This window comes from Chiloscyllium plagiosum, unplaced genomic scaffold (genome assembly GCF_037043375.1).
Source record: "Chiloscyllium plagiosum isolate Xiang-an unplaced genomic scaffold, Cpla_swu_hap1 HiC_scaffold_10, whole genome shotgun sequence".
In the NCBI taxonomy this organism is placed as follows: domain Eukaryota; kingdom Metazoa; phylum Chordata; class Chondrichthyes; order Orectolobiformes; family Hemiscylliidae; genus Chiloscyllium; species Chiloscyllium plagiosum.
Window position 1 is genome coordinate 59,765,386 of NW_028270148.1, and position 144,179 is coordinate 59,909,564.

Here is a 144,179-nt window from a genome sequence, read left to right on the forward strand (position 1 = left end):
TCTGCATTTTTTTGATGGAGCTAGAACAAGAATTACTAGCAAAAATGTGAAACGACTCCTAAGAGATAAAAAGAAGGAGCAGAGTGGCAATCTGACCATGACAGCCAAAGACAGCAAATATTCAGCCCAATAATGCAGAATTAACATAGAATTCAAAAGAACAAGTCTTGCATGACCAACTGGACTGAATTATTTGAAAATGTGACCAAGAGTGTAAAAAGCATAACACAATGAATGTCTTTTATCTAGAGCTCCATAAGGCCTCTGATAATGGACAATGTAATATTCTAAATCAGGTCAGATTATGTTGATTCAGAAGATAATTAGCAGAATGGATAGTTAGCTGGCTTCAAGACAGAAAAACAGAGCTGGGATAAAATCCAACTATCAATATGACAGAAGGCAAAAGATTAATATCTATCGTGTAAAGGGAATAGATTCTTCACTCTGACTATGCTGCTGAATATGTGTGGAGGGAGCCATGTCATTGTGATGTTAGACCACATATAACTGGAGCTTGGGTCTGTAAAACTCCAAGAAGAAAGTGAGGACTGCAGATTCTGGAGATTAGAGTCAAAAAGTGGTGCTGGAAAAGTACAGCAGGTCAGGCAACATCCAAGGAGCAGGAGAGTCCACAGTTCGTATATAAGGTCTTCATCAGAAAAGTGAGGGGGCGGTGGTAAGAGGGCTGAGATATAAATGTGAGTGGGTGGGGCTGGGGCAAGGTAGCTAGGAATGCAATTGGTGGATGAAGGTGGGGAGGGTGATGGTGACAGGTCAGAGTAGAGAGTGGAGTGGATAGGTGGGAAGGAAGATGGGCAGGTAGGACAGTTCAAGAGGGCATGCCAAGTTGGATTATGATATCCTCTCTTACCATGCTTTTTATCCAATTATGTTCAATAAAGTCTGTTGTTGTTCCCTTGCAAAAGTGTAAATCTCATTTTACAAAAGGGTAGCAACATCCACCAGACCCACAGAACTTAACCCAAGGGGGGGAAGAGAAGAGCAGTTACAGTAAACCACATGGCTTGCTGAGTGATCCAAACCCAAGCTGGGAAAATTGCTCTAATAATCCTCAAAACCACTCTCCTGCCTTTTCCCCATAAACATTGATTCTGTAACTGTTTAAAAATCTCAACCTCGAATATGCTTAATGACCCAGACATATTCTGAGATGATGCCCTCTTGTCTTAGGGTGTCCCATATGAGGAAACAACCTTTTCACATCTACACTGTCCAGTCATAGAGTCATAGAGATGTACAGCATGGAAACAGACCCTTCGGTCCAACCTGTCCATGCTGAACAGGTATCCCAACCCAAGCTAGTCCCACCTGCCAGCACCTGGTCCATATCTCTCCAAACCCTTCCTATTCATATACCCATCCAAATGCCTCTTAAATGTTGCAATTGTACCAGCCTCCACCACATCCTCTGGCAGCTCATTCCATATACGTTCCACCCTCTGTGTGAAAAAGTTGCCCCTTAAGTCTCTTTTATATCTTTCCGCACTCATCCTAAACCTATGCCCTCTAGTTCTAGATTCCCCAACCACAGGGAAAAAACTTTGCCTATTTACCCTATCCATGACCCTCATAATTTTGTAAACCTCTATAAGGTCACCCCTCAGCCTCCGACGCTCCAGAGAAAACAGTCCCAGAGGTAAAAACAATGACTGCAGATGCTGGAAACCAGATTCTGGATTAGTGGTGCTGGAAGAGCACAGCAGTTCAGGCAGCATCCAAGGAGCTTCGAAATCGACATTTCGGGCAAAAGCCCTTCATCAGGAATAAAGGCAGAGAGAAGAAAATAGAAAAACGCATGCACCTTTCACAATACACAGACTCCCACAAGTGTTGGTCACAGATTCTGGATCGGTGGTGCTGGAAGAGCACAGCAATTCAGGCAGCATCCGACAAGCAGCAAAATCGACGTTTCGGGCAAAAGCCCTTCATCAGAAATAAAGGCAGAGAACCTGAAGCGTGGAAAGATAAGCTAGAGGAGGGTGGGGGTGGGGAGAAAGTAGCATAGAGTACAATAGGTGAGTGTGGGAGGAGATGAAGGTGATAGGTCAGGGAGGAGAGGGTGGAGTGGATAGGTGAAAAAGGAGCTAGGCAGGTTGGACAAGTCCGGACAGGTCAAGGGGACAGTGCGGGCTGGAAGTTTGAAACTAGGATGAGGTGGGGGAAGGGGAAATGAGGAAGCTGTTGAAGTCCACATTGATGCCCTGGAGTTGAAGTGTTCCGAGGCGGAAGATGAGGCGTTCTTCCTCCAGGTGTCTGGTGGTGAGGGAGCGGCGGTGAAGGAGGCCCAGGACCTCCATGTCCTAGGCAGAGTGGGAGGGGGAGTTGAAATGTTGGGCCACGGGGCGGTGTGGTTGATTGGTGCGGGTGTCTCGGAGATGTTCCCTAAAGCGCTCTGCTAGGAGGCGTCCAGTCTCCCCAATGTAGAGGAGACATCATCGGGAGCAACGGATAAAATAAATGATATTAGTGGATGTGCAAGTAAAACTTTGATGGATGTGGAAGGCTCCTTTAGGGCCTTGGATAGAGGTGAGGGAGGAGGTATAGGTGCAGGTTTTACAGTTCCTGCGGTGGCAGGGGAAAGTGCCAGGATGGAGGGTGGGTTGTAGTGGGGCGTGGACCTGACCAAGTAGTCACGAAGGGAATGGTCTTTGCAGGAGGTGGAAAGGGGTGGGGAGGGAAATATATTCCTGGTGGTGGGGTCTGTTTGGAGGTGGTGGAAATGTCGGCGGATGATTTGGTTTATGCGAAGGTTGGTAGGGTGGAAGGTGAGCACCAGGGGCGTTCTGTCCTTGTTACGGTTGGAGGGATGGGGTCTGAGGGCGGAGGTGCGGGATGTGGACGAGATGCGTTGGAGGGCATCTTTAACCACGTGGGAAGGGAAATTGCGGTCTCTAGAGAAGGAGGCCATCTGGTGTGTTCTGTAGTGGAACTGGTCCTCCTGGGAGCAGATACGACGGAGGCAGAGGAATTGGGAATATGGGATGGCATTTTTGCAAGAGGTAGGGTGGGAAGAGGTGTAATCCAGGTAGCTGTGGGAGTCGGTGGGTTTGTAAAAATGTCAGTGTCAAGTCGGTCGTCATTAATGGAGATGGAGAGGTCCAGGAAGGGGAGGGAGGTGTCAGAGATGGTCCAGGTAAATTTAAGGTCAGGGTGGAATGTGTTGGTGAAGTTGATGAATTGCTCAACCTCCTCGCGGGAGCACGAGGTGGCGTCAATATAGTCATCAATGTAGCGGAGGAAGGGGTGGGGAGTGGTGCTGGTTTAATTGCGGAAGATCAACTGCTCTACGTAGCCAACAAAGAGACTGCAAAACAGTCCCAGCCTGTTCAGCCTCTCCCTGTAGCTCAGATCCTCCAACCCTGGCAACATCCTTGTAAATCTTTTCTGAACCCTTTCAAGATTCACAACATCTTTCCAATAGGAAGGAGACCAGAATTGCACGCAATATTCCAACAGTGGCTGAACCAATGTCCTGTTCTGCCGCAACATGACTGCCCAACTCCTGTACTCAATACTCTGACCAATAAAGGAAAGCATACCAAACACCTTCTTCATTATCTTATCTACCTGCGACTCCACTTTCAAGGAGTTGTGAACCTGCACTCCAAGGTCTCTTTGTTCGGCAACACTCCCTAGGATCTTACCATTAAGTGTATAAGTCCTGCTAAGATTTGCTTTCCCAAAATGCAGCACCTCGCATTTATCTGAATTAAACTCCATCTACCACTTCTCAGCCCATTGACCCATCTGATCAAGATCCTGTTGTAATCGGAGGTAACCCTCTTCGCTGTCCACTAAACCTCCAATTTTGGTGTCATCTGTAAACTTACTAACTGTATCTCTTATGCTCGCATCCAAATCATTTATATAAATGACAAAAAGTAGAGGACCAAGCACCAATCCTTGTGGCACTCCACTGGTCACAGACCTCCAGTCTGAAAAATAACCCTCCACCACCATCCTCTGTCTTCTACCTTTGAGCCTGTTCTGTATCCAAATGGCTAGCTCGCCCTGTATTCCGTGAGATCTAACCTTGCTAATCAGTCTCCCATGCGGAACCTTGTGGAACGCCTTACTGAAGTCCATATAGATCACATCTACCATTCTGTCCTCATCAATCCTCTTTGTTACTCCCTCAAAAAACTCTATCAAGTTTGTGAGACGTGATCTTCCACACACAAAGCCATGTTGACTATCCCTAATCAGTCCTTGCCTTTCCAAATACATGTACATCCTGTCCCTCAGGAATCTCTCCAACAACTTGTCCACCACTGACGTCAGGCTCACTGGTCTATAGTTCCCTGGCTTGTCCTTACCACCCTTCTTAAACAGTGGCACCACGTTTGCCAACCTCCAGTCTTCCGGCACCTCACCTGTGACTATTGATGATACAAATATCTCAGCAATCACTTCTCTAGCTTCCCACAGAGTTATAGGGTACTCCTAGATTTATCCACCTTTACCCATTTCAAGACATCCAGCACTTCCTCCTCTGTAACATGATCATTCTGCAAGATGTCACCATTGATTTCCCTACAGTCTACATCTTCCATATCCTTTTCCACAGTAAATACTGATGCAAAATACTCATTTTGTATCTCCCCCATTTTCTGCCTTCAAAGAATGTTTAATGTTTCAATAATATCATCTTATATTCTTCCATATTCTAATGAGTACTTGCCCAAATTACTCAATCTCTCCACACAAGTTAGTTCCTCTGAGAATGTGTGCAGGGTATAAGCAGGCAGGGAAAGAGTTAAGTTCTGAGTTTTGAGAAACAAGAGGTTCAGCTGAGCATGACTCAGATCAGATAAGAACTTACAGTTAAAAATGGGGAAAGAGAGTGGCTTGGACTGCTGCAGGGGCTTTCACTTATTATAAGCATAATTTCAGTGAGAGGATACACAAAAAATGAGAAATGCTAAAATTAAGGTTGTACTAATACTTGGGTTGAAAAAGGAAAGTTTCGGTGTAGATTGTGCCATGCTGAGAGGGTTTGATGTTTAAAAATTTTGATTTATTCAAATACTAGTTTGGAAAATTCTTTTAAGTAACTGTTTTGCCTTGTTTGAATCAGGATCTCAATTCTATGTGTTTTGTGGGCTATGTAATGGGGCAGATTTTGTTTTTGCTTTAAAATTGTACAGCATTATGTCCTTTTTAAAATTATCAAACTTGTAACCTTAAAACAAATTGAGTCCGTTGAGCCCCTGATTCGTTTGAAATTCTACAATGCCTGCTTAAAAAACACAGTTGGGTCAGTGGTCATGTTTTAGTCAAATGAGAGCATTGTATTATAATATCTTTGCCGCTGCTGTGTTTTTCGTGCAGAGCGTTCATAAAAAGAAGAGTACATTTGGAGTTTGATTTTTTATTAAGATTTCAGAGAATATTAGAACTTAAGTTTGAACTTTTTAAATTCTGTTAATTAACATTAAGACTTCATTGGTGCCCTTCATATTGCAAATTCAAATCTCTACCAAAGTTGCCACAGTAACTTTCACTGTTTTATTTGGGAAGTTTCATTTGGAGAACATATTTTAAAATATACAGCATTTGTTTCGCATGAATATTTGAGATTTAAATCTGAACTGAAACTGCCTCTTCAATTGCTAAAGCACAGGAAACATTTTGTTGTTTTCTTGCTGTTCCAGATTTTTGAAATACTTTTCCTGACAGCTTTCACATTAACCAAGTATCAATTTGTTAAATTTTTGAATAACCTGAATGGAGGCACCCAAGGGTTTGATTTTAGGACTATTGATTGTTGTTTATACTTGACTGAAATGTTTCGGCAGTATAATCTAGATGTTTGTGGATTGTATAAAACTTGATAATGTCATAAATAGTAAACAAAGTAATAGACTTCAAGAATTCAAAGAATGTTGAAATAGGCAGACACAATTTAGTTTAGTTAAATGTGAACTGTTTTCCAACTGATAACCAACTTAGCAAGGAGGGAATGAGAGAGGAAATGCAGAGATACTTTCAGCAGCTAACATCTTCTCTAGAGTTTCTCAATTCACAGGTAAAGCCTGCCTTTGGACCACCGCCCACCCCTCCACAACCTGTTCAATCAGCTCCCCAGTCATGAGCACGAAAAATGAAGAAACTAACAGTGAAGAGGAGATTGGTACGCTTTTAGTCAGTAGCCTTTCTATGGATATTAAACCACATGAGCTTTCCTTGTCTTTCAATCATTTAAGGGATATGAAGGTACACTGATCAAGCTAACATCACGACAGCCAGTTGGCTTTGTTACATTTAACAGCAGAGCAGGAGCAGAAGCAGCAAAGAATACTGCATCCACCTAGCCTGCTGCTGCAGCTGCTGCACTGCACACTCAGATGCACTGGTATCTTCCACCTGAAGCATCTCCAGAAGGAAGGAAGTCTTATCGGTTTTGCTAACTATTTAAATGCCCCTATCCAAGAAATCAGATTTCTCTGAGGAGTGATGCAAGGATAGACTGATTTTTCTTTTCAAGTTGAACTTTACTGAAGGAGATTTTGGATAGCTGGTTTGATTCCATTCGACTTAGAGGGGATGGAGTCACTAAGGCCTGTGGATTTAAGAACTTTACTGGCCATTTTCTTTCCACATGGGAGGATTCTTCAAATTCTAATTACTGTAACGGGCTAGTAATTTTTGTTGTTATAATCATTGTATGCTGTGTGTCAATAACTTACTTAAATACTAGCTGGCAGAGTCTCATGAAAGCTGGTAGTGCCATCTCGGTGATTATCATGAAATGATAAAAGGAAGGAATGAGAACATGTATAGGGTATAAGCAGGCAGGGAAAGAGTTAAGTTCTAAGTTTTGTGAAACAAGAGGTTCAGCTGAGCATGACTCAGATCAGATAAGAACTTACAGTTAACAATGGAGTGCTGGAGGCAAGGGTAATGGGTTAACAAGATGGAAAAGCATTCATTATGTAGAGCCATTTAACACGATGATGTAGCATTCAGTATATAAAGTCAGTTAACAAGGTGAAAAGTAATCATTATGTGAAGTTCGTTATTCATTGCATAATAGCAGATGGCTTAATCTTTACTATTGACACTCACTGGTTATAATGGTCACACCATCAATATGTATTTTGCCTTATCTGGATGCTCCTCCCTGTAAAATGACTATAAAGTTCATTGAGAAACTGCTGTTCCAGAGAAGACCGTGAACTCATGCCCCTGTGCACATGGACGATCATTCTCTCTTCCATCCAGGGCCCGGAATAAAGACGAAGAGAGTAAAATTATACTGTGTCTCTGAGCATTTTGCTTCATCTGACAGGGGCGGGTTGGGGGAGAAACGGGACGACAATGCCTCCATACGTGGCATTAATGTCATGAACCTCCTCTGGACTGCCCCCAATGCCAATATATGTTTCCTTAGATAACAAGACTAAAATTGTTCACAATATTCTAGTTATTGTCTAAATAATACCTTGTATAGTTTCAGGAAAACCTCTTTACTTTTATATTCCGATCCCTTTGAAATAAAAAACAATATTCCAGTTTCCTTCCCCATTTCATGTTGAGCTTGGGTGCTAGCCTTTTGTGATTAATGGACAAGAACTCCCAAATCCCCCTGTTCCACCATTCTTCCTGCCAAACTGCAAAACCTAACATTTTCTCACATTATATTCCATCTGACAATTTTTTAAACATTCACTTAACCTATCTATATCTGTCAACAAAGTCTTTGTGTCATTCTTAACACCTGTCTTCTGCTCACAGCTCCAGGGACCCAGGTTTGATTCTAGCCTCAGGCGACAGTCTGTGTGGAGTTTGGACATTCTCCCTATGTCTGCGTGGGTTTCCTCCAGTTGCTCCAGCTTCCTCCCGCTATCCAAAGATGTGCAGCTTCGGTGAATTGGCCATGCTAAATTGCCCATAGTGTTCAGGAGTAAATGTAGAGTAATAGGATAGGGGAATGGGTCTGGATGGGTTACACTTTGGAGGATCGGTTGTGGACTTGTTGGGTCGAAGGGCCTGTTTCCACACTATTGTCATTCTATGATTCTATGATCTACTTTTGTGTCATCCACAAACCTGGCTATAGTATATTCGCTTTAGTCACCCAGGTCATTGAAAATAATTGTGGCCACAGCACTGTTCCCAGAGGCTCATCACTAGTAACAGGTTGTCAGTCTGAAAATGCCTCCCACCCAACCTGACTCTGTGTCTTCTGTTAGTTAGCCAATCTTCTCCCTATGCTAAAATACTGCCCAAAACACCATGAGCTCTTACTACGTAACATAATGTGTGGCACCTTAACAGATGCCTTCTGAAAATTGAAATATATTATAGAGTCATACAGCGCAGAAACAGACCCTTCAGTCCAACTCAGCCATGCCAACCAGGCATCCCAATCTCACCTAGTCCCATTTGCCAGCATTTGGCCCATATCCCTCTGGATTCTTCCTATTCACGTGAAAAAGTGTTGCACTGGAAAAGCACAGCAGGTCAGGCAGCATCCAAGGCGCAGGAGAATCGATGTTTTGGGCATAAGGAATGAAGGGCTTATGCCCGAAACATCGATTCTCCTGCTACTCAGATGCTACCTGACCTACTGTGCTTTTCCAGCGCAACACTTTTTGACTCTAATCCTTAGCGTCTGCAGTCCTCACTTTCTCCTTCCTATTCATGTCCCCACCCAAATGTTTTTAAAATTTTAAAACTGTATCCACCTCCACCATTTGTTTCGGCAGCTCATTCCACGCACACACCACCATCTTCATGAAAAATTACCCCTCGGGTCCTTTTAAAATCTTTCCCCTTTCACCTTAAATCTATGTCCTCTAGTTTTGGAGTCCCTCACCTAAGAAAAAGAACTGGCTACTCACCCTATCTGTGATTCATGATTTTATAAACCTCGATAATGTCACCCTTCAGCCTCAGTCGCTCTAGGGAAAAGAGCCCCAGCCTATTCAGCCTCTCCCTGTAACTCAAACCCTCCAGTCCCAGCAACATCCTTGTAAATTTGTCTGCACCCTCTCAAGTTTAACAGTATCCTTCTTAAGAAAAGAACAACTGGAATTGAATGCAATATTCCAAAAGTGACCTCACCAATATCTTATATAGCCATAACATGGCATCACAACCGCTATGCTCAGTGTTATGATCAACGAAGGCAAGCTTGTCAAATGCCTTCTTCATCACCTGCGACTCCTCTTTCAAGCAACTATGTACCTAAACCCTAGATCTCTTTGTTCAGCAATATTCCCCAGGGTCGTAACATTAACTGTATAAGTCCTGCCCCGGTATGCCTTACCAAAATGGAACACCTCATATTTATTGAAATTAAACTTCATCTGTCACTCCTCGGCTCATCAGCCCATCTAATCAAGGTCCCATCATACTCTGAAATAATCTTCTTCACTGTCCACTACACCACTATTTTGAGTCACCTACAAACTCACTAACCATACCTCATACATTCACATTCAAGACATCTATGCAAATGAGAAAAAAACAGCTCTGATCGTTGAGGCACACCATCAGTCACAGATCTCCAGTCCAAAAAACAACCCTACACCACCACCCTGTGTCTCCTGCCTTCAAGCCAATTTTGTATCCAGTTGGCTAGCTCCCCCAGATCCCATGTGATCTAACTTATCAACCAGTCTACTATGTGGAATCTTATCAAATGTTTTCATAAGTAAACATACACAAAGTCTACCACTCTGCCTTATTCAATCTTTTTGTTACCTCTTCAAAAAATACAATCAAGTTAGTGAGACATGATTTATCTAACCTGATTTATTGCATCTGTTATCCCCGATGTGGTCTCCTCTGCATCTGAAAGACCAAGTGCAAACCCGGCAGCCAGTTCAGGGAATATTTATGGTCCGTACACTCCAATCAACCCCACCTTCCAGCTGCCAACTATTTCAACTCTCCCTCCCACACCCCTGACGACATGTCCATGCTGGGTCTCCTCCACTGTCAACACATGGCCACATGTAAACTGGAAGAAGAAACCTCACCTTCCACCTTGGGAGCATGCAACCATATGGTCTCAACATAGAATTCACCAGCTTCCAAATCTCCCCAACCCCCACCTCATCACATGCCTGGCCCTCTCTCTCCACCACCTCCTTAACCTGACCCTACCTGTCCATCTTCCTTCCAACCGATCCACATCACCCTTCCCACTGACCAGTTACAGCCATGTCCTACTTGCATCCACCTGTCACCATCCAAACCCACCTTTCCTCCAGCCTCAACCCTCTTCCCATCCCCCAGTCCTGATGAAAGGTTCCAACCTGACATATCGACTCCCCTTCTCCTCTGACGCTGCTTGACCTGCTGTGCTTTTTCCAGCTCCACTCTTTATCCACACTTCACACACAGAAAGCTATGTTGACTATCCCTAATCAGTCCTAGCCTTTAAAAATACGTGTAAATCCTGTCCCTCAGAACTCCATTCGACAACTTACCCACCACTGATGTAAAGCTCAACAGCCTATAGTTCCCTGGATTTTCTTTACAGCCTTTCTTAACTAATGGCACCACATTCGCCAACTTCCAGTCTTCCGGCACCACACCCATGGCTATCAATAATATAAATATCTCAGGTTTAATTAGAAGTACACAAGCTTTCGGAGCGACGCTCCTTCATCAGGTGATTGTCACTCCAAAAGCTAGTGTGCTTCCAATTAAACCTGTTGGACTATAACCTGGTGTTGTGTGATTTTTAACTTTGTAACCCCAGTCCAACACCAGCATCTCCGAATCATGACAAATATCTCAGGAAGTGGCCCAGCAATCTCTCCCCTAGTTTCCCACAAAGTGTTAGGAAACACCTGATCAGGTCAGGGGAACTTATCTACCTTTATGCATTTTAAGATCTTCAGTACCTCCTCTGTAATATGGACACTTTTCAAGACATTACTCTCTATTTCCCTAAGTTCCTTAGCTTCCATGTTCTTCTCCACAGTAAAAACTGGTGCAAACTATTAATTTAGTATCAGACCTATCTCCTGTGGTACCACACATAGACGGCCACATTGTTTCTTAAAGGGCCTTATTCTACCCTGCTGTTTTACTCTTTCATTGTTTTCATTTTATCTATCTGCTTGCTATCTCCTCAAAGAATTCTGGAAATCTGCCAGGCATAGTTTCCCTTTCATGAAGCCATGCTAACTCTGCTTCATCATATTATGAATTTCTAATTGCTCTGCTATTATATCCCTTTTAATAGACTTTAACATTTTCCCAATAATAGATGTTAAGCTAACTGTTTAAGTTACTTTTTTAGTCACCATCTCTTTTTAAATAAAAGTGGTATAGTGACAGTTTTCCAATCCTCTGGAAATTTCCAAACTCTGAGACTGCCTGAAAGATTATGACCTTTATCTCTGTAGCTACTTCTTTTAATATCCTAGGATGCATCCCATCAAGACCAGGGAACTTATCAATTGTGAGCCGCATTAATTTTCCTAGTAACTTTTTCTCTATTAATAATTACTGCATTTATTTCCTGTCCTTTCTCCCTCTGATTATTTAGTTATTTTGGATAGCTATTAGTGAAAATTGATTCAAAGTATTTGTTCAGCTCTTCTGACATTTTTTGATTCCTCATTTTTTATTTCCCCACCTTATTCTCTAAAGAATCTATATTCAATTTGGCTTCTCTCTTCCTTGTCATATATTTTTTTAAATGCTGCTGTCTTTCTTGATATTACTTGCAAGTTTATCCTCCAAGTTTATTTTCTCCCTTTTTATTCTTTTTTGGTCACTTTCATCAGTTTTAAAAATGTTCCCAATCTTCCAGCTTACCCCTAAACTTTTTCTTTTAATCTGATGCTACCTTTAATTTCCCTGGTTAAAAATGGCTGTCTTATCCCCTTTCTAGAATTCTTCTCTCTCACTGGCATATATCTTTGCTGTGAGCCATGAACTATTTTCTTAAACATCTGCCATTCATACTGAAATGTTTTTGCTGCTAAACTTCTTCCCAGTCCACTCCAGCCAGCTCTGCCCTTGTTCCCTCCTACTTCGCCTTGTTTAGCTTTACTTGCAACTTGCAGCGCCCACTCAAACTGAATGTTAAATTCTACAATGTAGTGAGCACTATTTCCTCCGGAATCTTTAAGCTTGACAGCATTTACTAAAATCTGCCTCATTACACATCGCTAAATCCAAAACAGCATAACACTTGGCTGGATCCATAACATATTGTTCTTAGAAACTGTTGTGAATACACTCTATGCATTCTTCTTCATGGCTTCCTCTGCCAATCTGACTATCCTAATCTACATTAAAAATAAAATCACCCATGATTAATGTACTGCCTTTGTTACATGCCCTCATTATCTCTGATTTTTTTCTCTGTCCAACCAGTAGCTAATTTTAGGCACCCTATTCAAAACTTCTAGTAGTGCTTCCTTTCCCCTTTCATTTCTTTTCTCCACCCATATCGATTCTACATCTTCTGATTCAAAATCACTTGTACGTATTCCATCTACTACCACCAATTCTGTCTCACCACACTTCTGCCTGTCCTTTCAGAAATTCAAGTATGGGAGAAGGCCCAAAGTACACTGTGGAGTAACAGGAAACAAATCAATTGCCCATAATAGGTAAAATATTACAGAAAGAATAGTACTTACAATGCTGAGGAAAAAATGATCATTCAGCAGATACACAATGGCAAACACATGAAGTAACAGAATGTTTTTCAAGTCATGAATGAACTCACAGCCAGGAACTCAACTCAGCCAGTTTTATTGAGAGCCAGCTGTCCAAAACAGAGACTAGAGTAAGGTTACAGTAGTAGCTGCACTTAAAATCAAACACAGATAACTGCAATCTGCATGAGTACCAGCAATAAGATTGACAGGATAAACTCTTCATAGTGTATATGATGGGCCCACAGAAGGAATTTGACTGATGCAGACTCACATGATGGTTTTTTGGAATGCAAAGTTCAAGTTAAATGACAGAGAGACGAGCTTGAATTAGATACCGTAAGAAATGTATTGATCCTTTCAGATGCTGGGTCATGGTTGAGACCAAGTACTCTCTTTTAAACTTTGAGGCTTGGAAAGAAAAATACAATTAGAGTAAGATGGTAGGTGCACACTACACTTCACTACAACATATAAAAAAAGACTGAAGAGACCTTCTATGTAATTTCTGACCATTATGATTATTTATTAGGCAGGGCTACATAGCTAGCTTTATACATCCTACAGATAGCAGACACCAAAGACAATTAATCCTAGAATTGCAAGAGGATAGCAAAAACCCTCACTCCTCCCTATCTCTATAATTCTTTCCAGCTCTAAAACTGTTTGAGATGTCTGCACTAAACCATGCTTCTTGTGCATGCCCAGTTTCAATTGCTCTAGTTTTCATTCAGACAAGGTTAATATGCAAGGTAAGGGTGAGGCCATGGAAACAATTGTAAGTAGCCTGAGGAACAAATGACCATTAGACTCATTATCTACAGGAAAAACTGGTGGAAATTTTGATCATGTAATGAAATTACAATGGCTCTATTTTTATAAAGGGAGTAAGTTCATTAAAAAGCCACAAAAAATTCAGAATAGCTGATGATATAGGATTTTAGATGAATTGTTTTAATCAAATTATCACTCAGAAAAAGCTAGATGATGGGGTGGCACAATGGCTCAGTGGTTAGCACTGCTGTCTCACAGTGGCAGGGACCTAGGTTCAATTCTAGCCTCAGGCAATTGTCTATGTGGAGTTTGCACATTCTCTCTGTGTTTGCATGGGTCCCCTCTGGGTGCTCTAGTTTCCTCACACAGACCAAAGGTGTGCAGATTAGGTGAATTGGCCATGCTAAATTCCCATAGTGTTCAGGGATGTGTCGATTAGGTGCATTAGTCAGGGGAAATGTAGAGTAGTAGGGTAATGGATCTGGGTGGGATACTCTTGAGAGGGTTGGTGTTGACTTGTTGAGCCTAATAGCCTCTTTCCACTTTGTAGATATTCTATGATTTAGGCTAAAATTAACACTACCTTTTGTCTTCTTATTCATATTTAAAGGCTGATGAAACCTATGCTATGACGTGGAATTTTCACTTGTTACGAATTAAAAGTAAAATATTTTGACAATCTCTAGGATAGGCCTCTCCAAATTGCAGAACATTGATGATTTAGATAAGCTTCTGGGAAATACTGTCATCAAAGCAGTTTACAAATCAAGACTGCTGTTTATTTGCTTACTCTAGCATTAATCATAAAATACTCATCTAGATTAGTCACTTTCAGCACTGGAAGTGAAAATGATCTCTACAGGAAGGAATTTAATCAAGCCTTCTACATAATGGTGTATAAAAGAGATGTGAATTCTGCCCAGAAAGGAAAGGCCACTTGTTTCAATATTCATTCAATTGCCCAGAACTCTGATGAAGTACTGCATCATCAGCCCAGCAAATATAGCTCTCTCAATTTTCTCAAATTAAAAAAGGTTGAAAGACACAAAGTGGATTGAAATGAAACAGATTGAAATTTGTTACACTGATACTATGTGACAATCATTTGTTGCCATGGCGATCATTTTCTTCCGTAAAATCATTTGATAAATCTGGGAAGATGAGAAGCACCAGATTATCTCCAGTCTGACTCAACTGAAGATGTTTGGTAAACTGTAAGAATGTGGAATTAGATTATAAATGTCTTTCCACTCTTAATCTTGAACACGCCACATAGTCAAGAGTGCTATTTCCATACAATTAAATTGATTCCTTTCACCAGTGTGTAAAACCCTTAATTGTATATTTCATCATGTGTGAATTGACTTATATTTACATAAAAGCTGAGTTTTGAATCAAGACTGTAATCTATCCAGTTAAGCAGAGAGGCGATTCAAATAGACTAGAATTAAATAGAGAAATTAACCATGAATTAGGCTGGTGGAAACTCAAGTGGTGGCTGACTGGAAAATGCGGTTAAGTCATAGGAATATATCTGTTGCTTGGCTCTCATACCAAGGTTACTTTAACACTGCTGTATCTTTGGATAATTTAAGTGTCTAAATAATGCATGTAGGAGTTTCATCAACACATAAAAAGTCAGTATCCAATCATTTATATCTACAGAGTTGATAACTTGTATTTATTTGGTACTTTTTATTAGTAAACGTTCCACTCATTAAAACCCAGTTCATGCGCTGTAAGTCAAGGATCACAGAATGGACGTGGTACATTCCAAATCAAATGGTAATTCCCATTCTATTCGGAAAAGCTTCCCCAGACTCCACTAACGTAATTGATCTGACAGCCAGAGATTTGACTTCTCTGTTGCATGATCATAGTAACCCCTCAGCTAGCAAGCTGCCTCGGGTTGCCCACTTCAAGCAGCCAGTTTGTCTGTGGAATGGCTGTGAAGCCTTCTGTTAAAATAAGTTGGGTTTGCAAGGCCACAGTGAAAACTCCCCAGAAACGTTCACCAATATTGACAACAGGGAAGCTGCAAGGTTCACCGGGGACCAAGAGAGATCAACACCATTAGAATTAAATAGTTCAGAAATAGGAGGAATTAGACAGGGCAAAAAGACAAGGCAGATTATGGAGGATTTAAGGTGCATTGTATCACATCCGGGAAGAAATGTTATTGACCTTCAGGCACAAGAAGCCCATCTGGTCATGACTTTAGGGAAATAATGGAGACCTGATATTTAATTTTTCTGGCTACAATGTATTCACCATCTGGGGCCAGAAGATAAAAGGGTAATTGCATTTTCTTCCAAGATACTCATCTCTAAATATGTGTTTATGTACTTAAGGGTTCAAAGATAGAGGTTATAAATCAAGAAAGAGTAGAAGAGCTATTCTGCTGCTGGGTGCACAATAGAGATCATCAAATAGTGGAAAGGTGACAGAGCAGCAAACTTACAGGCTAGTTGCAAAACGATACATATATGTGTATATATATCCAGGCAACAAGAAACAGTGCTGGGTCTGGGTCTGGGAAATGACATAGAGCAAAGGGAGCATATTGTGTGGAAAATATTCAAGAAGCAATCATCACAATCATCACAAACTAGTCCTTTTGACTAGTCATGGAAAGGAATGAGAAATAAAATCAAACTTTGAAATATTTAACTAAAGGAGCTGTAATTTCAGTGAGTTGAAATGGGATGTGGCCCAAATGGATTGATATCAAAGGTTGGCAGATAATTAACAGTAAATGAATAATGGGATTCCTTCAAAAGAGAAGGTAGCCAAGGCACAGACTAGACACAACTCCATGAGGGATAGGGAAGAATATGCAATGGTAGAGCTCTGTGGATAGTTGAACATATTGGGAAATACTGGATTGAGCCCATTATCAGATATGTGTCAAGTAATCACAGCTACACTCCTCATGGCTTTCTTGTCATTAACTTTAACTATCGGCTGGGAAATCAAGGTGGTCATGCCTACAACTTTCCAACATGCAGCGAACCTGACCAAGGCCCTGATGAAAGGTTCCAATCTGAAACGTTGACTCACTTGCTCGTCTTGACCTGCTGTGCTCTTTCTAGCTCCACACTTTGTTCACTCTGACTTTCCAGCATCTATAGTGCTCACTATCTCCTAGGGCCTACACTGGCAGCATTGACTCCAAGCAAAGCCCCAGCTTGACAGCAACCACTCAGCAGAATTAATGCAAATAGCATAAATCAAGCCAAAGATAGCACAAAAAGGGAAAATTTCCGAAACCTAATGCTCTCCCAATCAGATAAAAAAGAAGCTCACAGATCATCGAAATATAGTCTTCCATTGACACGATGGCTCAGTGGTTAGCACTACTACCTCTCAATGCCAGGGACTCTGAACAAAGAGACCTTGGAGTGCAGGTTCATAGCTCCTTGAAATTGGAGTTGCAGGTAGACAGGATAGTGAAAAAGTCATTTGGCATGCTTTTCTTTATTGGTCAGTGTATTGAATACAGGAGTTGGGAGGTCATGTTGTGGCTGTACAGGACATTGGTTAGGCCACTGTTGGAATATTACATGCACTTCTGGTCTCCTTCCTATCAGAAAGATGTTGTGAAACTTGAAAGGGTTCAGAAAAGATTTATAAGCATGTTGGAGGATTTGAGCTATAAGGAGAGGTTGAATAGGCTAGGGCTGTTTTCTTTGGAGTACAGAGGCTGAGGGGTGACCTTTTAGAGGTTTATAAAATCATGAGGGTCATGGATAGGATAAATAAACAAAGTCTTTTCCCTGAGGCGGGGGAGTCCAGAACTAGAGGGCATAGGGTGAGAGGGGAAAGATATAAAAAAGACCTAAGGGGCAACTTTTCACTCAGAGGATGGTGCATGTATGAAATGAGCTGCCAGAGGAAGTGGTGGAGGCTAGTACAATTGCAACATTTAAAAGACATCTGGATGGATATATGAATAGGAAGGGTTTGGAAGGATATGGGCCATGTGCAGGCAGGTGGGACTAGATTGGGTTGGGATATCTGATCATCATGGACAAGTTGGACCGAAGGGTCTGTTTCTGTGCTGTACTTCTTTATGACTCTATGACTCAAGTTCAATTCCATCCTCGGGCGACTGTGTGGAGCTTGCACATTCTCCCCATGCCTGCATGGGTTTCATTCAGGTACTCTGGTTTCCTCACAAAGTCCAAAGATGTGCATGTTAGGTGGATTAGTCATGCTTAATTGTCCATAGTATCCAGGTATGTGTGGGCTAGATGGATTAGCCATGGTAAATGCAGTATTATAGAGTAGTGGTGTGGGTATGGGTGGGATGCTGTTTGGAAAATCAGTGTGTACTTGATGGGCCAAATGGCCTGTTTCCATACTACAGGGATTCTATGATTCTCTTGCATTCAAATGACATTCATTTAGATTAGAAATTTTGACAAGTCACTCACTACTCAAGGTCATTCTGCGTTATCTTGTGTTGGAATGGACAGTTTAAAATATTAGCTTTCTTTAAAGCCTTACATTTGTAACGAAGTAGGTAATGTGACATTATCTGCTTTACACCTCAAAAGGATGGAATAAGATATCTTCTGCGGTGAAAATTAGATTAGATTAGATTACTTACAGTGTGGAAACAGGCCCTTCGGCCCAACAAGTCCACACCGACCCGCCGAAGCGCAACCCACCCATACCCGTACATGTACCCCTTTTTACCTAGCACTACGGGCAATTTAACACAGCCAATTCACCTGATCTGCACATCTTTGGACTGTGGGAGGAAACCGGAGCACCCGGAGGAAACCCACGCAGACACGGGGAGAATGTGCAAACTCCACACAGTCAGTCGCCTGAGTCGGGAATTGAACCCGGGTCTCTGGCGCTGTGAGGCAGCAGTGCTAACCACTGTGCCACCGTGCCGCCTAGAAAGAGAAGTCCAAACAGCCTTGGAGGACAGCCAGGAATATAGATCATTGACATGTCGGGAACAGGTACAGAAAATAATCAAAAAGGTTAAAAGAATGTTGGTCTTTATATCTATAAGAAAACTGCAGCTACATAGAGCCATGGTTGGAGCACTTTTGGATTACTGTGTGCACTCTAAGCATCAAATCTCAGGGAAGATGTGTTGGTCTTGGAGGTACTGCTGTGCAGATTAACCTGAATGGACCCTGGATTCCAAAGTATGAAAATAGATTATGCAAATTAGTGTTGTAATCTCTTGAGATTAAAATGTTCAGGAGTTATTCGCTCACAACTTATGACATTAAGAGAACAAGATTGGGCGTATATGGAGAAACCAATTCCATTACTTTTGAACTCAAAGACTTAAAAAACATGGTTGAAAAACAAGAGACAGGCTGTTCATAATGCAATTAGGAAGTATATCTGCACAGGAATGCATTTTGGAAGTCTCTTCATCAAACAGTAATTGATGCGAGATGAGATTGATAGTGTTTTGTTCATCAAAACTGTTATGAGACATGGCGCAAAGGGATGAAGTTGGGTCACAGATCAGCCACTATCTTATTGAATAGTGGAACAGATTAGCATGGCTAAATAATCTCCTCCTGTTGCTACATTCCTTACAGGTGAAACCATGAGCTGGCAACATGTTAATAACTAGATTCTGCGTGGCAGGAGCACTCTCCTGTACACTCTGCATTGACAAAAATTTTATCTTTCAGATAAGATGCTGAACTGAGACCTCATCTGCCCTCTTAAGGTGGATCCCATGAAACTATTCCATTTTAAGTTAGATATTCTTTCAAGGCTCCTCACCAACATACATGCCAACCAACATCATCAAAAAGAATCTCAATGGCAGGATGTTATATGCCCCTCCTGGGTGTGTTTTCAAGAGAGGGGTGCACATGAAATAGAAAATGTGCCCAGCCCATCATGTTCCAACATAGCTAGCTCTAAGCTCACTACTACAATGAAGGTAGTGGGAGGATCCCAAAGACAGCAGCCCACCGACCATGTCAAAACGCATAGTGAAGAGTGAACTGAGAGCTGAAAGCTCAATTCACCCCTATGGGAATCTGCCCATACCAATACTCTAACTCTGTCTATCTTTATTAGAAATGCAAACAGGCTCTAGTTGATGCAACTTCATTTTTAAATCTGGCAGTTTGGAAGAAGGATAACTGATTAGAAAATAAGCTTTTAAAATGTGCTCAAACAGCATCTCCAATCTATTAAGCTAATTTCAGAGAAACAAAAACAGAGAAAAAACACCAGGAAAATGCCATTTATATAAGTAAAATGCTTATCTGTTTACAGTGATTGCTTAGTTCTGCCACGTTTTCCCATCTCTCCCCAGAAAAGACACAAAGACAAAGAGAAACGTTGAGTCTGGCATTGCAACTCACTCATTTTGGGCACAAGTGCTACACATAGCACTAGCATGTAACTATTAAAGACCTAGTAAATCTTGAAGTTGGAATGACAAAAAAGAAGAGAAAAGCATAAAAAAAAAGGAAAAGTGCCATACTATTTTTCAGATACTTATTCCTGTTTTAGACAGCATACAGCCACAAAAAACAAAAATGGAATTCAAACATCTCACCATGAACTTGCAATCCATTGACATTCTGTCAGAGCTTCAGTTCTTCAAAGAAAGAATCAATCTTTACCATATATATATATTCAGTTATTGGGATATATATATATATATATATATATATATATATATCCCAATAACTGAATCTACGTTCCTAGCCAAGCTCTTCCAGTATAGCTCCAACACTGACATCTATCCAATGATGTAAAGAATTTCCCAGGTATGACCTTTCACAAAAAACATGGTAAATCCAACCAAAGACATTACTACCCATGAGTCTACTGTTAATCATCAGTAGACCGATGAAGTGGTCATCAATAGTGCTATCAAGTGCAATGACGCTCACTTTTGGTTCTGTCAGGGCCACACAACTAGCGACGTTGTTCTAGCTCTGATTCAAACATGGACAAAAGGAATTAATTCAAGAGTTGAAATGAGAGTAATTGTCCTTGACATAAAGCATTTGACTGAGTGTGGCATCAGGGAGACCTTGGCAAAACTGGAGTCAATGGACATTGGGGAAAACTCTCCATTGATTGGAGAAATATATATGGGAAAAGGGAAGATGGTAATAGTGTTTGCAGGTCAGTCAACTCATTTCTTGGACATTTTAGTTGCCCAGGCCCAAACTCTTCATCAATGACATTTGTCGCATCATAAGGTTAGAAATGGGGAAATTCATTGATGATTGTACAATGTTCAGAACCATTTGCAAATCCTCAGGTACTAAAGCAATCCATGTTCAAAAGCAGCAAGACCTGGAAAATATCCAGCTGTGGGGTTACAAGTGGTAAGTAATACAAACACAAGACAAAGACCATCTCTAATGAGAGAATATAACCATTGGCCCTTGTCATTCAATGGTATTGCCACTACTGCATTCCCCACTATCAATCACATGGAAGTTACATTGATTAGCCATATAAATGCAATGGTTACAAGAGCAGGTGAGAGGATAGAAATATAGCAGTGAGCAATTCTTCCAGGCTTCCTAAAGCCTGCCCCTATTTATAAGGCATGAATCAGAAATATGATGGGATTCTTACCACTTTCCTGGATGAGTAAAGCTCCAACAACACTCAAGAAGCTTGACACCATACAGGATAAAGCAATGTATTTGATTGGTGCCACATCCACAAGTGTCTATTCCCTCCACCATCAATGTTTTGGAGCAGCAATGTGTGCCACCTACAAGATACGTTGCAGAAATTCACCAAGATTCCTTAGTGAGTACCTTCCAAATCCCCAACAACTTCCTTACAGAAGGACAAGAAAAGCAGATACACAGGATCACCACCATCTTCAAGTTCCCCTCCAAGCCACTTATCCTCTTGCTGCCAGCATGTGCTCACAGCTGTTTTAAATGCCAGGCCTCACTTTTATACCATATAGGACAGTGATGGGCAGAGAATGACTACTTCCATGTGGTTGATAGTGGGGGATTCATTAGTGGCAATACCATTGAATGACAAGGGCCAATGGTTATATTCTCTCATGTTAGAAATGGTCTTTGTCTTGTGTTTGTATTACTTACCACTTGTAAACCCACAGCTGGATATTTTCCCAGGTCTTGCTGCTTTTGAACATGGATTACTTTAGTACCTGAGGATTTGCAAATGGTGCTGAACATTGTACACAAACTCTGATAGCCCTTATTCACCCAGCAACACCCAGATAAGTAAGAACTTGGGTTTCCATTGGTCTCACAGTAGGATCAATAAGTATCTGGGGCAGAGGAGACATGATGTTCATAAAGGCCGTAACGCTCTTCGGTTCCCCCCATCCTTCAATTAGGGCCCTATCAACTTTGACTGAGTAGCTTAGCTGCCTGTCTAGAAATTTGGAGAAAAGCCAGGTTAAAAATCCTCCCAAAGGCTTTGATTCAGGTATACGTTTAGTTGAGATTTATGTTGAATGCCCACCCCTGAATTTGAGTTTGCCATTAAGCTTACAGACATCAAACTTTCCAAAAAAGATCAGCATTGTTTTATCTTAATTTGGCACAAGTTTGAAAGGTCTGCCTACAGCTGAGAATAAAATGTGCAAAGTCTGGTGGTTTTTCAGCTTTGAGAATGTCACTGTATGAAATAATCATTTCAGCTTCCTGATTGTCAGGACTAAAGTTGCCACATTCATGGTGAGCAAGGGAACAAAAGAGACCACTGATAATTAATGTGTTGTTCAGCAGAAGACTATACATGCGAGAGCTTTCACTTTGAAATATTTGATTTAGACGTGTTAAGGTGCTGAAAATGAAGACAGATTATATCTTCTCCAAGCTCCTCTTCACTGCAGAGATGATTGTATCTTAATGACTCTTGATAGCTCCATCTGAAAGAGCTTTTTGATCACTAGGTCATTTTACCTGGGAATGTCATAGCATACCAAAGCTGATAATGTTTGTCTTGGACACCTGTCATCAAGTAACTATAAGATGGTTATTTAAAGCTAGAGGATGCATTGAGACAAGTGGGATATTTCGCAAATTTACATTTTGTACCTTCAATATTTTTTGCTTCAAAAATTAAAATAACAATTTAGCAAAGTGCCACTTCATTAAAGATGATGGGATGAATCTTAACCTGCATGAGCAGGTGTGTATGGGAGCAGGTTGGGGTTAAAAGCACATGGTTTTGCATTGAAATTAGAAACCAGTTCCACTGAATTCTGCTTTTAAATGCAACAGGATAATTTGTATACAAGCAGCTGGAAGCTGACACATTTCCTGGAAGCTGACAGTCAAAGTGAATCAGGAACACAGCATCAATTAATGAGAGACAGGAGGAAAGAGGGAGATTGAAAATGTTACAAGAGATCATGCCAACAGTACTCACCTGACAGATGCTTGTTTGTGTGTGAAATCTTTTGTTTGCTTGGGTTGAGACGCTATGTTTCACAATTTTAGAGGTCCATATGTCTCATTTCCACTCTGAGCTTCTGATTTACCAGATCAGCATGAATAATGCTTATGCTGCTTCACTTTGGACCTTAGATGATACCATGATGACCAGCAGATTCGACAAGAGCAGAAGGAAAAATGCCTATGATGCACCATCAAAAAAAGCAGCAAAAATGGTGTAACTGGCTTTACAAATAATATTTTTTATTTTGACAATTTGGTTACTGTGGTGGTCAGTCACTGAAGATATTCACAAGAGGCTGCCAATATGCTTAGAATCATAGAATCCCTACAGTATGAAAGCAGGCTATTCAACCCTTTGAGTCCACACTGACCCTCCAAAGAGCATTCCACCCAGACCCACACTTCTACCCTATCCCTGTAATGCTGCATTTCCCCACCTATACACATTGGGCAAATTAGCATGGCAATTTACCTAACCTGCACATGTTTGGACTATGGGAGGAAACTGAAGCACGTAGAGGGAGACGCAGGGCGAAGGTGCAAACTCCACACAGACAGTCGCCCAAGGGTGAAATCGAACCCCTGTTCCCAGTGCTCTGAGGCATCAGTGCTAACCACTGAGCCACCGTGCCAGCTCTTCTAATAAAACAATATGAAGGTTTATTGTACATAACTGTGGAAAATGAACTATTTTATAGTAAAGAAGAACTAAGTGAAACAATCTTATTCCAAATATCACAAATAGAGATTCAACCATTTTACCCCAACAAGAACCCTCAGAGGTACTCAAACCTCAGTGAATGCTCATCCTACATCCACTTTAAATTACTTTGTTCAGTTGCCAGGGCTATAATTGGTTTCTTTCCAGCAAAGGTCTGCATTCACTCGATGATGTCTACATTGGTTAATGTCTCTTCATGACAGCCTTAAACAAACTGTTAACACAGCACAGTTATTCCTTAGCATGGGCTCCTTTAAACTCATTTATTCAACAGCCTTGTGGAATGCCTTCCTCACTAATACCTTCATGCCTTCGGATTCTGAAATGTTTCTCTCACTAACTTCTAAATGAATCAGGACATCTCTTTCTGCCTGCATATTTTCGAGACTCCTAAAATGTACTGTTGATGTTACAGGATGTTTCTCTCTGAATGAGCTGCTTTTCTCTTAAAGAAGCTTACTAACCTTCTGGATGATTCTCTCTTTTTGTAAAAGAAGCTCATTTCTGTCCCTGTATCCTTGTTCAGTAGGATACCTTGTTGGCAGGCAATAGCACATTATTTTTGTTATCTTAAAACTTTATTTTCTAAACTCAAAAATTATTCAATTTTTTTTAAAAGGCTCATTTATTTGCATTGAAACAACTTTACAAACACCAGTTACCACTCAGAACTCAAAATGAAATTAAAACAATAACTTATCCTTCTTAACCCATACAGCATAGTAATACAAATGAAACTTACATAGTTCTGTCCATTCTAGAACCCAATTTGCCAAATAATCATCATCACAATAGGAACAGCAAGCACAATAAATCCCACTTCTCAGATTGTAGCTTTATCGAAGAAAGGGAATGGCCAGATAGAAGTACTGCTCACATGACACCATATCAAGATACATTGCATCATCTCTGAAAACTAGTGTTTCAGACGATTCAGCATCTCCTATTGGTTAGTGGTAAAAATTTGCCACCTGCTGGAACAAGACCTGGTGCTAAATGGACCTGGTGGCATGCTTTTCCAGTATGTTAGCTACCAGGTTGTCAAAGTCACCACCCCGTCAACTTATTTGACTTGGCTCTGCAGAATGCCTTTACAAACTCTCTCAATCAGCAGCTCATATAATGCATAAAAAGAGGTGACTGGATGTTTGGTTTTTCTAAAATAACATCTATTTTACCAATGATGCCAGTCAAGGAGAGAGAATGCTTGGTTTTGTAGGTCTGGCTAATGTTGAACAGCCTGCTGACTGCATGCAGGTTACAAGTAAGGTTACCCTCAATCACCCAGGCACATTCATCAAATTCAAGGGTGCCTTTTTCACAATATGTTGCTGATGTATATCTCATAGAAGAGGTATATTTAGGTAATTTGTTTTAATATAATAAAATGTTCGAAGGCTTTTCAGAAGTGTGCTATAAAACAAAACTTGACAGTAAGTCACATAAGGAGATATTAGCAAGGACTGCCACATCAGAAGATTATGCAGCAACATCCATCCACTGCACCTGTAAAACACTTCGATAGATATTGGTTGGGAACTGAATTAAAGCCAAGAGTGATGTTTCATATTTGAATAGCTCACCAGCCTTTACTGCTCACACGTGAAGATGATCACATACCAAGGGAAGGAATGGTACCTGAAACCTGAGGTGGTATATTCCAATGTAAATGGATTCTTCCGAAAGGAAGAACAAGAAAATAAAACAATGAAGGGCACACATTGTATAAAATAAGTCATAATTTATGAAACAAATGAAAGCAGTAACTTCAAAAGCAATGTTTTATTATTAAATATGCTGTTAATTCTTCTTCATAATCTGGCATCGATGAACATATGAATATACAGACTAGGAGCATGAATAGGAGTCCCTGGAGCCTATGTGGATAACCCATGATTACGTAATTTGGCCCTGGGTGCTGAGGGTGAAAATCATCTAATCAAATGAGGTAAGTTTCTTGATAAGAAGGTCGACATCCCAAAATGGTTCTATCCATCCAATAACTGGGAAAATATTAGTGCCGTTAGGGGAATCATAATGAAAGTGGGTGTTGTTACCCTCTCCACATCAAGTTTGAATTCCAGTGGTAATAGGGATACATTTTTCATTAAGGCATACACACGAGTTGCGAGGTCCTTCAGAAAAGCAGTGACGATTAATACATTTAATCATAGCACAGGGAATAATTTTAGGCACTCTTACATAAGCGCACCCCCATACCTTACCATTGTAGCAATTTAGATAGAATATTGCGGATTTATTGGAAGAAGTCTATAATCAAATAGCAGGTGGAGATAGGTAATAGCTAAAAGAGATATTATGTCCTGTAAATACTTTAGTACCATTCCGTATGCCCATGTTAGAATTTGGAAGGATTAAAGGCGTCAGGGAGTCTCTTGCTGAAGTAAGGGCATAACAAGATTACTTAATTCTCTCCAAATATTTTATTGTGAGTTTCTAGAAACAAATTGTTAGTGAAGGATAACATCCCCCCTTTGTCTCTTTTACTACGTGATCTATCTGAAAGGGGACAAGGCTTATCAGGGATGCCCATAGTACAAATGTAATCAAACTGGCACACAACACCTTTACAGGGTAAAGACCATTTAGACTTGTTCTGAAAAATGAACTGTTAATCTTTTTGATGCAATTGACCACGGCAATAGTCATTCTTGGCAACATTCAGATTTTCGGCACACAAGGACATCTTCCTGGCATAGTTCGTACACAGTCTGTGTTTGCTCAGGATCGCACAGGTAAACTGTCCCTTCTTGAGCACCAATGCTGGCAATGCCAAGTCCACACAGCAGGTCAAGTTCGATCTTTATCATCTTCCCCCTTGCAATGTTGGAGACTGCAGAGTGTCCATTGTAATAAAGTAGAAACCATTTCTTCCTTTTTTATAAGTATATACAATATACACATAGTCGATTAAAATAGGCAGCAGCAAAAAAGTAATACAAACTAATCTAGTAGAGGTCACCCATATTATGTTTTGAGTATCACGGGAGTACCTTATTTGAGGCCATAATTTGTGCTCTTCAGCAGGCTAGAAGTCCTAAGAGTAATTTTGAAATAAACAATTCTCAAATTAATCAAACTCAAATAGCCCACTAGAATAAATACATTGCCCATATTGGCAAACAGCTCATTCATTTTAAAGTCTGCACTAGAGATTTCCTTCCTACCCATTATCTTCTTATTTTATATGGATAAGCCCAGGCATGGGCGAATGAAGCAAACCTATTTCTATAAATCCAGCTTTGCTAGGATGTAATACTCTTTGAAGTTTTGCTACTAAAAAACATCTATATTATCTAAAATTTAGATTAGTTCTGCAATATATTGTATTCTCATTTTGTAAAAAAAACGTTAATATTGTGCAACAATTAAATGGCTTGATCTATAGCTGTAGTTAACAGTAATTAGAATTAAGTGTAGAAACCTGATGTTGATTTTGAGCAGAAAAGTTGGTAATGAATATTGGCTGGAGGGCAATGCTGTCCCCAAATTATGGTAACATGACACAAAGCTTTCAAACCACACTGGAATTTTTCTAATATTGAGCTAACCCCAGAATTTAGATATTGGTACAATCTCAAATTTATAAGCCATCACTGTTCAGTATTAAATATCTAAGTGAAGATAATAGCTCAGCCAGACACTTATTTTATATTTAACAAGCTTTAACCTCTGTGTTGCTGGATAGAATTGCATAAAGGTACCTTAATTCAATAAACTAATGACCCTTACTTTTTGAACAGACCGCATTTGTCGATTCTTTTATCGATCTCGTACCAAAAGGCCCCTCTTGAGGGGTCTTAGCTCTTCATTTAAATTTAAATTCTTTAACCAATGGGATCAGAATGGGTGTAAGGTTGCCTGCTTGGCAGCTGCATATACTTGCCTACTACTTTGGAAACTGTATCAGTTTCATCAGCATGAGCTGAACATCTTGATAACTGTCAGATTGATTGGACAAAATAGCATTACTATAACGCTGCCCCTTTGGGGGTTAAAAATCTTCAATGTTCCCATAAGGCTCTAAAATCATGGATCATATTAAAAGCACAATGACGAGTCAGTATATATTAGTAGCTTTTCCTTTTGATAGGATGAAAGCATGTCAATTCCCAACATCTGCTCTGAGTTAACATTAAAGACACATTACTCCCCCTTGGCCACATTTCAATAGTTAAAGCAAGGGCCAGGCATTTATCCCTGGGGTTTTTGATCTCTTGTTGCCAGTCTCAAAGATGAAATGTTGGAGCCTGCCTGTCCCCATTTTCAGGATCCCCTCAGGAAAAGATTATCCAGCAGTGGTCATCGGGTGGACACATGAGATAGGTTCCACCCCCAGTGGGTATCCTGGTTCCAATCAACCCTATCAGGGCTGAGATCACGAGGATACTGAATATAATTTGTTTTACCTGTAACTTGCATCATGGTTCAGTCCGGTTCTGGCCATCCCAATAGAAAACCACCGCTCACCTCATTTGCGACTAAAAATTCCTGGACTGGTTCATACTGTTGGTCTGGATCCTGTCAGTGACTCCAGGTGGAAAACATTGCAAAAGCATAGGGTTAAATAAAGGTAATTGAGCTTCTTGATTATTATTCAACTGTTTGTCACTTCCATCAGACAGATAGGCGCATCTTTCAGTCTTGTAAAACAAGCCATTCATATTCAGGCTACTCCTGAATTTTACTGCATTTACATTCGCATCATCCTGGGACATATTGAGCAAATGTGGCCGGTTTGGACTTCCAACTAGGGGCATGTTTCATTAACATAACTCTAGTTCCCAGGATGGGACCCGGTTTAGGATGGCGCAGGTCACTCATCCCCATGATATCGGCTATGAAGGCTGGATGCTTCATTTTCAAAAAAAAGGAAAGGTTTGTAACAAGTGAGTGATTTAAATTAAGGCTGGGGACAATCGGGAAATGTTAGGGGCTCAGCAGGTATACAAGAACAAAATTCCAATCCTCAAAAAGAGTCGGTATGCTAGACATAGTCTCAGGATTCAGAGTAGAATCTAAGTTCTTTATTTTACTGTGCAGAATGGAAGAATCCAAAGGCCATACCAAGAAGTAAAACACACTCATTGGCATTTGCAGCTCTTAGTGTTCTTTCATTAGGAGGGTCTTCACAAATTATTAGTCATCAAAACCATAATTATGTCATTTGTGGACTCACAATTTTGTGAAATGAGACAACTGCTGCCTTAATAGAAATTAGGGACATGCTGTCAGAATTGCCCTTTTAGCCCAACAAAACCAATTACATACTTGTGAAGGAAGGTGGATTTTGTGCTATAGTTAAAGGAAAATGCATTATGGGGGTCACTGATCTTATCGAAAACATCACTAGACATATCGATAGTATTTGCACTTTTGTCAACCAAATGAATGAAGGTGCAGGACGGGGAGATTGGGGTTTTGGCTTATGGTACAACTGGCTAATTAATATGGCTATGTATGGTGCTATTGTTTTAATTGTTTATTTTTGTTGGCATTGCTATAGTTAAGTGTATTATTGCTAAAATATTAACTTCTATTGACAATATTGGTTCCACCCAGAAAATGCTTCTTCTCCACTTAAATCATGATGAGGAAGCATCATTGCCTGCCCCTCATTCCCATTCAGAGGAAAAGGAAGTATTGCAGTCTTTTGCTGCCATTGAATTGGATTAATTTGAACCGTGCCTTTATGGTGCGGTCATAGAATGACCAAAGGAGGGAATGTAGACCTAAAATTTGAATTTAGGCAACCAGTATATGTAGATTTTTATTAACCACAAAATAGTTTTTCAATTTAAAAAAATACTATAAAATGGCTGAGAATACGATTGAACCTTGTGAACCTGTACTGCTGATTTGTAGAATTAAGCTGAAATTCAAAGATAAGAGGACAATAGAGTTTTCATAAAATGAATACTGGCACATTAATTGACCATTTGAACTAACATTCAACTGATACATGGCATGACAATTTACGTAAATAAGATTTCTTTTCCAAGGAATACCATTGGATTAGCCTGTTGTCAATCATGTCACCATATTACAGTTGATTGGACTTTTCTTGTAATTAAGAACCCTTTCCCAGGAAATATCATTGGATTAACTTGCTGTAAATCATGTCACCTTATTATATGTGATTGGTCTTTCTTGTAATTAAGGCTGTACTATCTCTTAAAAAAAACATAAATAATATGTAATTTTTAAATGTAATTGCTCAACTTCACCATGGAACACAAAAGCCTTAACCTCTGTTTTGCTGGATAGAATTGCGTCAAGGTACCTTAATTCAATAAATTAATGCCCCTTGCTTTTTGAACAGACTGTATTCATTGATTCTTTTAACCAATCTTGAACCAAGAGGCCCCTCTTGAGGGGTCTTAGATCTTTACCTACTCCACCATTGAATAAGATCATAACTAATCTGATTGCAACTCAACTCCGCGTTCTCCTCAATAACCTTTGATTCCCTTGTCAGTCAAGGATCTACCTACTTCTACCTTAAAAATATTAAATGACTCTGTCTCCATCTTTCTCTGGGAAAGAGAGTACCAAAGACTCTAAACCATGTATGCAAAAGATCTTCTCATCACATATTTTTAAACAATATATGTCCCTTAGTTCTAGTCCCTCCTACAAGAGTAAACATCCTTGTCGCATCCAGGATGTCAGATCATTCTCAGAACCTTATATATCTTAATAAGATTATCTCTTATTCTTCTAAATCTCAAAGGATACAGGAACTGCCACACCACAATATTATGTAGACAGTCCTGTCTGTCCAAACTTTCCTCATAAAATAAACTCCTACTCCCTCAATCCCAAGTATCAGTTGAGTCAACCTTCTCTGAATATCTTCTAATGCATTTGTATCTTTTTTAAAAATAAGGAGACCAAACCTATTCTCAATGAGCTGTACAATTGTACCAAAATAAAGAAAAAAGATGTAACAACTTATTAATAATAACAGAGCAAAGTGAAACAATAAGGTAATCTAATTAATGTCTCGGATGTGAACCCAATAACCTTTGTTGTCAGCCCCATTCATACAAAAAGCTGGCAGAGAAACAAATACAGTTGAGAGATAAATTAAAAGAAAAATAACAAAACTTGACAAACATATGGATGACAATGGAATAGTGTAGGTTAGATGTGTTTCAGATTGGTTTCACAGGTTGGCACAACATTGAGGGCTGAAGGGCCTGTACTGCGCTGTAATGTTCTATAACCAAAAACTGCAAAGAAGACAGATGCTATGAAGCAGCATCTTAAAGATGAAAAAAGAGATAGAGATGGAACTCCACAGCTTAAGGCCTTGGTACTGCCACTATTAAAATTAGGATGCTCAAGCAGTAGGAATTCATGAATGCGACCACCTCACAGATACCTCAGAGGATTTTGTGGATGGATAGACTACAGAAGTGGCTAGGGCACTCAAACTCAGGATTCTCAAACAAGAAGCGTTTAAATTCTAGACATTATTTAACAGGGACCTGATGGATGTTGGTAAGCATGGGTTGATGGACGGATGAGACTTGGTGTGAATTAGCACACAGGCAGCTTTGTTTGAACAAGAAAGATTTTGGAGAATAGAAAATAGGCAACATTGCAGGAGTGGATTTGACCAGTTGAGTCTGAAAGTAACAAATGCATGGATTACGGTTTCACTAGCAGATGAGCTGTGGGGGGAATGTGGTTGATGTTTGGAGCTAAAATGGAAAGAATTAGTGATGGTATGAATATGTGATCAGAAAGTCATCTTGAGGATAAATGCTGGAATTGTCTGGTTCAGGATCAGAGAGTTGCCAGGATGTGGGATAGAGTTAATGACGAGGCAATGGATTTTTGTATCAGGGACTGAAAACAATGGCTTCAGTCTTTCCAGTGCATAGTTGGGGAAGAAGGTTCTGCTCATATAATGCTGGATGATAGACAGCAGTCAGACAACTTGGAGACAGGGGAGGGCTTGAGAGAGAGGTGGTGGTATCACAAAGCTGCATGTAAGCAATGTAGATGCAGCAACTGATGCTGTGTTTTGCAATAATGTTGCTGACTGGCAGCACAGAGATGAGAAGAAAGAGTGGGCTAAGGCCAAATCATTGGTGGGCACAGTGCTGAAGTGGGAAGTGATGTCATTGCAGAGCGATTAATGCGGATGCAGTGGTGTAATGGTAACTCAACAAATCAGTCCGCAATATAATGAAACCCATAAAACAACCAAGCAATCAGCATAATGAAAATGTGCTGAGGTTTCTCCAGATGTCTGGAGATCCATTGAGTATTCACCAACCTCCATCTCCAGAACTGTCAAAATGTACTGTACTCAGCACAACATTACACAGCCAAGATGTGTGGACCTGCAGGAGGAACAAGGCACCAATCACAGAGCCTTTTCACATAATACTGAGAAGAAACAAGATGATAAGCTGGAAGAACATGATGCAACCTCCACCAGTTCCCATGATTCACTTGAAGACCGCATAGGAAATTACGAACACAAATTGGAACTGTCAAGGTAAGAAAGCTTTAAGTAAGCATGATGCATATGATCAAAATTCACTTGTTGCTGACATCAAATCATCAAGAGACCTATAAGCAAGATAATGACACATGTTGCACTGCTGGATGGAAAACATTTGTTTCGGGTGACTTTGAAGAAACTGCATGATATTGCAAAAAGATGAGGGCTAGTATGAGTGATAAATGGGCAAATAGGGATGTGAGGAAGCACACAGAGAGAAGCACAAAGGCTATATACATCTGCAATGTAATTCACTGTGAAAGAATGCAGCGCTTGATTAAGCATGAAAAACAAATCAAGGGATTTAGATAATATGTTCATAAGGATACAACTATACTTACTTTTCTTGTCATTCTTATGTCATTAACCCACTTTGGGCTTTGAATCCAAGAGCATGGCACCAAAATCCATTTGCTGCACACCTCCTTCTTCCCTCCAGGCACAGCTTCTTAGTCTTACTGGCAGGCTTTTCCCAGTTTCATTGGGAAATTTATTCGATCCATTAGTACCTCTGAATGTGTTCAGGAACGGGGTCTGTTTGGTTGAAAATCTCACTGTTTTCACCAATTTACCTTTCAGTTTTGATGTGGAGATATCGGTGTTGGACTGGGGTGGACAAAGTTTAAAAATCACACAACATCTGGTTTGACGCCTCTTTGTGCTTCACCTCATGCTCATTTAGTCTTAATATTCAGGATGTGTATTTAGTGATATTGTTGCTAGACTATTAATCCAGAGACCCAGGTAATATGCTGGGGACCTGGGTTTGAATCTTACCATGGCAGACAGTGGAATTTGAATTCATTTTTAAAAAGCTGAATTAAGAGTCTAATGATGGTTGTGAAGCAATTGTTGGTAAAAACCTGTTTGGTTCACTAAAGCCCTTTCGGGAAGGGAACTGCTGTCCTTACCTGTCAGGCCTATATGTGACTCTAGGCTCACATCAATGTGGTTGAATCTTAAACTGCCTTCTGGGTAAGAAGGGAAGGGCAATAAAGGCTAGCCAGTGATGGCCGCATTCTGTGAATGAATTAAAAAAACCACAGTTCTCCAAAAGAAATTTTAAGAGAAGCCATCAGCAGTGTTTTTGAAAGTTGTAGATGGAATGTGAATGGGACATGCATTGTCCATATTTATCCAAAAACTGTAAAGAGGTGGAATTGGGCTTGGTGTAGTTAGATTTTAACTTGACCTTTCTCATAGTACATTCATAGTCATAAGCAACAAGGTCATCACAGCCATTTGGTATTAAAATGTGACTGAAGTACTCATTTATGTCATTGTATTTTAAATCAGTGTATTAATAGGAGCCATTCCTGAAACAAATAATTGCAAAAGTAATGAATTTGATTGAGTTATGTTGTAATGAATGCATTAATGTAATTCATAATCATATTAGAAAGACTGAATTTTAATTGAAGTATTAGCGAATAATCACTGCATAAGTTGAAAGACACTCCCACATGAGAAAGTGCAGTTTCAGCCAAACTTGTTCAAACAAGGGACCCTTTCTGGAATCCTGATAAGGTCCATGAGACTGTTCACCAGGGCTGTGCAAGGTGCCTTTCTTCATGAATCAGTAGTGCAGAAACAAATTAAAGGGACAGTGCGAGGAAACCACATTGTATTCCTCTCTGAAACACTGAGAACAGACAACTCCAGCAGACAAGAAGTAAGAAAAACCTAGACCAATCTATCCAACAACTGTTCAAGCAGGAGTTCCCAAACTGTGCATCCTGACGCTCAATGAGGCCATAGGATAAGGAATTGGGGTCCAAATATCGCAGGGGAGGTTGATCTGGAATATTGACAGGATGTCCTAATCTAGTTCAGTTAAATTCAGCACTTGGGTGATGGTGTTATACTGTATCTAGAATTGTTATAACACTCTGTACCTTGCCTGAGGTACTATAGATATGGTTATCGCCATTCTGTAATAATCACACTGCTGAGTCACTTCCTGCCTTGAGTAAGATCAGCATGTGCCTATTCATCCTGACTGTCCCTTCAGGGGTTCTGACAACAAACAATCTCAGTTGCTGTTTCTCTGATGACCATAGCTACTGATTTTCTGTTCCTTAACCAGACTCTCCATCCTGGATTAATGTTTGACAAGGTTTTCACTCTGCGTCGAGTTACTCTGCCGCTTTCTGTTGTTTTAGGATAAGGGGTAGCAGATGTAAAACAGAGGTGAGGCAAAATGACTTCTCTCAAAGTGTTGTGAATCTGTGGAATTCACTATCCTAGAGTGGGGGGGGATGCTGAGACATTGAATACATTTAAGGAGGAGATAGACAGATTTTTATTTAGCAATGGGTTCAAGGTTATGGAGACCAGGAAGGTAAATGTAGCTGTAGCCAATATGAGATCAGCCATGATTGTATCAAATGGCAGAGCAGGCTCAAAGAGCTGAATTGCCTACTCTCATTCTTTGTTCTTATGCTCTTATGACAATGAAACTATTAAAATATAAGCAATACTCAATGTTTATGAATTTTCCCTGAGATTTATTAGTTAAAGTTTAGGAATGTAGGAAAGAACCCTAATCAGATGTTTGCAGAATTTGCAAGTGGAAAAGAAATGATGTGGAATGAGTGGTTTTGATCACTGAAGTTTAAGATTTTTGAGTATTCATGATGATGGAAGAATTCCAAAACAATGTTTTAACAATCCTTAAGACTTTATTTCGATGAATGACAAGTATCAAAGATTGGGAAGTGACAGCCCTGGTGAATACCTATGATATCACAGAGAGAAAATTACATATGGGGAAATGGTCACATGGAACCATCAAAGAAACTGGAAGAACAGAAAATCTGGGAATGGAAACGACATTAGCTTTGGGGAATAAACAGAAGGATGACAAAATAATAAAGGGAAAAATGTTAGAATCTAAAAGTGATATAAATAAAATAATTAATTTCCATTGTAATAAGATTGGATATAATAAAGCTAATTACTGCAAGTTTTATTTATTGAAAGTGAATATGAAGGCAAACCAATGTAGTAATTAAAATGAACTTGAGTTGGCTATCTTGTACAACCTAACATTGCTGATGTCATTGATTCCTGCTTTTGGAGCATTTTAATGGGCTTTGGGGAGAGTGGCAATATTGTGTTGGAGCTAGTGTCTCTTGTACTAATTTTGGACCTTGATTTTAGTCTGTGCAGTTCCAATGTTGCCTGTTCCAATGTTAGATCCTCCTTAAATTGAAGTAAGTCAGACAGCTTCTCCTTTCTGACACTGACCATAATACAGTCTCCAATGAATTCATCCTTCAAAGCTATGTACCCGCAACGTCATGCTAGACAAAATGCATCCATTAAAAAGCCTTCTATCGATTCTCCCAAACACTGAGATTGCTAATTAAATCTTGCATGTTCTATCACTAAATTTCTTGTGGGCTAAGTTACACATTGAACACTTTAATCAATGCTTAACAGTCTGTAGTGCTTTTTATCACAACTTGCCTTAACAGAATTTCATTTACTGGGAGGTTATATTACATAAAAATGTGCTAATTTGTTTGTTCTGCTCCTTCATGTGTAAGTCTGAAGTTATCTATAACACTGAAACTGCACATTCTTGGTCCACTCTGGGCCTTTCGCGTACTCAAATGTTTGAGGAAATAGCAAGCTCTCAACAAAGGTGGCCATTCCTATGCACTACACCACCTGACAGATATGATTTGACTTGATTTGATTTTAACTTCATATCCACGCTGTGGAAGATACTCTGTCTGTATGTTTAGGAGCAATATCACTGCAAGGTGGAGCAACTCCAACAAATTGGAGGTGTAGTGGACAGTGAAGAGGGTTACCTCAGATTACAACAGGATCTTGACCAGATGGGCCAATGGGCTGAGAAGTGGCAGATGGAGTTTAATTCAGATAAATGCGAGGTGCTGCATTTTGGGAAAGCAAATCTTAGCAAGGAGTGCTGCTGAACAAAGAGACCTTGGAGTGCAGGTTCATAGCTCCTTGAAAGTGGAGTCGCAGGTAGATAGGATAGTGAAGAAGGCATTTAGTATGCTTTCTTTTATTGGTCAGCGTATTGAGTACAGGAGTTGGGAGGCCATGTTGCGGCTGTACAGGACATTGGTTAGGCCACTGTTGGAATATTGCATGCAATTCTGGTCTCCTTCCTATCAGAAAGATGTTGTGAAACTTGAAACGGTTCAGAAAAGATTTACAAGGATGTTGCCAGGGTTGGAGGATTTGAGCTACAGGGAGAGGCTGAACAGGCTGGGGCTGTTTTCTCTGGGGCAACAGAGGCTGAGGGGTGACCTTATAAAGGTTTACAAAATTATGAGGGGCATGTATAGGGTAAATAGACAAAGTCTTTTCCCTGGAGTCAGTGAGTCCAGAACTACAGGATATAGGTTTAGAATGAGAGGGGAGAGATATAAAAGAGAACTAAGGGGCAACTTCTTCCACACAGAGGGTGGTACGTGTATGGAATGAGCTGCCAGAGGAAGTGATGGAGGCTAATACAATTGCAACATTTAAGAGGCATTTGGATGGGTATATGAATAGGAAGGGTTTGGAGGGATATGGGCCAGGTGCTGGCAGGTGGGACTCGATTGGGTTGGGATATCTGGTCGGCATGGACGGGTTGGACTAAAGGGTCTGTTTCCATACTGTACATCTCTATGACTCTATGACTCTAACAAATATATATGCGCAGAAATGCAATGCTGCAGTGTGACATTGTCTGAAATTAAATTAATTCAGTCTTGCACAAATTAAAAATTTCCTACGCAGCATTACTCATTAGCCCCAGGTCTACCATCATACAGCACGTGAAAGGAATTTGTTGAGAGAAATCAGTTGTCCAAATCTATTCACATTCCTCAGTCTCAAAGATTGGTCAAGTTCTTTCATTTCTAATAATTCCATGTTTTGTCATCAGATATGATGAGTGAATAAACTCAAAATGTCACAAACAAGAAGAACAATAATGAAGTAATTTTATTCTTGTTTGAGAGTTTGACCATTTTGACAATGAAATAGGTTGCAAACAGAAAGAATTATCTGATTGTGCCTGTTCAAGTTGTTGGATCACAACAACCATTATTTCTGGTGGTGTCCTATCTCCTGCTTTGGGAACATATATTTCATTTTACATGAGCTGACATCATGCTATATCTTGTGCTTGAACCTAATACCGCTCCTTGAACATTCAGGTATGGGTCTGGATTATCTCTGGGTTTTAAGTGTCTGCACACACTGTTACTGAGACTGCTTGCACCTTATAACTAAGTAAGTTTTTTTTAAAATTAGATTAAATTCCCTACAGTATGGAAACAGGCCATTTGGCCCAACTAGTCCACACTGACCCTCCAAAAAGCAACCCACCCAGATCCATTCCCCTACCCTATATTTACCTCTGACTAATGCACCTAACGTTATAGGCAATTTAGCATGGCCAATTCACCTGACCTGCACATCTTTGGATTGTGGGAGGAAACCAGAGCACCCAGAGGAAACTCATGCAGACACAGAGAGAATGTGCAAACTCCACACAGACAGTCATCTGAGGTGGGAATCAAACCTAGGTCCCTGGGGAGGTGAGACAACAGTGCTAACTACTGAGCCACTGTGTCACCCCCAGTTCTTCAACTCCATATGTATTGTAACACTCCTTTGATACATGCACATACTAGGTTATCAAATACAGCTCTCAATATTTAGTTGAAGCTTTCTATCTTGCAGTTATCAGGACAATTTACAAGAAACAGCAAAGTATAGAGAAAACTATATTAAAGGAGAGTGCTGATACATTGGCAAATGAACTCTGATTTGTAGAGGTGTTGTCATGGAGAATACACCAGTTAATGATAACTGTAGTTAGAATCGCCACAGTGTGGAAACAAACCATTCAGCCCATCAAGTCTACACAGACAAACAAACCACCCAGACCCATCTCCCTAACCTTTCATTTCTCATGGCTAATCCACCAAACCTGTACAACCCTGGACACCATTATCAATTTAGTATGGCCAATCCACCTAACTTGCACATCTTTGGAAGGAAACCCATACAGACACAAAAAGAATGTGCAACCTCCACATGGACAGTCACCCAGGGCTGGAATCAAGCCCTGATTGATGCCTTGCACTGTGACGCCACAATGCTAACCACTGAGCCACCATGCCACCCAATCAAGTGACAAGATTTGTTTAAATTTTAATGCAGGTGATTTAGAGTCATACAGCATAGAAACATTGACTGGGATAGATCAAGGAATTGCCGTGAGAAATGATCAGAGAAAATCTATCAGTTATTTTGTTGATTTGAAAAAAGACACAGTGTGCACATACGCTAAATACCTGTAAAGACGAGGGCCCCGTGTATTATTAGATTTCTGTACACACAGATGCATCATACTTACCTGTTGCTCAAACTTAAGATAGTCTCCAAGGTAATCTGAAATGAATAGAAGGCTTTGCAGGGACTAGCTGTGATAGTCAGGGTCATTCATGAATCAGTGCAATATGCAGTGAAAAATGATCTATCAGAAATTGCCATTAACCTGCAGCTTTTTCACATTGCTGCAATGCAATAGCAAGACAAGTAACAGGAAACTGCCTTCAAACTAAAAGGACATTCTATCACAAATTATCAATATGGTATATGAATTTTAATACCACCCGTATAATGAGAGATATGGAGACCATTAGCTCCAAAACCTAGTGCATCATATCAAGCACCTTATCCCTTCAGATGGTCATAACAGCAAGATACTGACTACACCCCATGGTTACAAAATTCAATACAGAAGTTCTATACTGTCAATTGACTATTTCTTACAATGGATAAATTTCTTATGGATTGGAATCGCTACCAAAATGAACTACAAATTAATTAATTTTCTCTGCAGGATCCTCCAACAAGCATAGAATCCAATTTACTTTTGGCAGCAAACTATCTCAATTTCTTCCTTCCAACCACCTTGACTTCCCATTGCCTCCATTTGCTTTTCTGGCAAGAAATGAGCGCCAGTTGAAAACAACTGCCCAATAGTATTATACAAAAGAGACAAAAAAGAAATTGCTGGAAAAGCTCAGCAGGTCTGTTCTAAGGAAAGGTCACTAGACACGAAATGTTAACCTCTGATTTCTATCCACAGATGCTACCAAACCTGCTGAACTTTTCCAGAAATTTCTATTATTTATCCTGATTTACAGCATCCACTATTATTTCAATGTTTATTTAGTATTTTGCTGATTTTCCTGAGGTGGCTGTAGCATCGTACAGAACCCTTTCTATGTATGAAGCTATCTCTACAAATAATGAAGTCTATTTTCTATAACTTAGAGCAGTCATTAATTGTTGGAGAGAATCATAATTTGGTTGTTATCTACACCCAAGTCTCAGCAAACAAAATAACACTGGAAATAACAAATTCGTAGAGACCTTAGTTATTACCTTTCTGCTTCTTTCAGGATTCTGTGATGATACAATAATATATTTATATCAGTAAGGAATAGTCAATCAACAAAAAGCTTCTCAATGGACCATTTGGCTGATTTCATGGGGAATGAAAATGAGCTGGAAATAGCTTAAACAGCCATGAAAATAGTTCCTCTTCTCCACAATTATATTGACCTGTCAGAGGCTAGGAAAGAATGGAATTCTCATAAGCTTGGATTCAATAGGCTTGAAATGTAAATGACAGATCATCTCAGAAGATAATTATAACATAATATTGCTCTGACAATTAAAGTCATATCGAATGAAGCCAGAACACTGTAGTGAAACATTTTATGGACTAAGATGTAAATATTCCCATAAGGTGCAAGAAATCTGTGAATATAAATGCACTTAGCAATTGTACCCTAGAAATTATTGTGATGGCATTTTGCAAACACAATGCATAAATTGTCAGACTCATTTCTCTGCCACAACAATGGAGGCATTAATCGGCTTATTTCTCACAGGTAATTGCCCCACTTAAAACAGTGAAAGGAAGAATTTAATGTGAATTCAAGAAGTATTCATACAGTAATATAGCCAAAGGTGATTTCTAGCCTTTAGAAAGTTATGATAGTTGATTAGCCATTCATAACCAATGGATAGAAAACCAAGATGGAGGTCAATGAAATGTCATAATATTCCCTTCTGATTAATAGACCGCTTGCTTGTTAAGCTTTTCCATGTGAAAATATAAATACTGTTAATGTTGAATTTAAGCAAATATTTACAGTTTATCAAATAAGGATAGATATTATTTACAATAATGATTTTATTGCAAAATCTTATACTAGATTGATATTTATCTTTGTGAAGTAATATGAATCTAAAAGAAAAGCAGTTAATAATTGAAGTGAACTAAGAGAACAATGTGTTTGCCTTCAATATTGATTTTTAGTTGTTGCTATTTTAAGTAGTAACCTTTTTTATCTCATAAACTTTATCAGCAATGAGTGGATAGAAAGCAACTATTTCCTTGACAAAGAGGTTAATAACCATAGAACATTGAATTAAAGTAATTAGCAAGAAGGGCTAGAGAGGTTTTAGGAGGTTGTTTTAATCGAAAGGCTCTGGAATTCTTTGAATGGCTGGTAGCGACACTTTTAAAATATATGTCGGTGGGTATTTGAAATGCCATAACCTACAAGGCTATGGACTAAGAGCTGGAAAATGGGATTTGACTCCCCAGTTCTTCTTCAGCTTTCTGCCCATATGTTTTTTACATTGCAAGGACATTAACCCCTTGCTGCAACCCCAGAATAATACACATCACTTTGTGTAGTGAGGCTAGATATTAATGCATTAGGAAAAGCATTAAAATCAAATGAGTTAGAGAGAGACTGATGTCCAAATCTTGCTGGAATATGTCCTGTTAATTAAACTTCTTCCCACACCCTTCTGCTTGAAATGGTTTAATCCAACAAGTCGTTGGAACTATGCATTGAGAACAATAATGTGAGAGCAATGAGACTTTTGAAAACTTAGGACAATAACTTGCTGGAACAGAGCACATGCCCCTGGTTGGCCTTTACTCATTAACGCAAAAGTTTTCTTACCTTGTCAAATACAGGGTATGGAATGTATGAGCTGGTAAGATTGCAATGAGATCATCTGGGAATCTCATGAGCAAGGAGTCTGTTGTATGGACATGCCAACTCACTCTGCAGTGTAAATTTCTGCTCAGGATGAAGATAGCGTTAACATCATCTTTCTGTACAGGAAACTACAAGACTTGCTTGATCACTTCCTGGTCTAACTAGAACAGTCACTTGTCATTATGTTAATAAGGATTAGATTGAATTTTCTGTGAGTAGTTCATGTAATCCAAAGCAGATTACTGGGCATCCTAAGAAAGTGTTCAGTTGTAGTAACATGGCAAAGTCTAGCACCATCCCCCACATAAATAACAATGTTGTAAGAATTGGTGAGCAGATTTCAGCCATCAAAGCAGTAGATGTCATGAAAGTACTTTTGTACAGAGACATGGAAGTACAGACAAATCCCAAGTACTCCTATTTAGATCCAAGGCATTATCAATTGATTACATTTCAAAGTTATCTCGAAAATTATCTTCTGCTAGTATTACAAATAAAATCAAGGAACTAAACCCATAAATCAGGCTTATAGGGTATATCATTGCAGAAACCCATCTGGAACCATGGTAAGACAAGAAATTAACTTGTATCAGGGTATAGAATGTTTCAAAATGTCAGTAAAATAGGAATGATGGGGTGGAGGTTTGAGCTGTTTCTGGAAACATTAAGAAAATGCATTATCAAGAAAGGAAGGATCTAAATAAGCACAGACAGTTTTGTGGAATTGAAGTGTGATTGCATGCTCTGGCATTTAGAAACCTAGGTCCAACCATATTCAGCTGCTTCATTTGTGACTTTCCCTTCAACATAAAGGTCCAAACTGGGGATGTTCATTGATATTTGCACAATGCCCAGCATCATTCACAAATCCTCAAGTATTGAAACAGTCCATGTCTAAATGCAACAAGACCTAGACAATATCTTGATGAAATATCGACTATCCTGCTCCTCGGATGTTGCCCGTCCTGCTGTGCTTTTCCAGCGCCACACTTTTTGACTCTGATCTCCAACATCTGCAGTCCTCACTTTCTCCCAATATCCAGGTTTGGTCAGTTAAGTAGCACATAGCATTCACACCATAAAACTATGAAGCATTGATCACTCCAACAAAAGAAAATATAATCATCCTTCCTTGACACTCAAAGCATTGACACCAGTGTATAACTCACCTTGTGATGTTCCAAAGCCTGTCCAACACCTACAGGAACGTCAGGAGAGTGATAGAATACTCCCCCTTGCCTGGAATGTACACCTCCATCTCTACTCAAGAAGCATCAGAAGCACCATCCAGAGCAAAGCAGAATGCTTTACTGACACCACATCTACAAATATTCATTCCCTCCACCATCGATGCTTAGTAGCAGCATTATGCCCCATCTTTAAGATGCACTGCAGAAATTCACCAAGGTTCCTTAGACAGCACCTTCTAAAGCCATGACAAATTCCATCTAGAAGGACAAGGCAGTAGATATATGGAAATATCATCACTGGCAAGTTCCCATCCAAGCTACTCACCATTCTGATTTAGAAATGTATCTCTGGATCAAAATCCTGGAACCCCATCCTTATCAGTATTTTGGGTCTACCAAATGGACTGTATGGGTCAACAAGGCAGATAACTACCATCTTCTCAAGCACGACTAGAAATGATCAATGAAGGCTGGCCCAGCCAGTGATGCCCACTTCACATAAATAAATATTAAACAAATTAAGTGACAAGAGGAGATGCAAAATACTATTAGTAAATTATAGGCTTACTGACTGCAATAATTTCACCATGCAACATGTATATATGCAGATTACAGATGCCTGTAAGAAGGATAATATGATAATAATAAAGATTGTGATTTGTGATATTTTGCGAGAGAAATCAAAATGAGTAGGAAAGGAAGTAGATTTATTGAATATTGTCTGTTCAAGATCGTCTCACAGCAGTATGTTTCTAATCAGCTATCAGAACAGGCAAGGGTTGATGCATAATGAACAGGATGGACATCTATTTATAACATTTTGTGAATACTGACCATAATATGATGAACAAAAAGAAGAAATTGCTGGAAAAGTTCAGCAGGTCTGGCAACATCTGTGGAGAGAAATCAGAGTTAACATTTCAGATCTGGTGACCCTTTCTCAGAATTATGGTCAATAAGTGGACTTTATTAAAATGAATCAGTCTAAATGCAGAATCTATTTTTTTAAAAAGTTATTGGATTGCAAACAAACATTGAATGATGTAATAAATATTTCTGTGGTAATGTTAAGTGAGGACGACTCGAATCAGTGGTAAGCAGAAAGTAAAAGGATGTTTGAGTCAGGATGAATAAAGAGGAGAGCAACTAGGACTGGGAAGATTTTCAGTTGCGACAAGAAAAGAATAATAAAACAACAGGAAAGAAATTGAGAACCATTCCCAAAGTGGAAAATGGAGATATCAAAAAATCATCAACATCTCATGGCCATGTGACAAGTTTCCCTGAGAAATATTCAGTGTTTATGGGCTTGGAAACTTACATCTTACATTTTTTTACTGAACCATTTGCAATGTGGACATGTAGCCTCAATCGATGGAGCTATTTCAGATTAGTTATGAGTAATGACTTATTGAGAGAGCAGCAAATTGCTAGAGAATTTAGATTAAGCCGGTGATGAAAAGATGGCGTGTGCAATTTCACGTAACAAGAAATGAGGTAATCAAATGTTGGCATGAGCATGACAGATAGGAATTGAATCTAAATGTGTGATTGCTCATGGGTCACTAAAAGCTGCTCCACAACCTGCAAAGGAGCAAATGGGATGATGAAGTAATTGCCAGAAAGAAGTATACGGATAGTGTTCCTGATGAGATGTGCTGATAGTACTGGCACCCGTCAGATTAACAGGAACTGGAGAGTGAGATGACAGTACTTAAACATCATTTTTATCCAATGATCAGACTATGGCACTTTACACAACTCTTTTGATACATATAAGTCTATCACTCACTACATGCAATCATCCAATTCAGCTCTTGCAATTTGCTCAAAAACTTACTAGGTCTGATTTTCATGTCTTCATCCATGCCAGAATATGGATTGAAAAGAAGCATATCGGATCCAATTCCAGAAACCACCCTCCACCCTCCCCCCATTCCATAAAATCGTGTGGGATTTTATGTTCCATGCGATAGGTAGTAAGGTTGTAATCAGCAATCCTTTTCCTAATGCATTGTGGGAGTAGGCATATTGAACATGACGAAGATCCATTTTGAAAGCGATTGTGGTTAAGCAAGTTTCATAGGAGTTCTAAACAACAGGGAATCCCTAGTTCCAAGTGGAAATGATTAGATTAGATTACTTACAGTGTGGAAACAGGCCCTCCCAACATGTCCACACCGACCTTCCGAAGAGCAACCCACCCCATACATTTACCCATTCACTTAACGGTATGGGCACTTTAGCATGGTCAATTCACCTAACCTGCACATTTTCGGAATGTGGGAGGAAACCGGAGCACCCAGAGGAGACCCACGCAGACATGGGGAGAATGTGCAAACTCCACACAGACAGTTGCCTAAGGCAGGAATTGAACCCGGGTCTCTGGCACTGTGAGGCAGCAGTGCTAACCATTGTGCCACTGTGACGCCCATTCCAAGTGGAAATCTGCTCCTAAATTCTTTAATTGACAAGCTTTAAATACAAAAAAGATGTTCTTTCCGTTTCATTAATTAGATGCTGCACTGCAAGTTGTCAGTTTTAGTACGGTATCTGATGAAAAATCTCTGTCCAGCAAAGTTGGACATTATATGACCACTATGGTTGAAGTGTTAGCATGCATGAATTACCACAATGCAAAACTTAGAAAGTGGAATATGAGAAAAACTAGTTGGTAATCTGAAAGCACAATAAACTTTCACACAGGCATTTAAAATGGAATGGAGTAAGTAAGCTGAGTGGTGATCCTCTAGAAAGTTGACTGAATCCTGTGATTGTTTTTGGTTAAGTTCGAGTGGCATCAAGTGTTTTTTGAGGAATTTCCTCCACGAGGCTATGTGAGTTTTCTCACCAAATTCACCCCATCTACCTAGCCCCAATCCATCACATCCAATTCTGATCCCATCATAACACACACCAGTCTCAGAACAACTCACCAAGCAGCAGATATCCACCAAAACAGCAGCATCCCTTGCACCATCATAACAGGACAAGTGTTGGCAATCTGGTATTACCCCTCACCAGCAATGTCATTGCAAAGCAGCCACAATGCTACATTGCTCAAGACACATAGCTGGTCAAGTTGGCACTCGCTCACACATGCAACCCCATTCTCTCACTCTTGCCACTATCTATTCACCATGCTACCCAGCTGATCTGTCCATTGCTTTGTGGCCAATGCCTATTGTAGACCTACAGTAGGGGAACATCAAATACAGGCAAGCGTTTGGACAATGCATAGCAGATTTTGGCATCATAACCAATGACTATTTTACAGTCACAATGTTCTGCTGCACCCAGCTCCCATTTATTGGTAGAAAGCATCAATGAGGTTCTGTTTGGATCATAGACACTGTCACAGCTGAGCTCTGTCATAGACAATGTCCTTGTTCTTTTCCTTGGAAGACTGCTCCTATTCCACAATCAATCATCATCCAAGCCATTGCTGCTTTGCTTGCTCAATTGTGCAGAGCACAGCACACCAGGATAATGTGTCACACTGTTTGGACAATACTGGAGGGCCCTATCCCACTCCATGCTAGACTGGTCCAGGCAGCAGATCTCCATCTTCAGCAACCTATTGTCAGCTCCACCATGGCCGTGGTTGAAGCCTGGGCAGTATGGAATCTATGCTCTGCATTAATCAGGGGTTGTGCAATGACATTATGAACCATTGTCACAGTCAGTAGCCCTTGCCTCCTACCACTCCCCCCCAACCTCCGTATCCAACCTTGTAGGGCACCTGGACTCTCAAACTCACTGGGCACAGGACACTATTTCAGGATGTCAGAGTCATGCCAGCTGCCAGGCGAGTGGCCCAGGCTGCAGCCCTGACCTTGTCATAGGAAAACAAAATGAACCACTGCGATGGTACACAGATGGCATCAGTCACAATCCTAATGTATTTGTGGGTGCACACTGAGAGGTTTCACATGGGTCATCTGTCACCCCCTGGAAGGAGCCAGTCACATTGATGTTCAAAGTGACAGTTGCATTCACAACCAGAGTGAGAGGATGGTCTCCCACTCCTGCAACACTCCAATCCTGCTCCAGTATCAGGCAAAGTTCTGTTACATTGCCCCAGGAAATACGGAGCCTCCATTGTCACTGCACCTCACTCATCCCCAGGAAATGGAGTCAGGGCTGAAATGCTCTGGTCCTTCTATGGATCCCACACATCCTGAGGGAACCTGCAGCTGTGACATCTCCATCCGCTGCTCCTGGGCTTGCCAGCATCCCTGATCCTCCTGTATCTGCCTGCTCCTTCTGAGGAACACATCTACAATGACTATCAGTCAGGCATAGCACTCTCAGTTGAAGTGACCTCCTTTTGAAATGGAAGATATGAAACATCTCAGATCTTAGGTCTTGGAAGAATCATCATTGGCATATCCTGCAGGAAAAGGCTGAGCACACTTCTTTGTATAGTGAGACATTCTGGACCTCGTCTAGCATTCATCCACATTTAGCTTCAATGCATACCCTGATAAAGTTGCCGTGTTGGCTGAGTGACCACCACAGACTATTGAAAAAGGAATGCCTTCAGCTCGCCATCCACCCACCATTCCAACCCTGTGCCAACTTTAGAGGGTTATGCCTATCAGGATGTTGCTTAATCGGAACAGCATCTCCTATCTCGACATCATGCACAATTAGGTTATATTTCCCGGTGTATTTCCGCATATCCCCCCATGTGATAATAATATCTCTTTTCAGGTCATTTAAATTTTCTTGCAGAAGGTAACTCAATAATTTATCCCAAATTATAGCAACTTCCTCATTGTCCAATTTGTTTTGAGGAATGTCCAATTCAGAATCCTCTGAACCTGGTTCTTCCTTGTGTACTGTAATCATTAACATCTTCTCCTCTTGCTTTCCTTCCCTATCAAAATACCTTTTGAGCATATTCACATGACACACTCGGTGAGATTGCTTCCTGTCAAGAGTCCTTATCAAGTAGTTCTCCTCACTCAATTTCCTCTCAATTTGATACGGTCCACTAAACCTGGCTTTTAAAGGCTCACCTGTCACTGGAAGTAATATCAATACTTTATCCCCAATTGCAAAATTGCAAATTTTGATTTCTTCTCTGCTTCCTGTTTCATTGTATGATGCGATTCTTTTAAATGCTGTCTAGCCAGCTCTCCAGCTTTATTTAATTGTTCTCTAAACTTTGACACAGTCCAAATGGGTGGTCTCTGAATTCTGACTTATTAATTTTGCCTTAATCAATTTTAATGTTCCTCAAAAATTAATTCAAATAGATTCATTTGGTGCATCTCTAATCACAAAATGTACAAACGGAACTCCCTTATCCCAATCATCTGGGTAGTCCTGACCATAAGCCCTCAACATGGTCTTTAATGTTTGATGCCATCTCTCTAGCGCTACCTGCGCATTTAGATGTAGATTTGAATTGCTTTATTCCTAAGTTATCCATAACCTCCTTGAATAGTTTGCATGTGAAGTTTGATCCTTGATCTGACTGGATCTCAATTAGTAATCCATATCTCAATTGCTGGAATAGGTATTAATGGTGCAAGTTTTATTACTTCATGTGGTTTTCCAATTAGCTGACATGTGTGACACATCTGGCAAAATTCAACTACATTCTTGGGTAATCCAGGCCAGCAAAAATGTCTTTGTATTTTAGCCTGTGTTTTCCTCACTCCTGAATGACCTCCAAGTGGTAGCTCTTGCACCACTCACAGCACGTCCTTTCTCTACCCTACTGGCAAAATAATTTGATGAATCTCTGCCTACAGCTGAGAGTTTGTCCTGTACTCCTACCACAAATTCTCTACTTTTTTCTGGACTCTCTAGCCTCAATTTACATAACTGAGTGCTTTTTGTCTCACCATGAATTCCTTACCAGTACCTTTTCTGGCAATAGTCACTCAGGAGTAAATAGTTCCACATCCTTCAGCATTACAGACTGAGAGGATCCTATGTTCCTTAATATTGTAACCTCTTTACATGCTACTCCTGATATGAGAATAAACCTTACCCTTGCATGTATATTTTTTAAATAGATCTGGCACTTCCTTAGTCAACCTCTGATCATCTTGTACAATCTGAGGCAGTTGTCTGATTTCCCTTCTGCTTTTTGTTACTCATCCAACAAAACTTCCAGGCTTGTCTGGTTTTCCTACATCTGACTTTCTCCTAGCCCACCAACACCGTGAGTTTGTGTGGCCCACTTTATTACAATGAAAACACTGGAGATTTTTAACTTCTTTATCCCCCTCAAGGATTTCTTTATTACCCTGTGGTAAGTTATCCTTATGCCCTTTGCCCCAATTTCTATCCCTCATGGACTGAAATTGATTCTGGAGGCCAAACCAAGTTTTATGGACCAGCTCATAATCGTCAGCCACTTAGCATTTTAACTGTCTGTTCTTCCACATGAGTTCGCACTACTTCAGGCAGTGAATTTTTGAATTCCTCCAAAATAATTGCCTCTCTAAGGGCATCATAGATTTGCTCGATTTTTAAAGCTCTTATCCATCTATTGAAATTACTCTTTGATCCTTTCAAACTCAATGTAGGTTTGACTGGGGTCCCTCCTTGGGTTCCTGAAACATTGTCTATAGGCTTCTGGTACAAGCTCATATGCACTTAAAACACCTCCTCATACTCCCCAGATACCTCCTTTGATAGGGATGCAAATACCTCACTACCCCTACCTACATGCTTCGTTTGGATCAACAAAACCCACATTGCCACTGGCCACTGCATTTATTGAGTCACCTTTTCAAATGAGATAAGAAAGACTTCCACATCCTTCTCATCAAATTTAGGCAATGCTTGAACATATTGAAACAGTTTCTCACTTGGCTTCTGACTACCAGGGGCTTGCTCATCCTCACTCTCTTCCTCACTAAGCCTACCTTTAGACTTCTGAGAACTCAGTCTATCCAAATTAGACTTAATTATGCTGTTCCTAATATACACAAGAGTCCCAATAAGCAAACCCCCTTAAAAAACAGTAAAAATGGAACATATGCGTACAGGTTAAAGTTAGAAGGGCAGAAGGAGAGAGAGAGAGAGCCTGATCCACACAGCTGAACTCTTAACTAGTTCTAGACTGAACAGCACAGCTAGAGACCTGACCGCTCCACTTTCATTATACAGGTCACTTCTAAAACATGACCACTTTTGTCTGAAGTCTCATCTGTTTACATTTAAACAAAAGGCCTCTTAAAATCCTTTTTCATCTCTGTACCAAACTAGTCTAAACAGAGCCGGGGGGATTTATGACCCCTCTGAAAAAAGCCAATGAGACAGTATCCTTGAGAAAAGGAACAGCTTTTAGAAAAAAAGGGTCAGCTTTGTGACATGAGGAGGAAGGTATTAGATTACAGGTAGATAGAGACAGATTGGTCAGATGGACAAATCAATGGCATAGGGATTCACTTGGACGAAGGAACAAGATAAGGGAATACTCAATGAATGGCAGGACGTTGGGAAGCTCAGAAGAACAGAGGGATCTTGGGGTGTTCATCCACACATCTTTGATGATGGCAGGACAGGTTATTATGGTATTTAAGAAGATATTCAGGACATTTGCGTATCAGTCATGGCATAGATTGTAGGAGCTGAAAAATGTGTCAGCAGGTCAGGCAGCATCAAAGGAGCAGGAGAATCAACGTTTCAGGCATAAGCCCTTCTTCAGATTATAGGAGCAGAGAGGTTATGTTGGAACTATACCAACTTTGGTTAAGCCACAGCTGGAGTCCAGTGTGCATTTCTAGTCACTACACAAGAGGAAGGATGTGACTGAACTGGAGGGGATGCAAAGGACATTCACCAGTATGTTGTCTGGAATGGAGCATTTCAGCAATGAGGCAAGGTTTGATAAGCTCTGGTTATTTCAATTGGAACAAAGAAGGTTGAGGGGGACCTGATTGAGGTGTATAAGGGTCATGGACAGGGTGAATAGAAAAAAGGTGTTCCTCTGAGTTAAAGGGTAAACAAGAGAAGCATAGTTTTAAGGTCAAAGGTAGGAGGTTCAGAGGGAATGTGAGGAAAATCCTTTTCATCCAAAGGGTGATGGATGTCTGGAATGCAGTGGGTAGTTGAGGTGGCAAAATTTACAATCCTTAAAAATACTTGGAGAAGCACTCGAAGTGTCATAACATTCAAAACTATGGGCCTAGTATGGGAAAATGGGACTAGTGTTGGTAGAAGTATATGTTTTGGCAATACAGACTTGATGGACTGAAGGGCGTCTTCTGTACTGCATGATTTTATGATTATATGATACCAAGTATTCTGACGGGTGAAGAATAAGCGTCATCTCTTTGTGCTCCTGCAAGAATCAGTTTTGCTGTAATTACATTAGCAAGAAAATTAAGGAAAAGAATCGCTTTATTCTCCTGCGTGATGCGTAAATTGTAATATGAAGGTTTAAATGTACTCATTCTTTGGGGTGTGGTCAAAGCAACTTGTAATAGACATTCCACTTGTGCAAACTTCAAATTCCATTGCCATCCTGTGAGATTGGAAAGTATTAAATTCATGCATTAAACTACAAAGCAGCTGTGGAAATACATTTGTAATCTCCTTTCTAAACTGAAATATAAGGCCAGTTTAAATTCCATGTTTTGCTGTTATGGCAGTGACTCTGCAATTGTTCAGTGAGGAATTATGTTTATGAGGAAGGAACACAGCTCATAATCTTAGATCTTGAGGAGTAACCCTTTATATTAATTTGTCTTTGCATATTATCTCACCAATCACAATTTTTTAGGAGCTGGTTTTGCATGTCTCATCCCTGAGAGAGTGACCTTCAGAGAAAAGCGCTCAGCCAGTCAGACTGCTGTTTCTCACTCAAGCACTGAAAATTCAGAAGCTACATAACCTCACTCTCATGATTTCTATGAGACTTTGTTCTCTGCCGGTGAAAAGCCAGCTCCATTGTGCACATACAAAATATCAATACTGAACACCTGCTTCCTGCTTCTGATCCTACGATGGAAAGCTAGTCAATTAAATATAACTGCAAAGACTTTACCTTTTCTTGTGCAGCTGAACTGTCAGATCAACCATTGTATTCCTTTGGGAGCTAATCTTAGTTGGAACTCCACTATTAAAAGGTAAATGCTTTCAGCTTACTTCATATGTCGATTTCTCCTGCAAATACTTTGAGATTTTACACAGTTTTACCAGAACAAATCAGTCACCATAAACTCAGTTTCAAATCTAACATTGAGAGTTATTACAGTTATTGCTGAAAAGAATTAACTCACATGTAAAGTCAATGGTTTCACGTTAAAACATCGAATAAACCTTTATTTTACATGAGATATTCTGCATGCCTCCAAGAAGCCTCTAAAAGCCAGGAAATGGTTCTTTGCTTGCTGGAAATGCTCCCTAAAGGGACTCTTAACATGAAAAAGCCTGTGCAGCAAATGGGAAGTACATGCTAGAAAGCTTCAGATTTTTTACAACAGTTGATGTGAAAAAGCCATTCAAAAAGGTTGTGAAACTGAATTAGGGACCATTTATCAACATTGAATGAGATTGTAGAAACTCGATTCTCTTTCTTAATGGTTTCTGGATACTGTCCAGTGCTCAATATATGGGGCTTCCTTTGGCTCTGAAGCATTAGACATTAATATCTTCCTAGATGTTCCCGTCAAGAGAGAGTTCCAATTATATAGCTATATTGTAACGAACTTTGTGCTGCTAGTATTGTAAATGTGAGAAAATGAAGGTTACAGCCTTCTAAATCTTAATTGACAATATTCTTGGCTCATGTCAAATCCAAGATGAGAACTCCACAGAGGCCAGTATCTCGTCACCAAGTCACCCTTTATTTACACATGGAGATTGATACTGATTCAACTTCCTCAGAGTCAGTTCACAGCATGAACAGATGACTGATGCTCCAGTTTCCTTTTTTCTTTTTTTCTATTCAAGACACTCCTGTTTATTTTTATTCTTTCCCCCTTTTTTCCCCCTAACTGCGGTAGTGCTTATTTTTTCCCCAGCACCCATGTTGTGTGTGTGCAGGTGTGAGACACAGTAAAAGACACAAGGTGCATGAATCTTTATTCAGTTTCCACCACCGGGAAGAAAGGAAACACCCGAGTGGCCTATGACAAGCAGTGCCCTTCACATCAAAGGGCAATACTGTGTGATCAATCAGTGAAGGGGAGGACAGGGAATAAATCAAAATAGAGTTTGATGGGGAAATAATGCTCTCCCCTCCCTGCGGCGCCCACCTCTCCCTGAACAACTCCAGGGTGTTGGTGGACACCGCGTGCTCCTTCTCCAAGGACACCCGGGCTCTAATGTAACCGCGGAAGAGGGGCAGGCAGTCGGCCCTAACGACCCCCTCCACGGCCCGCTGCCTGGACCTGTTTATGGCCAGTTTGGCCAGGCCCAGGAGCAGACCCACGAAGAGGTCTTCAGACCTGCCCTTCCTCCTCCGTACCGGGTGCCCGAAGATCAGGAGTGTGGGACTGAAGTGCAACCAAAAGCAGAGGAGGAGGTTTTTAAGAAAATCAAAAAGGGAGTGCAAACGCCCACACCCAATATACACGTGGTCCACGGAGTCCACAGCACCACAGAACAAACAGCTGGGCTGGGAGTCCGGGAACCACCGCAATCTGCAGTTGCAGGGGACCGGTGCGTGCAGCACCCTCCCCGCCAGATCCCTGAGAGAAAGGGGGAGGACTCCCGCATAGAGAGCCCTCCACTGGGGATCCCCACCGCCTGGTAGCAAATGGGTACGCCAAGGTGTGTCCGGATGGTGGATGAGGGAGGAGAGGTGGACGGTGTGCAGCAGCAGTCGATACAGGGCCCACCTTTTTACGTCCTTAAAAGGTAGAAAACTAAAATTCCGGAGGCGGCTCAGGTTGTAGGGATGCTCCTGTTTATTTTTTCTTATGACAAGGAATTTGTCAAGCTATGAGAGTGTGCTCCAGATCATCTAATCATTGGAAGGGAATTTTCTGTTAAGGATTTTTAATTTTTTACATGTTCAGTAGGGCAAATATAGTGACGATATCTACATTTGTGAAGAAGTCCAAAGTCAGGGGCTGAAGTAACTCCAAAGAGACCGGTATCCCATCACCAAGTCACCCTTTATTTACACATGGAATTTACTTGACATTGCTCCACCTCCCTCAGAGCCAGCTCTCAGAGTGAACAGAAGGCCTGGTTTTTTTCCTGCGGTAGTGCTTATTTTTTCCCCAGCACCCATGTTGTGTGTGTGCAGGTGTGAGACACAGTAAAAGACACAAAGCAAATGAATCTTTATTTTTTCTTTTTTCTTTCCTGTTGATTTTTTTGTGTTTTTTTTCCTTTTTTTATTCTTTTTTTCCTTTAACCCCTACACTGCCGCCTAACTGCAGTGGTGTTTTTTTTTTCCCCAGTACCCATGGTGTGTGTGTTTGTAGGTGAGAGACACAAGGTGTACAAATCTTTATTCAATTTCCACCACCAGGAAGATAGGAAAACACCCGGGTGGCCAGTGACAAACACTGCCCTTCACAAAAAAGGGCAGTGCTGTGTGATCAAAACAGTGAAGGGGAAGGTAGGGACTAAATAAAAATAGAATTGGAGGGGGAAATAATGCACTCCACTCCCTGCAGCACCCACCTCTCCCTGAACAACTCCAGGGTGTTGGTCGACACCGCGTGCTCCTTCTCCAAGGACACCCAGGCTCTAACGTAACCGTGGAAGAGGGGCAGGCGGTCAGCCCTAACGACCCCCTCCACGGCCCGCTGCCTGGACCTGTTTATGGCCAGTTTGGCCAGGCCCAGGAGCAGACCCACGAGGAGGTCTTCAGACCTGCCCTCCCTCCTCCGTATGGTCCACGGACTCCACAGCACCACAGAACAAGCAGTTGGGCTGGGAGTCCGTGAACCACCGCAGTCTGCCGTTGCAGGGGACCGCTGCGTGCAGCACTCTCTCCCAGATCCCCTAGAGAAAGGGGGAGGTTTCCCGCGTAGAGAGCCCTCCACTGGGGATCCCCACCGCCCAGTGGCAAATGGGCACGCCAAGGCGTGTCCAGACGGTGGATGAGGGAGAAGAGGTGGACGGTGTGCAGCAGCAGCCTATACAGGGCCCGCCTTTTATGTCCTTACAAGAGACAAAATTAAAATTCCGGAGGCGGCTCAGGTTGTGGGGATGCTCCTGTTTATATCTGTCAGCCACACTCCCTGATTGGACCAAATTAACAGAACTAGTCAGGGCACTCATTCCATGAGGTCCACCTGACTAACCTCATTCCAATCACTACATCCTTCTCCCACTGATTCCAAGGACATAGGTTGGTTCCTTTTAGTAGCTCCTCATGAGGTATTTTAGCACCAGGTCAAGTTCATCCAACTCCACCACTGATATGTAACACGCAGTAGATCACCTCTTGTGCCTGGAGTGTCTCAGAAGGAGCTCATTCTCCTCTTCAGCTGGAAAAGGCATCAAGACGGCGACATCGCTGTATCTATCTCAGATTCTGAGGTATCTTTAATACTTGGAGAGGGAAAACCCAGACACATTTTGCTTCTGCAACGTTTGCAGCTTTAATATGCTCCTTGTGCTTGTTCAGAACATTCGTGACCCAACCCAAATTTTATACATCACTGGAACGAACCTCACATCATACATGCCTCTTACCCATGCAGCTTCATTCCCTGGTGGTTTCCTCCCCAATATTTGTCCCCTGAAATAAGTTGTCTCTCTCGCTTAGCAGAGCCTTTTGACCAGCACTGGAGTTCCTGATGCTGTTTCACCCTCCATCAAGGCCTAGGAATATCAGATTTAACCTGGTGCGGAGTCTTCTCCCCATTAGCAATTCTTCTGGAGCTATCCGTGTAGTTGATTGAAGGGTGGCCCTAAAATCAAATAGGAACCGGGACAATTTGGTATTTAGTGAAGCAGTGGACTGTCTCTTCAAGCCTGCCTTCAAGGTTTCTGCCAGTCTATTGGATGATGGATGGTATGAAGCTATCCTGACATGATGAGTACCATTCACCTTTAGGAAATTCTTGAATTCCCTACTGATAAGTGATGGCCTGTTATCCTAGCAGAGCGCTTTAGGGAACATCTCCGAGACACCCGCACCAATCAACCAAACCGCCCCGTGGCCCAACATTTCAACTCCCCCTCCCACTCTGCCGAGGACATGGAGGTCCTGGGCCTCCTTCACCGCCGCTCCCTCACCACCAGACGCCTGGAGGAAGAACGCCTCATCTTCTGCCTCGGAACACTTCAACCCCAGGGCATCAATGTGGACTTCAACAGCTTCTTCATTTCCCCTTCCCCCACCTCATCCTAGTTTCAAACTTCCAGCCCGCACTGTCCCCTTGACCTGTCCGGACTTGTCCGACCTGCCTAGCTCCTTTTTCACCTATCCACTCCACCCTCTCCTCCCTGACCTATCACCTTCATCTCCTCCCACACTCACCCATTGTACTCTATGCTACTTTGTCCCCACCCCCACCCTCCCCTAGCTTATCTCTCCACGCTTCAGGCTCACTGCCTTTATTCCTGATGAAGGGCTTTTGCCCAAAACATCGATTTTGCTGCTTGTTGGATGCTGCCTGAATTGCTGTGCTCTTCCAGCACCACTAATCCAGAATCTGTGACCAACACTTGTGGGAGTCTGTGTATTGTGAAAGGTGCATGCGTTTTTCTATTTTCTTCTCTGCATTTGATGAATGAACTGTACATCCAGCCATTTTGAGTGGGCGAGCACATGACTAAGAACACTGAACCAGTGATAGGACCTGTACAGCTGACTTGTAACCGCGTCCAGAGTTTTCCCAGTCAATCTCACAAATGTCGGGAAGCTGCGGGCAGTAATTTTTGTTCTTGTTGGTATTCTGGACACTGCCCCACCAATGTGGCTAGGTCTGCATCAAATCCTGACCATTACACATAACTTCTCACCAACATCTTCATTTTGGAAACTTCTGCATGATCCTTGTTCAGCCAGTATTTGGCAGCAACCTTTGCTCAAGACAATCACTCTTGCATCCCATAATAATATGGCATCCTCTATTGTGATCTGGTCTCTCCAAAAAGGTTTCAGTTTTTGTTATGATGACCTTTTGGTTTCTTCCATCGCCACCAGCTGCTCCAGATGTGTCAGGACCTTTCTGTGTTCAAAGTCTGATATTGTCAGCTGTGACTGGAAATGTGGCCAGAAAATTTAATACTATGATGGAATTTCCCAGTGTCAGTACCACTGGTGGTGTATCTGCCAGTGGGAGGGGACTCAATGTTTCCGCATTTGCTACTTGGCCTCCTGGACTGTGTTCTAACTTGTAATTATACTCACTTAGTATTAGAGCCCACCATTAAATTTGGGCTGAAGCTATGGGCAGCACTGTCTTGTCCTCTTTAACTGGACCTAGCAGGGGCTTGTGATCCATAATTATTACAAATTTATGTTCATAAAGGTATTGGTGAAATTTCCTGACTCCAGATATGACCATCAAACTTTCTTTCTCTATCTGGGCATTTTTATGCTCTGCATTAGCAGTAGTCCTAGATACAAATGTTGTTGAGTATTCCTCTCCATTGCACCATCTGTGAGCTAATACGACCCAAATACTGCATGGTGAGTCATCGTTTGTCAATACTAGGTCTCCCTTGGGGTTATAGTGTGCCAAGACCTTAGAGTATGATAACTGTTTCTTCACTTCTCTGAAAGCGCTGGCTTGGCTACACGACCATTTCCAAGGCTGGCTTTTTTTTTAAGAGTTGATGCAAAGGTCCCAGGTTATAGGCCAGGTTATATATGAACTTTCCATTAAAATACATCAGCCATAGGAAAGACCTAAGCTCCAGGACAGATGTGGGAGCCTTTGATCACCCTCACTTTATTTTCTAATGGATTTAACCCAGTTATCTTGACTCTGTAGCCCAATTCGGTCACTTGGGTGCCTGGAACACACATTGTTCCCTCCTAAGGTGTACAACTACCTGTGAGAAATGGCTAAAGTTTATGTCCAAGTTCTTTAAGTGCTCCTTATTGGTTTTCCCTGTTATTAGCATATCATCCAGATAAATGGGGATCTGGGGTAGACCTTGTAAAATGTTCTCCAACATCCACTGAAAAATTACACAGGCTGACGTTACCCCAAATGGTACAAACTGTTATGGGTACTAATTGTGGCACACCTCTGGGAAGCCTCATCCAACCATAATTGAAAGTATGCATGGCTCATGTTCAGCTTCATGAAGGACAGTCCACCTGCCAGTTTTGCATATAACTCCACAATGCAAAGGTTTGGGTATTTATCCAGTTGTGAGAAGCGGCTTACTGTTTGGTTAAAATCCTCACAAAGACAGATCGACATGTCAGGCTTCACAATCAGTATGACTGGTGCTGCCCATTCCACAAACAGGACTGATCTGATGATTCCTTTGCTTTCCAGCCTTCTGATTTCTGCCACTACTTTTGCCAATAAGGCAAATAGCACTAGGCAGACCTTGCAGAATAATGAAATAGCTTCCTGCTTAACATGCAAGGTGGCCTTGGCTTCTTTGATAGTCCCTAGACCTTCCTGAAAAACTTCCAGGTATTTAATTAGGACTTCACTCAGATAGCCATTTTCTAATCAAAAAGTGTTGAGCCAATGCAAGTGAATTTTCATCAACTAATTTCAGGCCATTAAGTTTGAGCCTTTTACTACAATCAGTGGTAACTGAACCAACTGCTTCTCATAAGAGACCGGAACTAAAGCTGTCCCCCTAGTCTATGAAGGTTCCACAGTATAAGTTCTCAGTCTAGCTGAGACCTTGCACAAACTTAAGGATTGGAGTCCAGAGAACGTTTTGTGAAAGACTGACTCTGTAATCACTGAAACAGTTGCATCTGTGTCAATTTCCATTAGAACCAGGTGACCATTTAACCAAATGTTTGTTCTGATTAGTTCTGATTTAGGCATTGCCACATAATCCATCTGTTCCAAAGCAGACATTGTTGAACTTTCCAGGGTGTACACTCTCCTGGATACTGACCTATTAGTTCCTTTACTCCATTTTAGTTTAGTGGGACTCTTTTGCTCTCTTGAGTCTGCATACTGACAGCAACTACAATAGTTTGCTGAAGAAAATGTTAACCATTTGGTCAAGGCTTGGTTTTGTTTTGGACTTTTCCTGTGAACTGACCTAGAGTTCCTCTGTTCAGGATATGTCTGAGTGAGGCTATGCAATTGCCTTCAGTCAAGTGGTGTTCGCCAAGCTCAGTCAGACTGGCAAGAGTGTGGAGTTCCATCCGAATACCCTGCAACTCATAGGCTCCACTTTCCACATTTTCCAACGACAAAGTTGTGGTGCCTGTTTGAAGTCCAGTTGGGCTTCAACTAGTTGACTTTTTGATGGTTACATCATTAATCCCACAAACCAAATGGTCTTTCAGCATCTCATTAAGGGTTAAACAAAAGTCACATGCATCTGCTAGCCATTTTAATCTAGTCAAAAATCCTGATACAGATTCCCCTGGTTCTTGAATTGCTGAATAAAACCAATAGCACCTCAGAATTAGAGGATGCTTGGTGTCATATAATTCCTTAACTAAGTCCGTCAACTGTTAAAAGTTTTAGCATCTGGTACTTCAGGGTGTTAGGCTCCTAATAACTAAAAAACTGCAGATCCACAAGCTTTCAGGAGAATTATTCATTGCTTTTCATCTGCCCCAATGTAATTTGCCTAAAAAAAATGCATTCTTTCCTCATACTGGATCCAGGCTTCGACAGCAGGATCGAACAAGTCAGGCTACCCAAATAACACTATTACGCCAAAAATGCTTACCCCAACTCTCTTCAGGAGCATGCTTTTCTCCCATTGCCACTGAAATAACTCCACAGTGGCCAAGTCACCCTTGATTTACTTATGGAGAGTCCTTGACACTGATGCAGTTCCTCCAGAGCCAGCTCTCAAAATGAACAGGTAGTCTGACACTCATGCAACTCAGGTCTCCTTCCTATCAGAAGGATGTTGTGAAATTTGAAAGGGTTCAGAAAAGATTTACAAGAATGTTGCCAGGGTTGAAGGATTTGAGCAATAGGGAGAGGTTAAATAGACCGGGGTTGTTTTCTCTGGAGTGTCGGAGGCTGAGGGGTGACCTTATAGAGGTTTATAAGATCATAAGGGGCATGGATAAGATAAATAGACAAAGTCTTTTCCCTGGGGTGGGAGAGTCCAGAACTAGAGGGGCATCGGTTTAAGGTGAGAGGGGAAAGACATAAAAGACACCTAAGAGGCAACTTTTTCACACAGAGGTTGGTGCGTGTATGGAATGAGCTGCCAGAGGAAGTGGTGGAGGCTGGTACAATTGCAACATTTAAGAGGCATTTGGATGGGTCTATGAATAGTAAGGGTTTGGAGGGATATGGGCCAGGTGCAGGCAAGTGGGATTACATGGGTTGGGATATCTGGTCGACATGGACAAGTTGGACTAAAGGGTCTGTTACCATGCTGTACATTTTGATGACTCTATGGCTCTATGTTCTTTTTTTTTGACACTTCTGTTTTTTTTAAAACCCCCACACTACCGCCTAACTGCGGTAGTGCTTATTTGGCTCTATGTTCATATCTGTCAGGCAGGGATCCCTGATTGGATAAAAGTAACAGCAGCAATCAGGGAACCCATACTCTATGAGGTCCATCTGGCTGGCCTCATTACAATGATTAAAATCAGCTAATAGTTCCTTTCAGTTCACTGTCAAAATAAACCTCCAGACTTTGCAATCAGGTTTGTACACCTAAGTGTTAGAATTAGAATTAGGATTGAAATTGGGATCTGAATTAGATTTTAGAATTTAGTGTTTAGAATTAGATTTTACTGTCATGTGTATTCAAGCACAGGGATACAGGACTACAGTGAAATATGAACAAAATTTCCATTCTCCATTGCCATTGTATGTAAAAAAAAACAATTTAACAGAAGCAACCATCTTAGATACAAAAACAAACAGAAATATAAGAAACAGAGACAAGAAGAAAGGAAAAGCCAATTATAATTTTCAGATGAGAATTTCAAACTGGTGACAACATAACATAACGGCCCTGAGAGAATGACTTTTACATTTGTACATTTATTGTCCAGAATAATGCTTCAAATGTCAAAGGTGCTGATGCAAGAAATAAATAATTCTTTCATCATTACATTATACCTGCTCCCAAAGGTATATTTATCTTAACAGAAATAAAGTGCATGAAATATTAACACGCTGCTCAGACAATAGGATGTTAGGCTACTGTATCACTCTGTGCAAATAGAGAAATAATCTTTGTCAACTGAAAAAACAGGGAAGCCAAGAAGTTAAATGTGCATTGCTTTGACTGAGAGCTGAGAGATTTGGAAGCACTCCACAATGCTGAAATTGACTAGGCAAAAGTGAGGACTGCAGATGCAGGAATTTAGAGTGAGAGTGTGGTGCTAGAAAAGCACAGAAGGTCAGGCAGTATCCGAGGAGCAGGAGAATTGACATTTTGGGCAAAAACCCTTCATCTGAAATTGGGCCTGTTTACAAGAGGTACAACTGCTATACCTGAAACACTCCCTGACCAATCAAGCTATGATATACTTTGCCTTCCATTTTCTAGAACCTCTTGGATGAATGCCAAGGAGACAACAAAGATAAATCAGTGTAGTCCCAGAGGAGTACTTTTCTCTATTGGAGAGAGATGGCAATGGTAATGGTTTAACCTGAGAGTCACCGTGCCTCAGGTAAGAGGTTAGGTTGAGTAGGTGGGACCATCATGGTAAACTCAGCCAGTGCAGGAATTGAACCCATGCTGCTGGCATTCCTCACAAGCTGTCCATCTAACTGCCCCCCTTAAGAAACAATACAAATAAAGATTAAATTTAGGACCTGTAGTCCACCATTTGACCCTCCAACCTGCTCTACCATTTGGTAAAATCATGGCTGATTTGATGATGGTCTCAACCCAGTTTCCTGACCATGCCAATCCTCTCCCCCCCCCACCAACCCCCCTTGGAATCCTTTGCTAGTCAAGAACCTATCTACTTCTGCTTGCATATTCAATGACCCTGCCACCACTGTCTGGGGAGAGAATTCTGCAGGCTTATGAGCATCAGAGGGAAAGAAAAAGTTCTCATTATCAATGAGATGAATAGCTTGAGCACTCCTTGTAAGTTGATGAAATTCTGGAATTTTAAAATAATTAAAAACTGTCCACCTAACAAATCCAATTACAACTCCCCCCAAAAAATTCACTTTGATAATCAATCAATACATTGCAAGTTTCTGTTTGAGATTGGTCCCTCACTTCAGATGTGTTTTACACAGACTGAAGGGATCGAAAAGCCAAATTATTTTGAAACTCTTGCCTTAGAGTTGCTATAGCAACCTTCATTTGTTATGAGTTCAAACCAGATGTTTTCTCCAGTTGAACATTTTAATTAATTCTCCGTCACGTTTTCAATTGCTGGAAATAAATGCTTGGATAATTTCTCTCCCCGTAGCTGTTTCATTTTATTAAAGATTGTAATAAATTAAAGTTTAAAAATATGGCATCTTTTCTCTCTTCATTGTATAAGTTATTTTGTTCTTTCTGTCCTTTCACGACCAGATCATTGCATTCACTGTTGGAAAATACAGGGAGGCAACATATATCTAAGACTCTGTTCGTGTTGTTCTTGAGCCACCTGCTGGAAGGTATGTTTGAACACTGCAGATTTAAATCTCTGAACTTATCCTCATTTTACTGAGAGGCATGATTCAATGTAGAGCTCATTGTTAGAATTGTGAAGTAGACTAGTAAACTACTAATCACCCACCTGCAACTCTAACCCTAACCCATGAGTATGTACAGGGCATAAAACAAGTTCAAAGTTTACTACCTCAGCAAGATAAGATCAACAAGTATTCAGTCTAGTTGTTAGCAGAAAGGGTAGTGTTGTGACATTGTTACTCAATCAATAATACATAGAACCAGAATGATGTTCTGGATACATGGGTTTGAATGTCACCAAATCAGATGGTGAAAATTGATTTCTCCAATTCTAGAAAATCTGTAAGTACAACTAATCTAATGGTGACTGTAATAATTGTTAACAAAAGCCTAATCTGCTAACATTGTTTAGGGAAGGAAATGTTGATTTTACCCCGTCTGGTAGATGTGTGACTCCAAATCCATAGCAAATTTGGTTGTTTTCTAACTGTCCTCTAAAATGGCCTAGCAAGTTACATAATTGTATCAAGACTGCAACAAAGCTTAAAGAAAGGAAGAAAATCAGATTAGCTACCCAGCATCAACCTAGGCACCAGAAACCACAGCAGCAGTCTCAGCACCCTGCAAAGTTCTCCTTAACAATGTTTATGGATTTGTGCTGAAATTGGGATAGCTATTACACAGATTCTTCAAGCAACAGTCTGACATTATCATAGTTACAGATTTGTACCTTATAGACAATGTCCCAGATACCACCAGCACCATCCTTTGTTATGTCCTGTCCAAGCAGCAAGATAGATCCACCAGAGATGGTGCCACAGTGATATACAAACAGGAGGGTGTTGCCCAGGGGAGTCTTCAACACTGACTCTGAGCCCCATGAAGTCTTATGGTATCAGGTCAAACATGCACTCCACATGATATCAAGAAACAAATGAAGGCACTGAATACTGGAAAGGCATTGGAAGCTGTAAATACTAGAAATCTAACAACTTTCCAGCAATAGTACCTGTGTTCCAGAGCTATCTGTATTCCTAGCCAAATTCTCCCAACAATTCTGGCATCTATGCAGAAGTATGAAAAATTGTCCATGTACATCCTGTCCACAAAAGCCAAACAACTCAAACCTGGCCAATAACCATCAATCATACTTTTAAAAAATTCACTCATAGGCTGTTACTTGTTTGGCCAGCATTTGTTAACGAATCTTTGTTGCCCTTGAGAAGGTGGTGGTGAACTGCCTTCTTGAACCATTGAAGACCATGTGTTATAGGAGACTCATTATGCCATTATGGAGACAATTCCAGGAATATGAATCAACAATACTAAAGGAATAACAATAGGAATCCAAGTCAGGAGGGTGAATGTCTTGGAGGGGTACTTGCAGTTGATGGTGCTTCCATGTATCTGCTGCATTTGTCCTTCCACGTGGAAGTTGTTTTGGAAGGTGCTGTCTAAGTCAGCACTTTCAACATGCAGTACAGTGGCAGCAGTGTATACCATTTACCAGATGCACCAGATTAACTCACCTAGCCTCCTTTGATTGTACCTTTCAAACCCAAAACCACTACCACTTAGGAGAAGAGCAGCCGATACATGAGAACACCATCAACTGCAAAATACCCTTCAAGGCTCAAACCTTCCAGACTTGACATTTTTTAACTGCTCTTTCTCTGTCACTGGGTAAAAATTCTGAATTTCCTTCCCTAATGGCATTGTAGGTCTCCCTGCACCAAATGGACTGCAAAAGTTCAAGAAGGTAGTTCACCACCGGCCTTCTCAAAGACAGCTAGGGATGGGCAATAAATGCCGCCCAGCCAGCGACAACCACATCCCATGAAAGAATATGAATGAAAAAATTAGAGCTAGGCAGCCATATCTCACAAATAAGTGTTAAAAAAGTGTTTCAGTATCAGTCAAAATGTATGCTCTCAGTAACAATAAAACGGTCTGTTCAATCAATGTCGCTTTATCACAATTTTTTGTGAATTATTGAATTACTATAATTCAGCAAAAGTTTTAAATTATTCTAAGATAAGGATAACATAATATTATGAACATTTATAAAAAGGATATGGAAAAATATAATCACACCATCCATGGTCATGCATTCATCAGACAGTACATCATCACATGCTGCAACATCCATGTATGATAACTACAAGGAGATGCTGAAGAACAGAAGGGAAGGTTTAGAAGGATCGAAGGGAATTCCTCCCCTTTCCAATTTTATTCTGTATGTTCAGACATCTTTAGTCCTATGATATTCACTTGTTGCTATGGAAGCATGCTCCCTGCAGAGCACTACTTCAGCGAGCATACTTTGTTAATTAATGAAATGGCTTCACGCCAACGCCAGAAATCTTCTGCACTGGTGACATTATCATTCAATGCATTTTCACCTCGAATCAAATTCTGAAACTCTAGTGACAGATACATTCTGTGGCTTTGTGATTAATTAACATGGACCAGAATTGCTCTAACAATATGAATCAAAATCATTAGTAACTCCTACCAGTGAATTTTAGCTGCAAGCAGCTTCTGTCCAGAAAACTGCTCTGAGGAGTTAATTTCCTGTCTGGCAGAGGCCATGCCTGGCATTATTTAAATGTCACCAGTTTGTTTCCTTTCTCATAAATGAACATCAGTTGACTTCCTTGGAGGGTGTCTTCAACCTTCCCTTCAGCTGCTGACCTGGTTTAGCCTGGCAGGAAAGCAACTACAGCTTCCCTGGTCAGACCTGAACCAACTTCCCCCAATGAAGCTGGGGTTTGCCTGTTCTTCTTTCAATGTGGGCAACTACTGTATTCACTGTTCGCAATATGGTCTCTCATACATCAAGGAGAACAGGATGATCATTTTGGGGAACACCTCTGTTCAGTCTGCAAGTGCGACCCTGAGCTTCCAGTTACCCATCATCTCCATTCTCCAACTTGTGGTTGCTCTGCCATCTCTCCCCTGGGCCTGATGCCTTGATCCAGTGAGTATCAATGTAAGCTTGAGGAGCAGCAGCTAATCTTCCAACACTGAGTTCAAGAATTTTGGACCATTATCTCTGCCACCCTATTTTGTGTCCTTTCCTTTGCATGTTTCAGTTCCTTATTTTCAGTCAATAGCACACCACTTCATACTGAGGCCAGCTCACCTCTGGAAACCTCATGAAGCAGAAAGAATGGTCACCAAGATGGTCACTCAGTTCCATGTTAAAGCTCTGGGAATTGGAGGTAGAGAGTTAAAAAGGAGACAATCTCTTTGGTGGCATGGGGGGTGGTGGTATCAAGGAACATCAGGATGCAGGTAGCTTTGATCAAGGGAAGAGTAAACATTGGGGCAGTGGAGTCTCAATTATGAGGGACTCTTGGAGCAGGTCAGATCTTACAATGATGAGTTTTACAGTAAGTGGGCGCAAGGATAAAGGCCTTAGGAACAACAGGGACTGTGAACAGGTGATAGCACAGAATGGATGACAGGGTTTGGTAATCAAACAGCTCAATGAGTAATCTCTCATAGACAGAAGTCATATAACACCAGATTACAGTGCAACAGGTTTACTTGAAATCACACAAGCTTTCAGAGTACAGCCCCTTCATCAGATGCAGTGAAAGAGCAGCATGAACATACAAAGTATATAGGCAGAGAGATCAAGGGCAGAGATATCAAAAGACCATATGACTGTGTGAATGAAGTATTAGATAATACATGTCTGCAGGTGACCAAGCGTGTTGGACGGTGTGGAAACTGTTACAAAGTCAATGTCAGTGCTGTGCTGTCATGACAATCAGGCAGAACGATAGGAATATACAAAAGGTGGCATCTCAGGTCTGATACTGAATTGTGAGTGTGAGGCTTTGTTCAGAATCCGTCTGAGTTCATGCCCGGAATCAGGCTGGTTTTATTCTGAAAGCTGAAATTTATAAGATGCCACATTGAATGACTGTGAATACATATTATGTATTTTTTGAACAAAATAGCATCTATCTGCAAATAAACATAAACCCCATAGACTTATATGTGCGCGCGTGTGTGTCTGTGTGAGAGAGAGAGTGTGTGTGTGGGTGTGTTTGAGAGAGAATGTGTGTGAGTGTGAGAAATTATATATTTCTGAGAGAGTGAGTGTGCGAGAGAAGGTCTGTGAGAGTATGTGTGTGTGTGAGCATGTTTGTGTGGGAGAAAGTGTGTGTGTTTGTATGCATATGTGTGTGTGTGCATATGTGTGAGAGTATAATAAGTCATTCAAAACTACAAACTGATGAAGGTAGAATGATCATAACAATTTATTAAGGTGATGCTGTCAAAACAGGACAGTAAGGAAGGTTTTACAAATACAAAACAGTGTGTTGGCTTTATTTGTAGCGTGACATGAACCCAAGATCACAGTTGAGGCAGTCTTCAAGGGTACATAACTTAGCTATCAGTCTGCTCAGCCATTCTGCGTTGTTGTGTATCTCAAAGTTTGTCTTGGAGGACACCTACCTGAAGATCAGAGGCTGAATGCACTTGACTGTTGAAGTGCTTCCCAACTGGGATGGAACACCCCTGTCTGGTGATTGTTGCGCAGTGTCCATTCCTCCATTGTCATAGTGTCTGTATGATCTCACCAATATACCATGCCTCGGGGCATCTTTGTCTGCAGCGTGTGAGGGGGACAACATTGGCCGAGTCACATGAGTATCTGCCGTGGTGGGTGGTGTTCCCATGTGTGATGTTAGTATCCACCTTGATGATCTGACATGTCCTGCAGAGGTGGCCATGGCAGAGTTGTGTGTTGTTGTGGTTGACGTTGCCCTGAAGGCTGGGTAATTTGCTGCAAACAATTGTCTCTTTAAAGTTTGGCGATTTTTTTTGAAGGCAAGAAGTGGATGCATAGGGAACATCTTGGCAAGATGCTCAATATCATCAATGTTGAAGGCTGTGAAGAACACGGTGGAGTTTCTCTGCTCCCAGGAAGTACTGGATGACGAAGGGTGCTCTATGGTCCTGTCCTGTCCTGTTTCTGTCTTCTGAGGAGATTTTTGGGGTTTTTGTTGTGGCACATCAGAACTGTGAGTTGGGCATCTTATCCCGTTCTTATAAGGGTGTCTTTCAAAACCTTCAGCTGTCCATCACGTTCCTCCTCATTTGAGCAGATCCTGGGTATGTGCACAGCTTGTCTGTAGGGATGACTTCTTTAATAAGTTTATGGTGGAAGCTAGAGTGTGCAGCATCATGAGGTTATCCGTGGGCTTGCAACAGAGTGAGGTACTGAGGTGTCCATCCCTGATGAAGATGTATGCATCCAAGAATGAAACTGATTCTGAGGGGTAGTCCATGGTAGGTCTGATAGTGGGATAAAACTTGTTGATATTGCTATGTAGTTGTTTCAGTGATTCCTTGCCATGAGTCCAAAGGGAGAAAATGTCATCAATGTATCTGGTTTACAGGTTTGTCGGAGATCCTGCACAACAAAGAAGTCTTGCTTGAACTTGCGCTTGAAAATGTTGGTGTATTGGGGTGCAAATTTAGTCCCCTTAGCTGTTCCATGTGTCTGGCTGAAGAACTGGTTGTTGAAAGTGAAGACACTGCGGTCAAGAATGAAGCAGATGTGTTGTAGGATGATGCCTGAAGATTAACCGTTGGTGTTGAGTACTCAGGCTGTTGTAGCGATGTCATCATCATGGAGTCTCATAGAGGCTTAGTCATACAGCAGGAAAGCAGACCTTTTGGTCCAACTAATCCACACCAACTATGTTCCCAAACTAAACTGGTCCCACCCGCTGCATTTGGCACACTTCCATCCAAATCCAATTCATGGACTTATCCAAATGACTTTTAAATGTTGTAACTGTACTTGCATCCATCACTTTCTCTGGCAATTCATTCCACACACTAACCACTCTCTGTGTAAAATAATTCCCTCTCTTGTCCTTTTGAACTCTTTCTCCTCTCACCTTAAAAAATGTTCCCTAGTTTTGAATTATTCTGCCTTAGGGAAACAAACTTTGCTAATCACCTTATTCATACCCCTCATGTTTTTATAAATCTCCCATGCTCCAATGAAAGGAAGTCCCAGCCGATCCAGCCTATTTTTATAACTCAAGCCCTCAATTCCCAGAAAAATCCTGGCAAAACTTTTCTGAATCCTCTTCAGTTTAATAATATCCTTTCTATAGCAGGATGACCAGAACTGCACACAGTATTCCAGAAGAGGCCACACCAATGTCCTGTACAATCTCAACATGACTTCCTAACTCCTATATTCAAAGGTCGGAGAAATGAAGGCAAGCATGCTAAATGCCTTCTTAACCACCTGTGACCCGAATTATGTATCTGAAACCCCAAGTCTCTCTGTTCTACAATATTACCAAGACCTTACCATTAATCGTATAAGTCCTGCCTTTCTTTGGTTTACTGAAATGCAATACCTCACATTTATCCAAATTAAACTCCATCCGCCACTCCTCAGCCCATTGGCCCAGTTGATCAAAATCTACTTGTAATCTTAAATGATCTTTTTCACTGTCCCACTACACCACCAATATTGGTGTCATCTGCAAACTTACTAGAGTCAAGATTAGAGTGGTGCTGGAAAAACACAGCTGGTCAGGCAATATCCGAAGAGCAGAAAAATCGACGTTTCGGCAAAAGCCCTTCATCAGGAATGGGCTTTTGCCCGAAGTGTCGATTTTCCTGCTCATCCTACTCTAATCTTGACTCTAATCTCCAGTATCTGCAGTACTCACTTTTGCCTGCAAACTTACTAACCATAATTCCTATATTCTCATCTATACCATTTATATAAATTGCAATCAAAAGTGGATCCAATCCCAATCCCAGTGATACACCGCTGGTCAAAGGCCTTTAGTCCAAAAAGCAATCCTCTACCACCACCCTCTGTCTCCTACCATCAAGACAATTTTCTATCCAATTGGCAAGCTCACCCTGAATCCCATGTGATGTAACTTTACTCCATGACTTTCTCTAAGTTTGTTGTACAGTACTCTTTCAAACTCGTAGAAAGAGCTGCACACCCAGTACAAGGAGATTTGATGGGGTAAGGCATGTGGACAAATGAAGGACATTGTATTAATCTGGAGTCCAAACAATCAGATGAACTACTGCAGGAGAGAGAGAGAGAACCTGCATAGTTACTGCCTTTGGTGTTTGAATTCGTGTATCACTGGACATTGGAGTGCATCTGGGAAAATTATAAAAGAGACCTACGGGGCAACTTTTTCACACAGAGGGTGGTATGTGTATGGAATGAACTGCCAGAGGAAGTGGTGGAGGCTGGTACAATTGCAACATTTAAGAGGCATTTGGATGGGTATATGAATAGGAAGGGTTTGGAGGGATATGGACCGAGTGCTGGCAGGTGGGACTAGATTGGGTTGGGATATCTGGTCGGCATGGACAGGTTGGACCGAAGGGTCTGTTTCCATGCTGTACATCTCTATGACTCTATGGCTCTACCCTAAGTTGTTACCATGCTGGCAAATTGACAATACACAAGGCATCACATTCCAACAGGATCTCCTAAAGTCATTTATCGCCAAATAGTATTTTCAGCTTTTGCCACCTCATGGTCTCTCAGGAATGCATTAACAATGCAATAAGGGAGACAAATGCAATCTATAAGCTGCACCATTTGTAAAGGTCAACCAATGGAAGGACTGTAAGTTTCAGGTGTCACTGTCACACGAGGGGAAGAGTGAAAAGAGGTGGAACAAGTTAGGTGAGGGTCGGTGATGGTGTCTGCCAGTTACATAGTGCTGAGGGTCTGCAGCATTCTGCTTAAACTTCCCTGAAAAGAAGCTGACTATTGCTTTCAGTACCCTGAGCAAAGTGCACTACCATCATGTAGACCATCCCCCTCAAGCCACTCACCATCCTGACTTGGAAATATATTGCTATTCCTTCACTGTCCATGGGACAAAGTCCTGGAATTCCTTCCCTAACCCCATTTTAAGTCAACCTATAGCATATAGACTGCAGCAGTTCAGAAAGTATCGCACCACTACCTTCTCAAGGGCAACTAGGAACAGACAATTAAGTGCTGGCCAGCTAGCGATGACCACATCCCATGAGGGAATAAATTACGTTGCTATCTCTGGAAATCTCCTTCAAGTGACACAATAATGGTAGAGATCAGCCCTGCCATTCTCCAATTTTCTTCTGTCTCAGTGGAAACTACAGACATCACCTGCACCAATGGAAACAGGAACTGCAGCAGCAGAACCCAGCAAAGCTGTAGACCAGGCTAACGACATCAGATAAAGACCAGACTATACAAGAGGGCTCACATAAAGGCAAACATTAGTGGAAACCACAACCCCGGAGTTTCAATATAGCAATCTGCCAATAACAATCTGTCAGTGTTAACAGTGTCTCCTATGTCTGCCAGCCTCTGGATGAGTGCCTGCACGTTCATCAACCAGGAGGGACTCTCATTCCGATTTCCTTGAAAATATCAACAAGCCTCAATTTCACAGCCAGTGGATCATTGGAAGGTCTTCTGTGGAATCTCATAGATATTGTGGGAGAAAAACAAACCACTCTGCCTGCCCACCACTTGCTCACAGAAACCATGTCTGTTCTTAGCCAAACAGAGCCTATCCATAATGCCACTGACATCTCAACTTGACCACACTCAGCTCAGGAGCTAACAGTGAAATGAGACATTACCTAAGCAGTTTCCTGACTGAAGGAATACACTATTAGATGATCTGTTAACTGGTTATCCGACCTCACAATAGTATCACTGCTCCTGAAACCTCAAGGGCATTCCCTGTCTCCCCAGGTCCCCACAAAGCCCATGCAGACTAGGTGGCACCAATTACCTGACAATAATGAACACTATTCTAGGGACCTACTGAAGCCAGGGTACTAGCCATTAGCACCCGTTTCTGCAGATTAGCTAAACCTCCTGTTACAATTGTTAACTGATGAAAACTACTGGACAAGCAATTATTTTCTATTAACTGTAATTGAAACTGCACTGTATTGTAATTAATATTGCACTACTGTAACCCGAGAAGAACTGTCTGTACCTGAAGATCGGGGAAGAGAACCCTTGACTTAACTGTGCAAAGTGTCAGTTTTGCTTCAGTCCAGCCAATTCTTCTTCCCCACAATATCGTGAGAAATAAACCAGTGTTTGGCAATTTCACAAGATCTGTTTGTGGCCTCTATTTGTAAGTGGACAGTTCCCTAATAGTTATCCAATCATGAGTATACCTGAGATGTTCCTAATAGTTTCTTTATTAAGTCTTACCTATTTATCGATTTCCCCTGGAGTTCTGGAAACAGGCAGTCAGGGCAGGACACTTTGCTTCTGTCGCAACATTTCCTCAGGGGAACAGTGCAAGTAACTGTGGCCACATAGACCTCGCAGCACGCTAACAGCAACCAATGTCCATGGATAGGAAAGACATCCCCAAGCATGTACAGATCATCAGTGACCACACCCAATAAACAATGCAGGTTATCTAGGAAGCCTATATTCTGGAACAACCATTGGTGCCTCCATCTTTCAGCCCCTCGGCACACATAGGGATAGTTGGTCTGCAACAGGGGTTACATCTCAAGCCCTGACTGATGATACCATTCAGGGATCCTCAGATTTGTCCTGTAGCGAGCATATGCTGTACATGTCCCTCACAAGGTTCCTGAAGAGCAGGTTCAAATGCTTGTACAGGTCAGATAGTGCAATGCTGTACATCCCAGATGGATTGTCCTCATATTGTTTGCTGAGCCATACTCAACCTCAGTTGACAAAGGTGGACTGCCTTCTAAGAGGTAGAGATGAATAAGCAGTGTTTTCTCTGAGGTTGGTGGTGATGATCTGGAGATGGCCCAGGAGGACTCTCCTAGACACCTAGATGACAGGCTTCTGGTGTAATGAGCTAAAGAGGCACATGACCACCTCATTGCCACCTGCTTCTAGGGTCCTGGGCTCTGTCAACATGTTTCTGTTTGCAACAGACTGGCTGGCTTCCTGCTCGATTCAATGCATCTCAATGATCGAGAAACATTTCATTTTACAGCATTATTTGGAATAACAGCAGTTATTCTTTCTGTCTGTTTCTGATATAATCATTTTGATGCAGGAAGCTTAGCTGAGTGATCTTGATTGTTAATAGGTGGATGATTGAGGTGAAGAGAGTTGATCAATGGGTGAATTGCAATTGCATGTTATGTCATTTGAATATGCCTTCATTTACCTTCACAGCTCAGGTCAGAATTTTAAACTTTTCCTGCACTACATCTGTGCTCTAGGAATTAAGCACCTGGCATTTTCTCTTCGTGAGCATCTGTGAGCAAAATCAGAATGTTTCTTCTTCTCTCCAAGACAATCTTGCAGAAAGACAACTAGTGTATTGTCAGGAAATCGTGACGATCATGTTCTTGCATGAAAAACCACTCGTCACTTTTCAGAATAGCTGCCATCTCATGCAGCCACAATGCATCACCAGTTTAAGAGATGCAGGCTGCCTTTAAATAGCACTAGTGACTTGTGATAATCATGCTCCCTGCTGTTGTGTGCAACAATGAATAGAGAGAGATAGTGCAGGTTGGATACAGCAATCAATGAAAACAGCAGGAGCATAGATTTAGGGTGTAGCCTCCTGCATATCAATGAGCAAGCATGTTATTAACTGCCAATTGCAAAACCCAGTCTTATTTTTTGGGGCCTTATCCAATTTAATCCCTTATATTTGCTGTAAATGTAGATGCAGTTGGTAACCCAGACTCCTTAAGCAGTTGTCACCTTAACTATTTTAGTTCTGCTTTCTTTCATTTTTGAGCTTTAATATGGAATCCCACTTATTACGATGTTAGAAATCACTCACAACAAAATGCCTTGGATTTGCTCCCTTCACTGACATTACTTGGCAAATATGCACCAATAACCCTGTTTACAAATGAAAAAGAGCTTTCCCACCATGTTTTCAGAAAGTAGTGCTAGCAAATTATAAGGAGATTCAAATTATCACACTTACAATGGCAGTATGAAATGAATAGAAGTTTGAGGATGACACCTATCTCAAGCTGAGGATTCAACAAACCCAGAATACATCTATGGTTGCATTGATTGGTGCAAGATGTGGAATAATAAATTGTTGGATTGCATAATGATAGGACATGGAGTAATGAATCCAAGGCTTGTGTGGAGATACCATGGGAAATAATGAATCATTAGGTTCCTTTGCAGGCAATAAAGTATTTTGAAGCAAGTGTCAAAATCTCACAAAGGCATAGGCTATTACTAATTTATTCTCAGGTTAAGGTGACATCAAGTATACAGTGAGATAAACTTCAAGCAAGGCAAAATAAACATTCCAGAAAGGAGCAGAGCATGGAATTAGTGAAATACTTTAAGGCCAGTAAGTTTTCAAAGGAGGGTAAATTGTCTCTTCCCTCTAAACCTCACAGGGACACAAGCATTGATGAGGAGTTTGCCGCAAGGCCAAAGAAAAACAATGCTGCAGAACCCAAACAAAGAATGGCATGGATCATCCAAATAGTCAAAGCCAAACTTATCCTGGAGGATGCACATTGTCTACCTGATAATTGCTCATGATATTAAATTCTCTAATTACCTGATATCAGGCACTGTCCACAACTTGCTTATTATATTAGTTTGCCAGTGTTATCAACCAGTCTCGAGGAGAGATTCCAAAATTTGTCACAGTTCCAAATGACATACCCTACATCATTAAGGTCCCTGGTGAAAAGGGATGAACTGACTCCCCATTTCTGTTCACTCATCCCTCATTTGCTCATGTCAAGGTTAATTTATCCTGCCCCCTGTAAAACCTCCCACAGCTACCTGGACTACACCTCCTCCCATCCTGCCCCCTGTAAATGCTCCCACGAGGAAGTTGAACAGTTCATCCACTTCACCAACACCTTCCACCCCGACCTCAAATTCACCTGGACAGTCTCAGATTCCTCCCTCCCCTTCCTCGACCTTTCTATTTCTATCTCAGGCGACCGAATCAACACGGACATCTACTACAAACCGACCGACTCCCACAGCTACCTGGACTACACCTCCTCCCATCCTGCCCCCTGTAAAAACGCCATCCCATTCTCCCAATTCCTTCGACTCCGCCGCATCTGCTCCCAGGAGGACCAGTTCCAAAAACGCACAACCCAGATGGCCTCCTTCTTCAAGGACCGCAATTTCCCCCCCGACGTGGTCCACGATGCCCTCCACCGCATCTCCTCCACTTCCCGCTCCTCCGCCCTTGAACCCCGCCCCTCCAACCGCCACCAGGACAGAACCCCACTAGTCCTCACCTACCACCCCACCAATCTCCACATACAGCGCATCATCCGCCGTCATTTCCGCTACCTCCAAACGGACCCCACCACCAAGGATATATTTCCCTCCCCTCCCCTATCAGCATTCCGTAAAGACCACTCCCTCCGTGACTCCCTCGTCAGATCCACACCCCCCACCAACCCAACCTCCACTCCCGGCACCTTCCCCTGCAACCGCAGGAGGTGCAAGACTTGCGCCCAAACCTCCCCCCTCACCTCCCTCCAAGGCCCCAAAGGAAACTTCCATATCCGCCACAGATTCACCTGCACCTCCACACACATCATCTATTGCATCCTCTGCACCCGATGTGGCCTCCTCTATATTGGGGAGACAGGTCGGCTACTTGCGGAGCGTTTCAGAGAACACCTCTGGGACACCCGGACCAACCAACCCAACCACCCTGTAGCTCAACATTTCAATTCCCCCTCCCACTCCACCAAGGATATGCAGGTCTTTGGACTCCTCCATCGTCAGACCACAACAAAACGACGGTTGGAGGAAGAACGCCTCATCTTCCGGCTAGGAACCCTCCAACCACAAGGGATGAACTCGGATTTCACCAGTTTCCTCATTTCCCCTCCCTCCACCCTGTCTCAGTCAAATCCATCAAATTCAGCACCGCCTTCCTAACCTGAGATCTTCTTCCCGACCTCTCCGCCCCCACCCCAGTCTGACCTATCACCCTCACCTTGACCTCTTTCCACCTATCACATTTCCGACGCCCCTCCCCCAAGTCCCTCCTCCCTACCTTTTATCTTAGCCTGCTGGACAAACTTTCCCCATTCCTGAAGAAGGGCTTATGCCCGAAACGTCGATTCTCCTGTTCCCTGGATGCTGCCTGACCTGCTGCGCTTTTCCAGCAACATTTCCAGCGCTAATTTAAAAGATATCCCTTCCATTATAGCTTTCTCCCAGGAAGTCCAGTTTTAAAATGAGCCATTTTAGGCGTTTCTCATATGAGAGTTAAAAGAGCTTATTACTAACCACAAGAATGTAATGGACATAGATTAGGAATAGTAAGTCAGTGTAAAAAAGATAAATGTTAAAAGAAATGTACGATCATTCTCTGTGTCACTTGCAATGGCTAGATTATGGAATATTGATAGTTGGGTGAGAAATCAACTTTGAGATCTTTGTCTTATTTGTAGGTTGTTCAAAATAATTTTGACCAGGTATTTTTCGACATTGTCTGGCTTATAAACCTCAAATTGAGACTGGCCTTTTCCATTATCTTATCTGCCTTGCAGAGGTGTTTCATGGCTGTTCTCAAAACTGTGATCATCACAGTACTCTAGACAATCAATAGGATGTCAGGCCATTAACACCGCGCATAAGGGTTGAAGATTACTTTCAACCAGTATTTTTTTTTAAATATTTCTGTCAGGGTAAAACACGAGCATTTTTGCTGTAGGTGGCTTCTTGGTGAGAGGGATTGGATAGCTAGCCTCCCATTGTCTCTTCCTTTTCAGTCTTTCCATTTGAATGTTCATGTGGATATTCCATGGGTCCATACTGGACAGTGATCAACAAGAATTCAGCTCGACTAAAGACACAGTCAGCTCTGCTATAATGTGCGTTTCTTCAATGTGAATTGGCTTTAACGCGATTGAAGAATTTAGACAGTTATTCAGAGAACGTAGTTTCCTTACATGTATTGGCTATAACACGATTCCAGCCTCATTAGTTTAAATGATGTGAATATTGTGTGATTCTCTTATAACAAGAGTTTGCACAAGGATGAAAGTACTGCGTCATATCAGAACCAATTGCACTCTGCTTTCTTTCAGAGGCTTTCAGTATTGGAAATTAAGCCCAAAGATGCAGGTAACAAACACAGGGTAAAAAGGTAGTTGAGAGAGCAACAATCTGATAGAGATTTCTGCACTCAGATTATTTTGAACTAATGGTTTTACAGATTTTTGATGCAAAGATGGAGGAAGGGATATTTGAAATATTACATTCTTTCCCTCTCAATAACTGAAAGGTTATCAGAGTCATAGAGATGCATAGCACAGAAATAGATTCTTCGGTCCAACTCGTCCATGCAGACCAGATATCCTAACCCGATCTAGTCCCACCTGCCAGAACACGGTCCATATCCCTCCAAATTCTTCCTATTCATAAACTCATCCAGATGCCTTTTAAATATTACAATTGTACTAGCCTTCACCACTTCCTCTGGCAGCCCATTCCACACATGCACCACTATCTGCATGAAAACGTGGCCCCTTAGGTCTCTTTCATATCTTTCTCCTCACACTAAACCTATGCCCTCTAGTTCGAGACTCCTCCGTCCCAGGGAAAAGACTTTGTCTATTTACCCTATCCATGCCCCTCATGATTTTATAAACCTCAGCCTCTGACGCTCCAGGGAAAACAACCCTAGCCTATTCAATCTCTCCCTATAGCTCACATCCTCCAACCCCGACAACATCCTTGTAAATCTTTCCTGAACCCTTTCAAGTTTCAGAACATCCTTCAGATAGGAAGGAGACCAGAATTGCATGCAATATTCCAAATATCCACCGCTCTGCCCTCATCAATCCTCTTTGTTACTTCTTTTAAAAACTCAGTCAAGTTGGTGAGACATGATTTCCCATGCACAAAGCCATGCTGACTAACCCTAATCAGTCCTTGCCTTTCCAAATACATATAATTCGTGTCTCTCCAGATTCCATCCAACAACTTGCCCACCACCGATGTCAGGCTCACTGGTCTATAGTTCCCTGGCTTGTCCTTACCACCTTTTAAAAAGTGGCACCACATTAGCCAGCCTCCAGTCTTCTGGCACCTCACCTGTGACTATCAATAATTCAATATCTCAGTAAGAGGCCTCGCAATCACTTCCTTAGCTTCCCACAGAATTCTTGGGTTCATTTGATCAGGTCCTGAGGATTTATTACTTTTATGTGTTTCAAGACATCCAGCACTTCCTCCTCTGTAATATGGACATTTTTCAAGATATCACCATTTGTTTCCCCACATTCTATATCGTCTAAGTCCTTCTCCAAAGTAAATACTGATGCAAAACATTCGTTTAGTATTGCCCCCATCTCCTGTGGCTCCACACAAAGGCCACCTTATTGATCTTCGAGGGGCCCTATTCTCTCCCTAGTTACCCTTTTGTCCTTAATGTATTTGTAAAAACCCTTTGGATTCTCCTTAATTCTATTTGCCAAAGCTATCTTATGTCCCCTTTTTGCCCTCCTGATTTTCCTCTTAAGTATACTCCTACTGCCTTTATACTCTTCTCAGGATTCACTTGATCTATCCTGTCTATATCTGACGTATGTTTCCGTCTTTTTCTTAACAAAACCCTCAATTTCTTCAGTCATCCAGTATTCCCTATACGTTGCAGCCTTCCCTTTCACCCTGATAGGAATATAATGTCTCTGCACTCTCATTATCTCATTTCTGAAGGCTTCCATTTTCCAACCATCCCTTTACCTGCAAACATCTGCCCCCAATCAGCTTTTGAAAGTTCTTGCCTAATGCCGTCAAAATTGGCCTTTCTCCAATTTAGAACTTCAACTTTTAGATCTGGTCTATTTTTATCAATCACTATTTTAAAACTAATAGAAGTATGGTTGCTGGTCCCAAAGTGCTCCCTCACTGACACCTCAGTCACCTGCCCTGCTTTATTTTCCAAGAGTAGGTCAATTTTGTACCTTTCCTAGTAGGTACATCCACAAATTGATACAGAAAACCTCTTGTATATGCTTAACATATTCTTCTCCATCTAAACCCTTAATACTATGGCAGTCCCAGTCTATGTTTGGAAAGTTAAAATCCCCTACCATAATCACCCTATTATTCTTACAGATAACTGGGATCTCTTTACAAACTTGTTTCTCAAATCCCCTCTGACTATTAGGCGGTTTATAATACAATCCTAACAAGGTGATCATCCCTTTCTTATTTCTCAGTTCCACCCAAATAACTTCCCTGGATGCATTTCCAGGAATATCTTCCCTCAGTACAGCTGTAATGCTATCACTTATCAAAAATGCCACTTCCCATCCTCTCTTGCCTCCTTTCTGTCCTTCCTGTAGCATTTGTATCCTGGAACATTAAGCTGCCAGTCCTGTCCATCCCTGAGCCACATTTCTGTAATTGCTATGTCATCCCAGTCCCATGTTCCTAACTATGCCCTGAGTTCATCTGCCTTCCCTGTTAGGCCCCTTGCATTGAAATAAATGCAGTTTAATTTATCAGTCCTACCTTGTTGTCTGCTTTTTCGCTGCCTGCCCTGACTGTTTGGCTCACTTCTTTTCTCAACTGTACCAGTCTCAGATTGATCTCTTTCCTCACTATCTCCCTGGGTCCCACCCCTCCCACCACCCAACCCCCCCACCCCCACCATACTAGTTTAAATCCTCCCGAACAGCTCTAGCAAATCTCCGTGCAAGTACATTAGTCCCCTTCCAATTTAGGTGCAATCTGTCCTTCTTACACAGGTCACTCCTATCCTAGAAGAGATTCCAATGATCCAAAAATGTGAACCCTTCTCCCAAACACTAGCTCCTCAGCCATGCATACATCTGCTCTACCCTCCTGTTCCTCCCCTCACTAGCTTGTGGCACTGGGGATAATCCAGATATTACTACTCTCGAGGGCCTCTTTTTTAAAATCCTGCCTAACTCTCTGTATTCTCCCTTTAGAATGTCATCCGTCTGTCTCTCTACATCATTGGTGTACAATGACCTCTGCTGGCCCCTCTCCCCCTTGAGAACATTTTGCACCCTCTCTGAGACATCCTTGATCCTGGCACCAGGGAAGCAGCACACCATTCTGATTTTTCGCTGCTGGGCCATAGAAACTGTTTAATCTGTGCCTCGGGTTAGAGAGTCCCCTAACACAATCGACCTCTTGGAACCCAACATATCTCTCATTACATTAGAGCCAGTCTCAATACCAGAAACTTGGCTGTTCATGCTATATTCTCCTAAGAATCCATCACCCCCTATATTTTCCAAAACAACATACTTGCTTGAATTGGGGATAACCACAGAAGACTCCTACACTAGCTGCCTACCTCTTTTACCTTTCCTGGAGTTAACCCATCGATGTGACTGTATCTGAGACTTTTCTCCCTCCCTATAACTGTTATCCATCACACCCTCTTGCTCTTGTAAATTTCTCTTTGCCTCTGACTGCCTCTCCAACCATTCCATTCAATCTGATAGGATTTCCAACCAACAGCATTTATTGCAGATATAATCCTCAGTAACATGTAAACTGTCCCTAAACTCCCATATCCGACAAGAAGAGCTTATCACTCCAGTAAGGGCCATTTTTGTTTCTTCCAATCTGCAGACCTAGATAATAGTCTTGTCTAATTTCTCTACAAAACAATGTACCAGGCTAACTTAATACTTATGGTTTATATTTAAAAATATTTCCAGAAAGAAATGTATGTTTTGCAAAGGTAGAAATCCGAAGGAAAACAATTTTACTCCGAAAAATAAAAATGAATGAAACTTTATACCCATAAGTATTGAAAACATCTAAAGACTGGAAATGTTTGCAAGACTTTTGGGGTGTTATACCAATGAATTTAATATGTATTCCAGGCAATAGTGGCTAATTATTACAGCAAGGGATTGGGGAAGCTAATAGAATGTTTTACTTCACTGAGTGTGGGTGGGGGTGGGGGGTAGGAGGGAAGGTTGAATACAAAAGTAGCAAAGTTATGCCTGTTATAAAGGGCACTGGTGAAGTTGCATCTGGAGAACTGTGATCAGTATTAGTCACCCTGCTTATGGAAGGAGGTAACACATTGGAAGTTCAGAGAAAGTTTACCTGGAGTAAGAGGGTACAGAAAAGGGCTGGACACACTGGGTATGTATCTACTGGAACTTGGAAGAGTATAGATGACTTTATGAAATATGTAAGATCCTGAGGACTCTTAACAGGGCAAATGTGGAAAGGATGTTTCCTCTTATGGTAAAACCTAGAACAAGGGTTCACTGTTTAAAAACCAGGAGGCACTCATTTAAACAGAGATGAGGGGAATTTTTTTCACTCAAAGGATTGGAACACTCTATTTGAAAAAATGGTGGAAACAGAGTCCTTGAATATTTTTAAGGCAATAGTAGTTAGATTCTTGTAAAACAAAGGGGATAAATGGCTATCCCAGGTAGGTAGGAATATGGATCTGAGGTTACAATCTGATCAACCATGGTCTTATGGAGCAGGCTCAAGAATTAATTGGTCTGCTCCTGCCTCAATTCATATGGCCATATGGATCAACGACAGCTAGCATTCACCTTACACTCTCCTCTTAACCATGTTTTGAAATCTCTCTCTGAGACAGATCTCCCCCATTTGGGAAACTCACCACCTGCCTATGTTCTTTTGGAATCATACACCTTCTCCTTCACAATTCACTATTTTTCTTACCTAACATATTCTGAAAGATTAAATAAACTCCACTCTATTCCTAATTTCCAGTCATTTATTCATAGTTCGGCATGCTATGATCTCTGGCAGCCATAGTGATATTTTCTATTGGATAGCATCTCTGCAATTGAGATCTAAGTATCAAAGAATCTTACAACATAGAGGTGATTATTCAATTAATTGTGCCTACTCCTGTGTCAATTCATGTTAGTCCCACTGTCTTCTCCTTTTCTCATTACAATGCAATTTTTCCTTTTCTATTGTATATGCAGTCTTCTTGTCCAACAAAAATCATTACACAACCCCGAAATTAAAGTGGCATTTACAACCTGATTTTGTCTAAATTATGGGACATCACTGTAATGAGTTTGGAACTCCAGATGCTCAAAGCCCATATAAAACTGCCACTGCACAATAATTGCAGCTCTCTCTCTCAGTTAGGATCTTTCTATTTAAGGCATATTGCTATTTTGCTGATTTATGTAATATATTGTCAGAATTTACAGGCAAACTCTTCCAACTAATTTGTGTGCTGCTTTCCTTAGTGAACAATTATAGCAGACTCTGAGGGATGAAGAGATAGATGCAGGCATAACAGTGGTGGTGTTGCCCTTTAATCGATCCATAAGGATTGGGTCTTATAGCACCAGATAATCACATCAGAAACAGAAATAATCCAAACAGCCTATAAATCAGCTCCATCATTCACTTAGCTTGTAGTTGATTTGAATTTTAAGTCCATCTACATTTTTTTGGTTTTATAACCCTTTATACCCGTGCCAAATAAAAACCCACCAATCACAGTTTTGAAATTTTCAATTAACCTAGCATCAACAGCTTTCCATTAGTCTTTGGCATTAGCACTGAATAGGTTTGTTTTAAAGTTATATCCCTTTACTGGCTCCCTAGCTGAGCAAATAGGTTTGCTCTACGTGTTTCCTATTCAGCCTGTCATTACACACCTCAGGAGCAACTGGGATTTGGTCCAGGGTCTCCTGATCAGAGGTATGGTCACTGCCCCTGCACTACAAGAGCACCTGATGGTTACTATCGACCTTATCACTTTCTTTAATCATCTTAAATGCCTCAATTATATCACCCCTTCATCTTCTCTTCAAGCCTACTGTGGGTTCAAATAATGATCGAAATCGGTTAGAGGCAAAAATACCCTCTTCATTCAGCAACCGCAGTAGCACAAGTTTGAGGTGGGAATAGAATCCTGAAATACAGTCATTACACTAGCCTCTTTATTCACAGTTCTTACATGCATTATAATACCATTACTATGGTGTGACATTGTTTTATCTACAGTACACAAAGGTTTGAAGGGCTGCTATCATGCGAAATAGGAAACAGGTTTAAACACGTGCTAAATGCTGGGATGCTACTCCTGATAGGATTAAGCATGTCTATCTAGTCTGCTTGCTTAATTAAGAGGTGTTAGTCCTTTTGTTTCTTAAGTTAGTAAATGTTAGTTAAAAAAACTCAGTCTATATGCTCTAAGTAAGTTAGAAGTTGTACCTGTATTTAATAAAAGATTAAAGGATATTAAACTGATTATCACAGCTGGGTTGTGAGATTTGTTTACTATTTGCCAGTGTGAGTTTCATTCATTCATGCAATTTTACATAAGTTCTGTTTTGTAAGTTAGTTTCTTAAAGTGATAGTGGCCCAGTTTAAAAGGTTTGCAACAAGTACATACTAATTGGGGAAAGCGTTTGGTGTTCTGTTATCTATTCAAGTCCGAGAGATGGTTGGTAAGAGCTGATTAGTATTATAATCTTTCGTGGAGACACGATGGCAGGGGTGGTACCGTTCTAAATACACTACACTTATTCAGAAGTAAATAGGCCTAAACACTGCGTGTAGCAAGAGCTGATAAGATGTGAAAATGCAGTCATGGGTTTGACAGTACTGTTTTGATTAGAAAGGGTTGTTTTAATTTGGTCTATCTTATGGTATAAAATATACTACCAAACCATGGTTTTATGAATGAATGAATGAAACTGGGTTAGATTAGGAAGTTATGAATGAATGAAACAGGAACGCAGTGTTCGCAGTGTTTATTCATTCATAAAGGAGTTATGAATGAATAAACATAAAGCGCTGGTGTGGGAAATAAAAGCACTTGTGGGTGGGTTCGTGAAGGGACCTCAAATACAATATCTCACACTACTCTATTACAACCTTTATAATTTAATTCTTTTAGCTCACTTCAAACCTCTGCAATAACATGCTTTTTGTATCAAGGTATCCAAAATGTTAAATATTTCAACAATACAATCAAAACTGGTATTCGTTGTATTCTGTTTCTCAAGACCCAACAATTAAACATTTTAATATCATCTTCTACAGATAATGAATACCTAATAGGTTCAGCAGGTTTCCATAATATAATTTTCCAAACTCACATTTGCTCATAACAAGTGATAGTAGTTATTTTTACTCTTGACATGTAATCACACAAGTATATACAAGTAAAAGGTAATCGCCATTATCTTACCATACAGTAGGACTGCTATCTCATTAGGGGTAAAAACAATGACTGCAGATGCTGGAAACCAAATTCTGGATTAGTGGTGCTGGAAGAGCACAGCAATTCAGACAGCATCCGAGGAGCAGTAAAATCAACATTTCGTGCAAAAGCCCTTCATCAGGAATAAAGGCAAAGAACCTGAAGCGTGGAGAGATAAGCTAGAGGGGGGGTGGGGGTGGGGAGAAAGTAGCATAGAGTACAATGGGTGAGTGGGGGAGGGGATGAAGGTGATAGGTCGGGGCGGGGGGAGGGTGGAGTGGATAGGTGGAAAAGAAGGTAGGACAATAGGCAGGTAGGACAATTCATGGGGACAGTGCTGAGCTGGAAGTTTGGAACTGGGGTGAGTTGGGGGAAGGGGAAATGAGGAAACTGTTGAAGTCCACATTGATGCCCTGGGTTGAAGTGTTCCGAGGCGGAAGGTGAGGCGTTCTTCCTCCAGGCGTCTGGTGGTGAGGGAGTGGCAGTGAAGGAGGCCCAGGACCTCCATGTCCTCGGCAGAGTGGGAGGGGGAGTTGAAATGTTGGGCCACAGGGCGGTGTGGTTGATTGGTGCGGGTGTCCCAGAGATGTTCCCTAAAGCACTCTGCTAGGAGGCGTCCAGTCTCCCCAATGTAGAGGAGACCGCATCGGGAGCAACGGATACAATAAATGATATTGGTGGATGTGCAGGTAAAACTTTGTTGGATGTGGAAGGCTGCTTTAGGGCCTTGGATGGAGGTGAGGGAGGAGGTGTGGGCGCAGATTTTGCAATTCCTGCGGTGGCAGGGGATGGTGCCAGGATGGGAGGGTGAGTTGAAGGGGGGCGTGGACCTGACCAGGTAGTCACGGAGGGAACGGTCTTTGCGGAAGGCGGAAAGGGGTGGGGAGGGAAATATATCCCTGGTGGTGGGGTCTGTTTGGAAGTGGCGGAAATGTCGGCGAATGATTTGGTTTATGCGAAGGTTGGTAGGATGGAAGGTGAGCACCAGGGGAGTTCTGTCCTTGTTACGGTTGGAGGGGTGGGGTCTGAGGGCAGAGGTGTGGGATGTGGACGAGATGCGTTGGAGGGCATCTAAATTGCGTTCCCTAAAGAAGGAAGCCATCTGGTGTGTTCTGTGGTGGAACTGGTGGCCATTTGGCATTGGCGCTACCTTGTGCTCTCGCGAGGAGGTTGAGCAATTCATCAATTCATCAACTTCACCAACACATTCCACCCTGACCTTACATTTACCTGGACCATCTCTGACACCTCCATCCCCTTCCTAGACCTCTCCATGGTGACAGTGGGATCTGTTGGGGGCGTGTCAGCAGAGTGCAGGTGAGTGGCATAGGTGGGGGCAGAAGTGGTGGCAAACACGGCAGTGGGGGTGGGGGGCGGAAGTCACTGAGCATCAGCGATTTTGTGAGGGCGGAAGTGATGTCACATGTGGTGCATGAGGAATTGTGAAGGGCATAAGTGGCTGTGGAAGTTGCCATGATGTGAGGCAGAAGTTACGCCATCCATCACCGTGGGGTTGGTGGCTGCAGCATCCGCACGTAGTCTCAGAAATTGAAGATCCCAACAGAATGGGTTAAATTTAAGCATTGGTGGAAATCAAACAAAGTCATAGTAAACCACAACAGTGATTTCTAATGACATCAGCAAGTGAAAGGGAAGTCAATGAGGGGTTGGCAGGGTGGTGAGTAGGACACTGAGTGAAAAGGTGAGGAAGAGATTGGGGCATCAAGTGAACTGGCAAGCAGGAGAATGGGGCACTGAGTGAAGAAGTGAACAGGGCACTGAACAGAGACTCAAACAGACTGAGGGTGGTGAGCTTTACTTGGTCTATCAGTAACACTGCACTTGCATGGATGGGCAGAGTCAGCACCAGTTTCCGGATCGAGGTGCATGATGCCAAATTCTTTGCCAGAGCAGTGACTGGAGATACACCAATATTAAGAAAGTAGCACTTTCCATTCATCAGTATTTAATATGTGAACATATTTACCTGCTTGCATTTAATTATCAGAATTTACAATAACTCATTTGAAAGATAATGAAGTTTACAAAGTGAACAGGCCAATATCAGATGGGACACTCCTTCTTCATGTCAAGAGTAAAGGTAGAGTCACCATAATCCCAAAGGACACTTTTCTCGTTATACAAAGACAACTGGTGATGGCTTAACTTGAAGGGTCACCATGTCTGAGACAGGGGGAAGATTGAGAGGATTGCCAATACAGGAATTGAACTCACGTTGTTGGCATCACTCTGTATCATACAACAGCTGTTCAACAAACCCCCAGTAAACTTCACTGAATTAAGCAAATTGGGAAGGTTGAGAGATGGGACCCAGGGAGATCATGAGGAAAGAGATCAATCTGTGTGTGTGTGTGTAGTGCAATGGTGGTCACCTGTAATGTGACATGAACCTAAGGTCCCAGTTGAGGCCCTCCCTATGGGTACCGAACCTGGCTATCAGCCTCTGCTCAGCGAAAAGTGGCTGAGGAGAGGCTGATAGCTAAGTTCGGTACCCATAGGGAGGGTCTCAACCGGGACCTTGGTTTCATGTCACATTACAGGTGACCCACCATTGCACTATACACACATGCACACACACAGACACTCCTACACACAGACACACACACACATTCCTATACACACATACACATGGACACACATATACACAGATGCACACACAGACACCCACACACACCCTTACAGACACACACACTCCCACACTCACACATGCACCCCCCTCACAGACTTAAGACACTCTACACTCACTACACACACACATACACTTTCTCACACTCATAACCCCCAAACCAGATAGACAGGCACACACAGACATACAATGACCCACATGCACACTGCATGCATTCATGTAGAACTCTGAGCTCAAAAACTGCATGAATTCATGTAAAACTCCGTTATCTCACTTTTTAGATTAGAATCAATCTAAATATCATGGCATAGACAGAGAACACAGGGGGCCAACACCTTCAACATATTGTCTAGCTATCACCCATAGTTAACAGCTAACCTGAGAATGCAACTTTTAAAAAAAAGTTTTGTGATTTACACATGAAAGAAGTGAAACTATCATGGTATTCAAACAGATGAAAGACTCAACAGACGATCAATTTTTCAATGTATAATTTCAGTTCCATCACACTGTACATTTTTGCTATAAATTCTGTGTGTTAGGATTGAGCCCACCACTATCACCCCTGATAAAGGAGCATCACTCCGAAAGCTAGTGTGCTTCCAATTAAACCTGTTGGACTATAACTTGTGTTGTGTGATTTTTAACGTTGGACACCCCAGACCAACACTGGCATCTCCAAATCATTTTTAAATGCTGCAATTATACTACCCTCCACCACTTCCTTTGGCAGCTCATTCCATACACGTATCACCCTCTTTGTGAAAAAGTTGCCCCTTAGGTCTCTTTTATGTCTTTTAAACCTGTGCCCTCTACTTCTGGTTTCCTCCATCACAGGGAAAAGACCATGTCTATTTACCCTATTCATGCCCCTGAAGTTTTTATAAACCACTATAAGATTGAAGAGAATCAAGATTGTGGTCAGGGATTTTAACTTTCCAAACATAGACTGGGACCGCCACAGTGTTAAGGGTTTTGATTAGATTAGATTACTTACAGTGTGGAAACAGGCCCTTCGGCCCAACAAGTCCACACCGACCCACCGAAGCGCAACCCACCCATTCCCCTACATTTACCCCTTTACCTAACACTACGGGCAATTTAGCATGGCCAATTCACCTGACCTGCATATCTTTGGACTATGGGAGGAAACCAGAGCACCCGGAGGAAACCCACACAGACACGGGGAGAATGTGCAAACTCCACACAGTCAGTCGCCTGAGTTGGGAATTGAACCCGGGTCTCTGGCGCTGTGAGGCAGCAGTGCTAACCACTGTGCCACCGTGCCACCCGATGAAGAGGAATTTGTTAAGTGCGTACAGGAAAATTTTCTGATTCAATATGTGAATGTACCTACTAGAGAAGGTGCAAAACTTGACCTACTCTTGGAAGATAAGGCTGGGCAGGTGACTGAGGTATCAGCAGGGGAGCACTTTGGGACCAGCGACCATAATTCTATTAGTTTTAAAATAATGGAAAAGGATAGACCAGATCTAAAAGTTGAAGTTCTAAATTGGAGAAAGGCCAATTTTGACAGTATTAGGCAAGAACTTTCAAAAGCTGATTGGGCACAAATATTTACAGATAAAGGGACAGCTGGAAAATGAGAAGTCTTCAGAAATGAGATACATGTAATGAGAGTACAGAGACAGTATATTCCTGTTAGGGTGAAAGAAAATGCTGGTAGATATAGGGAATGCTGGATGACTAAAGAAATTGAGGGTTTGATTAAGAAAAAGATGGAAGCATATGTCAGGTATAGACAGGATAGATCGAGTGAATCCTTAGAGTATAAAGGCAGTAGGAGTATACTTAAGAGGGAAATCAGGAGAGCAAAAAGGGGAGATGAGTTAGCTTTGGCAAATAGAGTTAAGGAGAATCCAAAGCGTTTTTACAAATACAATTAGGACAAAAGGGTAACTAGGGAGAGAAAAGGGCCCCTCAAAGATCAGCAAGGCGGCCTTTGTGTGGAGCTGCAGGAGATGGAGGAGATAGTAAATGAGTATTTTGCATCAGTATTTACTGTGGAAAAGGACATGGAAGATATAGAATATAGGAAAATAAATGGTGATATCTTGAAAAATGTCCAGATTACAGAAGAGGAAGTGCTGGATGTCTTGAAATACATGAGAGTGGATAAATCCGCAGGACCTGATCAGGTGTTTCCTAGAACTCTGTGGGAAGTTAGGGAAGTGATTGCTGGGCCTTTTGCTGAGATATTTGTGTCATCAATAGTCACAGGTGAGGTGCCAGAAGACTGGAGATTGGCTAACATGGTGCTACTGTTTAAGACGGGTGGTAAGGACAAGCCAGTGAGCCTGATGTTGGTGGTGGCAAGTTGTTGGAGGGAATCCTGAGGGACAGGATTTACATGTATTTGGACAAGGAGTGATTAGGGATAGTCAGCATGACTTTGTGTGTGGGAAATCATGTCTCACAAACTTGATTGAGTGTTTTGAAAAAAAGTAACAAAGAGGATTGATGAGGGCAGAGCGGTGGACATGATCTATATGAACTTCAGTAAGGCGTTCGACAAGGTTCCCCAAAGGAGACTGGTTAGCAAGGTTCAATCTCATGGAATACAGGGAGAACTAGCCATTAGGATACAGAACTGGCTCAAAAGTAGAAGTGGTGATGGAGGGTTGTTTTTCAGAATGGAGGCCTGTGACCAGTGGAGTGCCACAAGGATCAATGCTGGATCCACGACTTTTCGTCAATTATATCAATGATTTGGATGTGACCATAAGAAGTACAGTTAGTAAGTTTGCAGATGACACCAAAATTGGAGGTGCAGTGGACGGCGAAGAAGGTTACCTCCGATTACAATGGGATCTTGATCAGATGGGCCAATGGGCTGAGAACTGGCAGATGGAGTTTAATTTAGGTAAACACAAGATGCTGCATTTTGGAAAAGCAAATCTTAGCAGGGCATATACACTTAATGGTAAGGTCCTGTGAATGTTGCTCAGCAAAGAGACCTTGGAGTGCAGGTTCACAGATCCCTGAAAGTGGAATCTCAGGTCGATAGGATAGTGAAGAAGGCGTTTGATATGCTTTCCTTTATTGGTCAGAGTACAGGAGTTGGGAGGACATTGGTTCCGCCACTTTTGGAATATTGTGTGCAATTCTGCTCTCCTTCCGTTCAGAAGGAAATTCTGAAACATAAAAGGGTTCAGAAAAGGTTTACAAGGATGTTGCCAGAGTTGGAGGATTTGAGCTGTAAAGGAGAGGTTGAATAGGCCGGGGCTGTTTTCCCTAGACCATCGGAGGCTGAGGGTTGACTTTATGGAGGTTTATAAAATCATGAGGGGCATGAATAGGGTAGATAGACAAAGTCTCTTCCCTGGGTGGGGGAGTTCACAACTAGAGGGCATAGGTTTAGGGTGAGAGGGGAAATATATAAAAGAGACCTAAGGGACAACCTTTTCACGCAGAGAGTGGTACGTGTATGGAATGAGCTGCCAGATGAAGGGATGAAGGCTTATACATCTGAACATTTAAAAGGCATCTGGGTGGGTATATGAATAGGAAAGGTTTGGAGGGATATGGACCGGGTGCTGGCAGGTGGGACTAGATTGGGTTAGGATATCTGGTCGGCATGGACGGGTTGGACCGAAGGGTCTGTTTCCATGCTGTACATCTCTATGACTCTATGAACCGACTTGATATACTTTCCAAATTCAGTGGGATCAATTTTAGTACATTTTGAAAACCTTGTACTGTTCATGAGTGTTAATTCTTTGTTCATCATAGGTAATCATATTTACATTGGTCCCAGCTTAAAATGTACTTCCTTTTCCTATTTCATTCTATCAGTGCTTATCACACTTTTAAGATGAATGCTGTTCAGATTTCTTGCCCTAGGTTTTGAATGTTTAGTTCTTAAAGGTTCGATTAACAACTTAATGCAGTATTTAAACTTTGCTGTGCTTTTCACACAGACATATCAGGGCCATCTGTAGTGTACCACTTGCTGCTGGTGTTTTCAATGCCTTCATGCAGTAAAAGATTCCTTTTGCTTCTTCCTACACTACGGCTGACAGCAGCTGGCAGCCATCAATCTTGTCTACGGAAATTCAACTGAGCACCACAATGGCAGCTAGGAATCCTGTGGAGGAAGAGCAGTTCATGCACTTGATGTCTTGTCACCCTCATCCCAAAAGCCTTGTATCTGCCATCTGTGCTCCATGATTCTGTCACAGAAATTCTTCAAGTCCCATATCCGGAGAAAATCCACAGAGACAGGTCTGTGCATCACTATATAGACACCCTGAACATTGTACTTTTACTTGACATGACACAATCAAACTGGCATTGGTGATATTTGCCATTTTAGGCAGCCTCAAGTCTACAAATACATGAATCAGCCAGCAGACACTTTACTGGCCAACAGACCAAGGTTCAGCCAGACTTTCGAAAAAATATTTGGTCTTATAGCTGGAAAAGCAGATCATCAAGAGTGACTGCACTCTGAATTCCCTAAACCTTGCATTTATTTGCATCTCTTGCACTCATGGAAAATGTACAACAGCACACTTAAATTATTACGATTTGGAGGTGCTGGTGTTGGACTGGGGTGTACAAAATTAAAAATCACATAACACCAGGTTATAGTCCAACAGGTTTATTCGGAAGCACGAGCTTTCAGAGCACTGCTCCTTCATTAGGTGGTCAAATTACTATAATGAACTGATTTCACTAAATCTCTGAAGCTATAAAATGGATTGTGCATCTGTTACGTTACCAACTCCTTTCTAACATAGGTTGTTTGGGATAGAAAAGTAAGACTGTATTCATATACTCCTGAGTTGCAGCAGTCATGTGAACTCTGACATAATTAGATTAGATTAGATTACTTACAGTGTGGAGATAGGCCCTTCGGCCCAACAAGTCCACACCGCCCCGCCGAAGCGCAACCCACCCATACCCCTACATTTACCCCTTACCTAACACTACGGGCAATTTAGCATGGCCAATTCACCTGACCTGCACATCTTTGGACTGTGGGAGAAAACCGGAGCACCTGGAGGAAACCCACGCAGACGCGGGGAGAACATGCAAACTCCACACAGTCAGTCACCTGAGGCGGGAATTGAACCCAGGTCTCTGGCGCTGTGAGGCAGCAGTGCTAACCACTGTGCCACTGTGCCACCGTGCCGCCCGTGATGTACTCACTGCAGTCAAATATTTTATAATCAGTTCAATAAAGGCACAGTACATGGTAGACCATATAAATTATATTCAATGGTTTACGTGTGTTTAAAACCTAATGCAGTGATCTTCCCTTTCTTTTCTAATTTTAGCCAGCAATTTTACACGTTCAAATGTTCCAACACTGTGTTGTTATCCAAAAGTTAACAAATTATTGGCAAAGTTCTGTGGCCTTATTGGATAAGAATACAAGTTTTATCAGCAGAATATTTTGGTGAAATGTCATTTTTGTTGAGGTTTTTGGAGGGATTCTCACTAAAAGACCCAGTGAGATCTCTCGCCATATCCAACCACATTTGCCTCATTACTTTCCCACACTATCACTATCTTGTTCCTTATCCAATTATAGCCCCATCCCGTCATGTACTGTTTCCAGAAGAAATTACTACTCACTGAATAACGGCCAAAAGACCACAGCCCCAGTGCACTGGCATTCTGTGAGGACATTCAGTCAGAAGATATTGACGAAGAAGATGGCTGCCACAATTCTCCACTAGAGACCTGGAGGCCCTCATGGACAGCGTGGCGCAGAAGAGAGATGTCCTCTTCCGAGAAGACAGACAGATAGAAGAAGCCTTGACACTAGATTACTGGTAGCCTGGTCTACGATCATCTCCTGGGCCCATGCAGTTTCTACAGTCCAGAGGAATCATCAGCAGTGACAAACAAACGTCAATGACTTTCACTGTTTTGCCAGAACAAGTACCATACTTCTCTTTGTTGCCTCACATTCACTCTATTTCTGCTACACCACCTTTTGATTACCTGCACCAGCATTAATGGTTGTGCCACCCACTTTCATCTCATTCAATTCCTCCCTCTCTTCTCATTCCAGTCCATAACAGGGTAGAGACAGAGTGCAGACATTACACAGAGCATTGCTTCAAGCAAGTGAGTGTCTATCTGCCTCCACGGACACATTAGCAGCTGCCATGGAGTGCCAGGTCCAGCACCCTCTGGGCTTGCTGAGGTATGCACACACTGTACCCCAGTGTCCCAGCCATTGGTCCTCAGCATGGGGACAGCATAATAGGAAAGCTGGTTCTCATACCTTTCCTCACAAGAGCATAGGGCAGTGCCCATAGGAATCAGCCAGAGAAGGAATCACACCCACTCAGGATGGTCCAGAAATGGCTTAGTCGACAGCCTGTACCCTGCCTGTCACCTTCCATCCCCTGGACATTGAACCTGAGGAAGGTCCACTTGCTTCTGGCAAGAAGACCCTCAAATTTGCCTGGGCCATCCAGACAAGAATGGCCCAATAGTTCTCCAGTTGCACATTGACAGCCAACAGGCTACACTGCTGAATGGTTCCCCTCAGTCCAACGAGAGAACCTGGGGATCTCTAGGCGTAGTAGGAGGGAAAGAAAGTAAAAACTCTTGAGGGCACTTTGTTGGCATAGGATGACTGTACAATGTATAAGGTTGTAAATGTGCTCACTGATTTGGTAATTTGTTCACAGGTGTTTCGTCACCATGCTAGGTAACATCCTCAGTGAGCCTCCGATGAAGCGTTGGTATTCTGCCTGCTTGCTATTTATCTGTCTCAGTTTATTGTGGTGGGTGATATCATTCGTGTTCTGTTTCTAAAAGGTTGGTAAATGGTGTCCAAATCTATCTATTTGTTAGGGGAGTTCCAGTGTGAATGCCAGGCCTCTAGGAATTCCTTTGCATGTCCTTGTTTAGCTTGTCCCTGGATGGATGCATTGTCCCAGTCGAACTCGTGTCCTCTTCATCTGTGATAGTTAGTCATGTCTTTTGGTGGCTAGTTGGTGCTCATGTATCCTAGTGGCTAGTTTCTTGCCCGTCTGTCCAATGTAATGTTTGTTGCAATCCTTGCAGAGTATTTTGTATATGATAGTCATTCTGCTGATTGTTGGTATGGGGTCCTTTCAATTCATCAGGCACTGTTTCATCGTGATGGTAGGTTTGTGGGCTACCATGATGCTGAGAGGCCGGAGTAGCTGGTCGTCATATCTGAGATATCTTTGATGTATAGCAGGGTGGCTACAGTCTCTGGGCGTGTTGTGTCTTCTTGTTTAGGTCTGTTGTGTAAGAATTGGCAGACTGCGCTTATCAGGTAACTATTGTTCGTGAATACATTGTACAGGTGTTTCTCCTTGGGTTCTCGTAGTTCCTGGGTGCTGCACTGTGTTGTGGCTCATTTAAATAATGTCCTGATGCAGCTTCATTTGTGTATGTTGGGATGATTGCTCTTGTAGTTGAGTATCTGGTCTGTGTGTGTGGCTTTCCTGTAGACGTGGCTCTACAGCTCTCAATTGGCTTTTTGTTCTACTGTGATATCTCGGAAATGGTGTCTGTTATTGCTCTCTTCCTCTTTGGTGAACTTTATACCGATAAGGATCTTGTTTATGTGTTTGTGGGTTTCTTCTAATTTGTTACGCTTCATGATGACAAATGTGTCATCCACATAATGGACCCAAAGGTTGGGGTGGATCATGGGAAGGGCTGTTCGTTCTAACCTCTGCATAACTGCTTCTGCTAAGAGTCTTGATATTGGTGATCCCATAGGTATTCCATTAATTTGTTTGTAGATCTTGCCATTGAAGGTGAAGTAGGTTGTGAGGCACAGGTCTACTAGTTTGAGGATGCTGTCCTTGCTGATGGAGTTGGTATTGTCAAGCGTTTGTGTCCTTGGTTCGTCCAGCAGTGAGGCCAGTGTTTCTTTGGCTAGGTTTTGACAAGAGACATAGCCAACTATCACTGGTATCCATACACGCAGACAAAGAGGGACACGGGTTCAATTGGGACAATATATCCATCCTGGGACAAGCTAAATAAAGACATCCATGGGAATTCCTAGAGGCCTGGCATCCACACCAGAACTCCATTAGCAAACATATAGATTTAGACTCCATTTACCAATCTCTCAGAAGCAGAACCGGAAATGATATCACTCACCACAATGAACTGAGACAGATAAATAGCAAGCGGGGCAGAGCACCAACGTTTCACCGAAAGCTCACTGATGAGGTTCCCTAGCATGGTGATGAAATGTCTGAAAACAAACCAACCAGCTCAGCAAGCAAATTTACAACCTGATCCATAAATTGAGCTACAAATCTTCTCAAAAATCACAAGGACAATGTAGATATAATATTAATCTTGGATCAATATTATCAGTTTGGTATTATATCTGTTTGAGTTACTGTGTTGTCCCAAATGTAAAATCACCAACATGATGCCAAATATCATGTCCATACAGAGTGTGCCATGGATCAGTGTTTGCATGGAGACCCTGCTGCAGCATTAGATTAGATTACTTACAGTATGGAAACAGGCCCTTTGGCCCAACAAGTCCACACCAACACTCCAAAGAGCAATACACCCATACACATTCCCATACATTTACTCCTTCACCTAACACTGCAGGCAATTTAGCATGGCCAATTCACCTAACCTGCACATTTTTGGACTGTGGGAGGAAACTGGAGCAAACCCATGCAGACATGGGGAGAATGTGCAAACTCCACACAGGCAGTTGCCTGAGGTGCGAATTGAACCTAGGTCTCTGGCGCTGTGAGGCAGCAGTGCTAACCACTGTGCCACTGTGCCTCCCACTATTCCTGATGTGGTATCAAAATGAATAAGATATATCCAGGGCAATGGGTTCTGCAGGCATCATTGCCCTTGTCATCAGCATCCTTATTCTTTCTGTAGCCTCTGTGTGCATAAATGTTGCTGTTGAATGAATTTGTCAGCAATGTCTGGGGCAGGGAATTGGACAGCACACAGGAAGCCAATGCATTAGTAATATCTGGAAGTTCTATGTCCAGTACACTGCATGACTCTGGATGAAATATTGGTTTCTAAACAATCTCATATCGGTGGGTCTTGCAGCCACAGTCCTCACAAATTTAGACACCTAACCCATTGTCTCCAGCTGTGATCACAGCCATTATCTAACTCACCGTGTACTTTCGATTTCCAGCATGATGGAAGGAAATAATGAACGTTCTTTGGTCAGTGGCTTCCAGCCTGTCTCTCTACACATCAATGAGAACCCAAACATCCAGATCCCCTTCCTGTTAGCCCCTCCTGTGAACCCTCTCAGCTTCGCACTAGGCCCCTTCCCAACCCGTTTCCATTACCTCGCAGCTCTGACATTTGAGATGACCATGCCAAATATGGTCATTTTCTCCCCCCTTACAAATACTCTAATCTCCATCACAACTGCCATCCTCCACTGTCTCACTGCCTGCAGCCCCCAATCCTGATGTATAGATTCCTGAATCTCTTTCCTGCAGCAGTGACCCATCTTGAACATAGCATACCCCACACATCCATCCATTTATCTGCAAGGATCTAATGGACTGACCATGACATACCACCTTCACCCAGACCCCTACTGACGGCTGTACTTCTCCCAACAGCATTGGCCTATAGAGCCACAGCACTGACCTTGATCGACTGCCTGATTGCAGAAACCCAGATCCACTGACTGAGAATGAACCACGGCCAATCCCCTGGACTGGTATGGGAGGCTGCCCTTGACATAGCATGCTGGGACCCCTGACTGACTGGTGCCTCCACGTACTTCAGTGAGGCCTACGCCCCAGAAACGTTAAGAAATATTGCCTGTTTACTCCACATACAGTATGTTTGCTGTGAAATCTGCTGGCACGTGGTTCAGGTCTGAGATTGACATAGTACACTGTCTATTGCAAGCTGTCCACACCCGCTTGTCTGAGGACTCTGACCAGCCAGGCAAACTGTTTAGTTGTATGTTTGTGATAATTAGCACGGCAAGGCAAGGCAATGTGAGGCAGGGGTACTGTGAGCATTTAGATAGCCACCAGTGAGTGAGCTCTATCAGAGCAAGTGAGCAGCCCTGAAGTCCAGTCTGAGAGCTTGGTTTCTGGCCCTGTAGACATTGTGTAATAGAAAGCTGCATGTTAATGAGATCAGTTGTGCAGTTAATAAGGTCATTAATAAGCAATAATCCCCCTTAGTAGGCAACTCATTGCTGCCTAGCGAGAATCTCTTCTCAACATCTGGAACTTGTTAAAAATATCCAGCGAGTTGTTTCTGACATCAACATAGACTTTGCCGGACTTCTCACACAATTCTGCCATATTCCTCACCATAGCTAATGTCGGTCACATTCCTCCCTGTATTAATTACCTTTCGCGCCAAGTATAAACTTCTGATGCAAGTCCCATATATATTTACTGCCAGCAGGTATCTGCTGTCCAGACAGCAACCTGTGTTATACTATGTATCACCAGCAGTGGTGTCTGAGAAACCAGGGGATTATGGGATTTAAACTCAGCAAGAGTTCAGCTTTTGAAGACGTTCAACCTTGAGGTGCTGTTAAGCGTGATTTATTTTCCTTTTCTTCTAAACTGAACTCTTGGTGTGAAACAAGTCAGGATAATTTGGTTCTGTGGGAATCTTTTTGTTCGTGGACGTTTAGTATAGCTCAATCCACACTTATTATGTTAAGGACAAAAGAACAGCTATCCAGAGAACACTCAGGATATATGTGGCCAATATTTTATGCAACATCATGGATTTTCAATGATTCCAAGGACAGTATGTTAGAACTTGTGCCAGAAAGTGGTGTTGTTGAAATCTCTGTGCTGAAGTAATAATTAGTCAACCTCCCTGCATCCGAGAATGTGGGAGATGTCTGGATTGTGCTCTCTAGAGTGTAGATAGCAAATCTAATGAATGTTGGGAATATTTTTAGAATGTAACCAGGATTGTTTCCTATGTCAGAATGGTACAAAGCAATCACTTTTGGTGGGTATGTCTCATACTCAAAATTATGTCCAATGCCATTTGCATGCAGTATCATGATCCTGTGGATACCAATAATTTTTTAAAAGAAATTCAAACTTCCAGCTAATAGTTGAACAGATAAATATGACAAAATTTCATGTTTACTGTACCAAGCAGACAAAAATGCTGACATGCTTTGTGTAAATAATTTAGACATTAAACGACAGAATAAAGCTTTTTAGGACAATCACAAAACCACACAAGACCAGCACATATTAACATAAGCTTGGTGTCTGTAATTCGAGTGGTTGAAGTGTTTGGTTAGGAGTCCAGGGCTTAACTCTCTCTCTGAGTTCAAATCCTGCTGACTATGTTTCTCATCCTTGCTGACTTTTACCAGTACCTACAGAATAGAGTAAGGGTCACTGGACCTGAAACGTGAACTCTAATTTCTCTCCACAGATGCTGCCAGAACTGCTGAGTTTCTCCAGCAATGTCTGTTATTGTTTTAGTTTTCATACCCAATAGATTATTGGTCAAATAGAGTATTAAAGCTATCTTGCACTATTTAGACTCTCAAATACTGCAGATGATGGAAATTTGACATGAAACCAGAAAGTGTTGGAGAAACTCATCAAATCTGTCAGAACCTGAATTGAATTGAATTAACTTTATTGACACATGTACGCATGAGTACAGCAAGAAGTTTACAAGCCGTCACTTATGGCGCTACCTTAGGTATAAAGGTACCTGAGTACAGGTTCTGAGTATAGATTCTTACAAAAAAAATTAGAAAAATGAAGAAATAAGAAGCTTAACGTTACAGGCCTTCAAAGATACAAAATCATAGCAGAATAACAGAACATTTTATGGCTCTGGGCTGGAGGATCCAAACTCAGAAGTACGGACAATACCATGACACCACAAGAGCTCTCAACGTTAGTCTGCGTTCTGGTTTACAAGTTCAGTGACATTTCCATCATGCCATCATTTATCCCACATCCTTTTCTCTGCTTAGTTTAAGAGCCTAACTGATTATCAGCAGTGGAGAGCAGACAAGTAGTGCATGCTACGACGGAGAGCTGCGGTTCTTGTGGCATAATGGTATTGTCCCTACCTCTGAGCCAGGTGGTGTGGGTTCAAATTCCACTGACACTGGAATGTACAATGACATACCTGAATAGGTTAATTAGAAATATCAATGAATGAAGTAGAACTACTTGTCTTATGTAAAAAGAGGCAGTTTATTACATTGTAGCAATAGGCACAAGTTACATGAACTAATTAAGCATGTTTACTTAAGACAATTGGGGCTAGAGATGGTATTTTATCTTCATCACACCAAACTGCCTGATTTTCCACCAAAACTGTATAATATCTTCAGATTGGATGCAGTCCAATACAACTTCAATATTAACACTTTCAGAATCGTTCCTATACTTCATGCACAGCACCACTCCCTGCAAACATCAATGATTTCAACCAATTATTCCATCACTAAGCACTCCCACAGACTCAAACACAGTCAAAAGACCAGATTACAGTCCAACAGGTTTAATTAGAAGCACTAGCTTTCGGAGCACTGCTCCTTCATCAGGAGGTTATGGAGTGTAATATTATAAGACTCAAAATTTATAGCAAAAATTGACAGTGTGATTTAACTGAAATTATGTATTGAAAAAGACCTGGATTTTTAAAGTCTCTCATCTGTTAGAATGACCATGCTGGTTTCAGTTCTTCCATATTTAAATCACAATATTCTTTTAAAAGTTACATACTCAAGTGAACTTTAACAATTGGTGTCATGTTGGCCCAGATAATGTATTGAAGGTGTGAGCTTCCTTATGTGAGACTGTCTGTGCCACAATGGTCAGACTGATTTACGGATTTACAGAATCGTACATGGATTCATGCAGTTTTTGAGCAAAGTAAAATGTAATTCTGCAAGTACAGATTCACCCCACAAATTGATAAATGTGTGTGTGCATATGGATGTGTGTGGGGTTGTGGGGGAGGTTATTGGTGTCTGTGAGATAGTGTGTGTATGTGTGTGAGTGGCAGTATAAAGGGGTATATGTCTATGAGAGGGTGCATGTGGGAGTGTATGTGTGAGCGTATGAGGGAGGGTCTGCATGAGTGTGTGTGTCTGTAGGAGTGTGTGTATGTGTGTGTCAGGGGATGGTGGGTGGGTACATTCTACTATTTGTAATATCCACGTATTGTGCCTCCCTGCTACCAGCAATTAATAAGAAGACTTCAGAATTTTATGCATCTGTACATATTGTACATAATGTGTCAATAGTAAAGCAGCAGTTTAGTTATCTGCTTATTTATAATGCTACTGTGATAAATTGAATTCAGAATTTAAGGCATTGGGGAACACAAGTACATTGTACGCTTTCATCAGAAAGTGATTTTTAAAAAAAAGAAACTTAAATTACTGACGCTAAAATGTAGAAACTTTGAATCCATGGTATTTAGGAAACAGGGGACCAATTGACAATTTGAAGCTCCGCTTAAGACTCATAGATTTGCCATTTAGACATATCCTTCAGCAATGAAGCACCTTTTCAGTTCAGAACACAGCCATGTCCATTATTGTTTAATTCACTCTGACATACAATCCTTGCACATAAATGCAGTTCCTGAACTATGGGCATCCATGAGAGACCAGCACATAAACTGTTCTGATGTGTGAAATTCCATTTGCTATAAATCTTCAAAAAGTCATTTCGATAGTCCTCTTTGACAAAAGTCAACAGAAGGAGATCATCAACCTGGGTTTATGCTCACAAAAAGGAAATGTTTTCTGCCTGATTTCCTAAAACCCACTAAGAGTTATTACCAAGCCATTATCAAAGTGCTTTGTGAATTAGAACTCTCCAGCTTTGAGAGCAAGGGCACTGAACAATTCGGCACATATGGAAAATTATATCTCATTTATTTTTCAACAACTTTAGAGTGCAAAATAAATACAATGGTATTGTGAAGTCTCAAGTAAAAACATTAATATTATATAACTGCATTTACCAGTTTGGATTAATTACCTTATGCATATAGAAGAAAGGTCACAGTTAACAAGAGGCTCAAATTCCCCACCAGAGACTAGAAATAGGAATCAGGACTCTTTTGGGTCCTAAATGTATCTGAGATGAGAAATAGATTAAAGTCAAGATTGTCACATGGTTGAGTTCTTATTTGAACCTTTGGAGACTGGTTCCACCTGCCAGATAAGGAAGGTGGCAGGTTCTCAAAACAGGAGAGGCAGTCAGAGATCATCCAAACAGTACAAGAAATTGGGAAAGTAGCTCAACAAGAAAGTACTGTCTCAGCCACTTTTTGACAACTTTAATAAACGTGAACAACAGTCAGGTCACCACTGTGGGTGAGGGCTTGGTTGGGAGGGATTAGGAGGGGGTGAAGCAGGGAATGGGACAGCTTTTAGCTCTGCCCCCACTGAGACAGGGAGGACCTCAGCGCCTCCTGGGAGCACGGGCAACCCAGCCTACTTCTGGCACATAATCTGGTACCCAAACTACATTAGCAAGAAATGTACAGGTCAGAGTATTTTGTGTTGCTAAGCACAAGACCTTCCACTACTTAATAAAGGGGGGGGATGTTAGGACATGGTTGATAGTATCATAAAGCAACCATTTGCTCATTGTCTTGTAATATTCAAATTAAAATGTTTTTGTTTACACATTTTATAAATAGAGTATGTTTTTGGAGAAAAACGTTTCCACATATAGACTTGGACATTGAATATGGAGCAATATGTCAGATGTTGACTGAGACGGGGAGCTTTCATTGAGTTCCTACTTTACCTTTTGTTAATATCACTCTCATGGGCCAGCACCATATCATTCCTACGATTTCACTGAAGACCAGCGTGCTGAAGGTTAGTGATGGATAAAACCTTAGTAAGGGCAACTGTAATTTGGTTTAAGACTGCAGACATCTCCGTCCAGATAAAAACAAACTTGCATGTTTATTCCCAATATGCAATTTGCAGAATTGGCAATGTCTGACTGCTTACTTACTTTCTATGCAATGCTTAGACAGTCACAAGCTACACACCACATTATTATTCTCTTAAGTCACACTTTTTTAATGAAGTGATTTTACAGAAAATGCTAAGCATTGTTGTAGGGCTTTTATTCTGATGCTGATATACATTAATATTTATTATCCAATAATTATAGGTCCATAACCATCCAAGCATCTAATGTAGAACTACAAATAGGATGTAAAGAAATATTGCTACACTAATTAATTCATGTACAGCTTTTATTGGTTGGCATTATTATTGATATGCTGAATCTTAATTAGAATTCAGTCTAATGCAAAGTGGACACTTTACATAATCCACAGTTGATTACCGCAAAGGACAAATGCAATTGGAAAAATTAAATTATCAGAAAGGTTGTCATTGTAAATAACTCTGAGCTGAACTGCACTTGCAGCACTGTCTTTGCTGGTATATTTTAAAACATGGCAAAGGATCCCTGGGCTGGAGATTCATGATGACCCACTCCATTGACATAACTTTTGCTGGCAGAGAGAAACTATTGTATATACTCACTCAATGCAAACTAAACTCTTGTCTTGCACATTGGCTAGCAGTGCTTGAAAGAGTGCATCGGAATTAACCTCTCCACCAAGCAAAAATCCAACATTCAAAGGCAGATTGGGATCTTATTGAGAATCTAAAAAAGCACTATTTTAAAGACTCTAATGCACAGTGGAGCCATTCCAACTAGGGATGTTAATCTTCCTCTTCAAGGTTCAAATACTTCTCTCAAGTAAAGGTTTGCAGACTTGAGAAGTCTTCAAAGAGTTTCAGGTCATGTCTAACTAGCATTTCATCAGCTGCAGTTTTTCAAGAGTTAGAAGATATAATTTCCCAGTCTCTTATACAGCCATTAACATAGGGATGGTAGTTCTGCCTATAGCCCTTCACGTTATCTGAAATATAAAGGTCAAGTTTCTGTTTTCTGCTTGCTACTGCAATGTACATCATAGACTGGAATGAAATTTAGGCAACAGTAACTAGAACCAGATGAAATTACTTTGAAATATCAGATACTGTGAATTACTAGTGGAACATAACATTTCAAATGCCAAAGTTGAGAATCATTAAAATGGAATAACATAATGGTTTATTCAGTTTCAAACAGTTTGTAGCCAAAGACATAGATGAATTATTAATGTGGGGATGTAGGAAATAGAACATTTTCAGATGTATGAAATATTAGAAACCTTTCAATGATAATTTGTTTTGATTCTTCCAAACTCAAAGGTACTGCCTTATTATGGGGACCCTCGTTCTGCATTGGGTGCCCTCAGTTGCCTCACAGAAGCGATTATTTTTTATGTATGATAATTTTGATGAATTATTTCCCACAGAGGCATCACAGCAAAATCTAGTTCTCTCCTGACACAATATTCCCACATTCTCCATCATAAACCATTGCAAAGCGCTTGTGTGAAAATCCTGCCTACTTCCCTCTGCAAGTCTACAGGACTTTAATTAAGTTTGGTCACACAACTGCTTCTTACTGCTCTCTTTGGTTAGGATGAATTAACTCAACATCAATTCAAGCTTTAAAAAACTAATGCAATAACTAAAGTGTCTAAAGTTGACCTTCCAATCTACTTCAGAGGTAAAAAAATTCATCCAGTGCAGTTAGTTATGCATGCAAACATGGATGCTAGTTGTCGATAAATGTATACCACAAAAACCAGCAGCTAAAAAGCTGGATAATCTGTCGTCTTTGATATTTGTGGGAGAATTGCTGATCATGACGCCAGACAAATTTCCTCCACTTTTCAAATTATTCCTTGAGGTACTTAATTATTTGGCTGGCTGATAATTTCCCATTGGATTGCAGAAGGTCTATGTTCTGAAAATTCTGCTTCTGGTTGTCGAGGTAAGTGAGGCTGCTCAACTTGGAAAGAAATAATGGAGCAACTGCTTTAATCCAATTTACTTTACAGCAATACTATTGAGATGATGACAGCTATTGTCAATATCATCAAGTCATTGTCAATATCATCAAGTCAGTGTGTTCCATTGGAAGGCTGGAATTTTCCACAAAGGTTACAAGCTAACTCAGTTCTAAAATGCTTGAGAGAATTCCTTTCACAACTGTAACCTAGTTAGCAGTATTTTGTCTCTAAGTAAGAAGATTGCAGATTCAAATTCCACTTCAGAAACTTGAAGATGCTGAAGAAGATTCTCATATTTCAATCAAAATTCATGGTAATGTAGGTCATTTAGTCATTATCACACTGCTGTTTATGAAAGCTTGCTGTACACAATTTAACTGACACACTTCCAACTTTGCAGCAACTATGACGACATTTCAAACTTACTTCAAAAATAGACCACAAAGTACCTTAGATCTCCCAAGACAATGAAAGATTCTAACTAAGTGTGAGTCTTTCTTTCCTTTCTTTCATACAGTCATAGATTTCCTATTTAGAAGAGGCTGTAGAAACCCTCTTCTTTATGACAGGCTAGTCAATCAAAAAAGTGCAGCACTAAATTCTGTCAAGCAGCTGAAAGCAGAAATCCTTTAACCATCTAAAATAATATTGAAGAAGCATTCATGGTTCACCACTTACCAAGTAATGTCATATTCAGTGAGTAACAGCAACATCTAATCATTGTGTTTGACTTAAAGCAGTCAGTGAAACTCTGCAACTTGTATCAGAGTTCATTCTTCCAAAAGGGATTCACTTTGAAGGAGTGGGAGATGAGAGTCCAAAGTTTCATCTGAGCATCGAGGCATGTTTTAATATCATTGTAGATTGCAGCTTGTTGACACAAGCTAAAAGAATTACAAATGTTACAGTGTTATTTTCACATGGAAGAATGCATTTATTTTCCTTATTATCAATGATATTATATTTAATAGAGGCTTTTATTAGATGGTGAGATATTTTATTTTTCTTCAAGGAAGGTACAATATTTTCCACTGATACGTGATTTACTAATATAGAATTCAAAATAACACTTTTTTTTTGTATTTATTCAATACTTCCACCACCAGGAAAACACCCATGTGTCCAGTGAACAAGTTACAAACAAAGCCTGATAAAGGCAATGCTAATATGAAGGGGGAGGGTAGAGATTAAATCAAAAAAGATTTGGAGGAGGAAATAAAGCACTCCATACCCACAGTCCCCACCTTTCCCTAAAGGCATCAAGAGCAAGAACAACACTTGGTACATGTGACAGCAGTAAATAAATTAGTCAATCAATCAAAATAATGGATAATATGTGAGTGACTCTGGAATATACATGCAGTTGCACAAAAGATACGTGAGGGGCAGGATTGGCTGGGGCTGGGGGGAGTGAGGCCTTATATTTAGGGATGATTTAAGCAATTTTAGGAATAAAGCTACTGTTGCTAAGCACGTGCCCTCCTCAGCACCCACTCTCCTCCCTTCCTATTTTGGAGGCTGCAAATTACTTTGTGACCCCAAGCCATGCGGAAAAAGCAAACAAAACTTTAGACAAGATCACATGTCAGTCAGGCATGCACTCCCAAAAGGAAACTGCAGCCCTAGGTGTTACATTTTTGAAGCAAAGTATCAAACATGGTACAGCTGCAAGCCAGGATTCACAGTGTACAACAGAGGAAATAAATCTTATGCATTTGAATGCAAACTGTGTTGCATCCTTGTTTGCTATTTGTTACAACTGAACAGGAACCAGTCATAAAATGGAAAGAAATAATTTTAGAAGGATTGAGTATGAAACAATAGGAGATGTGATGTGTCTGTTTTAAAAAAAAAAGGTATAGTTCCCACTGCTTGAAATGCATCTAGAATTGATCACTGGTACAGAGGAACCTTGATTATCTGAAGGACATGGATGGGGAGTATTTCATTCGTTTAATCGAATTCCGGATAATCGAATGCCAGATAATAGCCCAGCATCGGGACCTTGCAATCTTGTTTGGATAATCCGAAATTCGATTAAACAAATGCCGAATAATCAAGGTTCCTCTGTATACCATACCATATTACTATGTCAAGACTGATCTTACTTCCTCATGAGTTTTTTCACCGTTTTACTGTTTTAACCTCCCTGACATTGTGGTGCAGACTGCAGCCCTTTTTCAGTGCAACATTATGCAGCCTGCAGTAAATGAAAACTATTTTGTAAACCTTGAAACGTTTGTCCTGTAAGATTAGTCAAAATCAGTTCACACTTACGCAGATAACAGCACAGGTATACCACACCTTCATTTGAACTTCGTTCTAGCTCTGTCAAGGTTAGTACTTTGTTATCAGCATTGTGGCCTCTAAGTTGTGTATGTCTGTTCAGAATATGCAATGAAATACCCTGGCTACACACAACCAACTTTAATTCTAAACTCAATTGTGCACAGCTGTGTTGCAATCTTAATCTTTTAATTACTCCCTGCCAATTTTGGTTAAATATAGATAGTACAGTGGCTCAGTATTTAGCACTGCTGCTACACAGCATCAGGGATCAGGGTTCGATCCTAGTCTCGGGCGACTGTATGGATTGTGCACATTCTCCCCGTGTATGCATGGGTTTCCTCCAGGTGCTCCGGTTTCCTCCCAGCATCCAAAGATATGCAGGTCAGGTGGATTGGCCATGCTAAATTGGCAATAGTGTTGGAGGTACGTGCACACTAGGTGGGTTAGCTCTGGTAACTGTGGGGTTAAAGAGAGAGGATGGGGGGTTGGGTTTGAGTGTGATGTTCTTTGGAGAATCAGTGCAGACCTGATGGGCTGAATGACCTCTTTCCACACTGTCAGGATTCTACAGCTCAATCAGGGTGCAGTGCAAAAAGAGGCCTTGCAGAAAAAAGAGCAATTAAAATGAACATTGATTGTCAGTAATCACGGTTTCTTAGCATACCTTGATCTTCCTGAGATTTTCTTCCATTCTTCCTTCAAATATGGGCAACATGAACAATTATCTTAACAGAAAAATGTCATGGGAGCATTCAGAAAAGAAGTCACTAACATACATATCCAGAAGGTATGCAAAAAAAAGCCTCAAAAATATTGATCCGAGCAATCCCTGCCAAATGGAGGTGACACAGATTACTGTTAATAATGCTCCAGACTTTGGAAAAGAATGCAGTCCTGCAAACTTGTGCTGCTTTCTCAGATTAGCCTGTGGTTAAAGTGCTAAATCAAAGAGAGATTTTGATTATATGGAGAAACTGGAGAAGCTATATCATTCTTCTTACAGGTGGGGAGGTTAGGGTGAGATTTCATCGAGATGTTCAAATTATGAGAGATTTTGATAAATAGGAAGATATTGTTTCTACTGGCAAAGGGTAGGTAACAGAGGACATCTTTGTGGTGATTGACAACATAACCTGAGGGATATTGCGAAAAACCTCTATACAGCAAGTTGACCTGGCCTGGAATGCACTCTGTGATAGGATAGTCGAAGCATTTTCAGTGATACCCTTAAAAGTGGAATTGGAGGGGGATCCAAGAGGGCAGTGGTCTGAATGGTGTGCTTTGATGGGCTCTGCATCACAGCACACAAAAAGTAGCGCTGTAACCCAAACCACTCAAGTCATTCCATTAAAATTCAGTGTTGGAATAGTCATAGGATCTTTAGTAATCCCGTTTGTGTCGACTGGAAATAACAAAATGGAAAAGGATCGAGTAAGTCCCAGCACAAGGGGCACCTGTTGGAAACATTGAGTTTGCCCACAGCCAGGGCTGTGAACAACCCTCCCAGTTTGATGGACCTGTTTACTAACCAGGCCTTTGTCACGGAGCTCACAAAGTTGTGCGAAAAGATCAAAGACACAATCGAAGGAAAGTTTAATCGTAAGTTGGACTCACTCTCCACCGTAATTCAAAAACATGAGCATCAACTTGAAAACCTTGTGAAGAGAGCTGATGAGATCGAGGGTCTATCCACAGTGGCAGAGACCGTGATTGGTTCATCAAAAGATCAGATCTATGTCCTTGAAAAGCAGCTCTATAACTTATTGGATCAGGTTGACGATCTTAAGAATAGGGGCAGGAGGAAGAATGTCCGTATCGTTGGAATGCCGGAGGGGATAGAAGGCGGTCAGGCAGTGAGTCTTTTCGAGAACTGGCTGCCAAGATTCCTCACTTAGAAGTTGAAGTGGGTGAAAATTGAAAGAGTTTACTAGGTTAAGGTGCACAGGTCAGGTTCAGACCAGCATCCCCGTCCTGTCCTCATGCAGTTTCACAACTAAGGGGACAAACAAAGAGTCATGGAAGGCTCTAGAATGCAGGGAAAATACCTAAAGGCTTTAATTCATGAGGGCTCCAGAATTATGTTCTTACAGGACGTTTCAGCAGCAATGATTTGGAAAAGGAAGTCTTTTGATGATATCAAGAAAAGGCTAAGGGAACTAGGGATTCAGTATTCTTTAAGGTACCCAGCGGGCTTCAGTTTGCTTTCATTGGATCTGCACATTCATTCAACTCTCCAGAGAAATTTTGTGGACATGTTAAGTTAGACTGAATGGTTTAATAGGTACAATTAATAGTGTGTTTTTTTCTCTTAAAGAAAGTTCTGTTGGGTTTTTTTTGTATTAACCAGCATTAAATTATAGGTAGGGACAGGCAGAGTACTCACTTTTAACTTCTTCATTAACATTACTCTTTTTCCTCTTTCTTTTCTTGTGTCTGTGGTGTGGCTCAAGCTAGAAGGAGTTAAGAAGGTGGCTGTGAAAATTACATGCCTATCTATGGGCAGCTCAAGCCCAGTTTTTGTGTTCAATTGCCAAGCAATGGGGAAGAAGGTAAGGTTTTGGGATGTATTGGTGCCCCTGGTGGGTGGGTGGGTGGGGGGATGCAGGGTGGTAAGTTCCCCTATTCAGTGCCATTGGTGACTAGTATTTTGTTTTGGTTTTTGGTACTTGTTGTACATAGCTCTTGAAAGTTTTGAAATTTTACTAGCTGTCGTTGTTTTAGTTTGTTTAGTTTTTAGATTCCATGAACCTCTTTTCTTTGAGGCTCAGCGATTTGTAATTCAAGTTCTTCCTCTCTGGAGTCTAAATTTTGCCACAGAATGTTATGGCTCATGACATGTTTAAATGGTGTACCTGGAACATTAAGGGGAGCCATTCGCCAGTCAAGAAGAAAAGGGTACTTTTCTGTCTCAAAAAGGAGAGGGTGGATTTTGCCTTTTTGCAGGCGATACACCTGAATGATAAGGAACATTTGAAATTACAACAGGGTAGGTTTGATCGGTTTTATTTTTCATCTTTTAATACCAGGAGTAGGGGAGAATCTTGTTAGGAAGAATCTCCCATTTAAGTTACTAGATTGCATTAAAGACATGCATGGGAGGTTCATAATTCTCAAAGCTTCAATATATGGAGAATAACAACATATTTTGAATGTTTACTGCCCTCCGGCCCATCCCCTTAAACTCCTGGTAGATGCATTTTCTAAACTGATTAACCTTGCATCGCAGCACATTATCATAGAGGTTGATTTCAACTATCTTATGGATCCCACAGTAGACAGAACGCCCAAAGGCCCCCCAGATCCTCTTTATAGTCTAAACAATTGGTGGATTTATGTGTAGAATTAGGGCTGGTGGATGCCTGGAGGCATCTCCACCCCACAGGTAGAGATTTTACATTCTTTTCCAACCCACACAAGTGTCACACCAGGATTGATCTCTTTCTAACCTTTGCAGCACTCTTGGACTCAGTGGCATCTTGTACAATTGGGGATATTATCATCTCTGGTCACACAGCAGTATACTTATTGGTTAAGATTAAGGGCAATATAACAGGTCTGAGACACTGCAAAATGGATCTCTTTATTCTTAAGGATAGTAAGTTCTTTGAGTATTTCTCCAATGAATTGAGGGCTTTCTTAACCATTAATACAGACTCGGCAGTACTCCATCCATTCTATGGGAAACTGCTAAAGCTTATGCCAAGGGGAACAATAATTTCTTATTCTGCCAGTAGGAAGCGGTAGAAGGCAGAGCAGCAATGCTTGCTCAAATCGTTGTTGAAGGCAGCCGAGAAGTCATATTTTAATAGACCCTTAGTGGCTAAGCTACAGAGGGTCACAGCACTTTGGTCTACATTGAACTCCATGCTCACACAAACAGCCAAGAAGGAACTTTTGCAAAATAAAGGTTGTTTGAGCATGTCGATAAACTGGGCAAGTACTTAGCGTATCTTGCCAAGAAAAAGAGTGCCCCCACAAGACATTACCTCAGTTAGGGAAGGGACTGGAACCCTTACCTGCGATTCTCAAAAGATTAATGTGCCACTTCAGAGATTTTACTCTGAATTATATCAGTCTGAGGGTTTTGAGGATGGGCATGTTAAGATGGAGGCTTTTTTCAAGAACCTGGATCTTCCAGGTGTAACCACCGAACAAGAGTCTTTCCTTAACACCCCTATATCAGTGCAGGAGGTGCAGGAACCTGTGAATCAGCTTTAGAGTGGAAAGTTCACTGATGGACTGCTCAGTGAATTTTATAAAGAATTTATAAACACGCGTCAGGACCAATGTTTAATATGTTCAATCACTCGCACAGTCACAATTGCCTCCCACCATCCTTAAGAGAGGCTTATTATTCTTATTCTCTCTTATTCTTAAGAAAGGGAAGACCCCAGAGGACTGTGCCTCCTATAGGCCAATCTCGCTTTTAAATGTTGATGTCAAAATCCTTTCTAAGACTCTTGCACTAAGGCTGGAAACCGTGCTGCCTACCATTGTCAAAGAGGAACAGATGGGCTTTATATAGGGCTGCAGGTCTTCCAACAATATTAGGAGATTACTCATTATGATCCAAGCATGTCAACAACAACCTATACAAGGATTAGTGATCTCTCAAGATGCAGAGAAAGTGTTTGATCGGGTTGAGTTCCATATCTTTTCTATACTCCTGAACGGCGTGGTGTAGGTAAAGCCTTTATAATGTGGGTAAGGGTCTTTTACAGTGATCCTCTGGCTGCAGTTCTCACCAATGATTTGCGACCCAGCAATTTTAATATTTTTAGGAGCAGCCAACAAGGTTGTACCCTCTCGCCATTGATTTTTATTTTGGTGACTGAGCTGCTGGCAGAGGCCATTTGTAGGGACCCCAACCTAACGTGGGATTAAACTCACACAAGATTACCACTAGTGGTAAGGGTCACCACTCAGGGTTACCACTAGTGTCCCCGCTGACTGCATCTGACGGAAGTGCATCCAACTCCAATTCCTCAAAAACTACATTAGGGAACTGGAGCTGGATGAACTTCAGATCATTCAGGAAGGGAGGGGGTTATTGAGAGGATTTACAGGGTGGTAGTCACACCTCAGGTACAAGAAGAAAGTAGATGGGTTACCATCAGGGACGGGAAGGGAACTGGCAGGCAGTGCAGGGATACCCTGTGGCCATTCCCCTCAACAACTACTATATCGTTTTGGGGGGATGACTTACCATGGGTAAGCAATGGAGCACAGGTCTCTGGCACAGAGTCTGTCCCTGCTGCTCAGAAGGGAAGGGGGAAGAGAAGCAGAGCATTAGTCATTGGGAACTCCATAGTTAGGGGGACAGAAAGGAAGCTGTATGGGAACGAGAGAGACTCACGGTTGGTGTGTTGCCTCCCAGGTGTCAGAGTTTGTGATGTCTCTGATCGTGTTTTCGGGATCCTTGAGGGGGAGAGCGAACAGCCCCAATTCATGGTCCACATTGGCACCAACGACATGGGTAGGAAGAGAGTTGGAGATTTAAGGCAGAAATTCAGGGAGCTAGGGTGGACACTTAGAGCTAAGACAAACAGAGTTGTTATATCTGGTTTGTTGCCCGTGCCTTGTGCTAGTAAGGTGAGGAATAGGGAAGGAGAGGAGTTGAACACGTGGCTACAGGGATAGTGCAGGAGGGAACGCTTTAAATTCCTGGATAACTGGGGCTCCTTCTGGAGTAGGTGGGACTTCTAAACACAGGATGGTCTACACCTGAACCAGAGGGGTACCAATATCTTGGGGGGGAGATTTGCGAATGCTCTCTGGGTGGGTTGAAACTAATTCAGCAGGGGGGATGGGAACCCAAATTGTAGATTGAGTATACAGGAGGTTGAGAGTAGTGACATCCGAAATAGGGTTTCAAGGCCGTATGAGGGCACCGGCAAGCAATAAGTTAGCTTGAAGTGTATCTACTTCAACGCCAGGAGCATCTGAAATGAGGTGGGTGAGCTTTAACATAGGTTGGTTCCTGGGATTTAGATGTTGTGGCCATTTCAGAGACAAGGGTAGAGCAGGGGTAAGAATGGTTGTTGCACGTTCCGAGATTTAGATGTTTCGGTAAGAACAGAGAAGAGGGGAAGGTGTGGCATTGTTAGTCAGGACAGTATTATGGTTGCAGAAAGGATGCTTGAGGACTCATCAACTGAGGTAGTATGGGCTGAGGTCAGAAACTGGGAAGGAGAGGTCACCCTATTGGGAGTTTTCTATAGGCCTCCGAATAGTTCCAGAGACGCAGAGGAAAGGATAGCAAAGATAATTCTGGATTGGAGCAATAGCAACAGAGTGGTTGTTTTGAGGTCTTTAACTTTCCAAATATTGACTGGGAATACTATAGTTCAAGTAATTTAGATGGGTCATTTTTTTGTCCAATGTGTGCAGGAGGGTTTCCTGACACAGTATGTAGACAGACCAATAAGGGGCGAGGCCTATTTAGATCTGGTTCTGGGTAATGAACCTGGCCAGGTGTTAGATTTGGAGGCAGGTGAGCACTTTGGCGAAAGCGACCACAATTCAGTAATGTTTACCTTAGTGATGGAAAGGGATAGATATTACCACAGGTTTTGAGTAATAGCTGGGTGAAAGGTAATTATAATGCGATTAGGTAAGATTTAGGAAGCATAGGATGGGGAAGGAAAATGCAGGGCATGGGCACAATTCAAGGAGCTTATTCAAGGAAGAGCTACTGCGGGTCTTTGACAAGTATGTACCTGTCAGTCAGGGAGGAAGTTGTCGAGCGCGGGAGCTGTGGTTTACTAAGGAAGATGAATCTCTTGTCAAGGGGAAGAAGGCTTATGTCAAGATGAGATGTGAAGACACAGTTAGAGCCTGAGAGTTACAGGTTAGCCAGGAAGGACCTAAAGAAAGAGTGAAGAAGAGCCAGGAAGGGACATGAGAAGTTGATGATGGATAGGATCAAGGAAAACCGTAAGGTTTTCGATAGGTATATCAGGAATAAAAGAATGACGAGAGTAAGATGAGGGCCAATCAAAGATAATAGTGGGAAGTTGTGCATGAAGTCAGAGGAGACAAGGGAAGAATTAAATGAATATTTTTGTTAGTATTCACACTAGAAGGAGACAATGTTGGCAAGGTGAATACTGAGATACAAACTTCTGGACTAGATGGGATTGAGATTCACAAGGAGGGGGTGTTAACAATTCTGGAAAGTGTAAAAATAGATAAGTCCCCTGGGCCAGATGAGATTTATCTTAGAATTCTCTGGGAAGCCAGGGAAGAGATTGCCAAGCCTTTGGCTTTGATCTTTATGTCATCATTGTCGACAGGAATAGTGCCAGAAGACTAGGATAGCAAATGTTGTTCCCTTGTTCAAGAAGGGGAGTAAAGACAACCCTGGTAATTATAGGCCAGTGAGCCTTACTTCGGTTGTGGGTAAAGTGTTAGAAAAGGTTATAAGAGATGGGATTTATAATCATCTGGAAAGGAATAAGTTGATTAGGGATGGTCAACATGGTTTTGTGACTCACAAACCTTCTTGAGTTCTTCAAGAAGGTGACAAAAACAGGTTGATGTGGTGTATATGGATTTCAGTAAGGCATTTGATAAGGTTCCCCATGGTAGGCTATTGCACACAAAATGGAGGCATGGGATTGAGGGTGATTTAGCAGCTTGGATCAGAAATTGGCTAGCTGAAAGAAGACAGAAGGTGGTGGTTGATGGGAAATGTTCATCTTGGAGTTCAGTTATTAGTGGTGTACCGCAAGGATCTGTTTTGGGTCCACTGCTGTGTGTCATTTTTATAAACAACCTGGATGAGGGCAGAGAAGGATGGGATAGTAAATTTGCAGATGACACTAAGATTGGTAGAATTGTGGATAGTGCAGAAGGATATTGCAGGTTACAGAGGAACATATATAAGCTGAAGAGCTGGGCTGAGAGGTGGAAAATGGAGTTTAATGAAGAAAAGTGTGAGGTGATTCACTTTGGAAGGAGCAATAGGAATGCAGAGTACTGGGCGAATGGTAAGATTCATGGTAGTGTAGGTGAGCAGAGAGATCTCAGTGTCCATGTACATAGATCCCTCAAACTTGCTACCCAGGTTTAATAGTGTGGTTAAGAAGGCTTATGGTGTGTTAGCTTTTATTAGTAGAGGGATTAAGTTTCAGAACCATGAGGTTATGCTGCAGCTGTACAAAACTCTGGGGTGGCCGCACTTGGAGTATTGCGTACAGTTCTTGTCACCGTATTATAGGAAGGGTATGAAAGCTTTGGAAAGGGTTCAGAGGAGATTTACTAGGATGTTGCCTGGTATGGAGGGAAGGTCTTATTAGGAAAGGCTGAGGGACTTTAGGCTGTTTTCGTTGGAGAGAAGAAGGTTGAGAGGTGACTTAATTGAGACACATAAGATAATCAGAGGATTAGATAGAGTGGAAAGTGAAAGCCTTTTTCCTCAGATCACGATGGCTAGCACGAGGGGGCATAGCTTTAAATTGAGGGGTGATAGATATAGGTGGATGGCAGTTACAGGAAGGAAGGAAGGAAAGTCTCAGATACAGTCACATAGATGGGTTAACTCCAGGAAACTTAAGAGAGGTAGGCAGCGATTGCAGGAGTCTTTTGTGGATATACCCATTTCAAACAGGTATGCTGTTTTGGAAAACGTAGGGGGTGATGGATTCACAGGGGAACGTAGCATGAACAGCCAAATTTCTGGTATGGAGACTGGCTCCAATGCAACGAGGGGTACATCGGGTTTCAAGAGATCAATTGTGTTGGGAATTCTCTAGTCCGAGGTACAGACAGATATTTCTGTGGCCAGCAGCGAAAAAGCAGAATGGTGTGTTGCTTCCCTGGTGCCAGGATCAAGGATGTCTCAGAGAGGGTGCAGAATGTTCTCACGGGGAAGAGGGGCCAGCAGGAGGTCATTGTCCACATTGGAACCAACGACATTGGAAGGGAAAAGGTTGAGATTCTGAAGGGACATTACAGAGAGTTAGGCAGAAATTTAAAAAGGAGGTCCTTGAGAGTAGTAATATTTGGATTACTCCCGGTGCTACGAGCTAGTGAGGGCAGGAATAGGAGGATAGAGCAGATGAATGCATGGCTGAGGAGCTGGTGTATGGGAGAAGGATTCACATTTTTGGATCATTGGAATCTCTTTTGGGGTAGAAGTGACCTGTACAAGAAGGACGGATTGCACTTAAATTGGAAGGGGACTAACATACTGGGGACTAACATACTGGCAGGGAAATTTGCTAGAGCTGCTCAGGAGCATTTAAACTAGTATGGTGGGGGGATGTGATCCAGGGAGATAGTGAGGAAAGAGATCAATCTGAGACTGGTACAGTTGAGAACAGAAGCAAGTCAAACAGTCAGGGCAGGCAGGGACAAGGTAGGACTAATAAATTAAACTGCATTTATTTCAATGCAAGGGGCCTAACAGGAAAGGCAGATGAACTCAGGGCATGGTTAGGAACATGGGACTGGGATATCATAGCAGTTACAGAAACATGGCTCAGGGATGGGCAGAACTGGCAGCTTAACGTTCCAGAATACAAATGCTACAGGAAGGATAGAAAGGGAGGCAAGAGAGGAAGAGGGGTGGCATTTTTGATAAGGGATAGCATTACAGCTGTACTGAGGGAGGTGATTCTCGGAAATACATCCAGGGAAGTTATTTGGGTGGAACTGAGCAACAAGAAAGGGATAAACACCTTATTGGGATTGTATTATAGACCTCCTAATAGTCAGAGGGAAATTGAGAAACAAACTTGTAAGGAGATCTCAGCTATCTGTAAGAAAAATAGGGTGTTTATGGTAGGGGATTTTAACTTTCCAAACATAGACTGGGACTGCCATAGTGTTAAAGGTTTAGATGGAGAGGAATTTGTCAAGTGTGTATAAGACAATTTTCAAATTCAGTATGTGGATGTACCTACTAGAGAAGGTGCAAAACGTGACTTACTCTTGGGAAATAAGGCAGGGCAGGTGACTGAGGTGTCAGTGGGGGAGCACTTTGGGGCCAGCGATCATAATTCTAATGGTTTTAAAATAATGATGGAAAAGGATAGACCAGATCTAAAAGTTGAAGTTCTAAATTGGAGAAAGGCCAATTTTGACGGTATTAGGCAAGAACTTTCGAAAGCTGATTGGGGGCAGATATTTGCAGGTAAAGGGATGGCTGGAAAATGGGAAGCCTTCAAAAATGAGATAATAAGAATCCAGAGAAAGTATATTCCTGTCAGGGTGAAAGGAAAGGCTAGTAGGTATAGGGAATGCTGGATGACTAAAGAAATTGAGGGTTTGGTTAAGAAAAAGAAGGAAGCATATGTCAGGTATGGACAGGATAGATCGAGTGAATCCTTAGAAGAGTATAAAGGAAGGAGGAGTATACTTAAGAGGGAAATCAAGAGGGCAAAAAGGGGACATGAGATAGCTTTGGCAAATAGAATTAAGGAGAATCCAAAGAGTTTTTACAAATACATTAAGAACAAAAGGGTAACTAGGGACAGAATAGAACCCCTCAAAGATCAGCAAGGTGGCCTTTATGTGGTGCCGCAGAAAATGGAGGAAATACTAAATGAGTATTTTGCATCAGTATTTACTGTGGAAAAGGATATGGAAGATATAGACTTTAGGGAAATAGCTGGTGACATCTTGCAAAATGTCCATATTACAGAGGAGGAAGTGCTGGATGTTTTGAAACGCATAAAAGTGGATAAATCCCCAGGACCTGATCAGGTGTACCATAGAACTCTGTGGGAAGCTAGAGAAGTGATTGTTGGGCCTCTTGGAGGTTGGCTAACGTGATGCCTCTGTTTAAGAAGGGTGGTAAGGACAAACCAGGGAACTATAGACCAGTGAGCCCTGACGTTGGTGGTGGGCAAGTTGTTGGAGGGAATCCTGGGGGACAGGATGTACATGTATTTGGAAAGGCAAGGACTGATTAGGTATAGTCAACAAGGCTTTGCGCGTGGGAACTCATATCTCACAAACTTTTTTGAGTTTTTTGAAGAAGTAACAAAGATGATTGATGAGGGCAGAGCAGTAGATGTGATCTATATGGACTTCAGTAAGGCGTTCGACAAAATTCCCCATGGGAGACTGATTAGCAAGGTTAGATCTCATGGAATACAGGGAGAACTAGCCATTTGGATACAGAACTGGCTCAAAGGTAGAAGACAGAGGGTGATGATGGAGGGTCATTTTTCAGACCGGAGGCCTGTGACCAATGGAGTGCCACAACAATTGGTGTTGGGTCAAGGGGGTGAAAACGGTTACCTCAGATTACAAGATCTTGACCAGATGGGCCAATGGGCTAAGAAGTGGCAGATAGGATTTAATTCAGATAAATGCGAGGACCTGTAATTTGGGAAAGCAAATCTTAGCAGGACTTATATACTTAATGGTAAGGTCCTAGGGAGTGTTGCTGAACAAAGAGACCTTGGAGTGCAGGTTCATAGTTCCTTGAAAGTTGAGTCGCAGGTAGGTTGGATAGTGAAGAAGGCGTTTGGTATGCTTTCCTTTATTTGTTAGAGTATTGAGTACAGGAGTTGGGAGGTCATGTTGCAGCTGTACAGGACATTGGTTCGGCCACTGTTGGAATATTTCATGCAATTCTGGTCTCCTTCCTATCGGAAAGATGTTGTGAAACTTGAAAGGGTTCAGAAAAGATTTACAAGGATGTTGCCCAGGGTTGGAGGATTTGAGCTATAGGGAGAGGCTGAACAGGCTGGGGCTGTTTTCCCTACAGCGTCGGAGGCTAAGGGGTGACCTTATAGAGATTTACAAAATTATAAGGAGCATAGATAGGGTAAATAGACAAAGTCTTTTCTCTGGGGTTGGGGAGTCCAGAACTAGAGGGCATAGGTTTAGGGTGAGAGGGGAAAGATATAAAAGAGACCTGCGGGGCAACCTTTTCACGCAGAGGGTGGTATTTGTATGGAATGAGCTGCCAGAGGAAGTGCTGAAGGCTGGTACAATTGCAACATTTAAGAGGCATTTGGATGGGTATATGAATAGGAAGGGTTTGAAGGGATATGGGCCAGGTGCTGGCAGGTGGGACTATTTTGGGTTGGGATATCTGGTCAGCATGGACAGGTTGGACTGTAGGGTCTGTTTCCATGCTGTACATCTCTATGACTCTATCTATGACTCCATGACAGATGTCAGAGGTAGTTTCTTTACTCAAAGAGTAGTAGGGACGTGGAATTCACTGCTTGCAACAGTCATAGACTCGTCAACCTTAAGGGCATTTAAACGGTTATTGGATGAACATACGGACGAGAATGGGATAGTATAAGTTTGATCGGCTTCAGATTGGTTTCACAGGGTGGTGCAATATTGAGGGCTGAAGGGCCTGTCCTGCGTTTTAATGTTCTATGTTCTATTACATTGTATGCAGATGATGTTATCTTTCTGTCGAACCCTGTAGTTTCGGTACTTCATCTGATACAATGTATTAATTCATTTGGCGTCTTTTTGGGTTATAGGGTTAATTTTAGAAAATCAGAGGCCAAGCCTATGGGCAGGAGTCTCCAAACAATATCTGATGTTGAGGGTGAATCTCAGCTTCCTTATACATGGTCACGGGGGGGGAGGGTGGTGGTTGGGGGCGGGGGGCGCGGATGGTGGGGGGGGTGGGTTCCTTTATTAGGTATATTCATCACTCCTGTCTCTGATCAGCTATTACGGGCGAACTTTGTCCACTTATTTGACAAAATCAAACGACACCTTCAAAGGTGGTTCCAATGTCCTGGTTAGGACGGGTAGCTCTAACTAAAATGAATGTCCTGCCATGTCTGTTATACTCGATGTGAAAAACTTGCTTTGATCTTTACTAGACAAACATTCAGGAGACTCAATGGCTAGATCAGCTCTTTTATTTGGCACCATAACGGCCCCTTATCAAGCTAATAAAATTGCAACTGCCCCACAAACAGGAGGGACTGGGCCTTCCAGATATTAAAATCTACCAATTAAGCTCTCTGTTATCCTATGTTAGTGACTGGGCCAGCGGGGACTCTGCTTCAATATGGTTAGATATCGAAACTTCACAGTCAAAGTACCGCCTCCTTAGTTTGCTGTACTTAGACAAAATGAGGACAGTTAAGGAACATTGTCATAATCCAATAGTTATCAATACTGTTGAAGCATGGAGGGCAATGTAGCAGATCGAGGGCAATATAGCCAAAACATCACTTCCTACTCCTATAATTGGTATGCCAGGTTTCCAACAGGGGATAATGGACTCCAGGTTTAAACTCTGGGCAGCTGGGGGTGTGTCTTTCCTAGGTGACTTATTTAAGGGAGAAACAATGATGTCCTTTGATCAAATAACTCATAAGTACGGACTATCTAGTGGAGACCTTTCCCACTTTTTTCAGATCAGGGATTTTAATCAAAAAAGTACCACACTTTTAATCAACCCTTACAGATCCGACACAGGGAAGAGGGTGGTTAGTTCTAAGAACACACTTTGTCAGCACTCTTTATCATTTGTTGGAGGGTGGCCCCTCAGATGAGACTGAGTGGCTTCGTGAGGTCTGTGAGTGCCAGTCGGCGGCAAAATCCCATCTGAGACATGGGAGGACATTTGGGAAAATGCAAGAAAGATTTTGATTTGCAATTGGACTCATGCTCCATAGTTGAAGATTCTCCACAGGGTCCATCTTGTCCCAGATCGCCTCTCAAAGTTTGAAGTGGGAGTATCTTCAACATGTCCTTAAAGTAAAATGAGCACAGGTACTCTCACTCATTGCCTTTAATCCTGCCACAGGCTCCGGACTTATGGAGTGATGTGGTAGATGCAATAGAGAGGATCTTGGGGACTGAATTGGAGATGGACCCAACCTGTCTTCTCCTGAGCCTGCCCAGTGTGCTTCCTTTTGACGTGCATTGGAAAAAAACTTTTTAATATCTTTGTCTTCTGTGCAAGGAAAAACATTTTGTTATGTTTGGGTGTCTGAAAACCATCCCTTCCGCACCACTCCCCGACCCCCCCACCACCCCCCCACCCCGTGTCTTTCAGGTTGGCGTAAGTTAGTTATGGAGCATATCCCTTTGGATTTTCTTACAAGTATGTTGCACCAAAAACCTGAGAATTTTTACAAGACATGGCAGCCCTTTTTGGATTACTTGGATGCAGACTTATGTGTCACTCTACTAAGAGCACTTATACAGCCATGACAAGTGTGCCTAATGAATCTGGTATCCTGAGAGGAAGGATTACAAACAGGTGAATGTGTATCGGTTAACACTCTCAATGGTTGCAAGCTATTGTTTTGTTATGCTGAGCCGTATTATTTATTACATATTTATTTGTTTGTTAACTGAGGTGTTTCTTTATACACATATGTACATGAGTGTAGTTCTGTTCTTTTTGGAATTTTTTTGAGTTGTGTTGTTTTTTTTTTGTTGGTTTATTGTAATGTTAAAAAATCTCTTTTCCAATAAAGATACCTTTAAAAAAGTGGAATTGGATATATTTCCTTATCAAAGGAAGCCTTATGCTGTGCTCTGCAATTATGCTACTGTACAAATTGGGTAGAAATGTTTAGATTGCTTTCCAGTCTGTCACTTGATTGAACATCAAATTCAGCTCAGCTTGGAAACTGTATTTCATGTTCCATCTGAAATATGAATTTGAACTGTGATAATAGGTAACTTTGCCAAGCTGAATCAGTGGTTTTATTTCTGTATTCAATGTATAAATTATTTGCAAGAACTGGAAATCAATCTGAACATTCCTGGTATCGCAGCCAAATTGAACACTGTTCTATCAGTGAGACATATTGAGATCAATTTTCCAGGAAAATGTGTAAGTACACCTCCTACCAGGCATTTGTCAAAAGAGCATTATTGGACTGTTAAATTCATGGGCTTATTTAATTTTGTGGGATCAGCTTTGTTAATATAATCTGGACAATTTCCTGGTGTATCATTCGGGAGCTCATTAGTGGGAGCTGAGAAATCATCTGCAGACAGCCACTACAAATGGTGTTAGGATAAAGTTTAATAAAAGTAAGCATTTAAAAATAGGTAGGCCCATTTAGGTCTTAAAAATAATAGTAGCTTTCATTTCTAACATATCTATTGCACAGTTTATCCTTTTTGAGGTTTTTTTTATTTAGAAAATTGCCTGGTAAATCCCAATGGCTAGCTCAATAAATAGTGAAGACAAAAAAACAGAGGAAGATAAGGTGAATGACAAGGGTCTTTTCCCTAAGGTGGAGAGTTCAAAACTAGGCGGCATATTTTGAGGGTGAGAGGAGAAAGATGTAAAAAGGACAGGAGGGGCAACTTTTTTACACAGGGAGTGGTTTGTGTATGGAATGAACTGCCAGATAAAGTGGTGGATGCAGGTATAGTTACAACATTTAAAAGACATTTGGATAAGTTCATGAATAGGAAAAGTTTGGAGGGATAGTGGCCATGTGCAGGCAGGTGGGATTATTTTAGTTTGGAAACATGGTCAACGTTGACTAGTTGGAGGAAGGATCTGTTTCCATGCTCTATGAATCTATGATTCTATGACACAATGACTCTAATTTTGACTCCCATCCACCGCCTCCAACCTCATAGTCCCACAACCCCGCACCGCCCGCTTCTACCTCCTGCCCAAAATCCACAAACCTGACTGCCCCGGCCGACCCATTGTCTCTGCCTGCTCCTGCCCCACCGAACTCATCTCCGCATACCTCGACACGGTCCTGTCCCCCTTAGTCCAAGAACTCCCCACCTACGTTCGGGACACCACCCATGCCCTCCACCTCCTCCATGATTTTCGTTTCCCCGGTCCCCAACGCCTTATCTTCACCATGGACATCCAGTCCCAGTACACCTCCATCCCCCATCACGAAGGACTCAAAGCCCTCCGCTTCTTCCTTTCCCGCCGTACCAACCAGTACCCTTCCACTGACACCCTCCTTCGACTGACTGAACTGGTCCTCACCCTGAACAACTTCTCTTTCCAATCCTCCCACTTCCTCCAAACGAAAGGAGTAGCCATGGATACCCGCATGGGCCCCAGCTATGCCTGCCTCTTCGTAGGATATGTGGAACAGTCCATCTTCCGCAACTACACTGGCCCCACCCCCCACCTTTTCCTCCGTTACATCGATGACTGTATCGGCGCCGCCTCGTGCTCCCACGAGGAAGTTGAACAGTTCATCCACTTCACCAACACCTTCCACCCCGACTTCAAATTCACCTGGACAGTCTCAGATTCCTCCCTCCCCTTCCTCGACCTTTCTATTTCTATCTCAGGCAACCGAATCAACACGGACATCTACTACAAACCGACCGACTCCCACAGCTACCTGGACTACACCTCCTCCCACCCTGCCCCCTGTAAAAACGCCATCCCATTCTCCCAATTTCTTCGTCTCCGCCGCATCTGCTCCCAGGAGGACCAGTTCCAAAAACGTACAACCCAGATGGCCTCCTTCTTCAAGGACCGCAATTTCCCCCCCGACGTGGTCGACGATGCCCTCCACCGCATCTCTTCCACTTCCCGCTCCTCCGCCCTTGAGCCCCGCCTCTCCAACCGCCACCAGGACAGAACCCCACTGGTCCTCACCTACCATCCCACCAATCTCCATGTACAGCGCATCATCCGCCGTCATTTCCGCCACCTCCAAACGGACCCCACCACCAAGGATATATTTCCCTCCCCTCCCCTATCAGCATTCCGTAAAGACCACTCCCTCTGTGACTCCCTCTTCAGATCCACACCCCCCACCAACCCAACCTCCACTCCCGGCACCTTCCCCTGCAACCGCAGGAGGTGCAAGACTAGCGCCCACACCTCCCCCCTCACCTCCCTCCAAGGCCCCAAAGGAAACTTCCATATCCGCCACAGATTCATCTGCACCTCCACACACATCATCTATTGCATCCTCTGCACCCGATGTGGCCTCCTCTATATTGGGTAGACAGGCCACCTACTTGCGGAGCATTTCAGAGAACACCTCTGGGACACCCGGACCAACTAACCCAACCACCCTGTCGCTCGACACTTCAACTCCCCCTCCCACTCCACCAAGGATATGCAGGTCTTTGGACTCCTCCATCGCCAGACCACAACAACACGACGGTTGGAGGAAGAGCGTCTCATCTTCCGCCTAGGAACCCTCCAACCACAAGGGATGAACTCGGATTTCACCAGTTTCCTCATTTCCCCTCCCCCCACCTTGTCTCAGTCAAATCCATCGAACTCAGCACCGCCTTCCTAACCTGCAATCTTCTTTCTGACCTCTCCGCCCCCACCCCAGTCTGACCTATCACCCTCACCTTGACCTCTTTCCACCTATCGCATTTCCGACGTCCCTCCCCCAAGTCCCTCCTCCCTACCTTTTATCTTAGCCTGCTGGACAAACTTTCCTCATTCCTGAAGAAGGGCTTATGCCCGAAACGTCGATTCTCCTGTTCCCTAGATGCTGCCTGACCTGCTGCGCTTTTCCAGCAACACATTTCCAGCTCTAATTTTGACTATGGCTAATAGTGTAAACCAACAAGATTAAGATCAATTCAAATGTTTATTATACAAGTGCAATAAGAGGTACATTTAAGAGATAATGAATTGATATACATTTTTATCGCTCAACATCAAATGTAATCTCCTACCCCCAACCCTATTCTGCGGCTGATCAAAGGACAACAGATCAATCCAATGTCCTTGTGCAATGGCTGATAAAGCAGAGATGGTAAGAAAAGGAATAGTAACACAGACAATGAAACTATAATTTGAAAAACAGAAAAAGAAATTGTAGCATTTACTTGGCATAACTAATGCTTAAGGATAAATTTTATGATGTATTCTGCAGCGAGTAACTCATTTCCTGATGCCCTATCAATTGGCACCCCAGGGCTCTGTCATTTACTCATTCAGTAGAAGATTATAGTGTAACAACTGCCAATTTTCCTTTTCTCTCTACAACAAAAACACCTAATCTTAACAAGTGCTTCCTCCATCTCTCACTATCACTCCATAGTGCCATAATGTGACTAAAATGCGATTAAAATCAAAAAATGAATATGTAAGGATTTGTAGATGCAAGTGAAATTCCAAATAATAAGCTAACTTTACCTATTGGACTATTGTGTGATTTTTAACTTTGCTTTAAATTGTTTCACACTTTAAATTAATTTCTACTCTTTCATAGGAAATTGTTGTTGTTGAACTAGCTACTTACTCATCAAGGTGGTTATTCAGTGTTGCTGAATGAATTTATATTGCACTTGTCCTATTGTTGGCATCAAGCATTCCATGCATCATAGGTCAGGTTTAGCTTAAAACTCACTCCTTAGAGCTCTAGCAAAGGACCAAACTATACTTTGGAATATCAACCCTGAGGGAATCAGTATGATATTTTCATTTCCATAAGTGACAATCTCATGAATGATATTCCTCAATGTGTTGAGTTATGAACTGTCTGTTTTTACCTCTGAAAGCTCCAGTAAGGAGCAATGTGTAAACAAAATGTACTCCAAATAACAGTTTTATCTGTGCTTGAACCAAATTACATGCTAACAGCTGTTTCGTTTTTTAAAAAACAAATAAATATGGACACTGATGGACCGAACACTGAGCCTCCCAACCTGCCCAACATAATTGCAATACCTTGTATATTGCAGAAGTGCTTTCCAATCCTCCAAAACCATGTAATCCAGTGGTTCTCAAGAATAGATTCAAAATTATGATACTAATATCAATAGCATAATCAAGTTATAGAATGGGGATAGCACAGAATGGTTTCCTGCCATTGAACCTGATTTGTCCATGTCCAGTCTCTGCAAAAGCAACTCTGCCATTGCAGCCCCATGCTCTTTCCAAGTGGCCCAATAACATTTTTTCTCTTCACTTACTTATCTAATTCACTTTTCAAAGCCATAATTGAATTTGACTCCTGTATAATCTCTGATGGATTCTAGCCATTTTCTGCATAAAAGTACTTTTTGTTGTGCTGTCATTGCTTCATTTGTGAATCACTGAAGAGCAGTATTCATTGGTTTTCAACTCTTCTGTCAATGTGAACAGTTTAACTTTATTTAGACCACTCAAGATTTGAACTCCTCTATCAAGCCACCTCTTAACATGCTGTTCTTCCAGCAGAACAACCCTTCCTTCTCCAATCCACAGAGATCATAGTTGTTAACCTGCTCCTGGGCCTGGCCAAATGAACATTAATAAATCCAGGCATTGGGAAGTTAACAGTGATCATTCATCCCAAGTACTTAACTCTTTTCCATAGTTACATCCACACCCAGCTGTCCCTGGAGAGGAAGCTCAGTGTCCACCTGAAGCTTGAATTCAGTAGGGTCCACGAAGCTGTACGGCACTTTCAGCACCCCTAAAAAAAACAAATAGTCTAATTTTGGTATGTTTCGTTTCAAGGTTTGGTTCTGTCATGTTGTTTATCAATAGGGTTGGTTATTTAATTGTTTATTCAGTTGTTTATCTGATTGCCCAAAAACACATGTCTTCCTATTCCTGTATCTGTTTTAAAATTATAAACTTTCAGTTATTCTTCACTTACTTACTACTTGTATCATTTCACACTGCACATTTATAGGAATCACAGAATTATTAAGGTGCAGAATGAGACCATTAAATTACCATGTCTGCACTTGGCTCCTAGCATGTTAACTTAGTGCTACACTCTTGTCTTTTCCCCAAAAAGTAGCACATTCTCTCTTTTTAAATAATTATCTAATGCCCTGTTGAGTGCTTCAGTTAAACCTGCCTCCATCACACTTCCAAGCAGTGTATTTCATTTCCCAACTAATTGTTTGTGCAAAAGTTTTTCTCACTTATTTTTTCCTTCTTTGATTTTTGATCCATTTAAGTAGGACCAGTTTCTCTCTGTCCAGACCTCTCAAAGCTTTGCAAACTTCTGTCAAATATTTTCTTAGCCTTCTCATCTCTGCAGAAAATAGTCCTAACTTCTTTAATCTGTCTGCCTCATTCCTGAAACCATTCTTCTGCATTCTCTTCAAAACATTCCCATATTTCCAATAGTGCGCCATTCCAAACTGTACACAATACTCCAACTGAGATGCAACAAGTGCCTTACATAAGTTCAGCATCAGTTGCTTGCTCTTGTGTTTCTGAATCTGAAGGCAGTACTTGTCTTAATGTGTTCTTAATGCCAAAGTACATCACTTCACACTTTTCTGCTTTGAACTTCATCTGCCACTTATTCGCCCACTCCATTAACATGTCAGTCTTTTGGGAGTTCTACACAGTCCTCCTCACAGTTTACAATTCTCCCAGACTTTGAAATTTCCTTCTCCATTCCAAGATCTAGAACACTTTCTATATATGTATGTATATATATAAAAGGTAAAGCAAGAGTTCATACACATATCCTTGAGAAGCTCCACTACAAACCTTTTTTCCATCCCAGAAATTAATTATGAGTCATTACTTTCTGTTTCCGATCCCTCAGTCAATTTTACATTCATGTTGCTACTGCCCCTTGTTTTCCATGACCTATAACTTTCCTCACAAGTTTGTTGTGTGGCACTGAATGGGATATATTTTGGAACTACATGTATGTCACAGCATTAGACTCCCCTCATCAAAGCTCATCTACCTCTTCAAAAAACTTTGGTAATCTTTAGACATGACTATCCCTTAATTAATCCACACTGACTCCTTCAACACATTACACATTTTCCATCTGACTGTTAATTTTATCCCAAACAATTGTTTCTCAAAGCTTCCCCACCATTGAAATCAAACTGATTGGTCTGTTGGGCTGATCTTTGCAAGCTTTTATGGACAAGACATCATGTTTTCAATTGCCATATTCTCTGACACAACCACTGACTCCAGGGAAGTTTGGAAAATTGTTGCCTGTGTCAGAGTTTTCACTCTCACGTCCTTCAATATTTTTGGACCATCTCATCTGGTCCCAATATCTTACCATCTATCAGTTGCAGCTTATCCAATACTTCATCTTTATCAATTTTAAATCCATCCGGTGACTGAGATTCCTTCTCTATCACCATGGCATGAGCAGCATCAGTCTCAAAGGTAAACACAGATGCAAAGTATTCATTCAACACTGTGGCCATGTGTCTTGCCTCTAAGTATAAATCTGCTCTCTGGTCCCTAATCAGCCCTGTTCCTTTTTTCAGGATTCTTTTACTCTTGAGTGAAACTAGGTTAGTTTGGAAAACTTGGTCATCAGCATGGATGAGTTGGACCGAAGGGTCTGTTTCCATGCTGAATGACTCTGTGTTCTAATAGAAGAATTTAAGATTTCCTCTTATGTTAACTGCCAGTATTTTTTCATAAACCGTGTTTACTTTTTATATCTGCTTTCTCATCTCCTGCTGAACCTTTTACATTCAGCTTGGTTCTCAACTGTAATTATGACCTGACAACTGTCACAAGTACAATTTTTCCTCTTTAACATCCTTTACATCTCCTTTGTCATCCAGTGAGCTCCAGATTTGTTTGTCCTAGCTTTCTCTTTTGAGGAAATATACCTTGACTGTGCCAAAAACCATCTCTGCTTTGAAGGTAGCCCATTGTTCAGCTATTGTATCTCCCAACAACGTTTGGTTCCATTCTATGCGTCCCAGTTCTGTCTTATCCCATTGAAGTCTGGTCTTCACCAGTTAATTGTTCTTACTCTAGATTGACCAATATTATATTCTACCATCATCCTTAACCTTATGATACAATGATCACTGTTTACTAAATAGTCTCCTACTATCAACTTGAAAACAACTGAGTTATACTAATGACATAGCTGTTAAGAGTCAACCATCTTGCTGCTGGGTACATATTCACCACGGTAGTTAAGAACACTAGATTACTAAAAAAAGAACATCTATGACAATTCAGCAGCTTTGAGGTCACCAATTCAAATGATAGCTTTTAATTCCAGGTGTATTGTGTTAATTTAATTTAAATTCCCCAATTCCTGAACACACATCTCTGAATTGTTAGTCCAGGAGTTCTAATCTAAAAACAGAGCTGGTATGAGACATTATCCTTGAGGATATCACTGTCCATCAGGGAAGCTAATTCTGCTTGTTCTTAATTAATTTTCAGTCTTCCAGAATCACCTTCATCCCACAGGCTGCGAGGATTCAAGTGGGTGGCCCAATATTAACTTTTCAAAACCATCTGAGAGTGGTCATCAAACGTTGGCCTTGCCAGTGATGTCTATCTCCTGAGAATTAATAAGAGCCAGGGGAACATTGATTTAAAAATTGGAAGAATAATGCATTTCTGCTGCACAAAGCAAGAAAATAGTAAACTGGACATAAAACTGAACATGTTTGAAATACACTTCATGTCAAACTGTCAGACTTACCTAGTTCCTTCCCACATTTGATATTGCATTGCCTAGTCAATGACTGATTTTCTGTCAATGTTTAGAAAATAAATTCAAATAGCATTTTAGAAGTCCAGATGGTATAATATATCAAAAAGCTTAACCTATATAAAAACAATGCTTCTACTCTTGTCTAATCTGTAGTCAAATTACTTCCACAGAATTTCAGGAACATCTTCAGTATGCACAGAGTAAAATCTGACCATTTATAAGTAGCTGGAATTTTACAACTTAAAAAAGTGCAAAATCACATTGCTTATTTGTGGTCTGTAAATGGAGGATATTGTATATGTGAATGGAGTGTACAATCAGGTTTTCCCTTTATAGTATTTCAAATAAGTCAACCCTGCAAATGATAGTTAAGTCTTCTTTACAAGGGATCTACATCTGCCTTTGTTCTTCTAGATAGAAGTGGTTGTGGTGCTGTTTAAGGATCTTTGGAGAATTTATGCAGTGCATCTTGTAGATAGTAACCCCTGCTGCTACTGAATTGGTGGTAGAGGGAGTGGATGTTTGTGGATGTAGTGCCAATAAAGCAACCTGCTTTGTCCTGAACGGTGTCAAGCCTCTTGAGTGTTGTTTGAACTGCACTCATCCAGGCAAATGTGGAGTCTTCAATTATACACCTCTTTGGAGAGTCAGGAGGTGGGTTTGTCATTGCAGTATTCCTAGTGTCTGACCTGTTCTTGTAGCCATTGTGTTTATGTGACAAGTCCAGTTTAGCTTCTGGTCAATGATAATCCCAAGAGTTCTAGCAACCCCTGTGACTTTGTATGATATGTTGAAGAATTTCACTGGGCCATGCCCAGGTTACTCACAACTTCCTAGAACAACAAAGATGTGAGATTTGAATCCTAGTCATACTGGATCTCAGTGCAGATTATATCCTGTGAAGAAATAAATCAGTTTTGGCTGAAACAGTTTTCAGGAAAACAAATGACCTCTGGGAAATGGATAGTCACGCTTATGATGAGAAGGATATGCTAATGGCCCCCTTTTCTTTTAGGCAGGTGTCCCACACAGTCCAGTAACACCCCAATGAATGGTTATCAAGCAATGGGTATGGGAATCACAGGTGCAGGAATTCAAATTCCAGATGAGCCCTCAATTTATTATGACCATATCCTCAGTGAGACCCCCATGCTACCACAGCTCCAGATGGTTTGCACGGATGTGCCAAGCCCCAGTTAAAGAGAGATGAGCTGGCTGGAAATACATTATTCACCCAGCCCCTTTGATTGTTCACAACAAGGTTAATTTTCCCTTGTGCGTACCTTTCTCCCGGAGCTAATTATTGTATGTTTTAACAGAGGCCAATTTAGCCAAAGTCTAAGCTTATTAGTTATTAAACATGAGAAGAAATAATAACATGCATCCACACAGATTAGAAATGTGAACCAAATCCAGATACACAGATCACTCTCTATCCACTCTCAAGGAGTAGATCGTGAAACATTGGTAGTTGAGCAATCAATTTCAGGATTCTTAGCTTTACAGGTTAGTTGAAATCCTTTTGCTTTCTTTCCTGTCAACTGCTTTGCTAATTAATGCAGAGGTGACTAGTGGGTGGTTCTTTAGCTTTGACTTTCAAAGAGAGGTGAGCATTTCACCTTCTGCTGCTAGAACAGCCAGACCAAAGGTGAATTGGCTTTTATGCTCTATTCTTCCATAATCTTGAAAGGGAAAGACAGAAAACCTGTCACTTACCCAGACTGATGACTTTTCTCCCATCATGTACACAATCTGAGATAACTCTCAGGAAATTGCAGTTCAGTTTGCAGTGCATTTCTTGCCTTTAATGTCCATCACTGAAACTTCCTTGACAACTTGTCAGGTGTGACATTTCACATTTAAGTATCTCTCTCTTTCTCTTTGTGTGTTTAGGCAACCACAGCATTTGCATCTAAAGTCATTTTGACTCCATCAGTGTTTAAAAAGCAAATAGTGGAAATAAAATTCAAATTGTCCGTAGGTGATCTAGGGTTATGGTCTGTCGTCATGACACAAATCAATATCCACTTAAGACAGTGAATCTTGAATGCTATCCAGTTGATCTAGTCCAAGCTTTTGAATGACTTATCTGATATACTGATGTGATATGAATGTGATATTCATTCTGAGGCCTTAAATCCAATCTATGTGTGCATATCAGTAAATCTGACAATGAAACTAGAATAATCATCCATAACAAGTGTAACAATATATTCAAAGTGCATTCCAGTCTTAATAACAGGTTCAAATTCATATCCATTAGACCTGTCACTCAGCATGACTAGAGTGGCAGCCATATTCAAAAGCAATCCCAAGCAATGTTTACTGGATTTGTTTTAAGAGCAATGGCATGACAAGTATTTATGCAAAAGGATTTGTACTCATAGCTCACAGCTTTCGTGAATGTAAGAGCAACCCTGACACACAGAAGTGATGAACCCTTATATTAGTTGCCTTGTCTTATCTATGATTAGTTCTGAATAGCATGAACTGGCCAAATGGTTGGGTAAATTACTACAATTGGTTTAGAGCCAGTTCTTCACACACGCAGTAAAGGATTCATTCACATTTGTGAAGACTATACATGAAGCCTTAGACATTTGCAATACAGAGCTATATCATTGCAATCTAGTTCCACCATCATCATGTGAATCAGATTTGTTGAACTTAACTACTCAGTAATTTTCGCAATTGACATCAGTTTTAATGACATCCCCTATGCCCAGAAAAGAAAGTGATGTCACAGAATCCCTGTTAAGCCCAGCTCTCACAAACATCTTTATTGGCCTCCATAAATAGAGTATAGAGTCATAGAGATGTACAGCACGGAAATAGACCCTTCGGTCCAACTCATCCACGCCGACCAGATATCCCAACCCAATCTACTCCCACCTGCCAGAACCTCGCACATATTCCTTCAAACCCTTCCTATTCACATACCCATCCAAATGCCTTTTAAATGTTGCAATTGTACCAGCCTCCACCACTTCCTCTGGCAGCTCATTCCATACACGTACCACTCTCTGCGTGAAAAAGTTGCCCCTTAGGTCTCTTTTATAACTTTCCCTCTCACCCTAAACCTAGGCCCTCTAGACCTGAACACCCTGACCCCAGGGAAAAGACTTTGTCTATTTATCCTTGAATAAAAGCAATTATGCTGGCATGGTAGCACTGTGGTTATTACTGCTGCCTCACACCGCCAGAGACCAGGTTCATTTGAAGCCCTGGGCAACTGTGTGAAGTTTGCATGTTCTCCCTGTGTCTGCATGGGTTTCATCCAAGTCCTGTTTCTTCCCACAGTCCAAAGACATGTAGGTTAGCTGGATTGGCCATGCTGAGTTAGCACATAGTGTCCAGGGATTTGGAGACTACATAGATTACCCACGATAAATGCTGGTTTATGGGACATGGTCAGGGGCTAGTTCTGGGTGGATGCTCTTCTCAGAGTCAGTTCAGATTTGACAGGCACAATGTCCACCTTCCCCACTGGAGGGGATTCTATGACTGAGAAAAAACATAGTCTAGTAAGAAGTATGCCTTCAATGGAATGATACCTAACCTCCTACTCCTGGCAGCTTTCTAATATGTCAGTGATATTTTTGCTATATTTGAATCCATGGCTGCATGTAATGATTTTCTTACATGTCTTAATGGGTTCTATCCTATGCTCAAATTTACCCTTGAAAAGAAGCAGTCAAATAAGCTGCATTACCAGATTTTCTAGTAGAGATATTGGCCAGGTTTCTCAATTACTGTCTATAATGAACCTACCTTCACTGGTCAAAATATAAATCAAGATTCCTACAGTTCCATGAACTATGAGATTGGCCTAATGGTACATTGTAGCTAAGGCTTGTTCATTTCGCAAGCTTGATGCTGAAATCAGCCACTTCAGAGCCATCCTACAGGGTAATGGCTGCCCTGATTAGGTCGTTTCATACTGTATATTGTACAAACTTATGAACAAGCAAAAATCTGTATTGGCTGAAAAGTACCCAGCATGGAAGGGTCAGGTATCTCAAATACATTGAGTAACAAGTGAAAGTAGATGGTTTACCCTGGTATTCTGTAGTAGCAAGACAATGGTATTTCCACCAGCAAGATCTTTCATCAAGTCAAAAAGGTGTGCTGTCTACGCCACAAATGAGTAATGTGACAGATGAATATCAGTGCCAATGTGATGCCAGATGTGCATGTCATAAGTCCCAAAGATGGGCAGGTTATATCAAACAGCATATCCTAACTGTTATTCACAGCACAAAAGGTAACCAACTGGCCCATGCTTTCAAAACTCACAATGCAATGCTTCAAAGTTTGATATTACTTCATGATTGGACAGCATTTACTAAATAGTCCTGAGTGCGCAAATAATGATGTTGACATCCAATTTAGAATTGTCTGTCAAATTCGTAATGTGGTGCACTTGTATTTACTGGAAATGAATGTACTAATGCACAAAGCTCTGTTTTTTTGCAGATGTTCTCTACAGATCTTTTCAGTCCAAAGATGTATAGGCTAGGAGAATTGGCCATGCTAAATTGTCCTGCAGTGTCCAGGATTGTGCAGGGTGGTGGGTTAGCTATGGTAAATGTGGGACTACAGGAATATAATGGGTGAATGGTCTTCAGAAGGTCAGTGCAAACTCGATGGGCTGAGTGGCCTCTATCTGAACTGTAGAGTTTCTATAATTCTATGAGTCAATGATTTTATGATGCTGTGAATATGTACACACTGTTATAACTCAATAAAATAGATGACAGCCATTCGCTGATCTGTTTCTTAGGGAAATGTATTAATCAATCAGTCAACCTGTGTTGTTTAGAAATTAAACAAAATTTGACAGTTAACTACTAGTCATCGCTAATTTGTGAATTCTCATAGCATCATTGAGCCATAGAGTCATGGAGATGTACAGCACGGAAATAGACCCTTCGGTCCAACTCATCCATGCCATCCAGATACCTAACCCAATCTAGTCCCACCTGCCAGCACCCGGCGCATATCCCTCCAAACCCTTCCTATTCATATACCCATCCAGATGCCTTTTAAATGTTGCAATTGTACCAGCCTCTGCCACTTCCTCTGGCAGCTCATTCCATACATGTACCACCCTCTGCACATAAAGGTTGCCCCTCAGGTCTCTTTTATATCTTCCCCCTCTCACCCTAAACCTATGCCCTCTAGTTCTGGATTCCCCAACCCCAGGGAAAAGACTTTGCCTATTCACCCTATCCATGCACCTCATAATTTTGTAAATCTCTATAAGGTCATCCCTCAGCCTCCGATGCTCCAGGGAAAACAGCCCCAGCGTATTCAATCTCTCCCTATAGCTGAAATCCCCCAACCCTGGCAACATCCTTGTAAATATTTTCTGAATCCTTTCAAGTTTCACAACATCTTTCCATTAGGAAGGAGATCATAATTGCATGAAATATTCCAACAGTGGCCTAACCAATGTCCTGTACAGCTGCAACATGACTTCCCAACTCCTGTACTCAATACTCTGACCAATAAAGGAAAGCATACCAAATGCTGCCATCACTATCCTATCTACCTGTAACTCCACTTTCGAGGAGATATAAACCTGCACTCTAAGGTCTCTTTGTTCAGCAACACTCCCTAGGACCTTACCATTAAGTGTTTAAGTCCTGGTAAGATTTGCTTTCCCAAAATACAGCATTTCATATTTATCTAAATTAAACTCTATCTGCCACTTCTCAGCCCATTGGCCCATCTGAACAAGATCCCATTTTAATCTGAGGTAACCTCCTTCACTGTTCATTACACCCCTAATTTTGCTGTCATCTGCAACAACTCTACCAATCAGAGTTCACCCGCCAACCAATTAGCAGTCTCTTCCTATTTATTTTGAAACACTTGTTTTATCTTACAGTGGAATATTTTGTGAATTGTTTTGATTGGTGCAAGATGAAAAGCAGTCTTTTTTCAGTAAGTCTCAAATTCAGTACTACCACACTATTTCTCACTTTGTTTAACATATGGGACTAAACTTTCAACACTTAAAAAAGCCTTTGCCTTACTTATTCTTGCTGACTGACTTCATATTTTATTATACAGAGCCTTTGGCCTGGATTAATGCTAATAAAGAATCACTCAAAAAATTACCAAGCTTGGCCTGCTGTAGCTGGAGCAAAGACTACTCAGCAAGAACATAATCCAAAAAACTATACTGTCAACATTAAAAACACATAGTTCAATGAAACTGAACTAATGCCTATCTACACCCAGCGGCAAGCATGCAAACTCTTTCACTAGCACGAAAAATGCAGACTTCGCAGAGATAAGACGATGGCTGTTCTCCAATTCCATTTGTTATGGCAGTCAGGATGAAGCTTGTTAAATCCAGTCTGCTTTAGAGAGTGTGTTAATATTTTCAAATTTCTCCTTCACAGCAAAGCTTCATGAATAAGCATGATAGATAAATATTTCCACCAAGCTAACAATACTCAGAGACACCTAACAACGTTTCAGTTCATTGTCTATATAGTTGTCAGACTTTAGGATTACATTGTGGAATATGAGCCTAAAAACTGAAATTGTTTACATGTACATTAAAATATTAGACAAAGGGCATATGAACATATTAATTATTTACATGCTAGTACCTTCTGTTTCTTCATGTACCATTCTCCCAAGGTTGCAAATCATGGCTTAATGCACAATAGGACAAGATGAGGATGTAGACATTAAGATCCCTGTCTGCTTGGAAAGGATTCATATCACATCATGGCATTAATCTGCAATACATTTGAACCACCTAAGCTAACTGAGCTGTCTGCCAGTACTTTTAAATGATTACCATTTTTGTTGTATGTCCTAAGTAATTAATAGGACTCGGATTGAACTCGGATTTCACCAGTTTCCTCATTTCCCCTCCCCCCACCCTGTCTCAGTCAAATCCATCAAATTCAGCACCGCCTTCCTAACCTGAGATCTTCTTCCCGACCTCTCCGCCCCCACCCCAGTCTGACCCATCACCCTCACCTTGACCTCTTTCCACCTATCACATTTCCGACGCCCCTCCCCCAAGTCCCTCCCCCCTACCTTTTATCTTAGCCTGCTGGACAAACTTTCCCCATTCCTGAAGAAGGGCTTATGCCCGAAACGTCGATTCTCCTGTTCCCTGGATGCTGCCTGACCTGCTGCGCTTTTCCAGCAACACATTTCCAGCTAAGTAATTAATAGATAGCCATGGTAACACTCATCACATTATTCACAATACTGGAAGATGGTTCTGCACATGCATTTAAATGAAGCATTTTGTATGACTATTAGTAGCATTGCATTAAAGCTAGTAGTTGTGCACCAACTCAGATGAAGTTCTGTAATTTCATGGTCCTACTAATTGGAAGCATGTTGAGTAAAATATTACAGCTGCTGGACATCCAGAGAGCAGGAGAAACTGTACACAGAACCTGAAAGTAATGATGCTGATTATGCATTTTCAAAGCCCACTCTAGAAATAAAATTCAGAACTTATTTTTATTGTTGATGCTGCTGCATCAGTTCCTGATATCTTAAAGAGAGAGTAGAAAAAGACACTAATTCACATTCCTTGTCCAAAACTGGTCTGAAACTGACTAGTTATTACAATAACGGTATTCTAATATTAGGTGAAGTTAGTGGTATTGTGGAATACGTCCTGTTACCTGGCCATTGGTAGTAGGAAGACTGGAGGTTTGCTAAGTTTGTGCCTTTATTTAAGAAAGGCTGCAAACAGAAGCCTGGGAACTGTAGACCTGTGAATAAGACATCAGTGGTGGGAAAGTTATTGAAGAGAATTATGAGGGAGAGGATTTACATGCATTTGGAGAAGCAAGGACTGATTGGAGATAGTCAGCATGCTTTTGTGCTTTGGAAATTTGATTCAGTTTTTTGAGGATGTGACCAAAAAAATATATGAGGCCAGAGTGGTAGATGTTGTCCACATAGACATTAAAAGGCATTCTACATGGTAGACTGGGTAGTAAAGTTACATCACATGGGATTCAGCAAATGCTTGCCAATTGGATACAAAATTGATTTGACTGTAGGAGACAGAGGATGATAGTGGAGGGTGTTTTTCAGACTGGAGGCCTGTGACCAGCAGTGTTCCACAGGAATTGATGTTGGGTCCATTGTTGTTTGTCACTAATATAAACAAATTGGATGAGAATATAGGAAGCATGGTTAGTAAGTTTGTGGCTGACACCAAACTTGATGGTTTGGTAGACAATGAGGAACGTTATCTAAGATTACAAAGGGATCTTGATCAACTGAGACAATGGGTCAAGTAGTGGAGATAGAGTTTAATGTAGACAAATGTTAGGTGTTGCATTTTGGTAAGACAAACAAGGGCACAGTAAATAAGTGTTGTAGAACAGAGAAACCTCGAGATTCAACTGTAGAGTTCCTTCAAAATGGTGTCACAGTTGGAGAGAGTAATAAAGAAGGTATTTGGAATGTTTGTCTTCATAACTTAGACTATTGAATTTAGGAGTTGGGACATCATGTTGGAGTTGTATAGAACTGTGGTGAGACCACTTTCGGAGTACTGTGTACCATTCTGGTCATATTGTTTTAGGAAGGACATTATTAAATAGGAGAGGGTGCAGAGATGATTTAGAAATATGTTACCAGGATTGAAGGGTTTAATTTTTAATGAGAGGCTGGATAAGCTGGGACCTTTTTCACTAGAGCATAGAAGATCGAGAGATGACTTTACAGATGTTTATAAAAGCATGAGAGGCATAGATTAGGTAAATAGCAAAGATGTTTCCCTTATGGTAGGGAAGTTCAAAATTAGAGGGCATAATATTAAGGTGAGAGGAGAAAGGTTTAAAGGGGGCCTGAGGGACAACCTTTTCACACAGAGGATAGTTTGTATGTGGAATGAACTGTTAGAGGAAGTGGTAGATACAGATACAGATACAACATTTAAGAGACATTTGGATAGATACATGAATAGTAAAGGTTTAGAGGGATATGGGCCAAGTGCAGGCAAATGGGACTAATTTATTATGCCAACTTAGTCAGCATGGACTAGTTGGACTGAAGGGTCTGTTTCCCTGCTATATGATTCTATGGCTCTATGAAAACAAAACTAATCTGTAAAAAGAACTTATCAAAAGTCTTAAAAGCATCTGTCCAAATGAACTTTCAAATTGACTTTCAAAGTATTTTCCTTTCACTCATACTTTTTAAATATTTGAAATGAATCTATCTAGGATGTTAAAAAAAATGCAATTGTTTGCTCTTTCACTCTGTGTTGTGATTTGAAGGTTCTGGTGTTGGACTGGGGTAGACATAGTCAGAAATCAGACAACACCAGGTTACAGTTCAACAGGTTTATTTGAAATCACAAACTTTCGGAGTGCTACTCCTTCATCAGGTGAAATCCTTCTGACTCTGTATGTTGACACAGCCCTGAAGGTTATCATTACCAAAATAGTGGCAAATGACTGATCTCGCAACCTTCAATTATCATAATGGAGTACTTGCCATTTCACAGTCTGACTAACAGCTCCAAATGGTTATAGATTCTTTGAAGTGGGACTATTAATTCCAATGCTTATCTTCTTAAGGGACTAAAGCACTTGTATAAAATATTAGGTTTTTTTTAATAATGTAGTTGAAGGACTGTAAATGGAATGAATGGATTTTTATAATGAGAGTGCTTGTTTAAAGTAAATTCGGAAGTAGACACTTAAATTTTATTTTATTTACCCAGCATGGGCCCTGAATCACCCTTACTGTGTGAGTTAGTGTTGTTGGTATAAGGGCAAAGGATAGTGAGTGGAGAAAATGGGTTGGTATGTGTTGGCACCATGTTGGCATAGAGACAATGAAAGGCTAAGGCACATAGGTTGTGGCACATAGGTTGACATGGAACATATGAGGGGAATTGGAGTTGGGAGAGAGGCAGATATTGACATTGAGGGACTGAGGGGGCCCATGAAGTGGTTATGGGCCATGACAATGTACGATGTGGGCAATGTCTATGGAATGGGAGGTTGTGAGGAAAAAGGATGGGGTGAGAGGTGTGCTGTTTTAGGTTTTATTGCTTTCTTGCAACTTTGACACAATACCCAAATGCTGAAACAGGCCTTCCGGATCATATAGCCTCTGCACGTTTTGCAGTGTTACCCAATCCAATTCACAGACAGTGCAACAACCCAGATCACAAATCCCACTTCTGTAGCATTTTTCCCACAGTCAGGGCTATGGATTCAAGAAAGATTCCAGAAAGCATCCGGACGGGTATATGAACAGGAAGGGTTTAGATGGATATGGGCCACATGCTGGCAAATGGGACTAGTTTAGGTTAGGATATCTGGTCTGCATGGACAAGTTGAACCAAAGGGTCTGTTTCCATGCTGTACATCTGTATCACTCTAAGACTCTAAATGCACAATGTACTTCACATACATAAACAAAGTCAATGCAAAATTATTCAGAAGTTGAGAAAGTAATGGTAGCCAACACATATAGTGTTACACAATTTCACGGAGGTTTGTATTGTAGGTAACTCAATTTTGAAGTGACCACTATGCCCTTATGGTCATATTTGGTTCATAAAAAGGGGAGACATGCTTTATGGTTTTCTACACCATCCTTCGTGACATAAAACACAAAGAACCAGAGTTTGTTGAGATAGGTTTCTTGAAGTTTATTAACAACAATAACAATTTACACACCAAATCAAAGACTCACACACATGATAGGCTATTTGTCAACAAGTTCAACCCAAGGGTTTGTATTGGCATTTATGATAAATAACGCCAATGCATGGGATGTCAGACCTTTGGTACACTATGATTATCTTGTGTAGATTACATCATGCTATGCCAGTTTCCTGAGTATATCTCTTGTGAGATGCATGGAGAAATTAAATTAGCATTGGTAATTTTACCCTAAGTTCATATTGTCCATTTGTTTTGAGGGAGATAACTTGTTTGAAGGTAGAGACTTCAGGTTTTCTGACAATGACCATGTGAGGGTTTGTTACAATCATCACATGTACTGTCTGACTGGAGTCTGCAAGTGCTCTGCAAGCTGTAACATCACGATTGTCTCGAGGAAATTATTGACATGCTTGTGTGTCGCAGATGGAATTCTGGGAGCTTCCTTGACATTGTTTCTTGGATGGCTCTTCTTCACAAGCTACTGCAGAGTGTGATGTCATGGCTTGGTTTTTTGACTTGTGATTGGCTTTCTTATCTTTACTGTCCTCTTGTATAACACGGTTTCCATGTGACACAAAATTCCATGCACTATCTTAGTTGTTGAAACAAGCCACATATCGTACAGATTTAAATATTCCTCTGAACCTGTTCATGGCTGCAGTAGAATCACAGAATCATAGAATCAAATGATACAAAAGAGGCCCTTTGACCAACATCAACAACCACCACTACCACCTCCCTCCCCCTGGGCCTGACAGACAGTCCATACCCCCCACCCTCCTCTGAGTGAAAAATATTTTCCTCAAGTCCCTCTAAAGCTCCTGCCTTTCACTTTAAAATTATGCCCCCTAGTTACTGACCCTTCAACTGAGGGGAACAGCTGCTTCAATCCACTCTTTTGGAGGAGCCAGTGTTGGACGGGGTGAACAAAGTTAAAAATCACACAACACCAGGTTATCGTCCAACAGGTTTATTTGGAAGCACTAACTTTCGGAGCGCTGCTCCTTCATCAGGTGGTTCCCCCCTTCAACCTTCTCTGCATCAAAGAAAACAACCTTATCCAGTCTCACTTCACAGCTGAAATGTTCCATTCCAGGCAATATCCTGATGAATCTGTTTTGCATCCCAACCTGTGTAATAGTTTGTCCAGAGACAGGCACATGACGATGTTGCTGGACTGCTACAACCATATGAACTTGTGTCTTTCTTCAAGGAATAAACTGAAGCTCTGACAGAATATCAATGGATCATCACTCCATGATTTGATTTTTATGTGTCACTTTATTCTCCCTAAAATGTCAGGAAAAATCCATATAACATTATAATTTTGTTTTCTGTATTTCCTTCTTATCGGTTGTCGCAGCTTTAAGAATTGCCGCTGCTTGTTTAGAAGTTGCACATTTGTGCCTGTAGGTGGCATTTGCACCCCAGAAAGAGTCAGTTGTGACATTACATGTCTTCTTGTCTTCGCACCTTTTCTGAGGGGCGAGATGACAGAAGTGAGAGACAGTAGAGAACTGGTGAGCTTTTTTGAGATGTAAAAGTATGTTTTTCCTCTTCTTTCCTTAAGAGTTAGCTGAATAAACTGGAGCTGCCTCTTCTACACCATTTAATAGACTTTTTTAAAAATTGGAGCTATTCTGAGCTTCTTGTAAGCAGCCTGTTTTCTGAAAAAGAGAGGGTTTAGAGCATTCACTGTGCTTTAGTAAAGGTTTGTAGCCTTTAGTTTTGATTGTAGCTGCACTATAGTTCTGAACTTGGGCAAATCAATGGATGGCTATGAGAAAACAAAAGACTTTGTATAATTGTCATGCTCCTGTCACCTTCTCAGCTTTCAGTGTCCACTGAATTCCACTAGCTAGCTGTCATGACTAACTTTTAGTGCCCATTTACTGCCATCATGATGCACTTTGTGGATTTCTATATGCTAGCAGATGAAACATAGACCACAAAGAGTCATGTTCTTGTTGTGAAAGATGTTCTGAAATTTATTAATAACAATATTTGCACAGCTACCATATCACAGGTTCACATACCCAATGTGCTGTGCTTACCAATGGGACCTCGAAGTAAAGGAGCCATTAGGAGGTAGTGACCATAATACAATAAGCTTTAATCAGCAATTTGAAAGGGAGAGGGTACAATCGGAAGTGACAATATTTCAGTTGAATAAAGGGAACTATGGAGCTATGAGGGAGGAGCTGGCCAAAGTTCAATGGTGCAATACCCTAGCAGGGATGGCAGTGGAACAACAATGGCAGGTATTTCTGGGTATAATGCCAAAGACGCAGGATCAGTTCATTCCAAAAAGGAAGAACGATCCTAAGAGGAGGCAGGGGTGGCCGTGGCTGACGAGGGAAGTTAAGAAACATATAAAGTCAAAAGAGAAAAAGTATAACATAGCAAAGATGAGTGGGAAAACGGAGGACTGGGAAGCTTTTAAAGAACAACAGAGGATTACTAAGAAGGAAATACGCAGAGAAAAAATGAGGTACAAAGGTGAACTGGCCAAAAATATAAAGGAGGATAGTAAAAGCTTTTTTAGGTATGTGAAAGGAAAAAAAAATGGTTAAGACTAAAATTGGGCCCTTGAAGACAGAAACGGATGAATATATTACGGGGAACAAAGAAATGGCAGAAGAGTTGAATTGGTACTTCAGATTTGTGTTCACTGGGGAAGACACAAGCAATCTCCCTGAGGTAACAGTGGCTGAAGGACCTGAACCAATGGGAATTTCTATTTGCCAGGAATAGGTGTTGGAGAGACTGTTAGGCCAGAAGGTTGATAAGTCCCCAGGACCTGATGGCACATCCCAGGGTACTGAAGGAGGTGGCTCTCGAAATCATGGATGAATTGGTGATCATTTTCCAATGTTCTATAGATTCAGGATCAGTTCCTGCGGATTGGAGGGTGGCTAATGTTGTCCCACTTTTTAAGAAAGGAGGGAGAGAGAAAGCAGGGAATTATAGACCAGTTAGTCTGACCTCAGTGGTGGGAAAGATGCTGGAGTCAATTATAAAGGATGAAATTACGACACATCTGGATAGTAGTAACAGGATAGGTCAGAGTCAGCATGGATTTATGAAGGGGAAATCGTGCTTGACTAATCTTCTGGAATTTTTTGAGGATGTAACTTTGAAGATGGATGAGGGAGATCCAGTGGATGTAGTATACCTGGACTTTCAGAAAGCCTTTGATGAAGTCCCACATAGGAGATTAGTGAGCAAAATTAGGGCGCATGGTATTCGGGGCAAAGTACTGACTTGGATTGAAAATTGGTTGGCTGACAGGAAACAAAGAGTAGTGATAAACGGCTCCCTTTCGAATGGCAGGCGGTGACCAGTGGGATACCACAGGGATCAGTGCTGGGACCGCAGCTTTTTACAATATACATTAATGTTATAGAAGATGGTTTTAATAGTAACATTAGCAAATTTGCTGATGATACAAAGCTGGGTGGCAGGGTGAAATGTGAGAAGGATGTTAGGAGATTACAAGGTGACCTGGACAGGCAAGGTGAGTGGTCAGATGCATGGCAGATGCAGTTTAATGTGGATAAATGTGTGGTTATCCACTTTGGTGGCAAGAACAGGAAGGCAGATTACTACCTAAATGGAGTCAAGTTAGGTAAAAGGGCAGTACAATGAGATCTAGGTGTTCTTGTACATCAGTCAATGAAAGCAAGCATGCAGGTACAGCAGGTAGTGAAGAAAGCTAATAGCATGCTGGCCTTCATAACAAGAGGAATTGAGTATAGAAGCAAAGAGGTTCTTCTGCAGCTGTACAGGGACGTGGTGAGATCGCACCTGGAATATTGTGTGCAGTTTTGGTCCCCAAATTTGAGGAAAGACATTCTGGCTATTGAGAGAGTGCAGTGTAGGTTCACAAGGTCAATTCCCGGAATGGCGGGACTATCTTACGTTGAAAGATTGGAGCGACTGGGCTTGTAAAACCTTGAGTTTAGAAGGCTGAGAGGGGATCTGATTGAGACGTATAAGATTACTAAAGGATTGGACACTGTGGAGGCAGGAAACATATTTCCGCTCCCGAACCAGAGGACACAGTTTAAAAATAAGGGTAGGCCATTTAGAACAGAGTTGAGGAAAAACTTCTTCACCCAGAGAGTGATGAGTGTGTGGAATGCTCTGCCCCAGAAGGCTGTGGAGGCCAAGTCTCTGGATACTTTCAAGAAAGAGTTGGAGAGAGCTCGAAAGGATAGTGGAATCAAGGATTATGGGGATGGGGCAGGAACAGGATGCTGATTGAGGATGATCAGCCATGGTCATAATGAATGGTGGTGCTGGCTTGAAGGGCAGAATGGCCTACTCCTGCACCTATTGTCTATAATCTATTGTCTATATTGTTACCGGTGATAATGTACATTGTGTGCACATAGCTGATTCCACAATACAGAACAGAGCCTGAAGGCAAGACAGGTTCCTTCATATAAAAATGTCACATGTTTGATGTCAAGTAACTATCTTAAAGGTACCCGGTCTTTCTGGTCTAGAATCTATGTCATAATATATCATTGTGTACCATCCCTAACAGCACCATAACCTCAAAAATGGATACTGATTTTGATGACTCACCAATACAATATTAAATATAGTAAGACAGTATGTCTTGCTGATGTGGCTCTTCTTTCAATATTTCCCATGGACATTCTTAGCTACTAGTGATACACTTTGCATACATAAGTGACACTCCAATGTCAGCAATCAAAACATGGGGAGGTGATGGCATAATGGTTTTAATCCAGAAATGTTCTGGGGACCCAGGTTCAAATTCTGCCATGGCAGATGGTGGAATTTGAATTCAATAAATATCTGGAATTTGGAGTCTAATGATGACCATGAACCTCTTGTTGATTGTTGTTAAAAAACCCTTCTGGTTCACTAATGTCCTTTAGGGAAGGAAACTGCTGGCCTATGTGTTACTCCAAAACCACAGCAATGTGGTTGACTCATCACTGCCCTCTGGGCAATTCGGAATGGATAATAAATGCTGACCTGCATGGTGACACATACATCCCATGAGTGAATATATTTTAAAAATTAGAGAAGAAACTCACTAGCATCTAGAACTCAGTAAAATACTCAGTTATAAATAAAATAAAGAACTGAGGATGCTTGAGTTCTGGAACAAAATCAGGAAGTGCTGGACAAGCTCAGCAGCAAGAGCAGAGCAAAAAACAGAGTTAATGTTTTGAGTCCAGTGACCCTTTGTCAGAACTGAAAGCGGCTAGGAAATTATGGTATTTATGCTGATGCGACTGAAAGGGTGGTAGAAATGTGTAGAATACAAGGTTTTGGAAATGGATGAAGGGGTCTGTGGACTAGGGAGTGTTCTCCTGTCCAAAGAAATGGAGGCCGAGAGAAAAACTACAGAAGGAGAGTTTGACATCATGCCAGTGGAGGAAATTCATTGAAGTGGAGGGATAAAAGGATAAAATTAAGTCCTTAGCACAGATTGTTCAGTATCTGAGAACGAAAGGTCAGAAGGTAAGGTAAATACCTGACAAGGGGTGGGGTTAGGGGAAGAGATAGAGTCAGGAAGAGGGGGAGGGGAGGAATATTTCTTAGGGGTATTGATACTTCCAAGTTATTGAAGCTTGGATCCCTTAATACCTAAATGGAATAGAGGAAGTTTCTTGTTAAAACATTGAACAAGGAGAAGAATGAAGTGGAACTGAGGTTCCGGTCAGCTTTGACATAGCATGAGGCAATGCTGATAGAGAGAGAGTTAGACATTGTGCATGTGGTTGTGCATAACATTGAGTGTGGATCTCAAAATGTGACAAGAATAGCTGTTCAAAGAGAAGTGTACATCAGAGAGTTACCTGTTATCTCACTTATAAATAAGAGCAAACATAGATAATCCATATGAAAGCAATAACAGAAAACTACTTTTGGTATCCAAACATTAATAGAAGTATTGAAAAATTAATGAAAAATGTGATGTGTTTCTCTGAAGAAGAAATGATCTATCCAAAGTGCCTTCTATTCTACAGTCAAACACAAAATAAAAGCATGGAAAGACATACTTGTCAATTTATTGAAGGGAAACAGCACCTT

At 41.4% G+C, this 144,179-nt stretch overlaps 1 long non-coding RNA gene across 1 annotated transcript; it reads right to left on the minus strand.

The window, feature by feature from the left end:
* Positions 1-24,200: 24,200 nt before the first annotated feature.
* LOC148148966 (uncharacterized) lies at positions 24,201-103,548 on the minus strand. Its single transcript, XR_015758296.1, has 3 exons — positions 103,490-103,548; positions 27,998-28,119; positions 24,201-26,462 (listed from the first exon to the last, which is right to left on the minus strand). It is a non-coding gene; the product is annotated as an uncharacterized LOC148148966 (long non-coding RNA).
* Between the last annotated feature and the right edge of the window lie 40,631 nt (positions 103,549-144,179).